The 139,691-nt window shown below is 49.5% G+C and overlaps 5 protein-coding genes across 20 annotated transcripts in view; 3 read left to right on the top strand and 2 right to left on the bottom strand.

Moving 5' to 3' along the window:
* FNBP1 (formin binding protein 1) overlaps positions 1 to 38,785 on the top strand; it is a 159,712-nt gene extending 120,927 nt beyond the window's left edge. Inside the window, exons 9-19 of one of the 12 annotated variants that reach the window (XR_012094892.1) lie at positions 1,219 to 1,416; positions 2,347 to 2,529; positions 7,549 to 7,638; positions 10,837 to 10,851; positions 18,025 to 18,134; positions 21,841 to 21,973; positions 24,165 to 24,286; positions 24,595 to 24,734; positions 29,687 to 29,845; positions 35,508 to 36,425; positions 37,215 to 38,785. Coding sequence is in view for 11 of the 12 variants with exons in the window: in XM_037994172.2 (XP_037850100.1) it covers positions 1,219 to 1,416; positions 2,347 to 2,529; positions 7,549 to 7,638; positions 10,837 to 10,851; positions 18,025 to 18,134; positions 21,841 to 21,973; positions 24,165 to 24,286; positions 24,595 to 24,734; positions 29,687 to 29,845; positions 35,508 to 35,515 (1,158 nt within the window). In the remaining variant the exon portion in view is untranslated. Of the gene's footprint in view, positions 1 to 1,218; positions 1,417 to 2,346; positions 2,530 to 7,548; positions 7,639 to 10,836; positions 10,852 to 18,024; positions 18,135 to 21,840; positions 21,974 to 24,164; positions 24,287 to 24,594; positions 24,735 to 29,686; positions 34,168 to 35,507 lie in introns of those variants that run through there. The other 11 variants (XM_037994172.2, XM_008005936.3, XM_008005935.3 and 8 more) reach the window with 11 other exon arrangements.
* A 5,290-nt stretch (positions 38,786 to 44,075) lies between these two features.
* Positions 44,076 to 90,271, bottom strand: USP20 (ubiquitin specific peptidase 20). Of its 3 annotated transcripts, XM_008005958.3 has the most exons (26): positions 90,177 to 90,271; positions 76,145 to 76,256; positions 73,410 to 73,506; positions 69,144 to 69,197; positions 67,381 to 67,443; positions 66,901 to 67,032; positions 64,797 to 64,893; positions 64,219 to 64,288; positions 62,509 to 62,622; positions 60,415 to 60,493; positions 57,349 to 57,793; positions 56,798 to 56,938; positions 56,373 to 56,488; positions 55,954 to 56,126; positions 55,262 to 55,356; positions 52,306 to 52,339; positions 52,084 to 52,129; positions 51,074 to 51,254; positions 50,878 to 51,004; positions 50,354 to 50,523; positions 50,191 to 50,272; positions 49,621 to 49,729; positions 47,576 to 47,678; positions 46,443 to 46,514; positions 45,608 to 45,784; positions 44,076 to 45,429 (listed from the first exon to the last, which is right to left on the bottom strand). In XM_008005958.3, exons 3-25 carry the CDS (start codon positions 73,488 to 73,490, stop codon positions 45,624 to 45,626), a joined length of 2,745 nt encoding a protein of 914 aa, XP_008004149.1. In that variant the 5' UTR covers positions 73,491 to 73,506; positions 76,145 to 76,256; positions 90,177 to 90,271; the 3' UTR covers positions 44,076 to 45,429; positions 45,608 to 45,623. The 3 variants fall into 3 exon arrangements, with proteins under 3 accessions (XP_008004149.1, XP_008004147.1, XP_008004148.1); XM_008005956.3 differs by having other exon boundaries at positions 44,076 to 45,784; XM_008005957.3 differs by lacking the exon at positions 90,177 to 90,271 and adding an exon at positions 90,055 to 90,170 and having other exon boundaries at positions 44,076 to 45,784.
* Positions 90,272 to 90,371: 100 nt separating this feature from the next.
* Positions 90,372 to 98,348, top strand: C12H9orf78 (chromosome 12 C9orf78 homolog). The gene is made up of 9 exons (XM_008005955.3): positions 90,372 to 90,537; positions 90,919 to 90,978; positions 92,273 to 92,324; positions 92,465 to 92,535; positions 93,990 to 94,067; positions 94,895 to 95,092; positions 96,414 to 96,550; positions 96,658 to 96,756; positions 97,699 to 98,348. Exons 1-9 carry the CDS (start codon positions 90,455 to 90,457, stop codon positions 97,788 to 97,790), a joined length of 870 nt encoding a protein of 289 aa, XP_008004146.2. The 5' UTR covers positions 90,372 to 90,454; the 3' UTR covers positions 97,791 to 98,348.
* A 3,364-nt stretch (positions 98,349 to 101,712) lies between these two features.
* Positions 101,713 to 112,931, top strand: TOR1A (torsin family 1 member A). Of its 2 annotated transcripts, none has more exons than XM_073022011.1 (5): positions 101,713 to 102,015; positions 102,961 to 103,226; positions 106,870 to 107,045; positions 107,143 to 107,270; positions 107,950 to 108,985. In XM_073022011.1, the coding sequence occupies exons 1-5, from the start codon at positions 101,742 to 101,744 to the stop codon at positions 108,264 to 108,266; spliced, it is 1,161 nt and encodes a 386-aa protein (XP_072878112.1). In that variant the 5' UTR covers positions 101,713 to 101,741; the 3' UTR covers positions 108,267 to 108,985. The 2 variants fall into 2 exon arrangements, with proteins under 2 accessions (XP_072878112.1, XP_008004150.2); XM_008005959.3 differs by lacking the exon at positions 107,950 to 108,985 and adding an exon at positions 111,656 to 112,931 and having other exon boundaries at positions 101,724 to 102,015.
* A 1,523-nt stretch (positions 112,932 to 114,454) lies between these two features.
* On the bottom strand, positions 114,455 to 123,018 carry TOR1B (torsin family 1 member B). 2 transcript variants are annotated; one of them, XM_008005960.3, is made up of 5 exons: positions 122,757 to 123,018; positions 121,804 to 122,069; positions 118,773 to 118,948; positions 117,149 to 117,276; positions 114,455 to 116,844 (listed from the first exon to the last, which is right to left on the bottom strand). In XM_008005960.3, the coding sequence occupies exons 1-5, from the start codon at positions 122,953 to 122,955 to the stop codon at positions 116,603 to 116,605; spliced, it is 1,011 nt and encodes a 336-aa protein (XP_008004151.1). In that variant the 5' UTR covers positions 122,956 to 123,018; the 3' UTR covers positions 114,455 to 116,602. The 2 variants fall into 2 exon arrangements, 1 of the variants encoding a protein (XP_008004151.1); XR_005238998.2 differs by lacking the exon at positions 114,455 to 116,844 and having other exon boundaries at positions 121,663 to 122,069; positions 122,757 to 123,014.
* Between the last annotated feature and the right edge of the window lie 16,673 nt (positions 123,019 to 139,691).

Raw genomic sequence — 139,691 nt, 5'->3', positions numbered from 1 at the left:
CAGGGTTTCTTCCGCCCGCCTCAGCCTCCCAAAGTGTTGCGATTACAGGTGTGAACCACTGCAGCCGGCCAAAACAGGGTTTCTTCAGGCACTTTTGACATTATCTTACGCCAGATCATTTTTCTTGCTGGAGGCATTTCAGGATGTTTAGCAGCATCTCTGGCCTCTACCCAGCAGAGGCCAGTAGCACTCCCCGAGTTGTGACAATCAAAATGTCTCCACACATTGCCACATGTCTCCTGGGAGGGCAAAGTCTTCTCTGGTTGAGAATACTGCTTCAGGGCAGTGTTATCCATTTGAATTCCTAGAGACCTATTTCTCTCAATAAAAATATCAACTAGAACACCAGCAGAGGCTTCTACTGTTAATTTGAAGACACAAATATTTAACATAAAAGTTATGCTGCTGGCCGGGCACGGTGGCTCACATTGTGACCCCCAGCACTTTGGGAGGCCAAGTTGGGTGGATCATTTGATGCCAGGAGTTCAAGACCATCCTGGCCAACATGGCGAAACCCCATCTGTACTAAAAATACAAAAAGTAGCTGGGCGTGGTGGCGCACACCTGTAATCCCAGCTACTTGGGAGGCTGAGGCACGAGAATTGCTGGAATTCCGGAGGCAGGGGTTGCAGTGAGCCGAGATCACGTCACTGCACTCCAGCCTGAGTGACAGAGTGAGACTCTGTCTCAAAAACAAACAAAAAAATCAGAAAACAATAGTTCTAAATTCTAAAAGCTCAAATGAAAAGCTCAAATGATGGCTTCTGAGAAGAATGAAAAAAGCTGACCAGCTGTGGTGACTCACGCCTGTAATCCCAGCACTTTGGGAAGCCGAGGCGGGCGGATCACCTGAGGTCAAGAATTTGAGACCAACCTGGCCAACATGGCGAAACCCCATCTCTACTAAAAATACAAAAATTAGCTGAGCGTGGTGGCGCACACCTGTAATCCCAGCTACTCAGGAGGCTGAGGCAGGAGAATCGCTTAAACCTGGGAGACGGAGGTTGCAGTAAGGCGAGATGACGCCACTGCACTCCAGCCTGGGTGACAGAGTGAGACTCTGTCTCAAAAAAAAAAAAAAAAGCTACTAGGAAGAAAGTTATTATCAATCAATACAATTTTGTTAGTTATCATCTGTATGAGGTCATCATAATTCATTGTTTTAAAAGTGTTCACATGCTTCTGAATGTATTTATATGCTTGTGGGTATAATTTCAGGATTCACAGCTGGTAATAGAAGCTTATAAATCAGGGTTTGAGCCTCCTGGAGACATTGAATTTGAGGATTACACTCAGCCAATGAAGCGCACTGTGTCAGATAACAGCCTTTCAAATTCCAGAGGAGAAGGCAAACCAGACCTCAAATTTGGTGGCAAATCCAAAGGAAAGTTATGGCCGTTCATCAAAAAAAATAAGGTACTGATGGTTGGCGTGAAACAAGTTTTCTAAGGTGTGGAGATTTTGACTTGATCTTTTAGTCTTAGAAAAGCTAAGACCTTAAACCTGTAGTTTCAGAATGCAAAAGAAAAAGCTAGTGTGCTACTTTATGTTGAGACAGTATTTCTTTTTGGTGGTGGTATCTTTGCCATGGCCCTGTGTCTTATTTCAGATGCATTGTCCTCGTACCGTGACACCCACACTAACAGAGTACTGACCTCTCCACCATTTCGCCTCATGCCTTTCCCTCCTTCCTCTCCTAGACTGCTGGTTACCTTGGCTGGGAGAGAGGATGTAGTGCGAAATTCCTGTAACACTTTATCCACACATCTACTGGGAATTGTTACCATGTCAATAACTTGGTTTTGAATTCATGTTAACATGTGTATTCATGAACATTCTCATTTTCTTCATAGTGTGATTCATAGGTGCATGACAGCATTAACCTGGGGACGTAGAATACGATCAAGGCAACATTACTGCTTTAACTTCAGAATGACTTACTGTTTATTAATTTGAACAGACTGCTGTTTCCACAACCTTAGCCTTGAAGGTCTTTCATTTTCTCCCATCAAGCTATGTTAGTTTAGGTGATGTAGAAATATTTACCCTCTGGCTTAAGCTGGTTTAGAAGAATTAACTAGAGTTGTAGTTTGCATGGGAAAGTCTGCACGAGCTTCTTGTCAGGTATTTCTTGCTCTTCTGTCGCATTACTTACTAAACCTCCCAACTCTCATCATATTCTTCATTTAACCACCTCCTACATGTTTTCTTTTGGACCATGGCCTAAAATTTAATTGTTTGTGTTTTACTTGCGTTGGATTTCAAATATTATTTGATGCTTATTTTTGTTTTGTGTCTTCTTGTTTCTGATTTTTACTCTGTCACGGCTCCATCTCTTACATGTAGCTTATGTCCCTTTTAACATCCCCCCATCAGCCTCCCCCTCCCCCTCCTGCCTCTGCCTCACCCTCTGCTGTTCCCAACGGCCCCCAGTCTCCCAAGCAGCAAAAGGAACCCCTCTCCCACCGCTTCAACGAGTTCATGACCTCCAAACCCAAAATCCACTGCTTCAGGAGCCTAAAGCGTGGGGTAAGTTCTGCTCCGGAATCCTGTCTCTCTGGCGTGCTTTTGTTGCATGTTTGGTTCTGCATAACTAATTTTGTTTGTGAATGAATCCATTGTGTTTTCCCATAACATATAAAAAAGTAAAAAAAAAAAAAAAAAAAAAAAAAACCTATTATAGCTAGAAAGAAAAGCCAGAAAGAGGAGGAAAGAAAGAAGGAAGCAGGATGGTTGGAAGAAAGGAGAAACAGGCAGCCCAGAGTTCTTTCTGTTTGTTTCTTTTTTTTTTTTTTAATTATTATTTATTTATTTATTTATTTATTTTTGAGACACAATCTCGCTCTGTCACCAGACTGGAGTGCAGTGGCATGATCTCGGCTCACTGCAACCTCCACCTCGCGGGTTTAAGCGATTCTCCTGCCTCGGCCTCCCGATTAGCTGGGATTACAGGCATACGCCACCACGCCCAGCTAATTTTTGTATTTTTAGTAGAGACAGCATTTCACCATGTTGGCCAGGATGGTCACGATCTCTTGACCTTGTGATCCACTCGCCTCGGCCTTCCAAAGTGCTGGGATTACAGGTGTGAACTACTGCGCTCAGCCTTTTTTCTGTTTGTTTCTGGTACATTTTGGAAGGACTTTATCCCGCTTCCTCTTTAAAGGCATCCAAGTCATGCATTTTTTACCTTAATTTTACCAAAAAAAGAAACTTAGATTTCATTTCTGAAACTAGCGACCTGAGGCTGGGCATGACGGCTCACACCTGTAATCCTAGCACTTTGGGAGGCCAAAGCAGGAGGATTGCTTGAGCTCAGGAGTTCAAAACCAGCTTGGACAACATGGTGAGACCCCCATCTCTTAAAAATATATATATATAAAAATAAATAGGACAAGCGCAGTGTCTCGTGCCTGTAATCCTGGCATTTTGGGAGGCCAAGGCAGGAAGATCGCTTGAGCTCAGGAGTTCAAGACCAGCCGGGATAACATAGTCAGACTCCATCTCTAAAAAGAAAAAAGTAAATAAATAATGAAAACATGAAACTAGCAACCTATGAGATGAGGAATTGGAAGTGACTATGTAAGTCAGAAAATATTGCCTTAATAATTAGTGAAACAATGTGACTATAATGAAGATACTTGCCTGAGCTACGCCTCAGGGTTGAAAGGTGGAGAGTCATAAGTCACAGTGGTTTCATTCGCTATTTTAGTGAGATTATAAGATGCTGATAAAATATCTGTTGATTCGAAGGGCCTGATGCAGGATTTCTTTTTATAGGATGAAACAATAAAAGCAGCTGACACTTAACTGAGCGCTTATTACGTGCAAAGCTCTGTTCTGTGTGCTCATTTACTTTTTTCCAGCCACCCTATGAAAGCCCAGGTAGTACTCATGTTTCCTTATTTCACTGCTAAGGAAATTGAGGTATAAAAAGTTGAAGGTGGGAAGATGCAGAGTCGGATTTAGATCCGGGGAGTCTGATTAGAGTCTGAGATTCTGTGACATCCACATTTAGGGAGAAACTACTATGTTGACTCATAAGTGGATGTTATTAAGAGTGAAGTTCACTGTCCTCATTAAGACTGATGTGCTTACATCCCAGAGATAATGGAATTGATGCAGCCATCCAGTGTAGATACAAGTTTCGTTTATAGAGAAAGATTGGCATAAAGCAATGTGTAGATTCCCAAATAATTCTCAATGGCCAGTCTAGTCTAAGCCTTCTCCAAATATCTTTTATAATGAATATAAGAGTAAACAGATCTTTAGACCGGGCCCAGTGGCCCACTCCTGTAATCCCAGCAACATTAACATATCCAGTAAGGTTTGCTCCTTTTTTTTTGAAATCCTGCCCTGTGGGAGTTGCAATATAGTTGTAGTGGAACGCTTTATTGTACAAACATAAGTTTTACTTTTCCATTCTGGACTCTCTAGTCAACTGACAGTTGGGTTACTTCTTTCCAAATAGTACCTGGTAGTGCCCCAAAGTCAGAGGTGGATACCAGCCTTTCTTGAGTGTCAGCTGACACATTGGCATGGGAAAAGATTCTAAACTACAGCTAATTAACTAGAGAACAGATGTCCTTCTTAGACTTGGAATTAACAGCTGGTTACCAGTAAAAGAATAACAGTAGTCATTGTTAACCTGATAATCATATTTCCACAAAAACTACACTGTATAAAAAAGAGGCCGGGTGCAGTAGCTCATGCTTGTAATCCCAGCACTTTGGGAGGCCAAGGCAGGCGGATCACCTGAGGTCAGGAGTTCAAGACCAGCCTGACCAACATGGTGAAACCCCGTCTCTACTAAAAATACAAAAATTAACTGGACATGTTAACATCTGGCTAATTACAGGCGGGTGCCTGTAATCCCAGCTACTCGGGAGACTGAGGCAGGAGACTCGGTTCAACCTGGGAAGCGGAGGTTGCAGTGAGCCGAGATGGCGCCATTGCACTCCAGCCTGGGCAACAGAGCAAGACTCCATCTCAAGAAAAAAACAAAAATAATAGCCAGGCCTGGTGGCATGTGCCTGTAGTCCTAGCTACTTGGGAAGCTGAGATGGGAGAATTGCTGGAGCCTAGGAGGCAAAGGTTGCAGTAAACCGACATATACCACTGCACTCTAGCCCGGGCAACAGAGTGAGACCCTTTCTCCAAAAAAAATAAATAAATAAAATAAAATAATGTAAATACATAATTGATAACAAGGTTATTATCAATACTTTTTAAAAATAGGGGATGAAACAATATTTCCTTATATGCAGAGTTCCTTTAATATGAGATTCTCGGATTTATAGTTGGTAGAATTATCTTGCTTTAGTGCTATCTATCATATCAGGTTAAGAATTAGAAATGTAATTTCCTAAAGATGTGAAAAAGGCCGTTGGTGGAAGGCAGAGTACAGCTTCAAAAGTGGATGACGGATTGAGCTGAGCTGTATAATTAGGACTTGAGGAATCTGCAGCTTCTTGGCTCAACGATGCTGGCGTTTAGAACTCCACTCATTGTTAATCCAAGAATTTCCAAGACAAAGGTGTTTTTGCTAGACTGAAAGTTTCATATGAACTGTCAGTTAACCCATCTCTGCCGCTTTACCAAGCACTCATGTGTTATATTTATATATTATCTCTGTATTTTTTTGGACTCTCATGATGAATATTCATGATTGTTTACCATTTGTTTATGTGTCTATTCCAGTTTTCTCTTAACATTACGCAGTCTGTTGGCCGAAAATGGTTTGTGAATCTGTGGTTCATGATATTCTCTAAATATTTAGAAAAAGACCAAATAATTCAGTAATCAATAAATGTAAGAAAAGGATGGTTAGAAGAAGATAGGCTGGGCGCTGTGGCTCACACCTGTAATGCCAGCACTTTGGGAGGCCGAAGTGGGTGGATCACGAGGTCAGGAATTTGAGACCAGCCTGACCAACATGGTGAAACCCCATCTCTACTAAAAATACAAAACTTAGCTGGGCATGGTGATGCACACCTGTAATCCCAGCTACCTGGGAGGCTGAGGCAGGAGAATTGCTTGAACCCAGGAGGCAGAGGTTGCAGTGAGCCAAGATCGGGCCACTGCACTCCAGCCTGGGTAACAGAGTGAGACTCCATCTAAAAATTTTAAAAAAATAAAAATTAAGAAGAAAAGATATAACACTTAAAACAGTGAAATGGGTATGGGAAACTGGTTCCTTTGATGATTTAAAGGAAAATCTCTGTTTTACCATAATCAGGGATATGAATTTTATTTCTTACTCCTCAAGCCTGTACTCAGCAAATCTTTGCTAAAAAAAATTTCCCAAATGATGAGTTTATTTTCCTGGGGTTAAACCATATACATATACCCACTAGAAGCAATCGTAAAGAAATACAGAAAAAGGGCCGGGCGCGGTGGCTCAAGCCTGTAATCCCAGCACTTTGGGAGGCCAAGACAGGCGGATCACGAGGTCAGGAGATCGAAACCATCCTGGCTAACACGTGAAACCCCGTCTCTACTAAAAAATACGAAAAACTAGCCGGGCGAGGTGGCGGGCGCCTGTAGTCCCAGCTACATGGGAGGCTGAGGCAGGAGAATGGCGTGAACTCGGGGGGGCGGAGCTTACAGTGAGCTGAGATCCGGCCACTGCACTCCAGCCTGGGTGACAGAGCGAGACTCCGTCTCGGAAAAAAAAAAAAAAAAAGAAATAGAGAAAAAGTTTTGCTTCCCTCACTTTTGGTCAATCTGTTCTTAGGGTCAGAATTAATGTACCTTCCTGTAGGACACAGCAATGCAAAAAAAAGAGGAAGCACAAGCTCAAAAAACAAATCTAAAGTTTGGAGAAATAGATTTCATTTTTAAACAGTTTCAACATGGAACTTGCATGGGACATCCATGGCAGGACTGACAGGTTCCATGACCAAAATGGTACAGCCCTTCCTACCTTCTCATTTATTCTGCTTTGTAACTTAACACTATTATGCCAATGATAATTTAACTAGAAAAAGTTCCTGAGAGAATAACAAATCTGTGATTTTATTATGTCTTTTAATTGATCATGTTTTGCAGCTTTCAGATTCAGATGTCAATAATTTGTTTCTATTATCAGAGTATATAAATCCCATGCAAACATATCTCAGCATAACTGATTTTGTTTCCAAATCATTAAACAGGATAAAATGTTATTTGTTGTAAGCTGTTGACATTTGTAAGGGAATTTTGTTTCACTGAATATTTTTAAAGATGCCGCCAGAGCCTTAACCATTATTTCATTTTTACGTAAGTTGAAGAAAAATGAAACTAGATAGTATGTTCTCAGTTTGTAGTCTACAAAGGGGAATTTTATTGCTTAAATTAAGATTTCATTTTCTGGCCTGTGCAAGAGACTTCTATATCTAAAATATGGACATACGTTTTTCATATTTTAGAGTTCATTGTATGGAAAAATACCATCAAAGTTGACCAAAAGATTTTGAAAATCCTTACCAGTTGTTTGTCATATGTGAAAGTCTTATGGTTACTTTAATTTTATTTATTTTATCTTGTTCTCTTGCTGGTTATTGGCAGACTCAGACTCAATCTTTCTGTTTTCACAAAGAACTCATGAAGAGGACGATAGGGAAACCCACGTATGCCTTTGAGGCTAGGGACTATGTTGTAAGTTCACCTGTGATGGTCAGGTCATACAGTCATGGCACAGCCACTAACCCCATTCACAGCACCAAGACTGGGGACCCAGAGGCACTCTGTTATGCTTCCACACTACAAAATGAAATTCTTAATTGAGAGAACTGGACACCAGGAAAAAAAAAAAAAGAAAAAAGCCTAATCGTGTAAATTCAACCACAGGCAACTTTATCCGAAAAAGCTTGCATGAATAAAGGAAGCAAACTTTCTAATAACAGTGGTGAGCTGAGCTTGTTTTTTTGTTTTTCTCTTTTCATTCTAGTTCTGGTAAAAATCTTTAAAGGGACTGTGACTGCCGTCTGAGATATCATTGAGTATGACTTTACTGCAGAATTTCACGCATAGAAACACAGCTGCAGTGCGTGGTCACGGGAGAGTGGCGCTCTTACAGACGGCAGTGTAGCTCAGTCACCCATATCCATGTTTGTAACAAATGGATCCATAAGGGAGTTATGCCCTAAAGCTCGGAGAACAAACAAACAAATCAAGGAAGCGTGAGCGATTTCCTAGCACAGTAAAATGATTTTGCTTCTCTCTATGTATCTATATATTGATTTTCACTGTCCCCTTTCTTTGTACTTGAGGTTAGTCCTGTGACTGTCCAATAACACATGGGCCCGCCCGGGCTGCGTTCCCCATGTGTTATTGACGCTTGTGGCTCCCACGGCTCTTTAACTGTCGCCTGAAACTGACAGCTTTTTAATTCTTCAGGTGTCTAGCAATGCACTTAATGAAATCTTCAAAATGATTATTTTAGCCAGTGATTTCGCTTTCTAATTTTAAGAGAAATTCTAATTGGCTGGCTTACAACTTAAGACTGAAAAGCAGTATAGAATGATTAAAAAGAAATTCCATGTACTGTGATGGCACTTCTCGTATTAATAGATCATCCGTCACAAATAAAATGGAATTTGTCTGAGAATTTGGTATTTCCTATTCAATGGGGAATCTATGTTCAATCCTAACGACTCATTTTTACTATGAAGTGTTATAATCTTCCTCTATACAATATTTTGAGGTGAGAACTCTGTGGAATGCTTAAGAAAGAATATGTAACTTTGCGTAATGAAAGTAGCCGAGTAGAGAGCAAATAGTGTATCTAGTTGAAATGTTAGTGCTTTGAATTAGCAATGTTTAGACAATAATGTGTGAGAAAATATCTGTATATGGTAGTATGCCTTGTAGGAAAGATATTTGGAGTTTTCTGCTGTGCACCATAAGTCTTGTCTGTGCGTACGATGAATTCCAGTTGTGATCAGTAGATTTATGCTCAAGTTCACAGGTGGGCTGGAATCTCTGTAGACTGCCTATGTCAGACAGTCAGGAATGTGACTGTATGTACCATTTTCCCCCTGCCAAAGTTTATCTTTCTGTTTCTTTCCTGTAAAATCTCATGTTTCTATATAGTGACAATTTATTTAAAAGGTCATTTTTTATTTACAAAGAAGCGTCAGCTTTGAATCAATCTCAAATTAAGAATTAGTTTTTTAGGCCGCATGTGGTGGTTTACACCTGTAATCCCAGCACTTTGGAAGGCTGGGGTGGGTGGATCATTTGAGCCCAGGAGTTTGATATCAACCTGGGCAACATGGTGAAACCCCCATCTCTACCAAAAAATACAAAACGTAGCCAGACGTGGTGGCACGTACCTGTAGTGCCACCTCCTGTATGTACCAGGAGACTGAGGTGCGAGGATCACTTTGAGCCCTAGAGGTTGAGGCTTCAGTGAGCTGAGATTGTGCCACTGTACAACCTGTCTTGTCTCCAAAAACAAAACCAAAAATCAGCAAATTGATAAGCAAATAAATACTTTAAAAAGAGCAGTCATGGCCGGGCACAGTGGCTCACCCCTGTAATCCCAGCACTTTGGGAGGTGGGTGGATCACGAGTTCAGGAGTTCGAGACCAGCCTGACCAACAAGACGAAACCCTGTCTCTACTAAAAATTCAAAAAATTAGCTGGGCTTGGTGGCAGTCACCTGTAATCCCAGCTACTCAGGAGACTGAAGCAGGAAAATTGCTTGAACCTGGAAGGCAGAGGTGGCAGTGAGCCAAGATCGCGCCATTGCACTCCAGCCTGGATGACAGTGCGAGACTCTGTCTCAAAAAAAATAAAAAAATAAAAGAGCAGTCACAGTGGATAATTCTCCAAATACCTAACCAGTATGGACAGGGCTCAGAGTTTCACAGAAAGCCTCAGCAGACACCCTCCACGGAGCGAGGGGTGACACATACTTCTCCGGGGGGAGAGAACGTTGTCCTCTAGCCTGGCTGCAAGAGTCTTTCCGGGTCCTGCTGGTAGTTTCTTAGAGCAGCTGCTCGTCAGCTCTTTGTTACCAATTTACCCATTTCAGACTTTGCCTTCATGTCAATGTTTATATTTATTAGAGTTCCTTAATATTAAAATATTACTTTCCTGTCATGGAAGTCATTGGTGTTCAGACTTGTTTTAGTCTTTGTGAAACTTTCCATGGGAAATTTGGAGAACAAAAAGGTTGTGCGATTATATTTTTTCTTTTTCTTTTTTTTTTTTTTTTGAGATGGAGTTTCGCTCTCGTTGCCCAGGCTGGAGTACAATGGTGCGATCTCGGCTAACCATAACCTCCACCTCCCGGGTTCAAGCGATTCTCCTGCCTCAGCCTCCCAAGTAGCTTGGATTACAGGTGTGCACCACCACGCCAGGCTAATTTTGTATTTTTAGTAGAGACAGGGTTTCTCCACGTTGGTCAGGCTGGTCTCAAACTCCCGACCTCAGGTGATCCATCACCCTCGACCTCCCAAAGTGCTGGGATTACAGGCGTGAGCACCCAGCCCTGTATTTTTTCTTTGATAGTCATTATGTGTCACCAACTACAAGCTTCCTTTAGTTTACATCTAGGCTGAGGTGGCCAATACAGGCCTGTAACAGAGACCGTCCTTTTCTCTCTGATCTTTACTCTGGCAATGTGGAGCCTAAGAAAAATTTCATTCGGGAGCAGCCCTTCTTGTGAACTTTTGCACAGATCTGCTACAAGTCATTTTTATAAATCAGCGGGTAGACGTGTGTTATTGTAATATGGCAGAACTGACCAAGTTCCTCTTCTTCTGATGTGTTGTTTTTGTTTTTTTTTTCTCTTTCTCTCTCTCTTTCTCTCTATTTTTCCCATACCTCTCCAATTTTTACATGAAGCTTTCTCTCAAGCTGGTAAGCACAATTGTTCCATGCATGTCCTGAGTCTAATCAGGTTTTCCGACGTGTCTTTTATGAATGCTATGCCATGCACAACATATCTTCAAAGTTAACTTGGTTTGTGTTTCTCTTCCGTGTGCTTTTGTTGGTGTTTCCTTATTAGACTTCTTGGATACAAAGGTCCAGAATCTAATAGAGGTGATCTTAATCTTTTCAAGTTGCTAAGAAAATTAACACTTAACTCACGACTTGATGTTATTACTGGGGCCTTAAGAGGAGGACAAATGTTAATAAAGTGTCTATACAAATATGAACGTAAAGGCCGGGCGCAGTAGCTTACGCCTGTAATCCTAGCACTGTGGGAGGCCAAGGCGGGTGGATTGCCTGAGCTCAGGAGGTCGAGACCAGCCCGGGCAACACAGTGAAACCCCGTCTATACATACAAAAAATTAGCCGGGCGTGGCAGCGTGCGCCTGTAGTCCCAGCTACTCGGGAGGCCGGGGCAGCGAACTGCTTGAACCCGGGAGGTGAAGGGTGCAATGAACCAAGATTGCAACACTGGACTCTAGCCTGGGTGACAGAGCAAGACTCCGTCTCCAAAAATATATATATATATATGAACGTAAATATTAAATCTTGGGGGGTGTCTGTTGGATCATTTTGATATAAAAGTAAATTTAATAGTTGAAAAATGTTCCTATTTGAGAACCATAGAAGTAGATGAAAAAATCTGGGAGCCTGAAGGAGCCGTGCAGGAATGATCCCAGCCGGCAGCGGCTACCCAGGTTTGAGGCCACCTGTGGAATGGAAGACTGTGGAATCTTTATGGCGCGACGTAGATATGTTGGTGCCTTGTGCATAGCTGATTCAAGAGGCCACAAGATGATTTCGTGGACGGTGAAAAGAGCCTCCTAAGCCTTTTTAGAATTATTCACTCAGTGTTTTGTGTCGTTTCTACTTAATTGTATATGCCTAGTCAACAGTCAAACTAATCATTAAATTTATTAAAAGTAACTAACATAACCTATAACTATACTTCAAATATGTGTAATAGTTTCATAGTCTTCTCAAATTCCACAGCTAAGAATATCCTAGGCCAGGCGCGGTGGCTCAAGCCTGTAATCCCAGCACTTTGGGAGGCCGAGACGGGCGGATCACGAGGTCAGGAGATCAAGACTATCCTGGCTAACACGGTGAAATCCCGTCTCTACTAAAAAATACAAAAAACTAGCCGGGTGAGGTGGCGGGCGCCTGTAGTCCCAGCTACTCGGGAGGCTGAGGCAGGAGAATGGCGTAAACCCGGGAGGCGGAGCTTGCAGTGAACTGAGATCCAGCCACTACAGTCCAGCCTGGGCGACAGAGTGAGACTCCGTCTCAAAAAAAAAAAAAAAAAAGGAATATCCTAAAATAATGGACAGTGATCAACTGTGACAATTCAACTAGGAATAAGATCAGCACTATAAGCACACTATTGATAACCTAGGATAGTATTTTATGATAGTATTTTATTTATATATGTATATTTTATATATATATAGACGTATGTATGTATATACATAATTTTTTTTAACACGACTCAGTATCTCGTAATGAATCCAACCCTAAAAAAAAAGAATATTTTATTAAATTAAACATTTCTTAGGCTGTGAAATAAAATCCTGAGAAGAGTATTTGATTAAGGTCTCTACATGAAGGAAAGAGATCTAGACACTTAAATGAACTACAAGTTTATCCTCAGTATGAACTTGAGAAAAACTGGATCTGTTGGCTAGGAGGCCTTCTCAGCTGCAAGGATTTCCTTATTTCCCATTGTTTTTCTGGGTGCTAGCAGCAAAAGGTAATATTTTTAGGCAGTCTTTCTGTTTGAAACACAAAGTATTTTACCAACTTGGTATTGAATTGTTGCTTTATACCATTACTTTGAAGGCAGCAAAGAAGTGAAGTGCTGGCTGGGCATGGTGATTCATGCCTGGAATCCCAGTGCTTTGGAAGGCTGAGGCAGGAGGATTGCCTGAGCCCAGGAGTTCAAGGTTACAGTGAGTTATCATTGCGCCACTGCACTCCAGCCTGGGTGACAGAGTGAGACCATGTCTCAAAAAAAAAAAAAAGACAAAAGAAAAAAGATGTGGTACCAGGTGTGGTGGCTCACGCCTGTAATATCTGCACTTTGGGAGGTGGGGGCAGGCAGATCACTTGAGCCCAGGAGTTCTAGACCAGCCTGGGCATCATGGTGAAACCTGACTCTACAAAAAAATACAAAAATTAGCTGGGCATAGTGGTCTGTGCCTGTAATCCCAGCTATACCGGAGGCTGAGGCAGGAGGATTGATTGAGCCCAGGAGGTCAAGGCTGCTCCAGCCTTGGGTAATAGAATGAAACCCTGTCTCAAAAAAAAACTATAAAACAAAACAAAACAAAAAACCCAAAATCTGAAGAGGTAGTATTACACAGAGCTTGTGCTATTTTGGGGTGGGGGGAAGCTGTCAACAAGCAAGGGTTTGATTTTTTTTTTTCTTTCAGGAGACAGATTCTCGCTCTGTACCCTAGGCTGGAGTGCAGTGGTGCGATCTTGGCTCACTGCAACCTCCATCTTCTGGGTTCAAGCGATTCTTATGCCTCAGCCTCCCAAGTAGCTGGGATTATAAGGGCGTGCCACCACACCCAGCTAATTTTTGTATTTTTAGTAGAGATGGGGTTTCGCCATGTTGGCCATTCTGGTCTTGAGCTCCTGACCTCAGGTGATCCGCCCACCTCAGCCCCCCAAAGTGCTGGGATTACATGAGTGAGCCACCGGGCCCAGCCAAGTTTGATTTTATTAGTACATAGAACAAGGTTATCTTACAGTACTCCAGCCACTTAAAACATAGATAGATATATATGATCCTCTCTTCCCATACCAACTCCACCTGTTATGGCCTGTCTTTGTTGTTTTCTTATCTATTTATAAGTCATCAGTACAGTGTGTTTTACTGATAGATTTCTTCGCACCTATTTATACACCTGCACAGAGGCCAAAGCTGTTGTCCAGTATGGTAGCCACTTACCACATGATGGCAAGTGCCTGTAATCCCAGCTACTCAGCCTCCCAAGTAGCTGGGATTACAGGCACTTGCCATCATGCCCGGCTAATTTTTGTATTTTTGTAGAGACAGGGTTTCATCATGTTGTCCAGGCTGGTCTTGAACTCCTAACCTCAGGTGATCCGCCCACCTCGGCCTCCCAAAGTGCTGGGATTACAGGTGTGAGCCACCACACCCAGCTGCTATTGAGTTTTAATTAATTAAAATTAAATAAATTTTTAAAAAGTCAGTTCCACAATTTCACCAGCCACATTTCAAATGCTTCACAGCCACACATGGCTTCTGTGTTGGACAGTGTGGCCATAGAACATTGCCATCACTGTAGAAAGTTCTGTTGGACTCATAGCACATAGCGAGGCTCAGCACATATTAACGAGGTGAACTTTGACCACTTCTCAGATTTCCTGACTTCTTTTTTGTTTTTTGGAGATGGAGTTTCGCTCTTGTTGCCCAGGCTGGAGTGCACAGTGGCGCAATCTCGGCTCACCACAGCCTCCACCTCCCGGGTTCAAGTGATTCTCCTGCCTCAGCCTCCCGAGTAGCGGGGATTACAGATGGGCGCCACCATGCCTGGCTAATTTTGTATTTTTAGTAGAGACAGGGTTTTTCCATGTTGGTCAGGCTGGTCTCGAACTCCTGACCTCAGGTGATCCACCCGCCTTGGCCTCCCAAAGTGCTGAGATTACAGACATGAGCCACCACGCCTGGCCTAGATTTCCTGATTTCTGAAGCAGTGTATCTTAACATTGTGTTTTGCTGTATTCCAGCTTTTAAAAAATTCTCAGTTCTGGAAAACATGCTTGCTTGATAAAACTCACACCGTTTTTCCTCTGCTGTTCCACCATGCCAATCAACACAGAAGATTTCTATGACCAAATATGTCATGTTTCCCTTATGTATCAAGCAGCAGACACTGGCTGGGTGTCCTCTAATTCAATTCCATTCTGATGCTATCTACCTGGAGATAGTGGCCGATCCTGGGGGTTGAGGGCTCAGTCCCGCAGGACTGCCCCCTCCTTCCCACCAGTCGCAAGTCCAGGCTTCCAGAACTCCTGACGGACTAGCTTCAAGTTGGGGTTCCCATGACCCCCTCTTTGGGTTCAATTAATTTGCAGGGGCAGCTCACAGAGCTCAGGAAAATGCTTACATTTACTGGTCTGTTTTTGGTTTTTTTGTTTGTTTGTTTTTTGAGACGGAGTCTCACCTGTCGCCCAGGCTGGAGTGCAATGGCGTGATCTTGGCTCACCACAACCTCCACCTCCCAAGTTCAAGCAATTCTCCTGCCTCAGCCTCCCAAGTAGCTGGGACTACAGGCATGCGCCACCACACCTGGCTAATTTGTTGTGTCTTTTAGTCAACACGGAGTTTCTCCATGTTGGTCAGGCTGGTCTCGAACTCCTGACCTCGTGATCTGCCTGCCTCAGCCTCCCAAAGTGTTGGGATTACAGGCATGAGCCACGGTGCCTGGCCTCCACATTTACTGGTTTATTTCAAAGGGTATTACAAAAGATGCAGATGAAGAGATGCTTAGGGCGAGGTATAGGGGAGGGGGTACAGAGCTTCCATGCCCTCCCTGGGCAGCCACTCTCTAGGAATCTCCCCAAAAACCCTGTCGTCTTGGTCCTTTTATGAGACTTCATCAGATAGACATGACTGAAGCATGGACAACCTCGTTGAAATGAGATTGGTCAGAAAGCGCCTGATCGCATCCTCATAGATCGGGTAGGGACACCCAGCAGGGCCTGTCTGTACAGATTCTTCTTGGCCTCCCTGTGCAGCCTTCCTTCCTCCAGGGTGTGGGGCAGGATCCTCTTGAATGAGGATCCTATGGCCACAATCAGAATCCTGCCTTGGGCAGGTGAAAGAAGGGCACGCGGAGGTCAGAGAGACTGATTCTGTTTTCTGAGGTGGAAGGTACTCTGATGTTTTAACAAAAGACCATAGCAAGAGGCTGGGTGTGGTGGCTCACGCCTGTAATCCCAGGACTTTGGGAGGCCGAGATAGGCGGATCGCCTGAGGTCAGGAGTTCGAGACCAGCCTGACCAACATGGTGAAATCTATCATCCATAATAATCCAGTTTTCAAATAAATATTGTAGCAGAAATATTGTAGCGCCATAGTATATGGAAAACAAGTCTTTATTTTTTTGTATTAAAGGTTAGTTTTGTTTCATCTTAGATTCAGAGTCAAATTAAACTTCTTTGGTTTGCTATTAGGAATAGTCACTTCTATTCTGGTTTCACTCTTATCTCTAACACAAACACACATACACACACACATTAGAGGGTCAGTCAGTGTGTCTGACGGGTGTGTCTTTGAGAATATTCGCTGAAAGTTCTTTGCGTGGCCTTTTGTGGTCAACTATTTGCTGAATCACACAGTTCCCAGCACATCACCCTGGCATTTTATCTTAATCAGCATAGGAACCCAGTCACATGCCCCCATGTAAGCTGCTTGGCAAATGCAACTTGCTTCTGGAATTACATTAACTGGGTCCCTTCTTTCTACCCTGCCCCAAGCCTGTCTTGTCCTTGTTTCAGAAGAATTGAGGGTTTAAAGTAAAATCTCTTTTCTAAATGCCCTGGCTTATCCCTGGTTATTTGAAGAAATTTCTCTCTCTTTTCTCTCTCTCTCTTTTTTTTTTTTTTTGAGATGGAGTCTCGCATTGTTGCCTGGGCTGGAGTGCAGTGGCGCGATCTCGGCTCACTGCAACCTCTGCCTCCCAGGTTCAAACGATTCTCCTGCCTCAGCCTCCCAAGTAGCTGAGATTATAGGCGCCCGCCACCACGCCCAGCTAATTTTTTGCATTTTTAGTAGAGACGGGGTTTCACTTTGTTGGTCAGGCTGGTCTCAAACTCCTGACCTCGTGATCCACCCCCCTCACCTCTCAAAGTGCTGGGATTACAGGCGTAAGCCACCGCGCCCAGCAGGAAATTTCTCTCTCTCTCTATGAACATAGCCTTGCTTAAGTAAAAGCACAGTGTAGCCACAGCTTTCTAACAAGTAAGCATATGTCAAAGCCTGAAACTGTTGATACTTTCTCCTTAAAGCACACGCACAGAGTAAAGAGAGCAGTTGCTTTTGAAAAGGGAATCAAGATATCAAAATACAGTTCTGACAGATTAAAAACCACGGAGATGAGTTTCGTACACTGTGGAAAATTGATTTTTGAGATCAGGGAGGGCATTCTCTCTGAACTCTGAGAGGCTTCCTAAAGGTGCCTAAAAGAAGTCACTATTCTGGGCGCGGCAGCTCACGTCTGTAATCCCAGCACTCTGGGAGGCCAAGGTGGGCGGATCACCTGAAGTCAAGAGTTAGAGATGTGGAAAATTAGCCAGGCATGGTGGCGCGTGCCTGTAGTCCCAGCTACTCAGGAGGCTGAGGCAGGAGAATCACTTGAACCCGGGTGGCAGAGGTTGCAGTGAGCTGAGATCGCGCCACTGCACTCCAGCCTGGGCAACAGAGTGAGACTCCGTCTCAAGGGGAAAAAAAGTTCAGAGGCAGCAGAGGGAAGTGTGCATGGGGTGCGGGGAAGAGAGATTTTTTTTTTTTTAAATGTTCTTTTTCACCCACACTCCTGAGGAATGTGATGTCCCATCTGTCACTTTACAGGGATGGAGACTTTTGGCCTCAGCCTGTGTGAAGAGACTGGCAGGAATACTCGTGCTAGGGACAAGGCGGCAGCTAGGCGTGCAGTGGTCGGTGGGGTTTATATTAAGGGAACATAAATTTCATTAACACTTCAGTGTTGCCACTGACATTGATGGTAATACTTGGTAGGAAAATGAAGAAGACTATCTCAGAATGTGTTTTTCATGGATTCTCCCTAGAGGCAGAGGTATCTCTTCTCCTTTCCTGTAGCGTTGCTCACTGCTTTTTCTGGGGCATTCTGGCCAGTATCCATGGAACTGGGAGTAGTTCATGGGACTTTCGCAGTTTGCATGCATTGATTTTTGCATCTCGGCTGGGTGTAGTGGGAAAGAGCTTAATCTGTTTCATGAAGCCACATGCAGACGTCTGCACCCCCCATGGCTGCAGACTTTGCTTACAGCCTTCTTTCAAGGAAAGTCTGGGGCTTTCTGGTTTCTCATTTATATTTGTGTCTGCAGGGTGCAACACCGGAGGATTTCAGCAACCTCCCACCTGAACAAAGGAGGAAAAAGCTGCAGCAGAAAGTCGATGAGTTAAGTAAAGAAATTCAAAAGGAGATGGATCAAAGGTATAGTGCATCAATATGACTTATTAAGAAATTCAAGGCTGGGCGCAGTGGCTCACAACCTGTAATCCCAGCACTTTGGGAGGCTGAGGTGGGTGGATCACCTGAGGTCAGGAGTTCAAGACCAGCCTAGCCAACATGGCGAAACCCCGTCTCTACTAAAAATATAAAAACTAGTCGGGTGTGGTGGCGTGCATCTGTAGTTCCAGTTACTCAGGAGGCTGAGGCAGAGGAATCGCTTGAACCCAGGAGGCAGAGGTTGCATTGAGCCAAGATCATGCCATTGCACTCCATCCTGGGCAACAGAGCAAGACTCTGTCTCAAAAAAATAAAAATAAAAAATAATTTAAAATAAAATAAAAATTAAAAGAAAAGAAATTCAAATTCAGGCTGGGCGTGGTGGCTCACGCCTGTAATCCCAGCACTTTGGGAGGCTGAGGCAGGAAGATTGCTTGAGCCCTGGAGTTCAAGACCAGCCCAGGCAACATAGCAAAACCCCTAAAAAAAAAAAAGGAAAAAAACTAGCCAGGCACGATGGTGTGCACCTGTAGTCCCAGCTATTTAGGAGGCTGAAGTGGGAGGAACACCTGAGCCCAGGAGGGCCTGGCTGCAGTAAGCCATGATCATGCCACTCCACTCCAGCCTGGGCAACAGAGTGAGACCCTATCTCAAAAAAAAAAAAAAAAGAGAGAGACCAGCCTGGGCAATATGGAGAAACCCCATCTCTACTAAAAATACAAAATTAGCTGGGCATGGTGGTGCATGTCTGTAATTCCAGCTACTTGGGAGGATGAGGCAGGAGAGTCGCTTGAACCCAAGAGGTGGAGGTTGCGGTGAGCCAAGATCGTGCCACTGTATTCCAGCCTGGGCAACAAGAGCAAAACTCCGTTTCCAAAAAAAAAAAAGAAATATGCCTTTAAATAAGCCACAAACTAAACAAAAAATCATAGTAGATATTAGAAAGTATATGAAATAGAATTGACCTTTAACATACATTCTATATATAGTTTGTGGGATGTCATTAAAGCCATGCTTATAAAGAGATTTATTGCTCTGAATGCATATGAAAAACAGAGAGGTAAAAATCAGTGAGCCTTAGCTCACTTAGATCCTCACTTAGGATCTATCTCAAGACGTTAGAAAAAGAACAGCAAATTAAGCCCAAAGGAAATAGAAGCAACTGGGCATGGTGGCTCACACCTGGAATCCCAGCACTTTGAGAGACTGAGGTGGGTGGATCATCTGAGGTCAGGAGTTCAAGACCAGCCTGGCCAACATGCCAAAACCCTGTCTCTACTAAATATACAAAAATTAGCTGGGCGTGATGGGTCACCTGTAGTCCCAGCTACTCAGGAGGCTGAGGCAGGAGAATCGCTTGAACCCAGGAGGCAGAGGGTGCAGTGAGCCGAGATCATGCCACTGCACTCCAGCCTGGGCGACAGAGTGACGCTCTATCTCAAAAATAATAAAAAATAAATAAAATATACAATTCAACAGATCCAAAAGTTGGTTCCTTAAAAAGATCCATAAAGTTGATAAACGTGTGGAGAGATTGATTAGGAAAGACTGGGAGGAGAGGACCTGAAGATAATGGATATAGACAATTCTGTTGAGGACTTTTGCTAAGAAATAGGGAGGCAGCGGGAGGGGTGGGCCATAAACTCAAGAGAGGGGTTTCGGAAAGGGCATCATAAGGATGGACCACATTACACTTGGCTTGTAATGTTTGTTATTTGTTAAATAAATAAATGTTTAAACATTTTTAAGAACAAACATGGAACATTATTTTTAAATGTTCACTTACTTAAATATATATTTATTTAACAAATATTCATCGAGCATCTACTCCGTGCCAGGGGTGGCCTTGACGCTCAGGATCCATCAAGTTAACAGCGTAACTTGAGCTCATAGAGCTTCCTCCAAGAGCTTCCATTGTAACAGGAGGAGAGAGTGAACAATAAGCATAATAATAATGAATGATGCATGCTGTGGGAAAGAAGGCAGGAAGGAAGTAAGGAAGATAGGAAGGAAGAGAGGAAAGAAACAAGATAAGGCGGCTGGAAGTGCAGGTGGGTCTCAGCCTCTTAGGTGGAGGGTGGTGAGGACTTGTGGAAGCTCTCTTCCTGTTATTTCTGTATTTTTAGTTAAACTATTTCTCATGACTCAGAATGTATCTTTTGGTTTGTTTGTCGGCCTTGTATCGTATTGTATGGTCCGCTTTGGATTTTCTTTTGCCGACACTCATCAAAGTTGGCTCCTTCACCCTGGCAGTCATTTGCTCTCCCCTGGTAGTCATTTGCCTACCAAAAGTGCCCAGAAACAAGGGTAAAATTAGTAGAGCTCTTTGATCTTCAACCCAAACCTACCCCCAACTTCTCTAGGGATGCCTACCCAGGCTACCATGGGCTGCTTCCAAACATGATTTCAGGAAGGATGTGGGATCCACAGTGTATAGCCGTAAGGCTGTGTTGCTTAACCTGTCGTGGATACCAACTATGGATTCAGTTTCTTAACAGTGGAAATGGGTGTGTTAACATTTCCAAAGCAATTAACTGTGCTTCTTCGTCAGGTGAGCACATTGCAGCCCGTGAGACCCAGGATGCCAACTGTAGCTTTGGTTTGCATGAAGAATGCACATGTAGAAATACTTGGGTTTTTGTTTGTTTGTTTGTTTTTTGAGATGGAGTCTTGCTCTGTTGCCCAGGCTGGAGTGCAGTGGCATGATCTTGGCTCACTGCAGCCTCCACCTCCTGGGTTCAAGTGATTCTCCTGCCTCAGCCTCCCAAGTAGCTGGGATTAAGGGGACATGCCACCACTCCTGGCTAATTTTTGTATTTTTAGTAGAGATGGGGTTTTACCATGTTGGAAATACTTGGGTTTTGAAGCCAGATTCGGTGGCTCACGCCTGTAATCCCAGCACTTTGGGAGGCCAAGGCAGGTGGATTGCTTGAGGCCAGGAGTTCAAGACCAGCCTGGGCAACATGGCAAAACGCAGTCTCTACCAAAAATACAAAAATTAGCCAGTCTCATAGCCTGGTCTCAAAAATAAATAAATCAATAAAAATTTTTAAAAATTATTGGGTTTTGTTTTTCTTTTTTGTGTGTATGTGGCAAAGGGAAGAACAGGATTAATTTGTGCTTCTCATTTACCGGGGACAGTAAGGAGATAACCATTCAGAGAAGGGAACTGAAATTTAAAAATCAGCTTCTGTATTTATAGCCCTTAGTAGCAGAATTCCTATAGAGAATTTCCAGAATGGAAGCTGGCCCAATAGTCCCTTATAATCCATACTCTAATCTTCCCACGTTTCCATTCATATAGTTTTCCAAGTGGTAGAATATTGGCTGATAAGAGTAACCTTTGCCAGGTGCGGTAGCTCACGCCTATAATCCCAGCACTTTAGGAGGCCGAGGCAGGCAGATCACCTGAGGTCAGGAGTTCAAGACTAGCCTGGCCAATGTGGCAAAACCCCAACTCTACTAAAACTACAAAAATTAGGTGGGCATGCTGGCATGCGCTTATAATCCCAGCTATTCTGGAGGCTGAGGCAGCAAGAATTGCTTCAACTCCAGAGGTGAAGGTTGTAGTGAGCCGAGATCACACCGTTGCACTCCAGCCTGGGTGACAAGAGTGAAACTCCGTCTCAAAAAAAAAAAAAAAAAAAAAAAGGAATAACCTTTACAGTTTTCTACTCATTCTTTCTTTCAGAGATGCCATAACAAAAATGAAAGATGTCTACCTAAAGAATCCTCAGATGGGAGACCCAGCCAGTTTGGATCACAAATTAGCAGAAGTCAGCCAAAATATAGAGAAACTGAGACTAGAGACCCAGAAATTTGAGGTATGAAACTTCTGTTGTGGAAAGCTTTGTTGGAAACGAAGAATAGGTGTTCCTCGGTGTAGAATGGCGTGGGGCCCTGACGGTCCTCTCACTGGGAGGGACACAGTGGGAACAGCAGGCTGTTTCATGAGTTACGGTCAAAGGAAAAATACAGCTTCGCCGTTGAACATTCTGCTTCTCATCATAGCCTGTCTTAGTCATGTCTGTAAAACCTGACAGTGTTTAACGTTGTATTTGTATATAGTGGGGGGTTGGCGGGGTTTTTTTTTTTTTTAATTTTAGAGATAGGATTTTGCTCTGTTGCCCAGGCTGGGGTACAGTGGCATGATTATAGCTCACTGCAGCCTTGACCTCCTTGGCTTAGCCTCTGAGGAGCTGAGATTACACATGCCACCATACCTGGCTAAGTTTTATTTTTTAATTTTTTATTTGTTTTAGAGTCGGGGTCTTGCTCTGTTGCACAGACTGGTCTTGAACTCCTGGCCTTAAGCCATCCTCCCACCTTAGCCTCCCAAAGTGCTGGGATTACAGCTGTGAGCCACTGTGCCCGGCCAGTATTTTTTGTACTTTAAGTTATTCTGCTTCATCTCATGGTAATAAAATTGGGAGTATAGAGCGATCCATTATCCCAGTGAATCAAAAAAGCAATGAAAAAAAATCCCCTGAAATATACAATTGTTCTTTCAGCGGGCCCGTTATGGAAAGGGTGTGTGTGTGAGAACCAGCAGGAAACACAAATGAGAAACAAGCAGGAAACATAAATAATAAAAGTTGGAGGGAGGGAGAGGAGCACTCAAAAGCTGTCAACAAAAGCCTCCTGAACCCACTCTCTACACCACATTTAAAGACTACAGAGCATGGAAAAATACATTAGCAACCGATTCTACCAATCAGAATAGATTGTTTCCAGCAATGAAAGGTTAACTATGGCTTTTTTCATTCTATTTTTTGAGATGAAGTCTCGCCCTGTTGCCTAGGCTGGAGTGTAGTAGCGTGATCTCAGCTCACTGTGACCTACATTTCCCAGGTTCAAGTAGTTCTCCTGCCTCAGCCTCCTGAGTAGCTGGGACTACAGGTGTGCACCACCACGCCCAGCTAATTTTTGTATTTTTAGTAGAGACGGGATTTTTGCCATGTTGGCCAGGCTGGTCTCAAACACCTGACCTCAGATGTTTGAGACCTTGGCTTCCCAAAGTGCTGGGATTACAGGCATGAGCCACCATGCCCGGCCAGCTTTTTTCATTATTTTCAGAATCCATCAGTAATGTTCATTTGAGCATTTAGAACTTAGAACAGTCCTTTTCTGATTTTTTTTTTTTTTTTTTTTTTTTTGAGACAGAGTCTCACTCTGTCACCCAAGCTGGAGTGTAGTGGTGCAATCTCAGCTCACTGCACCCTCTACCTCCTGAGTTCCAGTGATTCTCGTGCCTCAGCTTCCTTAGTAGCTGGGACTACAGGCATGTGCCACCACACCCAGCTAATTTTTGTATTTGTAGTAGAGACAGGGTTTCACCATGTTGGCCAGGCTGGTCTCAAACTCCTGACCTCAAGTGATTCACCTGCCTCAGCCTCCCAAAGTGCTGGGATTACAGGCGTGAGCCACCGTGCCCAGCCTTCTGATCATTTTTATTCCTTTGACTTCTTTATACTGTTTCAAATGTTGCTGAAGATCATTTTATCTACTTTAATTTTTAAGTACAAGTTTCATTTCTATCAAAAAAAAAAGTTACACTCCTAAAAAATGGGAAGTGTGACTTTCAAACTGAGTCACTGCTTAAGCATGGCTGTGCCCTCGGGTATCGCATGGTGACCTCATGGTCAAAAGGAAACTAGAAGTGACTTATCCAAGATTGCACTGCTGCTTAAAAGCCCAAGGGGATAGCGTAGTCCAGTGTGCTTTCTGCCTGGTCGTGGGCAACCACATAAATATGGCTTTGTTTCTGTCTCCAACTTTGGGTGAAATGGAAGCAGCTGCCCTTGAGTACATTTAAACAGTCGAATGCAGAACACATGGCCATTGCGCCCCGGTGCGGACTTTCTCACATTGGGTTAAATGGCCAAGAGCAGCCCCTGAGTTTGGGACCTTAGGACGCTCTGGGCTGGTCTTAAGATGGCCTTTGGGACCTTAGGACACTCTGGGCTGGCCCTCAGAGGACCTTAGGTTGGAGTCTCTCATTGCTTTTGTCTCCAGGCCTGGCTGGCTGAGGTTGAAGGCCGGCTCCCAGCACGCAGCGAGCAGGCGCGCCGGCAGAGCGGACTGTACGACAGCCAGAACCCGCCCACGGTCAACAACTGCGCCCAGGACCGCGAGAGGTACAGTATCTGCACAGCGCCTGCCTCTGGCAAGGGAGCCTGTTGGCTTTGTATTTATTTCTAAATTTCGGAATCTGGAATGAGCATAAGGCACTTGTTCAATGCCAAAATGTCTGTTACAATTGACCTGTCACTTTCCCCATTGCCACATGGGGTGTGGGATCTGAGCCTGCGGATGATTTACCGTAGTCTCAGGTGCAGCACTCGCTGAGGGGCGGGGGTTGCAAGCGCTCTCCAGTCACAGGGACTCAACCTGAGTCCTCCCTGGGGTCAGTCGCTTTAGTTGCTTTGTGTTTTCCTTTCTTGAGCAGCCCAGATGGCAGTTACACAGAGGAGCAGAGTCAGGAGAGTGAGGTGAAGGTGCTGGCCACGGATTTTGACGACGAGTTTGATGATGAGGAGCCCCTCCCTGCCATAGGGACATGCAAAGCTCTCTACACGTTTGAAGGTGACATTTCGTGTCCGCTGGATTCCCCTGCCTTTTAAAAACCGTAATAGCTGAGTCATTCTTCTTTCACCCTTCCCTCCCTCCTTCCTTCCCTCCTTCCTTCCCTCCTTCCTTCCCTCCTTCCGTCCCTCCCTCCCTCCTTCCTTCCTTCCCTCCTTCCTTTCTTCCTTCCCTCCCTCCCTCCCTCCTTCCCTTCCTTTCTTCCTTCCCTCCCTCCCTCCCTCCTTCCCTTCCTCCCTCCCTCCCTCCCTCCTTCCTTCCTTCCTTCCTCCCTCCTTCCTTCCTTCCTTCCTTCCCTTCCTCCCTCCCTCCTTCCCTTCCTCCCTCCCTCCTTCCTTCCCTTCCTCCCTCCCTCCTTCCTTCCCTCCCTCCCTCCTTCCTCCCTCCCTCCTTCCTTCCCTTCCTCCCTCCCTCCTTCCTTCCCTCCCTCCCTCCTTCCTTCCTTCCCTCCTTCCTTTCTTCCTTCCCTCCCTCCCTCCTTCCTTCCCTTCCTCTCTCCCTCCCTCCTTCCTTCCTTCCTTCCCTTCCTCCCTCCCTCCCTCCCTCCCTCCCTCCTTCCCTTCTTCCTTTCTTCCTTCCCTCCCTCCCTCCCTCCTTCCTTCCCTTCCTCCCTCCCTCCCTCCTTCCTTCCTTCCTTCCTTCCCTCCCTTCCTCCCTCCCTCCCTCCCTCCTTCCTTCCTTCCTTCCTTTGGGTTAAATGGCCAAGAGCAGCTCCTGAGTTCCTTCCTTCCTTCCCTCCATCCCTCCCTCCCTCCCTCCTTCCCTCCCTCCCTCCTTCCCTCCCTCCCTCTTTCTTTCTTTCCTTTCTTCCTTTCTTTCTTTCTTTCTCTTTCTTTCTTTTTTTTTGATACAGGGTCTCACTCTCTTATCCAAGCTAGAGTGCGGTGGTGCAATCATGGCTCACTGCAGCCTTGACCTCCTGGGCTCAAGTGATCCTCCAACCTCAGCCTCCTGAGTAGCTGGGACTACAGGCAAGCACCACCATGTCCAGCTCATTTTTGTACTTTTGTACTTTTTGTACTTTTCACTAGAGACAGGGTCTTACTATGTTGCCCAGGCTGGTGTTGAACTCCTGGATTCAAGCAGTACTCCCGCCTTAGCCTCCCAAAGTCCTGTGATCACAGGTGTGAGCCACTGTGCCTAGCCACACTCTTCTCTTTCTGTGACCAGAACCTTCTTTAGAAGCCTTCCAGATCTGGCTGGGTGCGGTGGCTCACACCTGTAATCCTAGAACTTTGGGAAGTTAAGGCAGGCAGATCACTTGAGGCCAGGAGTTCAAGACCAGCCTCACCAACATGGTGAAATCCCATCTCTACTAAAAATACAAAAACTAGCCAGGCGTGGTGCCATGTGCCTGTAATCCCAGCTGCTTGGGAGGCTGAGGCACAAGAATCACTTGAACTGAGGAGGCAAAGTTTGCAGTGAGCTGAGATAGCACCACTGTACTCCAGCCTGGGCGACAGAGCCAGACTCTGTCTCAAAAAAAAAAAAAAAAAAAAAGCTGCAGCAGCCTTCCAGATCTTTCTCTACTATGCTTTTATCCTACTCATGGTATGATTATTATTTGGTTGTATATTTTGACTTTTGGTTCTTGCTTCACTGCAGCGGATGATATGGAGGATGATCATTTCATCCATTCATTTAATATTTAATATCTATAGCACTCCTGTCTTGTAAAGGCCCGTGAAGAGGGGAGATGCTGGTCGTATGGTATGGCACTTGCCTGGAGGGAGATCAGGCAGACACACTTAAGGAGCGAGCAGTGACTGAGCACAGTGGCTCACGCCTGTAATCCCAGCACTTTGGGAGGCTGAGGCGGGTGGATCATGAGGTCAGGAGATCGAGACCATCCTGGCCAACATGGTGAAACCCCATCTCTACTAAAAATACAAAAATTAGCTGGGCATGGTAGTGCATGCCTGTAATTCCAGCTACTCGGGAGGCTGAGGCAGCAGAATCACTTGAACCCAGGAGTCAGAGGTTGCAGTGAGCCAAGATCACGCCACTTTATTCCAGCCTGGCAACAGAGGAGACTCCCTCTCAAAAAATAAAAATAGGCCGGGCGCGGTGGCTCATGCCTGTAATCCCGGCACTTTGGGAGGCCGAGGCAGGCAGATCACAAAGTCAGGAGATCGAGACCATCCTGGCTAACATGGTGAAACCCCGTCTCTACTAAAAATACAAAAAAAATTAACCAGGCATGGTGGGGCACCTGTAGTCCCAGCTACTCTGGAGGCTGAGGCAGGAGAATGGTATGAACCCGGGAGGCGGAGTTTGCAGTGAGCCGAGATCGCGCCACTGCACTCCAGCCTGGGTGACAGAGCGAGACTCCCTCTCAAAAAAAAAATTAAAAAATAAAAAGTAAATAAAAATAAAAATAAAAGCAGACAGCTTGCAGTGTTTGCCAGAGGAGGGATACAGAGGAATGGGGAGGACAAGGGAGAATTAGGTCACTTCCTTAAGGAAGTTTGGAGAACTTGCCATGGCATGGGGAGTGTGGCCAAAAATGGGCATTGTGTGGCTGGAGCTTAGATATCTTAAGTCCTAATAGTGAAATGTGGCACTACAAAGTGGGAAGTGCCAATGGGGGCGAGGTTAAAATCCACATCTGGATTTTATGTGGCAAACATTGAGGAGCTGTTGAAGGTCAGCCTCTGGCAGGGTGTTGATGCAGTCAGAGCTGTACCTTAGGAAAGTCATTGTCAGATGTGTAGGATCAACTAGAAAACAGGGAGGATGGTTAGAAAGACCAGCCTAGGCCGGGCGCGGTGGCTCATGCCTGTAATCCTAGAACTTTGGGAGGCTGAGGTGAGCAGATCACCTGAGGTCAGGAGTTCAAGACCAGCCTGGCCAACATGATGAAACCCCATCTATACTAAAAATACAAAAATTAGTCAGGTATGGTGGCAGGTACCTGTAATCCCAGCTACTCGGGAGGCTGAAGCATGAGAATTGCTCGAACCCAGGAGGCGGCGGTTGCAGTGAGCCGAGATTGCGCCACTGCACTCAGTGTGGGCAACAGAGGGCAACTCTGTCTCAAAAACAAAAAAAAAGAAAGAAAGAAAAGAAAAGATAAACTAGTTTAGTGTTTCTAAACTGATGAACCTTGAAATGATGTCCTGCGGAACGTTAATAAGGAGGCCATGAAAGAAGCTATCAGGCCACGCTCAGTGGCAGCACACCTGTAATCCCAGCACTTTGGGAGGGTGAGGCCAGGAGTTCAGGGCTACAGTGAGCTATGATCGTACCACGGCACTCCAGCCTAGGCAATAGAGTGAAACCCTGTCTCTCTAAAAAAATAAAAAATAACAAAATTATGAAAAAGTTGCATTTTAATATAATGAATACATTTTAAAAAATAGCAATCAGAGCTCAAGTAAGTTTGGGAAGCCCTGGGATAAATACGTTTTACAGATTTCTTTACTACAGGACTTTTCAGAGCCTTTAATAGACTGTATGTTCATTGTGACAAAATAAGAAAGAAGTACCAGTTTAAATGTTCCCAGTTTTACTTCATATTCCAACCATCCCCCTCCATTCCTGTTGCCCTATTAACAGCTCCCTAAACTCTTTGCCTTGCAGAAAACTGGGGTAGGGGGCAGCCTTTGAAATGATCCTAGCAGAAGGTCTTGGGGGCCTTGTTCAAGGAATGGATACAGAGATGCCGCCATTGACAAACTGCGTCGATTTGGGGCTGATCAGAAGCCAGGAAGAGAAAGGAGAGGAAAGCCAAGATGGCTCCCAGAGTTGCATTCCTGAGAGGATGGAGAGGTCCGGGAAAGTGGAAAAGTAGGAGGATACAGTTAGGAGGAAGAACAGTGAATCCAGGCTCATCTGTGTTGTTTCAGGTGTTGGGGCCATGTCTAGGTGCGGTGTGCTGCAGACAGTAGGAAAAGTGGAATCTTGGCTACAGAAAGTACCAGAATGGAAGCAGTATGTGAGGACAGTGTTTAAGGAGGAGCAGCTGGGCCGGGCGTGGTGGCTCACGCCTGTAATCCCAGCACTTTGGGAGGCCGAGGGGGCAGATTACCTGAGGTCAGGAGTTCGAGACCAGCCTGACCAACATGGTGAAACCCTGTCTCTACTAAAAATACAAAATTAGCCGGGCGTGGTGGCACATGCCTGTAATCTCACCTACTTGGGAGGCCGAGGCAGGAGGATCACTTGAACCCGGGAGGCAGAGGTTGCAGTGAACAGAGATCACACCATCATAGTCCAGCCTAGGCAACAGAGCAAGACTGTGTCTCAAAACAAAAAAATTGGGAGACTGAGGCAGGTGGATCACTTAAGGTCAGGAGTTTGAGACCAGCCTGACCAACATGGTGAAACCCCGTCTCTACTAAAAACACAAAGGTTAGCCGGGTGTGGTGTGCACCTATAGTCTCAGCTGCTTGGGAGGCTGAGGCAGGAGCATTGCTTGAACCGGGGAGGCGGAGGCTGCAGTGAGCTGAGATCGCACCACAGTACTCTGGCCTGGGCAACAAGAGTGAGACTCCATCCCCCTAACTCCCCCCAAGAAAACCAGCAGACCAAAGAGAAGCAGTTGGAGCCATGGGGGTACCTTTCCCCCGAGAGAGATCCAAGGGAAACAGAAGAAGACTAGAGAAGAGGACCAAAGATTTTCCCGGTGGGGAAACACTTGCCATTCTGGGAGGGAGGAGAAAGAGGCCCCTGGAGGCCTTAGAGAGGGTCCCTAGAGAGACAGAGGTAAGAACCCTGACATTTCTGTGCAGAAGGAGGCAGTTTTGAGGCAGTGGGTGACGACATTTCTGTGCAGAAGGAGGCGGTTTTGAGGCAGTGGGCGAGGGGTCAGTGCGTCAGAGAAGGCCCACGTGGGGTGGATTTTGTATGGACTTTATCTTCGATGACACTTGTTTCATGGCAAAGGCCACTGTTGGCTTTCTACCTGCGTTTGCCGAGACATCTAAAATACCCTGATGTTGCTTTTTCAGGTCAGAATGAAGGAACGATCTCCGTGGTTGAAGGAGAGACACTGTATGTCATCGAGGAAGACAAAGGCGATGGCTGGACCCGCATTCGGAGAAATGAAGATGAAGAGGGTTATGTCCCCACTTCGTATGTCGAAGTCTGTTTGGACAAAAATGCCAAAGGTGCTAAGACTTATATTTAATAGCATTTAAAAAAAAAAAAAAAAAACTTAAAAAAAAATGGAGTTGTTTCTCCCCACAACCGTGACTGTTGCAGGCAGTTCCTCAAGAGACTGGCTGGCGAGCACCACAGTGCGCGCGTTCCTGTAGTCTCACAGGGGACTTCAGGGTCCGGGCACCTGAATTGTCTTGTCTAGTTTGGGCTGTGATCAAGTTTCACTTACTGATGAAAATTTTATGTGGAAAGCTGCCAACCGCCAATTTACAGCTGTGTCATTCGAAATCTGATAAGCATTTCTTCTTTTGGTGGTATCTGTAGATTAAAAAAAAAAATGTTGCATTGTAGCTTCTAATCAATCTTTCTGAATTTAAAAGCCGGCACACATCTTGCAGGTGCCAAAGACTTCCCTATTCTTGTTTATATCTCGTGTCCACCATACACTGAGCTACATTAGGAGGTTACAGATTGTAACTTAAACTGAACTGTGCTAGTTTGTTAAATTGTATACTCATTCACTTGGGAGGAAGTCACAAGTAAAATAACATCTCCTCCTCCTTGAGTAAAGGAGTAAGTAAGATTCTTATATTGGCATCAAAACTGTATTTTTACTTAAACATGGTCAGCATCCTTGGTAGGGCATCACGAGTATCCTGTTATATCTGTATGATCCCAGACAACCAGCTGAAACCTAGAAAAGTTCAGTGGATTGACCAGTTGATTTTTACATGGCATTGCTGATTTTCCAAATGTCATCAAATTGACAGGTATTTTTGTTGTTGTTTTTGTGTTTTTGTTGTTTTTGTTGTTGTTTTGAGACAGGGTCTGGCTCTGTTTCCCAGGCTGGAGTACAGTGGCTCACTGCAACCTCCGCCTCCCCCATGTTCAAGCGATTCTCGTGCCTCAGCCTCCCGAGTAGCTGGAGTTACAGGTGCGCACCACCACGCCCGGCTAATTCTTGTATTTTTAGTAGAGACAGGTTCACTTATGTTGGCCAGGCTGGTCTCAAACTCTTGACCTCAAGTGATCTGCCTGCTTCTGCCTCCCAAAGTGCTGGGATTACGGGCGTGAGCCACTGCGCCCGGCCCAAATTGACAGTTGATCAGATGTGCTAGTGCTGTTTAGATGCAGTTACTTAAAAGCAGAGCGTGTCCACGCGTCAGCTCCTTGTGATTTTCTCTCACACTTGGTTCTGTTTCTGTTGGTTTTACAAGTAGAGCTGCATCCATGCTTGCCCAGGTGGGGCTATAAATAAAACGTGGTGCGGCAACAAATGCTTCTTCCCACAGACACAGATCTCAGATCTCAGCACGTCGCTGTTCAGAGAGTTTGGGGGTTTGCTTTTGTTTTTTGTTTTTGTTTTTGTTTTTGCTTTCAATCATTGGCAAAGTTTGGATTTACTGGAAATTATTTTAGAATTTCTGGCTCATTGTACACAATTAACTGTAGCCAGAATGAAATAAAATGTCTCATCACATCGAAAGGAATCTAGGCCACATGAGAATTTGCATTTTCAAATTGGCATTGATGTGGGAGGTTAGATAGTGAAATTGGTCACATGCGTAGATGGTTGCCAGGCAGTTCACTGTGCCCATCTCAAGAATCCACCCCGAGATCATAGAGAACCCACTACAAATGGGTCAGAATGAAGGTGCTGGCTCAGATTCTCTTTTCATTTGATTGTGAAAGTGATTTCCTTGTGTCCCTCCTACTTTCAAGTGGGAAATTAGCCCCTTCCTCTACCTTGTGGGTTCATTTTATCAGCTCAAGTCCATTTAAAACTGATTTTCCAAGCAGTAGCTGCACATTCGGGCTCCAGAACCCAGTGGGGGTTGTGGTTGCTTGTGGCTGTGTTTCAAGATTCTCACAGCCTGTTAACCTTTACTTGGTGACAGCCTGATTTTTTAAAAAACATACTTTTTTTTTTTTTAATTTGAGATGGAGTTTCGCTCTGTCACTAGGATGGAGTGCGGTGGCACAATCCCAGCTCACTGCAACCTCTGCCTCCTGGGTTCAAGCGATTCGCCTGCCTCAGCCTCCCAAGTAGCTGGGACTACAGATGTCCACCACTACGCCCAGCTAATTTTTTATATTTTTAGTAGAGACGGGTTTCACTGCGTTAACCAGGATGGTCTCAATCTCCTGACCTCTTGATCTGCCCACCTCAGCCTCCCAAAGTGTTGGGATTACAGGTGTGAGCCACCGCGCCCAGCCTCTTTTTTTTTTTTTTTGAGACAGAGTCTCACTCTCTGTCACCTAGGCTGGAGTGCAGTAATACGATCCTGGCTCACTACAACCTCTGCCTCCCGGGTTCAAGTAATTCTTGTGTCTCAGCCTCCCGAGTAGCTGGGATTACAGGTGCCCGCCACCACACCCAGCTAATTTTTGGTTTTTTTTGTTGTTTTTTTGTTTGTTTGTTTTTTTAAGTAGAGACCAGTTTTTACCATGTTGGCCAGGCTGGTCTCAAACTCTTGAACTCAAGTGATCCGCCCACCTCAGCCTCCCAAAGTGCTGGGATTCCAGGGTGAGCCACCGCGCCAGGCCCAAATTACTTTTGGAAACTTTTGCTGACATAATATCAATCAAGCTGCCCATCCTGACCCCAGGCCTCTTTGTAAGCGCTGCAGTGAGAAAATCAGCTGACCCTTCAACCACAGGGATCCGTTCCAATGAGCAACAGGAAGTTTCCAGCTTTACCCCAGTAAACAAGTGAATGGGAAACCTAAGGTGTTAAAATCCGATCTTTCTATCCGATGACAAACTCATTTCCAGTCTGTGAACTCCTGGACAAAGCAAAGCAACCACTGAAAAACTCGAAAATAGGGAGACGGCATTAACCTTGTAAAAGTCGGCTTTGCAAAAAGGCGTTTGGTCAAGCTATGCGGTTTTTTTCTTAGTTAATTATTCAAATTTAGTTATTTCGTTATTCAAATTTAATTCAGAAAACAGCTCAGTTGGTTTCAGGGGGAATGGGGTGGGAGGGGTTTGGGCACATCCATTTATGATAATTTTAAATGTGTGATCATTACGTTGTATGTCTCAGTACTATACCAGGTGAATCTCTGTAATATTGACTAAACAGTTAAAGATATTTTGTAAATTTCAGGTCCATCTCATCAATGCGTGAAATATTAGAAAACCAAATTCCAAAGAACCGGGAATTTCCATTTCCACCCAAAGTATACTTTATTATCTTCTAGCAGTTCTCTGTTAAAATAATTTTTTTTATTTTTATTTTATTTTATTTTTTGAGACGGAGTCTCACTGTGTCGCCCAGGCTGAAGTGCAGTGGCCGGATCTCAGCTCACTGCAAGCTCCGCCTCCCGGGTTCACACCATTCTCCTGCCTCAGCTTCCCGAGTAGCTGGGACTATAGGCGCCCGCCACCTCGCCCGGCTAGTTTTTTTTTTTTGTATTTTTAGTAGAGACGGGGTTTCACTAGGTTAGCCAGGATGGTCTCGATCTCCTGACCTCATGATCCGCCCGTCTCAGCCTCCCAAAGTGCTGGGATTACAGGCTTGAGCCACCGCGCCCGGCCTCTCTGTTAAAATAAAAGCAGCAAAATCTCAGCTACTTATATAATTTTCTCCGTTTATTTGGAAGTTACACTTAGAGATTAATAATACGTACAGAGAAGCCTTTCCGCCCTACTCTGTCTATAACTCTGTCCAACTTGCCCACAAACACTGCCCTCCTTAAACCCATCTGATGGGGCAAAGCCACTGTTTTCTTAGGCCCATAACTCAGTGCAGCTGTTTTATTGTTATAATGCCGGTGCACCTTGTGTGTGTGTGTGTGTGTGTGTGTGTGTGTGTGTGTGTGTGTGTGTGTGTGTGTTGTCTACGATGTGCTTATTTAATAATTGCCAAACTATTTAGACTAGAGTAACTTCTGGTGGGTCCATTGGATTGTGACTTTCTGTTATGGTTTTTCGATTTTTCGATTGCTCTCTGTTAAATATTTTCATAACTCCCCTCACAGAATACATGTGTATAGACTGCAACGTAAAAACTCCAAGCAGTACTTGAATGAGTTGTTTTAATGTTGTAATTTTATCTGTTTGTTTTATGGGTTCTCCTGCTGCCTAATGACCTTTCTGTTTTTATAACTGCCGGAAAGCCGCGAAGCGTCTCGCACGGGGAGCTAGGTCCCCGCTGCGGCTCCGCCCTGGAGTTTATTAGAAACTCTGGGGTTCTGAGTAAGTTTTGTTTGAATACAGCAATATGATTGTCTCTTTCTATTCTCATCCTAAGAGAAAAGACTCTGACTGGCATCTTTTAGTTGTACCCTCATATCCGCCTCTCTAATAAATGTTATATTTTTTCTCAGTATTGTGTATTTTAAGTGACTTTTCATGTTTCCAAGAAAATTATTCTGTGTAATGTGAATATTTAACTCTTTCATCTCCAGTAATAGGGAATTTTCTAGCCCAATGCTTTTTAAAAAATTCTGCCTCCCACCCCCACCTCCTCCTTTAAATGATGGCACCTCCCGTGTCTGATCCTGCGTGCACTCAGGGCCTGAGAAGTCTGTATTTCTTTTGTTTCTTTTCTCTCTCCTTGAGATGAAGAGCTTTTCACGGTTTATTGCTGAATGAATACAGAATGACAGGTTTTCCTTTTCACCAAAGATTTTACATTGTGCTGCCGAAGCGCCAAGAGTTTCCTTCTGAGAGAATCGGGCCTTCATGTTCCTTGTACCGTTCTAGGAAACGGATGCATTTCTTTTCTCTTCTTTTTGGATTCGAGGTCTCACTCTGTCGCCCAAGCTGAAGTGCAGTGGCGCGATCCTGGCTCACTGCAGCCCTGACCTCCCTGGGCTCAAGCCATCCTTCCAACTCAACTTCCCAAATAGCCGGGACTACAGGCACATGCCAACATGCCGGTTAATTAAAAAAATTTTTTTTGTAGAGATGAGGTCTGGTTATGTTGTGGCCCAGGCTGGTCTCGAACTCCTGAGCTTATGTGATCCTCCCTCTTCAGCCTCTCAAAGTGCTGGGATTGCAGGTGTGAGCCACTGCACCGGCCTCCGTTTTTTTGTTTGTTTGGTTTTTTTTTTTTGAGACGGAGTCTTGCTCTGTCATCCAGGCTGGAGTACAGTGGCCTGATCTTGGCTCACTGCAAGCTCCGCCTCCCGGATTCAAGCAATTCTCCTGCCTCAGCGTCCCGAGTAGCTGGGATTACAGGTGCCTGCCACCACACCCGGCTAATTTTTGTATTTTTAGTAGAGACAGGGTTTCACCATGTTAGCCAGGCTGGCCTTGAACCCCTGACCTCGTGATCTGCCTGCCTCAGCCTCCCAAAGTGCTGGGATTACAGGCGTGAGCCACCACGCCCGGCCCTGGCCTCCGTTTCATACTTTCTCTCTAAACTTGTGAGAAAGATGAGCTGGGGCGGATGGCCTCATCAGTCTCCTGTTTGGGCTTCTCTTAACCCTGAAGGAAAGACCAGCTAAAGACTAGAGAGAAAACCGTGAAAGTTCCTCATCTCAGACCTGCCCTGTGGTAACCAATTGCTCTAAGATGCCCCCTCCCACCCTTTCCCTCCCCTCCCACTACCCTCCCCTCCCAGGGCGGTGCAATTTGTAGCCAAGAGCAAAATGCCCGCCTGGAACCCGCGCCATCCTCTCTAACAGCGAGTTTCTCTTTCTGTTTCTCTTTGTGTTGTAGATTCCTAGAGGGGAGTGCCTGCGAGCCTCAGGTGAACCTTCCTGGAGGAGCCTCCGTCTGCTTGTCCCCACAGGCCTCCAGTGCCCTGCCCTGTGGACGGCCCATCCCTCCGCAGCCCCATCCCTGCGGGGCGGTCTCTCTCTCTCTCTACAGCATGTTCCCTGTGGCCCTGTCCTCCCGCCCAGCCCGGGCCACCTCGTGGGGGACAAGTCTCGCCAGCGCCCACCCCCACGGCTCGGGTCAGTCCTCATCACTCCCCCAACCCACCCCGCGCAGGCCACTGAGACGGTGGGACACACACCCCCGCCTGCTCCTTCCTGGGTCCTCGGTCCACCCGGGCCCGTCCTGGCGGCCCTTTCACGCTTCACACAGTGCCTTTAGTGAAAATGTCATCATGGGTCCCCTGAGGAGACAAGGCAGGTCCGGCACACACCAGGCGGACTGAGCACTCGATGTCATCCCTGTGTCCCCGCCTGTCTGCTGTAGAAAACACTTCCTCTTCTCCCGAGTCTGTGAAGTCCTCAGTGGTCCTTTTTGGATTCTAGGCTTGCTCCTCATACTAAACATTGACCCTTTCACTATCCCCTAGAACTGAGAGCATCTGGTGGGCAGGGGGGCAGGTGCACACACACCCACAGGCACACCCACCAGTACACACGCGTGCACACACATTTTGGTTTGGCGCCCTGTTTTCAGTGGCCTGGGAAGGTCCACGCTGGAGGTCGAATTCCAGCTCGCCTTGTTGGCTCACCTGTGTCCACCGGCCGTGAGGAGCCCACGCCTGTCCTCTGCATCACTTCCCTGTCCCTGAGGACTGTAGACCATGTGCTTGTGAGCGAGGCCCTCCCCTCTGCACCGGTTCATTGGAAAGCGAACATCCTCTCCTTTCCAGGAGCCCCAGGATTAGCATCTGAAGAGGTTAGCACTTCTCGTTTTTTTGTTTTGTTTTGTTGTTTTTGAGACGGAGTCTCGCTTTGTTGTGCAGTGGCATGATCTTGGCTCACTACAACCTCCACCTCCTGGGTTCCAGCAATTCTCCTGCCTCAGCCTCCCAAATAGCTGTGATTATAGGCGTGTACCACCACGCCTGGCTAATTTTTGCATTTTTAGTAGAGAGGGGGTTTCACCGTGTTGGTCAGGCTGGCCTTGAACTCCTGACCTCAGGTGATCCGCCCGCCTTAAAGTGCTGAGATTGCAGGTGTGAGCTACTGCACCCCACCAAGGTTAGCACTTTAATCACCAAAGACCCCGTGCCTCTCGTGGTCCGTTGAGGGATCCCACCACCACCACCCCATTTATCACGTGCTCTTCAGGTCATGTGGAATTAGTTGAGTTTGCTTTTAGAGCTAAGTTTCTTTTCCTGTGTGGGTCTTTGAGGAAAACCTGAGATCCCCTAATCTGTGGCCCCCCATACCTTAGAGCAGAGCAGCCCCTCCTCTCATTTGGTGCAGAAACAGTCAAGAGGAACCATTGGCTGAGAGCTCCTGTGACTGAGAGCGCCACCAAAGCCTAGGGATGGCGTCGGGCAGCTTTATTTGCTTGGCTTTGTAACTAGGTGGTCCCCTCAAGCATCCTCAGTTCCTCTTGCTGTTTACGAATGTGAGACAAGGAAGTCCTGTAGAAGCCAAAGGGACAGGGACAGAAAGGACAGGTCCCAAGGGATGGGGCCATCTTTACTTGTGGAAACCAGGAAATTGCTCCTCTCAGCCAACCAGGGTTGACCACACAGCACCCTTCCGGAGCAGCTCCACCAGCCCTCTGGGACGAGAAACCACAAGCACGGGGGCCCAGGCAGGTGAAGAGGAAGTGGCTTCAGGTTTTTAAAGTGGGTGAGCATGAGCCTCTCTGACTGTTTCTTCCCTGGGGGGCTGCAGACCGCCCACTGAAGACTCAGGGCTGCGGCAGAGCCATGGGCTTCCGGTCCCTGCAACCTGTGACCTAAGCGTGGTGCACCCATTACACGCAGGAGGACCAACTTGACAAAAGACAAGCTGGGATGACTCAGGGTGAGAAGAGTCAGGGCCGCGCCTCTATCCCTGCAAACCAACAGGTGCATGGTGAGTGCGGCAGCCTGCACAGCTCCACAAGGGCTCCCCCGCCAACAGGGCCGACAGGGATCTCCAGGAACTTCTGACCTCACCAACTCAAGTGGACCACTCTCCACTCCATGAGGATGTGAAACGGTTCTTTAAAATGGGATCTGCATGTGCATCGCATCTTTCATATGATGCGTCAGGATAGATTCATTTCTTGCAACATAGTGAAAAAGGTATAAGCTGCAGTAATTTGCTCTTTGAATGACCGTCACCCCCAGTATAGGATATGCTTATATCTCCGTCACTCCTCCGTGTTTTTAAATTTTTCCACCACCCGTGTCCGAAAAGAATGTTACAGCGAGTGCTCTTAAATGCTGAACCTGGGTGTTGCTTCCTGGCCCATCCGCGTGGCTCCATGTAAAGCTCACTGCTGCCCCAGCCGGGCTTCTTAGAGGAGGTCAGTTAGTCCTATGTATCATTGACTCTGGGAATCCTACTGTGAAATCATGTCTGTATTTTTCTGGAGCAGTTCACATAGAGTAGAATGTGGAATTTCCCGTGAGCGTCTCCTTCCTGCCCCATATCTGCCGCCTGTCACTTCACCGCCGTGCTAGAATACTGTTGTGTTGTAAGATGACTAATTTTAAAAGCGCCTGCCCTGAAAAGTACTTAGAAACAAAATGAAAGAGAGGAACTTGTCCTTTACCCAGTTTTTCATTTGCAGGATAGGAAAGTATAAAAAGGCACGGAAGGTTGTGATGGGTTGTTCCGTGGGGGGGTTTGTCCCGCTCGCCTTGGAGATAAGCCTGCAGCCTGTCTAACCAGCACAGCACAAAGGTCTCGATGCCTTTTGGTAACATCTGTCATTACAGAAGAAAGGTTTACACGACGTCAAAAAAGTGACGTTAATGCTAAGTGTTTTTCCAGAAACACTGGTTTCATGTTTCTTATTGGCTCTGCCTCCTGTGCTTATTATCATCCAAAAACTTTTTTTAAAGGTCCAGAATTCTATTTTAACCTGATGTTGAGCACCTTTAAGACGTTTGTGTGTGTGTTGCACTAATTCTAAACTTTGGAGGCATTTTGCTGTGTGAGGCCAGTCGCCACTGTAAAGGTCCTAGAGTTGCCTGTTTGTCTCTGGAGATGGAATTAAACCAAATAAAGAGCTTCCATTGGAAGGCTTATATTGACCTTGTAACTATATGTTAATCCTCTACGTGTTAAAATAAAGTATAACTTCTGGCACCGTGTCATGGGACTATTATCTTGCATGAAGACATGACCCTAGTTGCGGAAGCAGTCTGGTGTCATTGGAAACCCCCTGGGCTGGGGAGCTGGCCCCTGGGAGGAGCTGGAGACCTAGACAGCTCTAAATTCCACCCCCATCCACAGTGGAGGGGGAGGCTCTTAGACCGTGGTGACATGAAATTCGGGCTGATTTAGTGCAAGGATTCTGATGGCTCCTTATGACTAGGAGTATTTTTTGCATGCACATTCAACTGGTTGCTACTCTAGCTCTTTGGGGACCCCATTGCTTGGGGCTGGGGCAGGAGGAGGTGGTGAAATGAGGGCACGCCTGAGTTTCATTGCTCTCGTGTCACCAGTGCTCAAGCTGGTACTCCTGGTGGCGTGGCTGGAATCAGTAGTTTCTGTGAGGCTGCAGGCAGTGCGGAGCTGTTTCAGGTGGACAGCTCAAAAGGGCAGCCGCTTTGTGCCGGGCAGCCGCTGGACATGTGCAGCGGGAGGCCTCGTTTCCACAGCCTGCTTTGAAAATTTCACCCTGGCCTTTTGGGGAAAGATACAATCGGTTTGTGCCCACACTTCTCTGTGTCCCGAGGTTGTTTGTTTGTTTTTATTTTTTTAAGCACTGTTTTAGGAAAACAGTTGTCCAGGAAATGACGTATTCGCAGCTATACGAAGTACAGGCCTGGCAGCTCTGCTGATGCCAAGCGTCCTCACTTGCGGAGGGCAGGAGGTGAGGGCACCAATAAGGGGCCACTGGGAACCTCTCCCACAAGTGCGTGCAGCTGGCTTCAAGGCGCCACTGGGAATCTCTGGTTCCCAGGGTGACATAGCGTGGCACAAGGGAACAAGGGGGACCTACCGTTATCCTACCCGGAACCCTCTCCTCTAGGCTGTCAGCAAAAAAGTCCACTTGGGAAGAATATTTCGGGACTGCGCCCAGCAGTCTGCGGGGCGGAGATGGGCTGTCTCCACCTGTGAACCCCCCACGCCCCACCCGCCCCGCCCGAGCCTTCTCCATGAGCCGCACCAGCGCTGAGGCGCCTAGAGCAGAGCCTGCTGGTTTGGGGCCCGCATTCCCGCGGGTGTGGACATCACAGAGGTTGGGAGCAGTGGGGACTACTAGTTGGTTTTCTGCTGCACTGGGGAAGCCTCTTGAAGTAGGAAGTTCCTGACTCACCGGCTCCGGGGAGGCCACAAGCCTGTGGGGCCGGCTCCTCCAGCGGGTCAGGAAATACCGGCCCGACCCACGCCCCACGCCCTCCACCCGCCCTGGGCACGCCCGGGCCTGGGAGGCGGCTCCTCCGTCCGCAGAGACGGTGGGGACCCCTGGCGGGAGCAGACGGCAGAGCGCAGCAGTGGAGGGAGCAAGGAGGGAGCCCTGCGGTGAGGAAGGAGGAGGTGGGCAGAGGCGGGGCTCACGCATGACCCCATTTTTTTTTTTTTTAATTAAAGCGAAAGACTCAGAAATCGTGAAATGTATGGGACAGCCTGGAAGCCCCACTTTGAACTGCTGCTGCCAGAGAAGGATGGTGGGAAAGAGCCAGCATCCAGACGGGTTCCCTGGCTCTGCGCACCCGCCTGGAGGCGGCCGCCCTTCCCCTGGCCCTGTAACCGTTTCCTGAGAGGGGAGGCAGGGATCTGTGTTGCCAGCGCCCTCTGAGACCCGGGATGAGGGTGTGAAGGCTGCCAGCAGGCACGTGGCCGCACCTTGGTGTGTCAGCTGCTTCTCCAGGGTCGCACTGAGTGCCCATTTGGCCTTGACTTGAGCACTCGTGCCTGCCGTTAGACCTCCAGATGGTATAGTGACATCAGCCGGGGACATCTCTGACCACAAAAGGTACAGAAGCAGCACAGGAAGGACCCTACTTTTGTCCGCAGAGCTAAGGGGCCGAAAGCTGTGGGAGGAAACGCAGACCCACTCTCCCCGTGGGGGATGGAGAAGGCTCCCCTCTGCCCTGCGGCACCTGCTGGAGGGATGTCTCAGCCCAGGGCTGGCCGCATCCCTTCAGTCTGCACACTCTGGCTGCCACGCTGCGCCGAGCCCTATCCTTCAGAACCTGTTCCCAGGTCCAGCTCTCCATAGGCCCCCTCATCTAGGCTGGTCACGGGTCAAATGGAAGGAAGGAATGGAGGCTGCACCCTGAGAAACCCAGGGACACCTTTCCAGAACATACGTTGCCTAGGCTGTCTACTGCTCCTAGCTTTCCCCAAAGGCGTGCGTTTCTTCTGTGCCCAGCTCACCCTTGCTCCGTCCAGGTAGCAGGTGTCTCTCTGTGTAGGTGAAGTTGCAGAAGGGAAGAGCCAGAGGGGACTGTGATTCCGAACACCACCCCCCCAACCCCGCTCACTTCCCTCAAGGCTCTCGGGGGCTCAAAATTAGGTAGCATTAAGATCCTCAGGATAATTTATGTTTGCACTGAATTTAAAACAGAACAAAGGTGGGAAACTACACTTTTTGGGTGGCTGCACCTTGCAAATGTATTCGGATGCAGGTTTATGAGTAGCGCCACGGCTGACAGAACCACAGGCAGGCGGCAGGTGGCCCTCGGCGGTGCAGGCGCCTTCCCGGCTCCTCGAGGAAACGCGGCTGGAGCCACGCCCTGGCTCAGCACAGAGGAGGAGCCTGAGCCCGGCCCCCCCAGCCACGGAGCGCTTCCTGTCCCTGCTTAGTAATCAACCACAGACTTCAGATCCTGGCATCTACGTTTGAATTCCTTAAAAGCCAGGTATTTAAAAGGAAAATATAAGGAAACGTTTTAAGGCAAATTGGTACCTACTTCCAGCTCACCTTCCTGTAGTGCAAGATCTCCAAACCTCCGAAATCAATCTTCCAGACAAAACTCTTTCATTCTTTTTCCATGTTCAATGTCAATCACGTGGATCAACACGTATCTAACCTTCAAATGTAAACAAAGCCAAAAATAGTGCTTAGAGATTCCCACATAAAAACCGAGGTTGTTTTTTCCTCTTCCGGGAGCGCTGTCTACAGGCACTCAGCATGGCCCAGTTTCACAAACCGTCCGTCACAGGCTTTCCTGGAAGACAGCCTCTAACAACACTAGGCGGCCCGAACCCCCGGGAAGAGAATCGTTTACCTTTATACCGAGACTGGGAAAGTGCAAAGTCTGCACGTGGCGTGGGCCTGGGCTGACTTCCAGGGGTTTGTGCTGAGACCTAAAGCTCCTATGAGACCGCCCGAAACCAAAAACGTGTCAGCAAGTGGCCAGGCGCGGTGGCTCACGCCTGTAATCCCATCACTTTGGGAGGCTGAGGCAGAAGGAGCACTTGAGCCCAGTGAGACCCTGTCTACAAACAAAAAACCCGTCAGCAGAGCATCTGGTGCTTCTGTGTGAACGTGTTCCCGACAGGATCAAGTGTGCCTTCCTCATCAAGGAGCAGAAGGTTGCTGGGAAGGTGTTAAAGGCATGAGCACAGTCAGAAAGCTCAATTTTAAAATGAAGCTTTTGGCCGGATGCAGTGGCTCAAGCCTGTAATCCCAGCACTTTGGGAGGCCGAGGCAGGCGGATCATGAGGTCAGGAGATGAAGGTCATCCCAGCTAACACGGTGAAACCCCGTCTCTCCTAAAAATACAAAAAAAAAAAAAAAATTAGCCAGGCGTAGTGGCACGTGCTTATAGTCCCAGCTACTCCAGAGGCTGAGGCAGAATTGCTTGAATCCAGGAGGCAGAGGTTGCAGTGAGGTGAGATTGCGCCACTGCACTCCAGCCTGGGCAACAGAGTGAGACTCTGTCTCAAAAAAAAAAAAAAGATAGTAATACAATGAAGCATTTCTCAGCCAAAAAAAAAAGGCAGGATGAGGGAACTGCGTGCAAGGAGCCACCTCTGGGGTGGGGCAAGGTGGCTGACTCCGGAGGCGCCAGGGCTTTCCATGGAACTGGCACTGTGCCATCGTGGGTCCTTGTCATGGTGTTATCCTTGTATATGCTGAAATGTTTCTGTGTACCCGTATCTGACAGGGGTAGGGAAGCAGAAGTCTCGGGGAGCCAGGGTGACATCATTCTGAGTTCAGCTCCACCTGAAAACTAGCCAGGGCAGCTGGGCACGGTGGTTCACACCTGTAATCCCAGCACTTTGGGAGGCCGAGGTGGGCAGATCGCTTGAGGTCAGGAGTTTGAGACCAGCCTGGCTAACACGGTGAAACCTTGTCTCTCCTGAAAATACAAAACTTAGACGGGCATGGTGGCACGTGCTTGTAATCCCAGTTACTTGGGAGGATGAGGCAGGAGAATGGCTTGAACCTGGGAGGTGGAGGTTGCTGTGAGCCAAGATCATGCCACTGCACTCCAGCCTGAGCGACAGACAGAGACTCCATCTCAAAAAACAGAAAATTAGGCACAGTCCAGGCCAGTCACAACCTTGGTCTAAGATGTTTACGTCTGAGGAAGCAGCTGCCTAATGCCCACGAGGACAAACTCCTAGGACGGCAGAAGGTTCAGATGCCACACAACAGTGTATGCTTGAAGATGACCACAGTGAGGCTTCGATGTGCCAAGGATAGCTTTCTTTAAATCAACAGAGCAATCCACTGTGTCAGGCTGTCAGCCCACGTGACAGACACAGCGTAGCTTTTCTATAGCTAAGACCCCTATATAAGAGGAGTTGAAAACAGCGACGGGCACCCCTCCGCTTGCTTTCTAAGGACGCTCTACTCTGTACCTGAGCAGCTTTCAGTAAACTCTTCTCAGTGAACTCTGCAACTCACCTTGAGTTTCTTCCTGCGTGAGATCCAAGAACTGTCTCTTAGGGGTCTGGATCAGAACCCCTTTTTCCTGCAACAATGGGATTTCACAAATTCATGTTGATAAGTTATATATAAAAATCTCAAGTTCTTCTCTCCCCCAAAATGAGACCCAACAAAAAACTCAGACTACTGAACACCAGCATCACTGAATGCCCAGGGCCAGTGTGCAAAGGAGAGGCAACCCCCTGCTCACAGCTACTCTGTAACCGCCTGTCTGGGCGGCCGGAGGGGGACCGGCCGTGGGATGTGCTGGCCTCAATCACTGGCCACATCTGGCCCTACCTGTCTGAAGCTGGTGTTGATTCCAGGAAAGGAGACGACGACGGGCCTTTAAAGTGGCTGGGTCCCCTCTTCCGCTCGCGTCCACAGCCTCCAGGTGGTCTCTGGTTTCAGAAAGCCACATGGAAAGCTCCCTCCTGGGTGATCTGCAAGGCGAGCCCCAGGGCTTGGGGGGCTGTCCCCATGGCGGAGAGCCTCACCTGCCCTCCAGTAACAGAATTAACTGCAGTGAAGGAGAGACGACAGTGTGGCTGTGGGAATGTTTATTCTGTGTTTATTCTGACATTCTGAACACAAACTAGACACCACAGAGGTGGGGCCCGATCCCAGCCTGCACAGCTGCGTGGTGACAGTGCAGCGTGTGGCCTCTGGCTGCAGCAGCAGCTTTCAGAGGGCTGGGGCCAATGCCAGGGAACCCAGGTTCAGCCGGGAGGGAGCAGGATCTGGGAGAGAAGATCCGAAAAGTGAGGCCTCGGGGCCTCTGCCGGACCCACCTGCTGGAATTTCCACCACCATCTGCTTCTACAGAGACTGATGACCACAGAGGTGTGAGGGGCTGGTCCCAGAGCCCCTTCCCCACCCACGCCCCATCTGCTGTGACCCTGACGATGGCCGCATCTCGCTCTGGCGGTTTCTCCAGGGGCTTTGGTGCCTTGCTGTGCTCACTGGGTCCTTCCACTCAGCATCCAGAGGCCGCTTCCCAGGATCCGCCTGAGCGCTGCCCCCTGCACACCCCCTACACGCTTCCAGGTAGGCTCTGCACCGCTGGCGCTGGGAGGAAGGGAAAGTCTGTCTTCTCTAGCGTCGGCCCGGGAAGCTGCCTTTGCAGCAAATGGCAGCGCTGTGAGGTATCCCTGTTTCATCATCCGGTTCCCTGGTGGGGGCTCAGCAAATTTCCCATGAAGATGAACTGCTGAACTTCGAGGCAAAGTACAGCCAATCCAGGGGCAGGCTCAGCAGGATGCGGTGTGGGGGACCAGCTGCCTCCAGAAATGTCCCCCACTGGCAGAAATCCACCCTCCTCCTGGCATTCCAATCAGCAATGAGTCCAGAGTCTTCGGTCTGCAGGAAAAGTGCTGAGAGCAGCCGGGGACTTCAGAGTCTTCCTGGTGACGCCCAGGAGATGCAGGGGTGCGGCGGGACCACCAGGGAGGACCTGTGAGCTCCTCACTGGCCAGGGTTCTGGCTGCGCTCACCAGTCCTGAGCAGCTCCCTCCAGTCTTTGGGGATCCGGGCCAATCGCATGGTGGAAACCCTGTGAAGCAGCAGCTACTCCCTGACTCTGGCCCAGGACGCATCCTCTGCCTGAGGGGGGCGGCATCGGGCTCCAGGAACAAAGCTGGGCCGAGCTAGTAAGAGGACAGTTGTGGGGGACACAATGATGACAGAGACTGGCAGGAGCACTGCCAGGACAAAAACCCAAATTAACGTCACAGAGTCTTGGTCGTTTAAACAAGCCTGAAGTGCACGTTTTCTAGTTGCAGCGTTACTCACTGCGAACCAAACCAACTTTTCTGCCTCTTTACACAGCGGGGTTCTGCAGTGGCCCGGCCTCTCTTCTGGGCACAAACACGCCTTCCGCAGGGTGGGGCACACAGGGCTGTGGGGACATGGGCACTCAGCAGTGGGGCTGGGCCACGTCCAGGGGCCTCCGTACAGCCTCCAGGAAGGTGCCTTCAGGGACCTGCTCTTTGGATGCTCAAAGGGACACGTGAGGGTCTCTGGAGAGGGAGGAGAGGACCCAGAGTGCCGTGGAGGGACCAGCCAGGGCCACTTACAGACTAGCCCAGCAAATCACACTGCCCGGGTCTCGGCTTCGATCTTCTGCTCCCCGTGCAGGCTCTCTGGGCCCGGCGGCTGCACCACGCTCTGGCGGATGGCGATCTCAGGGCCGCCTCCGTACAGGCTGTTCAGGTAGTTCCAGGTCTCCTCTGAAATCTGCCCGTAGTCAGCTCCTGCAGGGCACGAGAGGCATCCCTGGGTTCACCTTTGCCACCTCAAGGAAGCCACTGGCCTGGGCAGTGGGGGCTCCGCAGGGCCAGGCCCCAAAGGAGGAAGACGGCAACCAGGGCATCTATGCAAAGCTGTCAGATGGAAACCAGGATTTCCCAGAGGAACATCTGTCCTGCTAAGGGCCCCAGAGATGTGTTATTTCTGGCTGTGTCCCTCGTTCCTGGGAGTGGCGCTGACATAAACAGCAGGGTGGGCCAGGCCAGCAGCAGGCGGAGGGGTGGGACCCAGGGGACACAAGCAGACAGCAGGGTGGGCCAGGCCAGGCCAGCAGCAGGCGGAGGGGTGGGACCCAGGGGACACAAGCAGACAGCAGGGTGGGCCAGGCCAGCAGCAGGCGGAGGGGTGGGACCCAGGGGACACAAGCAGACAGCAGGGTGGGCCAGGCCAGGCCAGCAGCAGGCGGAGGGTGGGACCCGGGGGACACAAGCAGAGACCAAGCCCCTTGGGCCATCTCTCAGCCGCCTGGGCCTGGACTCGGGTGAACATCTCAGCCTGACTCTAAGACAGGTGGGAAGGGGGCTCCTGGAAGGACGGGGCTGGGCAGCAGCCTGGCAGCCAGGAAGCGCAGAGAGGAGCCTGGCTGACGCCGGGGGAACTCACCCTGCTTCAGCTGGACGTGGCCGCTTCCTTTGACCTGTGCAATCCTGCTGTTGTCAATGGGTCCGGGGGGCTCTGGAACAGACACACCAGGCTCGGGTTCAGCCCCTGCCACGCCCTCCACCCTCCGCAGCAGCAGAGCCATCCCAGGTGAGGCCGCCCCAGGCCTGGGGGTCAGCGTGAAGTCGCTAACGGAGGCGCCTGGGCCACCCAGTGCTCCTCTGCGGCAGTCTGAGGACCCAGCAGAGGGAATTTCCAGGATGCACAAGATCGTCTCAGACTCTGTGCTGGCCGCGGGAGCTGCGGTGGGCAGCCCATGCCCTCATCTCTGCTGGCAGCTGCCGCTCACCACACCCCTTCCCCTCTGCCCAGCTGTCTCATTTAGCCTCAGCAGCCACAGGACAAGACAGAGGTTTACAGAGACAGAGCCGAGGCCTGGGCAGGTGAAGTAACCACTCAAGTCACAGCTGGTAGAAGGCAAGGCCACCATCCAGGCCAGGGTGGGGGTTCCGGAGCTACGTTCTCAACCACAGCCACGCTGAAGGCCTCAGCCACCACCAGAGGCGCCTCAGAGTGGCCCTGGCACCTTCCCTGAGCAGCGGGATGGCAGTGAGGCCTTCCTTCCCGAGCACAGGTGGGTGCTTGTACTCCACACAAAGGGTCCCGTGAGCAGGACCATGGGCTCTGCCCACCCTGCCGGGCCCCAAAGACACAGGCAACCCATGGCTGGCTCTGCTGTTCCTCACTGGGGCTCTGGGGGGCCCTGGGAGCTTCCTTGTGATGGGGCCTGTCTCCATCTCTGTAAATCCAACGAGTTGGATGACAAATCTGTCATTTCGGGCAACACACTCCCCTGAGGAAAGGGCCTCGCAGGAGGGCAGAGCAGCTTGCTGGGCACAGCAGGAAGTGGAGAAGGGGAGGGGGCGCAGAGCAGCAGCAGCTTCCTGCCTCTGGGTGGGGACAGCGATCCCCATTGGGGACTGGCAGAGCCCCATGCTCTCTGTCCACTCTTCCCCCTGCACCTGGGGGAAGGTACGGGGCCTGCAGGAGCCCCTGTGTGCCGGCCCTCCCCTGCCAGCATCCCATCTCCCAGGAGGCCCCCGGGGCAGGTGAGTGCCAGGCCCCCCTCAGCTCACCGTTGTCCTTCCCCTTGACGAACGCCTCCCACTCCCGGAACCACTGCATGCTGATGCAGTAGATGACGCCCGGCGACTCCTCGGCCTGGAAGGCCTTGTTCAGCTGGGCAGGCGGGCAAGGACGGGAGGGGACAGAAGGCAGGTCAGCCTCTATTTACCTTCAGCAAGGATTTCCCAAACGCCCCCGCCCCAGGCCCTCACCCAGATGCTCAAGGTGAAAAATCAGAACCGCCAGACAAGCTCAAACAAAATGAACACACCCACCGCTCAGAGAGGACAGTGGCAACATTTTGTGGGTCTCTTCAATAACTGTTTGACCCAACTGAGACCACAAGGGAGATGCTAGTTTTTGAGACAGTCTCACTCTGTCACCCAGGCTGGAGTGCAGTGGCACGATCTCGGCTCACTGTAACCTCTGCCTCCCAGGTTCAAGCGATTCTCCCACCTCAGCCTCTTTTGAGTAGCTAGGACTACAGGCGCGTGCCACCACCTGGCTACTTTTGTATTTTTAGTAGAGATGGGGTTTCACTATGTTGGCCAGGCTGGTCTTGAACTCCTGACCTCAGGTGATCCGCCCACGTCGGCCTCTCAAAAGTGCTGGGATTACAGGTGTGAACCACCGCACCTGGCCTGGTAGATGCTAATTTTCCCTGGTTGAATAGAATGTGCCTATCTGCTCAGAGAGGCAGCTCTCCTTCTGACAGGAGCATTTTCTTTTTCTTTTTTCTTTTCTTTTTTGAGATGGGGCTCTGTGCCCAGGCGGGAGTGCAGCGGCGCAATCGTGGTTCACTGCAGCCTTGACCTCCTGGGCTCAAGTGATCCTCCCACCTCAGCCTCCTGAGTAGGTTGGACCACAAGTGCACACCACTATGCCCAGCCCAGACAGTATCTTTTTTGTTTTTGTTTTGAGACAGGGTCACTATTGCCCAGGCTGGGGTGCAGTGGCACGATCATAGCTCACTGCAGCTTCAACATCCCAGGCTTAGGTGATTCTCCCACCTCACTCAGCCCTCCAGGTAGTGGGGACTACAGGTATACACCACCGTGCCCAGGTAATTTTTGTATTTTTGGTAGAGATGGGGTTTCACCATGTTGGCCAGGTTGGTCTTGAACTCCTGGGCTTAAGTGATCCACCTGCCTCGGCCTCCCAAAGTGCTGGGATCACAGGCATAAGCCACTGTGCCCAGGCAGCAGAATCGTTTCCTAATGGCCACAAAGCACGGGCGTCCCTCAGTGTCTCTCACCGGGCCTTCCCTGTGAGTGGAGCGCGTCCTAACCCTGTCAGTAGTAGTGTGGCAGGGAGGGAGTGTGCCAGGAGCCTCACCTGCACTCAGCTCTTTCACAGAAGTCTGAATGACTGGAGGTCATTTTGGTTGTCACTAGCACTAGTGAGTAGAGGCCAAGGATGCTGCTAAACATCCTACAATGCATAGGATGGCCCCACAGTAAAGAATGATTCAGCCCAAAATAACACAGCCAAGGCTGAGAACGGCATCCATCTACTGGTTCTTTAAGCTCAACCGCACCCGGGCGATGAGCCTTCACTTACTCAAGCCAACCCTCTCACCAGGAAAAGTCCCCCTAGACACCTCGCCATCTAGTCCCCCGCAGAAGACTCCTTTCCTTTTTTTTTTTTTTTTTTCTTGAGACAGAGTCTCACTCTGTTGCCCAGGCTGGAGTGCAATGGCACAATCTGAGCTCACTGAAACTTCCGTCTCCCAGGTTCAAGCGATTCTCCTGCCTCAGCCTCCTGAGTAGCTGGGATTACAGGCACCTGCCACCATGCCCGGCTAATTTTTGTATTTTTAGTAGAGATGGGGTTTCGCCATGTTAACCAGGCTGGTCTCAAACTCCTGACCTCGAGTGATCTGTCTGCCTCAGCCTCCCAAAGTGCTGGGATTACAGGTGTGAACCACCGTGCCCAGCCTCAAAAGACTCCTTTCAAACTTGCTCAGGGACTACACAGGGCTCTTCTGTCCCCAAGTCCCCAAGTGCCCCAGGCAGAGGCTGGCACAGCCGCCCCCGTGCTGCCTTGCCGCATGCACCTTGATGAAGGTGTCGATCTCGATCCTCCTGCGCTTGGCCAACGCCTCGATCTCCACCTGGCAGATGGAGCACACGTACAGGTGGTTGACGGCGGGGCCACCCCCGAATCTGTGCTCAGGGTGGGAGGGAGAGAGAAACATGGCCTGAGGGGGGCACCAGTGAGGGGAGAGTGATCACTGCCTTCCACTTCCCCCTCAAGCCATCAGTGCCCCCTCAGCGCTGTCACAGGCCTGCACGCGCCTCTGTGTGAGCACCATGGAGCCTGCAAGGGAGCAGCACGCCCACAGTCCCCAAGAGGCCTTGTTTCAAGGCTGAGGACCAGATGAGCCAACACACTCAGTTGTGCTTCAGCCAGTTTCCTGTCCCTTGCGACTGGAAGGATCCAAGTGGATTCCCACAAACGACACGTGTCATTCTCCATAAGACAAGTGCAGGCGGCTCTGTGCTGCCGAGTGGAGGCCAGCGTGTGGTGAGGGGTCCTGGCGGCATTCCTTCCCTGTCCTCCCTTCTTTTCCTGCCCAGCTGGGCCCTGGACGGGACAGAGACTAGCTGGCCTCCCGGGCTCTCACCTGTTGTACAGGTGCTCCCAGACGTTCTGGGGCAGGATAACCACCAGGTCGTCGATGTAGTGGTATTTGTGGGGCGGGATGCCTGGGAAGAAGGTACAGGGAGTGAAGCTGTGGCTCGGCACACCTGCCCACCCTGCTCTCCCACCACAAGGGGGCGCCTCACCTCCGTGGGAGCAGAGGAAGGTCTGGTTGGTGATGGGTCCTGGCTCTGCGAAGGTGTTGAACTTGTTGAGCCACTCGCGGGACACGTAGAACCGCAGCAGGCTGGGCTCCCGCATGGCGGCCAGGGACACCACCTGCTGCCGCTCCCGCACGGCCTCCTCGCTGCTCTTCCTGCGGGGTGAGGAGGGGGCGAGAAGCTGTGCCTGACGGCTGCCACCTCCAGACACATGCAGAGCCCTCATCCCAGTGCACCTGGGGCTACCGGCCCTGTCCACCTCCTGGGTTCCTCAGGGGTCCTGGACATGTGAGCAGCGCCCCTGTGCACCAGCCAGGGCCCTGGAGAAGGCTCCAAGCTGCCTTCCTGCATTCCCCACAGCAGCCAGAGAGCTCTTTCTTAATCCAAGTCCTCACTTCCCTGGTTCAAAACCCTTCCAGGCACTGTCCCCTACATACACCCAGAAGGCCCATGGGTCCCAGGGGACGGGGGTGGTGAGGTTCCTCCACCAGGCCGGGCCCGGCGCCCACCTGTAGAAGAGGACGTAGCCCTCGGCGTTCTGCACCACCGTCTCATGGACTTCTGTGACGTACTGGTCGTCAAATTCGTACCACTGCCCATTGATCACGTTCTGGCAGTAGGCGATGTAGTGCCCACCTGCGGCAGAGCAGACGGGTCACAGGGATCCTAGCGGATGGGGGCAGCAGGGGAGGGGACATGACTCACTGCCTGCCGTGCCGTGGTGGCAGATGACTGAGAGGAGGTCGTAGGTGGTGATCTGGGATGTGCACTCCTTGGCAAGAAAGGGGCGCAAGTCGAGCCCCTCGAGGGGGAAGGAGACGTGGCTGTTGATCTTGAATGAGTACATCACCTCGTGCCGAAAGCGCTTCAGGTGAATGCACAGGATCTGCGGGGACAGAGAGCGGGCCGGTCACCTAGGAAGAAATGACGCGGATGCTCGCAGCCCTGCCCCCGGGCCCAGGACAGCTGATGGGATCATGAAAGCTGACTCCATTGGAACAAATCCAAGAGTTCCACGTGGTCCAGACTGGGCTCACTCTAAGTCACACAGATCATTCCCACCTCCACGGCTGAGAACTGGACCCCGAGAGCTGCACTGAGCCATCAAGTTTACCAGTTCTGTCGGCACTGCCTTTGAGAAGCCACAAAGCCTCCCCGAACCAACACAGCCCCATCCTGGGCCCCCTCTGCTGGGGCCCTCTCCTCTTTGCTACAGCCACACGTGCCTTCGTTGGCGCGGACAAGCCTGCTCCTGCACTGGGGTTTTGTCTGTTCCTTCTGTGCCTTCCATCCACGACGCTGACACCAGCCTACAACCTCCAGGCCTCACTCAGACATCACTCCTCAGAAAGGCCCCTGGCAACAGCCCCGGCTGGGCCAGCTCTCCTCCCACCACTCTGTCGCCGGCAGGAGCCATAGCTGCCTCAGTGGGGCTGGTGCCCCAGCATCCCACACACCTGCCTCCCACTGGGCCCTCACACAACACGTTAGACAACAAATGTGCTGAGGCCACCGAGAGAGAGCACCGAGTCAGTCGGAAAAATGTGCCCCCTGCCAACCCTTCCCAGAGGTTTCTCAGCCAAAGCTATGGAGTCTCCGTGGTCCCTGCAGCACAGAAGTGCCCGAGCAGTGGAGCAGGGTCAGCCCCCGCCTGGTGTGTGCTGGTGTGCACCCCGAGACAGCTGAGAAGGAGGCTGCCAAGGCCGCTGGCTCACCTCGGGCAACCGCAGGACTCTGCAGTACTTCACTCCGTTCCGCAGCCTGGGGAGGAAGCACAAGCCAGCTTCAGTGTCCGGCACCAGGCCAGGGGAGCAGCCCTCCACCCGGCTCTCTTCTGGGAAGGCAGGATTGTGGGGGGCTCTCTGCAGAAACCCAAGGGGAATATGTAGGGCACAGAAACGGGCAGTTAAGGAAAAGACCGGGGAAGGCTCACTTACTTCTTACACCGCTCACAGCTGTACATGTTGTCACCTAGGGCAGTAAAACAAAGGGTCAGAGGTTAGCGAGGATGGGAAATAGGGGAGCAAAAAAAAGTGACTATAATGATTTCTGCTTAAGAAATAAAACCTGGCCGGGCACAGTGGCTCATGCCTGTAATCCCAGTACTTTGGGAAGCCGAGGCAGGTGGATCCCGAGGTCAGGAGTTCGAGGCCAGCCTGGAACTAGTGGCGAAACCCCATCTCCACTAAAAATACAAAAATTAGCTGGACGTGATGGTGCATGCCTGTAATCCCAGCTACTCAGGAGGCTGAGGCAGGAGAATCACTCGAATTGGGGCTCAGGGCAGAGGTTGCAGTGAGCCAAGATTGTGCCACTGCACTCTAGCCTAGGTGACAGAGTGAAATTCCGTCTAAAAAAAAAAATAAAAAGAAGAAAAAGAAATAAAACCTGAGAGATACTGGAGGGAGGGAAGGCCCTGGCTGGGCCCCACAGACAAAATCCATACAAGGGAGAAATGCATATATTTGACCCCAGAAATACTTCAACATCTGTAAGACACCACCAAAAGCAAAATTAAAAGGCAAAAGGCAAAATGGAGGTGGGGGGGGGAGAAGTGCAACATTAACAGAAAATGTATTTGAAACAATTTTTTTGAGATAGTGTCTTGCTATGTTGCCAGGGCTGGTCCTGAACTCCTAGGTTCAGGGGACCCTCAGCCTCCAGAGCAGCTGGGATCACAGGTACATGCCACCCTGACGGGCTTAAAATCTTAATGTATAGTTTCCCCCCCCATGCACACTGAAAATTAAGTCAAAATGGGATCAAAGACCTCAATATAAGACCTAAAACTGTAACACTTTTAGGAGAAAAGTAGGAAAAAAGCTTTATGACATTGGACCTGGCAATGATTTCTGAAACACACCACCAAAGGTGCAGGCAACCAAAGCAAAAGACACAAACCACAGAATGAAACGCGCCATACAGGATGAGAGGACAGGGTTACAAGTCACACATCTAGACATATAAAGAACTCCTATAACTAATAAGGCTGGCGCCGTGGCTCACACCTATAATCCCAGCACTCTGGGAAGCCAAGGCAGCAAATCATTTGAGGTCAGGAGTTCAAGATCAGCCTGGCCAACATGGCGAAACCTCATCTCTACTAAAAATACAAAAATTAGTCAGGTGTGGTGACACGTGCCTGTAATCCCAGCTACTCGGGAGGCTGAGATGGGAGAACTGCTTGCACCCAGGAGGCGGAGGCTGCAGTGAGCCAAGATCATGCCATTGTACTCCAGCCTGGGTGACAGAGTGAGACTGTTGCAAGAAAAAAAAGAATCCCATAACCAGCAACAAAAAACAAAATAGGCAAAGGACTCACATAGATGTTTTTCCAAAGACTTACAAACAGCCAACAAGCACATAAAAAGACACTTCACATCACTATCATTAGGAAATGCAAATCAAAACCGCAACGAGGCCGGGTGCAGTGGCTCACACCTGTAATCCCAGCACTTCGGGAGGCCAAGTCAGGTGGATCACCTGAGGTCAAGAGTTGGAGACCAGCCTGGCCAACATGGTGAAACCCCGTTCTACTAAAAACACAAAAATTGGTTGGGCATGGTGGCACGTGCCTGTAATCCCAGCTACTCGGAGGCTAAGGCAGAAAAATCGCTTAAACCTAGGAGGTGGAGGTTGCAGTGAGCCAAGATCATGCCATTGCACTCTAGCCTGGGCGTCAAGAGCGAGACTCCGTCTCAAAACAAAACAAAACAAAAAAACCCACAATGAGATACCACCTCATACCCACGAGGTTGACTCCCATCAAAAAAGTAAACAGAAAATGAGTGTGGGCGAGGATGTGGAGAAACTGGAACTCTTGTGCGTCACTGGTGGGAACGTGAAATGGGGTGGCCACTGTGGAACCCAGTACGGTGGCTCCTCAAGAAATTAAAAATAGGCATAGACCCAAAGGGATGAAAGAAGAGAGGTGTGCACACCCATGGTCAGAGCAGCATTCCACACAATAGCTAACAGGGAAGTGGCCCGAGTGTCCACTGATGGATGAACGAATAAGCAGAATGGCCCCAGCCATCCACACAATGGAACGATAAATAACCAGCCTACAAAAGGCAGGGCATTCTGACACACACTGCAACGTGGATGAGCCCTAAGGACGTTATGCTCAGTAAAAGCCATCAGTCACAAGATGGCAAATACTGTATAATTCCACTTATACGAGGCCCTTTAGAGCAGTCAAATTCACAGACTTGAATGTGGAGGTTGCCAGGGGCTGGGAGGTGGGAGTAGGGAGCTGTTTCACGGATACTGAGTTTCAGGTTTGCAAGATGGAAAAGTTCTGGAGGTAAATGAGGAGGATGCCTGTGCGACCATGTGCATGTATTTCATACTACTCAGCCTGGCACTTTCTGTTAAAAATAGCGTTTGAGATGGTTATGGTGGCAAAGTTTACATTTTGTGTATTTTACCACAATTGAAAATTGGAAAAAAAAAAAAAAAAGAGAGAGAGAGTTTTCCCAAAGGTTTAGATGCCAAATAGCCAACAGAGAAAAAGGGCAAGGATAGAATGGGCAACGTTTAAATAAATACAAAGAGCCAGTATATTTAACAAGAAATGTAGAAACTCATCAGTAATCAAGGAAATGAAAAATTAACACACAATATCATTTTTGCCCACCAAATTGGTAAAAATAAAAATAAGTAAACACCCAAGAGCTGCAAGATGGTAGGGCTGGGAGATCACGTGGCCCCGGCCCATCCTGGCTGGCAGTGGGGGTGGGAATCTTGGAAGCGGAGTTCAACCTTGGAAGCCAAGTCTAGCCTGGCCGTGCATCCCACAAGCCCTGGGCTGCATGCTGGCCTGCTGGGGTCTGCACACCCCTGTCCCCACAACCCTCCACCTCCCCAACCCTTGCCAGCCAGGTCACTCACCCTTCAGCTCATCAGCGGCAAAGAAGGCAGCAAGGCAGTCTTCCAGGGTGACGACAGGCCCCCAAAACCAGCTGGGGGTACAGGATACCACAAACCTACAGACAGAAAAGGAGTGCTGGGTGCTGCCAGGGCCTGGGCAAGAACAGGGGCTGAAGGGACTCTGGCTGAGGTCTGTCAGGCCTGAGCCACAGAAGGACCCTGAAGGCCCAGAGTGGCAGCCAGGCATGGTGGGTCAGGGCAGAGGCCTGGAGCCAGACCCCTCTGTGTCCTGGGTCAAGTGGCATCACTCTCCCCAAGCCTGGCCTCCTTCATCTGTGTTGCGGTCATGATCATGCTGCCCCCTCCCTGGGGCCGTGCGGGTCTCTGGCCTCAGGCGGGTGAGGCCGCCCTGAGAAAGCTGCTGCCCCCTGCCCACAAGGCCTGTGTCCTGCTGCTGCCCTCCCTTCAACCTGCCATGTGGTCACCTCCCTGCTGTCACTGCCCTCCAGCTCCAAGGGACCATCCAATCCTGTCCACTCCAAAGTAGCCAAGAAATCCCCTGCTTATTAAGCCAACTCCTCTGCAGCCCCCAGATCCTCCCAGGACCTCCCTGGTCCCCCAAATGCGTGGACTTCACTGTGTAGTGTCTCCCGCCCAGGAAAACCAGGACAAGGCCCAGCCCGTGTTGTCCAGTAGTGGCAAGGTGGGCGCACCGTCGGATGTACTCCACAATGAAGGCCAGCCAGCCCTGGGCAGCATAGCTGTCCCCACAGGCGCCTGGCTTGGCCGGCACATTCTGGTAGATGGCTGAGTGGAGCTTGGCCAGGTCCTCCTTGCCAGGAATGGGCAGCGATAGGTCCTGGAACGTCTCCACTGTGGTGGACACCTGTGGGGTTAAACGTCAGTCTGCTGCCCATCCTCTGGCAATATCTGCACCCCAAATCCCAACCAGCAGGTGAGGGGCAGAGGGCCTGCTCCCTGGGCCATAGACACGGGATCCACGCAGGCAGGGCCCTCCCCTGGAGAAAAGCAGGGAGCACCCGTGGACAGCCCACCCTGCACCCAGTTAGGGCAAGAGCTGCTGAAGCCGCTGGCAGCCTGGCCCAGCTCCCCCGATCCCTGGGGCACCCACCCGGTCACAGGTGAGACACTGCACGAGGCTGAGGATAGAGCCGTCAAAGATGTCTGAGATGACGCTGCGGTAGCGCTGCTCCTTCCGCCTCCGGCTGCCGGCACTCAATACCTGGGCTGGGGACACAGCGCAGGACTAGCCCAGCCTCCACCTGCCTGGCCAGGGCAAGGTGCAGGCCCTGGGGCTTCCTTTGACAGGATGTGGAGTGACATATGCGAGTCATGTGACTGGGCAAGCAATTCACCATCTCGCACCTCTGTGTCATCCTCTGCAAAACGTGGCTCCCACACTGGTGTCTCAGGGGTGTACCTGAGAGGAGCCCATAGCCCGGCCCCCTGCCACATGGGACCATGAGAAAGGCAGCCACGGGTGCAGTCTGCACTCCCAGCCCCAAGTTGACCCACCCTCCCCTGTGCCCACCGAACCTTTCTTGAGCACATACGATGGTGCCATCCTCACAGGGCTTGCACGAGGGGGACTGCTAGACAGCTTGGCATGGCCCTCATGGTGGTGGACGGGGCTGCAGGGGCGAGAGGAGCTGCGTAGGTGGGCATCATTGTCCGGCTCTGGGGGCAGAGAGGGCACCATGCTGGGCCAGGGCAGCCAGGCCGGCTCTGCGAGTGGGCAGGAAGATGACCTGCCAGCCCCTCCTAAAGGGACGAAGGCCTGACCCCAATGTGTCTCATCTGTCACGTGCCCAATCCTGGCCCCAGCACACAGGCCGGAGCAGAGCTGTCCATTCCACTTCCGGCGGAAGGCTCAAGGCTCTGGGAGAGGGCTCTGAATTGGGCTCCAGCGTTATGAGCTAGGGGACCCTGGGCACATCACTGACCCCCCTAGAGGCTGACTTCCCCACTGTCATTCGGGTCTAGTGAAGAACCCATCCCCTGGGTCCCACTGCAGGTCGGCGCTCAGCACCCAGTAGGTACTGGGTCACAGGCTGAGGTTCCTCCCGCAGCCCCCAGCCAGCTGATACCTGGCGTCCGGCAGGGGCTGGCGGACCGTGGTGATGGGGGCTGGGCCTCCACAGGCTGGTCATCAAGGGCAGCCATGGTGGTGTCCACATCAGCATCCTCGTCCACTTGCTCCGAGTTTGTGCGCTGCTGGCCCCAGGAGAACTTGCGGTCCTTCATCCGCTCCTTCTCAGAGATGGCTCTGCCTGCCTCATCTGGGATCAGCAGCTCCGTCTCGGCCTGCGAGCTGCCCCCGCCACGCCCCTGCCCGTCACCCTCACCCCTGTCACTGCTCGAGTCGCAGGACAAGAACTCATCTTCTGATGGGCTCCGGTCACCCTCCCGTTTCTCATCTGTGTCACTCGAGTCTGAGTCCCGAGCCTCTGTCAGCGCCACCGTGGCCACCACTGGCTCCTTGAGCTCCTCATGTAGCTGGTCCATCAAGCAGCGAAGGAACTCTTGGGTGTCCTAGAACCAGGGGCTGCATCAACAGGGTTCTCCTGGAGGCAGGAGGAACCAGCCTCCAGCGCCCTGTGGCTGATGAGAGCACCAGCCTCCATCTGGGAGGGCCTCATGGGCGACCCCTGCAGAGGAGCTGCTCACCCCTACAGCGGCCTCCCAGGGCAGTCTGTCCTAACCCCATTCTTCTGAGGATGACAGTGAGGACTGGAGAGGCTAAAGGACTCCTACCAGGACACACAGCTATAAAGTGGCAGAGCCAGGTATGCACCTGGGTCCATGCAACTCCCCGGCTCTGGCTCTGAATCGCCTGCCTCTGCTGCAAGCTCAGTACGGGAGGGACAGGGAGGCAGGACCACATTGAGCCCGAGCCACCTTTCTCTCTACAGAAGAGGCCAGTGGAGGTGGGCAGGGAGGTGGAGGAAGGATGAGGAAGTGTGATGCCAAAAGGGAGGGCTCACCTGAGTCCTGCCCCAAGCCACGCCACCCACAGGCCAGGCCGTCTGCGTGCTCCACCCTTCCTTCGGCTCCCCCTGCTCCCTCAGTCCCTATGCCAGCCCCCATGTCCCTCACTGCCTGCTCTCACCTTCCCACAGACCTGGGCATGACTCAGACTAAGCTGCCCCTGCAGGCTGCCTGGGTTTCAAATCCCAGCAATGACCACTTTGTCCTGACCACTCTGTGACTGGGCCACCAGCACAGCAGGAAGTCAAGGCAGCAGGGGCTTGGGCAGAGGCGCCCCGTGAGCCCCACTGAGATCTGCGTGCTCATACAGGAGGTGCACTGGGAGGTCAGAACATGGTGGCAGAAGCAGACCCCAGCAGCTGTGGGGGTGCTGGGCATTGGAGGACGTGGGTTCCAAGCCCAAATCAGCCCCAGCAGTCCCTGACCTGGATGTTAGAAGTAGCCCGCAGCCCAGGCTCTGATCCCCAGGAAGCAGGGGTCACGAAGCAGTCAGAGTCAGCCCTCATGTCACACATCTAGAAAGAGGAACCTGGCTCTCTCCACTCACACTCAGGGAAGGGAGGGATCGGGAGTGACTCCCCAGGTGTCAGACTCAGATCAGATGAATGAACCACCGGGTTCTGTTGCATCAAGGAGGGGACACGTGTCCTGTGGCAGGCACGATCAAAGGCCCTTTCAAGAAGAGGCTTTCAATCCTCCATCTAGTTCTCTTTCTGGTTCTTCCTTTCAACAAAAGTACTATGTGTTCCTTGCCAAAATCTCAATCCATGCAGAAGCACGAAAGCGTCTTTTGGCCCTTTAGAGGCGCCTGCAGCTGCGTCTACAGTTCGGCCTCAGAAGCATCCCCGCATTATGTCCTAGAACCAGAGAAAGGGATGCTTCTGCTGGAGTTCAGATGGAGTCCTGCAGCAGCGCATGGCCCTCCGTAACGGCATCCTGACCCAGAGCTGAGAGCCAGTGGGGCGCCCTGCACAGAGTCGGGGTGGCACTGTGCTGAGGGATGGGCTCAGGTAGGCCTGAATGCCATCTCTGCCAGGATGTGCTGTGTGACCTGGGTGAGTGGTAGAACCTCTCTGAGCCTCAGCTCTTTACCTGTAACATGGGGGTGACAACAGTGCCCACTTCGTGAGAGTTCTATGAGGACTAAGTTATGACCACTTAAATGGTGCACAGTGAATTTTAGTCATTGTGGATGTTATCACTCCCCAAAGAGAGAGGTGTCCAGGCAGTGCTGAGCTTCTCAAGCAGGAACCAAAGGCCCGGCAGCCTTCATCCTGGGACAGGACAGCAGGCAGCGGGTAAGGGAGGGTGGATGGCGTCCTTACATGACTGCCACTCCATCCATGGCGCTCATTCAGGCAGTACAAGAGGCGACCCAGCCTGGTCCAGCTCTGCCTGCAGGCCTGGTGTGAAAGCCCAGGCCAGGGGCCATCTGGGGCAGGAGGCTGGAAGGCAGGAGCCATCAGCCCAGGGCTGAGGCGTACGCATGGCTGCACTCTGTCTTGGTCTCATGATTTTATCAAACAGAAAAATGTGGTTGGTTTCAAAGGGGTTCTCTAGATTAAAAAAAAAAAAAATCTTAAATCAAAATTTTTACTTTAGTAAAAGTGAAATTTCGCCTGTGGTTTGGGGAAGTGAAACCCTGTGCCATTTTGAGTGCAATGCAGAGGGGCACAGCACAGGCCCTGAAGCAAGGTTGCCCAGGTTCAAATCTCCCCTCTGCTGGGTGCAGTGGCTCATGCCTATAATCACAGCACTTTGGGAGCCTGAGGTGGGATGACTGCTTGAGCCCGGGAGGTCAGGGCTGCGGTAAGCCATGACTGTCCCACTGCACTCCAGCCTGGATGACAAAGTGAGACCCTGTACCCACCTCGCTAAAAGAAAGAATTCCCCTCCACCATTTACTAGCTGTGTGGCCTGTGCAAGTGGCTCAGCCCCCTGAACCTCAGTCTGCCCATCTGTGAAGTGGGGTTAAATGTCAGCAGGTTGCTGGGAGGCGCCACTGTCCTCACATGTGTGAAGGGCTTAGGAATGAGAGCCTGGTCCCTGAGACCTGCCAACCAGTGCTCAGCTGCCATTGCAATTTTCCACTCTGGTTTTGGCGTCAAAGTCAGGCCTGGTGGGTCATGGCCTTCAGTGTCCCCTGGGCAGCTCAGATGGCTTACCTGCTGGGCATAGCCTCGGAACATTGGGTTGACCAACTTGATCCCATGAGACAGACTGGTGGGGACCACGTAGCTTGGCCTGTAGGAAGCCCAAACCCATTAGTCCAGGTAGTCTGCCTTGAGCTGCTCATTCCCGAGAGAAGCAGGCAGCCAGCCAGTCAGGCTGGATCAGAGTGAGGCGTTTCCTGACATACGGGGAGGGGCCTACTCAGCCAGGAGCCCCAAGAGGCTCACACATCTCTACAGACAAGAAGAAAATGTCAAGTCATAGCTGCCTCAATTAAGCAAAGAGCTCAAATAAAATGGCATCATTTCCTGCTGGCGCACAACAAACTCGCCTAAACATGATTTGTTTTTGTTCTGAAACACTTACTGTGGTTTTCTCATTTCAAAAGACATGTTCATTATTGACAAATCTAAAATTTCAGAAAAGTACAGGAGAAAAACGCCACCACTAATGGCACCAGATACTTACCATTAGATTTCTGGATTTTTCTGTGAAACTACAGATGCATATACAAAAATACGTACAGATATACACTTAAACTTGGCTTCTTACACAGCGGAACTATACTGTACCACGCTGGTTTTCTTGTGTTTTTGTTTTTTGTTTTGTTTTGAGACAGTCTTGCTCTGTTTCCCAGGCTAAAGTGCAGTGGCGCGATCTTGGCTCCCTGCAACCTCCGCCTCCTGGGTTCAAGTGATTCTCCTGTCTCAGCCTCCCAAAGTGCAGGGACTACAGGTGTGCGCCACCATGCCCAGCTAATTTTTGTATTTTTAGTAGAGACAGGGTTTCACCATATTGGCCAGGCTGGTCTCGAACTCCTAACTTTGTGATCCACCCACCTCAGCCTCCCAAAGTGCTGGGATTACAGGAGTGAGCCACTGCGTGCTGACTTTTTTTTTCTTTTTTTTTTTTGAGACAGGGTCTCACTCTGTCACCCAGGCTGAAGTGCAATGGCATGATCAAGGCTCACTGCAGCCTGCCTCAACCTCCTGGGCTCAAGCAATCCTCCCACCTCAGCCTCCTGAGTAGCTGGGACCACAAGTGCACACACCACGCTTGGCTAATTTTGTAGTTTTTGTAAAGGTGGGGTCTTGCTATGTTGTCCAGGCTGGTCTCAAACTCCCAGGTTCAAATGATTCTCTTGCCTTGGCCTCTCAAAGTGCTGGATTTACAGGTGTCAGTGACTGCATCTGGCCCCACGCTGGTTTTTAATCTGGTTCTACACGTAATACATATTTCTCCCATGCTGGGTTTTTTTGTTGTTGTTGTTTTTGTTTTTTTTTGAAACGGAGTCTGGCTCTGTCGCCAGGTTGGAGTACAGTGGCACAATCTTGGCTCACTGCCACCTCCACCTCCCGAGTTCAAGTGATTCTCCTGCCTCAGCCTCCCGAGTAGCTGGGACTACAGGTGCACACCACCATGCCCAGCTAATTTTTGCATTTTTATTAGACACAGGGTTTCACCATGTTGGCCAGGATGGTCTCAATCTCTTGACCTCGTGATCCGCCTGCCTCAGCCTCTCAAAGTACTGGGATTACAGGCGTGAGCCACTGCGCCTGGCCCTATGCTGGTTTTTCATCTGCTTCTACACGTAATACATATTTCTATGTGCTCATTTTAAATTATTCCCAACTTTGACTTTTCCTAGAGAAATAGATCTAATCACAGACTCTGGTCTTTAAATTCATTTCATACTGTGCCAGAAGCTCCATCCAGTCTGTGACTCCCTGCCCCACACCACCTCCTCCACACACAGCTGTGGCTGAGGCCGGGTCACCATGTCTCTTGGCAAAGACATCTACCCAGTGGCTGCTGGCTAGGGTCAACAGCAGGTCAAATTCTAGCTCACCTTTTGCAGGTTCTATGACCTTAAGCAAGATACTTAAAGTTCTCGCACCTCAGTTTCCCTATTTGTAAAACAGGACTGGATGCAATTTCACCCCGCAGGCTTGCTACAAGCATTACCCAGGACAAAGTGAGGCAAGCCCTCGCTGGGGGCTGAATCCATAGGAAGAGCTCAATCATGGGTGCTGACAGGAAACCCCAGTCCCCACACACCGCCCAAGGCTAGGGATGCAGCTGCTCACCGTTTCTTGTGCCAGACCTCAGAGACCAGCTTCTGGTAGCTCTTGCACAGGGCTGGCTTTTTGTCTGTGCGCACCAGGCCTCCACACTCCAGGAAGAACTGAGTCAGCGGTGGGCTGGGTGCAAGGGAGAGAGAGAGGCAGGTCAGGAAAGCAAACGAGGCAGGTGGCACGGTTTAGAAAGGGCTGCGTAGCGGGGAGCCCTGAGTGCTCGCGCAGGGAGCACAGTAACCCTGGACCCAGAAATGCCTAAAGGTGACTAGAAGGCTCCTACCAGTTATGAGAAAATTGTATCCTCCAAAATTCATCTGTGAAGCCCTAATCCCCAGTACCTGAGAGTGTGACCATATCTAGAGACAGCGTATTTTTATTTTATTTTATCTCAACTTATCTTATTTTATTAATATTTTTATTATTTTGAAACAGAGTCTCACTCTGTTGCCCAGGCTGGAGTGCAGTGGTGCAGTCTTGGTTCACTGCAGCCTCTGCCTCCTGGGTTCAAGTGCTTCTCCTGCCTTAGCCTCCCAAGTAGCTGGGATTACAGGCGCATGCCACCACACCTCGCTAATTGTTTTGTATTTTTAGTAGAGACGGGGTTTCACCATGTTGGCCAGGCTGATCTTGAAATCCTGACCTCAGGTGATCCACTTGCCTTGGCCTCCCAAAGTGCTGGGATTACAGGCGTAAGCCACTGTGCCCAGCCAAGACAGGGCCTTTAGAGAAGTTATTAAAGTTAAAACGGACTAGGTGCAGTCAATTTTTTTTTTTTTTGAGATGGAGGCTTGCTCTGTCACCCAGGCTGGAGTGCAATGGCACGATCTCAGCTCACTGCAACCTCCGCCTCCTGGGTTCAAGCGATTCTTCTGCCTCAGCCTCCCCAGTACCTGGGATTACAGGTGCGTGCCACCAAGTCCAGCTAGTTTTTTGTATTTTTAGTAGAGACAGGGTTTCACCGTGTTAGCCAGGATGGTCTTGATCTCCTGACCTCGTGATCCGCCTGCCTCGGCCTCCCAAAGTGCTGGGATTACAGGCGTGAGCCACCGCGCCCGGCCTGGGTGCGGTCAATTATTAACAATAACTGACCTGCATCCTGCTACCTGAGGATAGTTACTAGGAACATTTTGGGACATAGTCTCCCAGACTTTTCTACACATTTGTACCCATTCCCTCTCTCCTTCCTGCATACATATACTGCATCTCTAATCTCCACTGGGTAGAAGAAGCATGTCAGACACAGGAGACGTCCTTGGCCTCATGGAGCTGATAGCCTTTCCTTAATGGAAAATCGCGTTTCTCTCGTAAAATGGGATTTTACCTCACAATGCTTTATAACCTCCTTTTTCCCCCACTCACCAGATTCTGAAACCTGTTTTGTTTCAATGCACGCTGTCTTGTGCCATTTTTCCTGCACTTGCTGCAAGGGCTATGAGAATTTATACTCCCTTGCAGATGGGCCTTTAAATCGTTTCCAATAAACAACAGAGCAGTGAGCCTCCTTGCATGTACAACTTCCCCAGCATCTCTGGTTATCTCCTCAGGATACATTTCGACTGGGGAGATTGCTGGGTCAAAGGGCACGCATGTTTTTAGGAATTTTGCTGCTGTGCATCCTATACATGTGTTTGTGGGCAACAGGCTGGGAGCTGCTACTGCTGCTGTTTCTGGGGCTTTGCCAGGGACAGCTCTCGGCCCTTGGACAAAGTGTCGACCTACCAATTGGACAGGGCCTGCAGGGCAGCGTTCATATAGCAGGAGTTCCCGAGGTTCTTCATGCCCGTGAGGCCTGGGAAATAAACACAAGGGGGAGGAGCAGGTGAGCGCCCTGCCCTGCTGAGGAGACCTTGCAAGTCACATTTGGCACAAAGCTGTGGCTCTCAACTGCCCAAGACCCAAGAAAAGGACATGGCGGAAGTGTTCCACCCCAGGGATCTTCCCAGTAAATTAACAAGGTTCCTGCTCACAACAGCTGTGGTTACCTGAGTGTTTTAAATAGACGAACTCCTTTGCCCCTCCGCCCAGCCAGGCCCACTGTCCAGACCATACAGCAGAGGGGCTGGCCTGCCCAGGGTCACCCAGCTGGGAGAGGGGACAAGATAGCCAGCTCTCCAGAACCTCAGCTAGGCCAGCCAGCTTCCGGAGGGAAGCCACCATGCTATGCAGCTTATCCGTCACCCTATCCTTCCTTGTCCATATAGCAGGTGCAAATAAAGACCAAGACTCTGGCAGTTTCTAGCCTCCAGGTGAGGCCCCCAGCCCAGTCCATCAGCTTCCCCTGCTGTGGGGGCCATTACCTCGAGGTTTCAGGTCATCGTCCTCTGACTCAGACTCTCCTTCATCAGCCACAGCAATAGGAACAGCTTTCAGAGGGTGGGAGGGTGGCGGGGAGTCCTGTGTTAAAGACCCCAAGTGAGGAAAACAGGGAACAGAGGGGCTGGAGTCAGAGGCCCAGGTGTCTCCCAAGGGCTGGAAGTCCAGCCCCACTGCCTGGAAGCCCCCACTGGGCTGAGCCAGTCCATTTGAGCAGAAGGCACTGTAAAAAGAGAGAGATTTGGTGGCCTTGCCCTGGGAACTCCTTGATTTGTTTGTGCCTGTGTTTTTTTAGAGATGGGGGCTTGCTTTGTCACCCGGGCTGGAGTGCAGTGGCACAATCAGAGCTCACTGCTGACTCCAACTTCTGGGCTCGAGGGGTCCTCCCACCTCACCCTTCTCAGTAGTTGAGACTATAGGCGCATGCCACAGCACCCAGCTAACCTTTTTATATATAGCCCAGGCTGGTCTCAAATTCCTGGGCTCCAGCGATCCTCCCAAAGTGTTAGGATAACATGAGCCACCATGCCCAGCTGTTGACTTGTATTTTTTTATTGACAATAATAAAAAATATTTTATTTATAATAAATTTGGGAAAAATAGAAACATAAATAAACATGCAACCCCATTTTCCTGAGAGAACTACTGTTAATAGTCTGTATGTATATTATGTAGACTTTTTTTAAGAGATAGTCTTGCTCTGCCACCCAGGCTGGAGTGCAGTAGCTCATTGCAACCTTGAAGTCCTGGGCTCAAGTGATCCTCCCACCTCAGCCTCCCAAGTAGCTGGGACTACAAGCATGTGCTACCATGCCTGACTAATTTTATTTTTTGTTGAGACGGGGTCTCACTCTGTTGCCCAGGCTGGTCCCAAACTCCTGGGCTCAAGCGATCCTCCTGCCTTGGCCCAGCAAAGGGCTGAGATTACAGGCGTGAGCCACGGCGCCCAGCCTATATTATATAGACTTCTAACTGTTAATACACATGCACAACAAAAACAAGATATTGCATATACTGTTTTATAGCCTTTTCTACAAAAATTCATAAACATCTACCAAGTTCACAAATGCATTCAATAAGCACTTATCAAGCCCTATCATGTGACTGTCTGAACAGAAGGAGAGGCCGGGTGCGGTGGCTCCTGCCTGTAATCCCAGCACTTTGGGAGGCCAAGGCAGGTGGATTACTTGAGGTCAGGAGTTCAAGACCAGCCTGGTCAACATGGCGAAACCCTGACTCTACTAAAAATATGAAAATTAGTCAGGCGTGGTGGCAGGCGCCTGTAATCCTAGCTACTCAGGAGGTTGAGGCAGGAAATCAGTTGAACCCAGGAGGTAGAGGTTGCAGTGAGCTGAGATTGCACCACTGCACTCCAGCCTGGGCAACGGAGCAAGACTCGGTCTCAAAAAATTAAATTAAAATAAAATAAAATAAATGGAGGAGACAGCCACGCAATGCCACACACATGTCCTGGCTTCTCCTCTAGCAGGCAGCTCTGCCATCCAGGATTACTGACCATTCCCTGAGGACAGGCCTGGGGCTGGGCCCTCCAGGTCATGGGCTTGCTGACCCGCCATCTCTAAGGTTGCAGAGCACACACTGTTGATCAAAGGACCATTCTCTGGTTGACATTACCTAGGTGGTTTCTGGGCATTTCCCACGGAGAAGCGTGCTGTAGCAACTACCTGGAATTCCCTTAGGAATGGTTTCAAATCTGGGATGGCCAGAGGCCATCTGTGACCTCGTCAACCCTCTCCATAAGGTCTGGGTCTACACTTACCTCATGGCCCTGAGCCCACCCCAACACCTACACTCTGCACGGCCACCCCATGGTCTCCGAGCTCCTCAAGGGAGGCCCTACTCTCAGTCACCTCTGCACCCTCATGACCTCACACATGCCTCGGCACAGAGTTGGGCTCAGTGAGCATGTGCTGATGTGAGCTCCTCAAAGTCACCTGAAAACATACTGACCCAGGAACACACACCTCTGGGACCTACTGACCCATGCTCCACGGATGCTCAGGTCACACTGCCTCATCCTCAACACAGTGTTGCCAACAACCAAACAGAGCCCACCACACAGGTTACCTGCTCAGAGAACTTGGAGGAGGAGCCCGGCAGAGGGGCTGCCAGCCGCTGCTCCAGGAACACCTCCTTCTCACAGGCGTAACACCACAGCCGGAATGTGGTCAGGTTCACGGTCAAGTTGTGCTTTTTTGCCTAGAGGGTGATATCCAAAACGAGGTCCAAGGTATTCTGGCCTAACAAGTGCCCTAACCTGTGATGGCTACTCTGCTCCCCAGCCTCTCAGTAAGAGGTCCTGTCAGAACAGAGACCGGAAGCTCAAATTTTGCTTACCCCCCGGGTCAGGACCCTGAGGGCTGCTGCTTATCAAATGGTGCAGATGCAAAATGTTTTTACCTGCATCCTCTCTTCTTTGCAGGAGCCATGCTAGGATGACACCATTTATTGCCCCAGCCATTTAGGCCCAGAGCAGGAAGGTGGAGCTGGGGTTTGAACCCCCGGCCATCTAACTGTAGGGCCCATACTCTCAGCCACCACACTCACCTGTGCATGAATGGTGCTGTGGTCAGCAAAGGATTCTCCACAGCCAACATAGGGGCAGGAGACCTGGGAAGAGAGGGGAGGAGAGTGGACTGGAGCTTGCCAAAAGGATGGTGTCAACACAGTGTCTCTGGTTCCATCCCAAAGTCAGTGCCCCCACCTCTCCTGAACAGGGACTACAAGGGACTGAGGCTCTGCCATCTCTAAGGAACACAGGTCTGCAGGTCCGTACACCTGAAATTCTGTTGGGCAGTGATGGGCAGTAAACACTGTCCCTGCCCTCTGAGTGAGACAAGCAGTATGCCCTGGGCCGCTCTCTCCAGCAAGAAGCCCAGGTGGGGTCCCGGCTGGGGCCTGGCTGCTCGGGACCCAGACCCTCCCCCTCCAAGAAAACCCCATGTGAAGTGGGGTCAGTTATTGGGACCTATGTTTTTGGTGGGGATCCTAGGCCTCACAGCCATTTTCTAACGGGGGATGCTGAATGGGGACCAGGTGTTTGAAACAAGGGGCACAGATAGTGGGAGCCCAGTATGGACCCAGTACCCCACAGCAGGGCCCGCATGCCCCTGATGATGCTGCCTTGAAAGGGCCCTCACACTCTCCTATCCCAAATCTACCCATCCTCCAAGGCCCACTCAGTGCCTCCACTGTGAGCCTCCATGCCAGCCAGTAGCCAGTGGCCAATGCCACACTCCTACAGGAGTGCCTGCTGTCACTGCCACCTGTGATCAGCAGGGCCTTCTGGGAAAACGATGGAATCATTTTGATTTTTATCACGTGGCTGACTCAGAAAGCACGTGCCATTTTCAGTATCAGGCTCCCACATCTGTCCAAGGGGACTGTGGCTCCTATGAGGTAGGACCGCGTCCTGCACTTGTAACGGCTCAGGAGATAACATCTGGGCCTTCTTGCTTCCCCCGGATACACAGTGTCTTGCTCTCTACTTTGTGCTGAGTGACAGGGCTGAGCAGAAGAGGCCAGAATTCCACTGGGGACCCCTACGCTTCTGCAAAGACTGACTGGCTGTCTTCACTCGCTGCTGCTGTCTTTGGGTTTTGTTTTTTTTTTTAAAGAAATTTAAAGTAACAGTCATTTTTAGTATGACTATAAAAATACACGCTTGGAAACATTTTTTAAACACTACAGAGAAAAAAAAGAAAATTATCCATAATTCTACCACTCGGGGAAAACTGTCATGTTTTCATACCTCTACTTTTACTCTTTTTAGTAACCAGTAATCATTCAAACCCTTCCAGCTTCTCCCGGACGCCGTCTCCTGGCTAGTCACAGGCATCCGTCTTGTCCAGTTCTACCCTAACCCCGTGAGGCGGGGACAGTTGTCAGTTGTCAGTGTTGCAGCCTCTTTCTTATAGACGGGTAATGAGGGTTCAGAGAAAAAACGAGACTGGCCCGGGGAGAGACGCTGCTGAGCAGCAGTGCCAGGCCTCAAAGCCAAGACACCCACGTCGACTCACACATACGCACGCCAAGCTAGAATTCTGTCCTATGAAGAAGGGAGCCTTCGGTTCAGAGCCTTCTCCAACCGATTTTTTTCCCCTGTCATTTTTAATTGCTGCCAGAATGGCCAGCCCAGGATTTGCTGACTCTGGAGTCCTGTGCCCCTGTGCCCCTGCCCAAGGTTTCTGGCAGTGCCCACCAGGGATGGAAGTTCCCAGCCCAGAGTCTAGCCCACTGCACCAGCCTGTGCAGTGCTGACAACAGGTGAAAGCAGTTCCATGCTCCCGATGGCCACAAGGGTCTTTTACCTGGAGACAGGCCCAAAGGTTTGGTCCGGTGACCCCACATGACTGACAGGTTCCCTGTGGGGGTTGAGAGAAGAGAGAAAGAGTAGGTGTGAGGAGCCCCTTGGGGGGCTGAGCACTGGGGCTGGTCCTGCCTGGAGGGCCCCACCTGGCTAACATGCACTCAGAAGGTCTCAGCTTCAAGCCCTGGCCCCAGAAAGGCCTTCGCCAGACTACCTGTCCAAATTAGGCTCCCAGGGGAGCACTTTATACTTTACTGTTTGAATTCTATCCTGTGCCTGTAAAAACATTTTCAAACCAACATTTTATGATTTTAGTGTCTATAACCTAATCTTGGAAAATAAAATCATGTAAGAGACTCATTAACATGCTCTCTTACCACCCCTTCTACACTTCCTTTCTTGCACTGAATTATTTCAGCCTTTCTACCCGTTAGACAAGAGCTCCATGAAAGAGGGATGGTCTGTTTTGCCTACCCCTGGGAGTTCACAGGGCCTGGTATAAATGAAGAGTTCACTAGACCTGGCAAACCCCAGGAAATGCCCAGGTTTCTGGTGGTCTGGGCGTCAGAGGCTGCTCTGTGTCTATCGGTATCCTTTCTCTCCTCCTTGCTTTAATAATGGGATGCATGGATTTTAGCTGAGCACATAGCTAGCCTGCTGCAGACGATGTTTCCCAACTTCCACCATGATCACGTGGGCTCAGTTCTAGTCAATGAGAAGAGAGCAAAAACCATGTGTGCCACTTCTGTGCTGCGTGCTACCCTTGCTCTTTCTCCTCTTACCATTGGCTGGAATGTGGATGTAACGGCAGGAGCTGAAGCAACCACCTTGGACTCAGGAAGAGAGCCACATGTTGAGAATGGCAGAGCCACCCTACCAGTCCTCCCTACCTGTGGTCTGCTCTGTGAGAGAAAGGAAACTTCTATCTCATTTACGTCACTCTATTTTAGGGACTCTTTATTACAGCAACTTAATTTGTGCCCCAAATAACTGCATCTGTGCATTTCTAGAACAGCAATTCCCAGCCGAGGCCCTACAACATCTATCATGCTTCCATCAGTTGTGAGAGGAGCTCTGAGTGTCGGTCTTCGACAGCAGCTACAGTATCAGGCTCCACCACAGTGGGAGCAGACCCTTGGAGAGGATAATCCAAGTCTCCAGCTGAGTTCTTTTTTTTTTTTTTTTTTGAGATGGAGTCTTGCTCTGTCTCCCAAGCTGAAGCACAGTGGCGAGATACAACCTCTTCTTCCCAGGTTCAAGTGATTCTCCTGCCTCAGCCTCCCAAGTAGCTGGGATTACAGGTGCCCGTCACCACACCTGGCTAATTTTTGTATTTGTAGTAGAGACAGGGTTTCATCATTTTGGCCAGGCTGGTCTCAAACTCCTGACCTTAGGTAATCCACCCACCTTGGCCTCCCAAAGGGCTGGGATTACAGGCATGAGCCACCGCACCTGGCCTCCAGCTGAGTTCCCAGGCTGGAGTGCAGTGGTGCGATCTCAGCTCACTGCAAGCTCCGCCTCCTGGGTTCACACCATTCTCCTGCCTCAGCCTCCCGAGTAGCTGGGACTACAGGCGCCCGCCACCTTACCTGGCTAATTTTTTGTATTTTTAGTAGAAACGGGGTTTCACCGTGTTAGCCAGGATGGTTTCGATCTCCTGACCTCGTGATCTGCCTGCCTCGGCCTCCCAAAGTGCTGGGATTACAGGTGTGAGCCACCATGCCCAGCCTGCTGAGTTTTTTACACACTACTTACAGAATCCCTTCCAGTCTCTGTAGCAGGGCCCAGCAACATCCCCCTTTCACTGAAGTCACAACCTTGTCACAGAGCAAGGTCAGCAGGTGAAGCCAATGAGCCTGGACAGCAGGTAAAGCCAATGCGCCTGGAGCCCAGTGCAGCAAGGTCACAAAGCTCCCACCAAGAAAGCCTGGCTTCCCCCAGGGTGGCCATGTCAGCTCCCAGGCCTCCATGGCCTCCTTCTCATTCTCACTACACCCAGATTCCAGCCATGTTTGTAGAAAGCCTGAACATGGGGTTGAAGTGAAGTGAAGCGGCTCGTCCCATACCATGAAGCTGAGATCTGCACTCTGTGGTTTAGGGTCTCTCACGGAGGATGCTGTGGGTGCCAGGAGATCAGTCTGCTTAGCAGACTCAAAGCCGCAGCCCCAAACCTTCCTGAATTTGTCATCTCTCTTGTGATTTTTTGACTTCACAATTCACCCTCCTCTTCCCAGGTTTTTTTTTCTCCATTTCAGTTATTTGATTTATAAAAGTATCGTACGCTTGCTCTAACAATTCAGATGACATCTATATGTTGTGTATGATATGAAATATTTCCCTCTGTACATTCTTCTTACACAAAACATGTATGCCTAGATCTTGAGGGGGTGATTTTTAGTAAAAATAAGATCACGCAATACACATTTATCTATAACGTGCCTGTGTCTCCTTTGAGGGTCACTCAAGTCTGTACATGAAGACTGCATCTCCTCTGTGATAACTGCACACTCTGGACACATCATAACTGATTTACCCATTCCCTTTCTGAGGATTATTCAGGTGCCACCAGTTTTTCCCTTTTACAAATAATGCTCAATAAATACTGCTGTATCATATGTTTGTAACTGGTGATTACATTTCTATGGGATAAATTCCCAGAAGCAGAATTGCTTCTCTAAAAGTTACAGTAATTCCCAGCCCTACCACAACGTGAATGGCCCATTTTCTCCGTTAACTGTCAGCTACGAATGGATCAATCTCTTTCCGCCCATCTGCAAAATGGTATCATCCTATTTCGTTAGCAATATCCATAAGCACGAGAGTGAAGTAAGCCATCTTTTTCCGAAAGTTTCTTGTCATTTCTACCTCCTTTACTGGTAAGGACCTGCTCATATCCTTGCTCTTTCTGGGTATTTTAGAACGGCGCTGGTTTTATTTTGTAACTTTCTGGATACCCAGAGAGGACCTGAAGTCATGATCTCTGACACACAGGCCCAGAGCATCCCAGACACGCCCAGTCTCTACTCTAGAGGCACTAACAGGCTTCTGAACGGCTGCCAGTCCCAGGACAAACATTCCTGTGCTCCACCTCTCTTCTCCCACCTGCTTCATCCCCTCCCTGCTCTCAGATTCCCTAAGAAGCAGAGAGAAACGCAGCATCAGGCAGTGCAAACACATCTGGGCCTCACTCTGCCCCACTTCACACTGCAAGAGGCGAAGTCACTTCAAAAGCAGCTATAAACACTATGAAGAACCACTCCCACGCCAGGCCTCGTGACAAAACCAGCTCAGGCCAAAGGCCACCAAGGACCTGCTGGTGCGATGAGCCCAGGCGACCAGCATTAGGTGCCAATATGCCCAGGAATCCCACTCCTGGGAACATGCCTGTATGCAGCTCTGCCCATGGATGCAATGACTTTTCTACAAGGCCGTTCATCGCAGCATCATCTGTTATCGGCAAGAGGCTGCAAAGGGTCCAGGTGTCCACAGAGCTTCGGTCACTGTGGCCACACGATGAAATATGATGCGGCTTCAAGGTAACAAATGAGAAAGCTGTCTCTATGCACTGACGTCCAAAGAGCTCTAAGATACATTGTCATGTGAATAAAGCAAGTTACAAGACAGAGAGGATTGTATACCATCTTTTATGTAAGAAAGGGCAAAACTTAAAATGAGTTTATCTGCTTGTATTCACATAAAGAAACTGAAAAGATACAAAAGAGAGTAAGTGCTTACCCGAGGGTGGGCCGGGGAGGGTGGGCACAGGGGTGAGAGAAGGACTTCTTGATATTTATCGTTTTATACTGTTTCATTTGTAACCATGTCAAGTATTACCTTTTCAAAAATTTTCATTTACCACCACCAAAAGGATGGCAATGCGTCCTCCCACTTTGAGAAGAGGCCCAGCTGGCTTTCTGCTCAGGCCTCCCTGAGCCCTCCTCGGGCGTCATCTGTAATAACACTCCTGGACTTGGAAAGCAGCATTCATTCCCTGTCTTGGAGAGGCTCTGTGCACCCGCCCCAACAGCTAATGGACAGAGAGCATTAGTGGTTCCCAAATGGCCTGGTCTAAACTATAATTGATGGCTATCAGGACACAGCCTCCAGAAGGTGGTCTCCCAAGCAGATGCCAGCATTTCCATTTACACAGAAGGCTGAGCAGAGACGGTCAAGGAACCAGTTTTTCCACTGCTTCAGAAATGTCCACACCCCAGGAAAGAGGCAGCTCTGGATGTGGGCCCTGGCCCCGTAAGGTCTGACCCTTTACCTTAGATTTGAGCAGCAAGTCCTCTTTGGTCACCTCCCCTATGGAGTCGAGGTGAGGGCAAAGGTCCCTGGCGTCCCCCATCCTGGCCTGGGCTCACCTATGAGAAGACACAAGCAATCCTGGGTTAATGGCAGCCAGTGCTGGCAGGAGGTAGGGAGGTAAGTGGTTAAGTACATGACTTTGGCCTTGAGTCCTGGTCTGCCACACACCAGCTGGTAACCTGGGGAAGTTGCTTAACCTCTCCAGGCATTACTTTCCTTGTCTAAGAAGATAACAGTTACACCGATGGGTCGTTCCTAGGTCACGGAGACAACGTCTGTCAAATGCCTGGCATAACCCCTGATGTAGAGAAAGCCCATAGCAGGTGGCAGGTATCGTGCTCAGAATTAATGGTAGGGAAGACACAGGAGTCCTGTCTGCATGCAGGGAACTGCACACCAGACAATCTAAAACCACAGATGTTTTGTTAGAAGGAGGCCAAATCCGTGTTCATCCAAGGATTCAGGCAGAGGAGGGGGCAGTGTAGAAAGGCTGGGTTTCAAAAAGGCAAGCAGCCGATGTTGACATTGGTCTTCTCAAGAGCCTCTGGGAGGCCAAGTGCTGGCAGACCACTTATCCCACTTCTTGTGGGAGTGCCCCAGGGAGTGGGGTTTGAACACCAGACCACCATGGGAGCAGGCCATGCAGCACTGCCTCCAGGGAATGTCTTCTGAGAGTAGGGAGAAAGTCAGAAAGGCAGGAGAACAACCTAGAAAGCAGTCTGGAACTGTGTTTGCCAAAACATCAATAGTGGTGCATCTGGGTGATGGGTTTCAAGAAATGGGGAAAAAAAAAAAAAAAAAAAAGCTCTGTTGCTTTTGTTTAACTGACACATGTTGATTATAAAAACAAAACTCAAACAAGAAAGCACAAAGTAAAATAAATCACTGAGAACAAGTAGCAAACATCTTTCCCAACATTCTTCTGCATTTCTTTCTCTTTTAAATCAGGGGATAAAAGTATATCTGTCCTAGAAAATAAATGCTGCCCTCAAGGGAGCACCTGGGTGATGACGAACAGCTCTGCATCTTGATTACGGGGTGCTTACATGGATCTACACGTGTGTTAAAAGTGCAAAGAACTGAACACACACGAATGCCTACAGAACTAGTGAAATCTGAATAAGCTCCATGAATTATGCCAATGTCACTTTACTGATTGTACTACAGACATACAAAGATGTATTATTAGCTGGGATGCTGGTGCATGCCTGTAGTCCCAGCTACCCAAGAGGCTCAGGTAGGAGATCATGTGAGCCCAGGAGTTCAAGGCTGCAGTGAGCTGTGACCACGCCACTGCACTCCAACCTGGGTGACAGAGCAAGACCTCGTCTCAAAAAAAAAAAAAAAAAAGTATGTGTTACTCTTACCATTAAGGGAAACTGGGTGAAGGTACAAAGTACCTTAGGGTACACTTTTTGCAACTGCCTGTGAATCTATAATCATTTCAAAAGAAAACATTAAAAAATGAATAACTAAAGAAATGCTTCACATACGGTATTTTAGCAGAAGCAAATCCAGGAATCTGACTGCTGATTATAGCTTCAAACTGTTGCCAAATAAGGTCCAAACCAACCAAAGATGTAACTGGAGCCAAGATTGCTTTAAACAAAGGTAGAAGCCTCTGTGTCTGCAGGGGTCTTAAAAACAAAACAAAAGACCGGGTGTGGTGGCTCATGCCTGTAATCTGTAATCCCAGCACTTTGGAAGGCCGAGGCGGGCAGATCACCTGAGGTCAGGAGATCGAGACCAGCCTGACCAACATGGAGAAACCCTGTCTCTACTAAAAATACAAAATTAGCCAGGCGTGGTGCACATGCCTATAATCCCAGCTACTCAGGAGGCTGAGGCAGGAGAATCACTTGAACCCAGGAGGCGGAGGTTGCGGTGGGCCAAGATGGTGCCACTGAACTGCAGCCTGGGCAACAAGAGCAAAACTCCACCTCAAAAAAAAACAAACAAATAAACAAAAAAAACAAAAGCAGAAGCCGCTTGTGTGCCCCCTGATCTGAGAGGTGGACCCCCAGACTCCTCCTTACGTGCCCCTCCCTGTCCCAAATGGTCAGCCAGGGTCAACTGGCCAGATTCCCATTCAGAACATGAGTAACTAGCACTCAGGAGGTGTCAGATACTAAGCTAAGGGCTTTCGTGCATTCGTTTATGAAAAACTATCCCAGCAATCATTGAGGCAGCTGTGATTAGCCCCATTTCACAGACTAAGGAACAGAGGCTCCTTCTTGTCTAAGGTCTCACAGGAATGTTGGTGCTAGGGCTGAGCCTCAAGTTGGTCAGATCCTAAAGGCCGGCTCAGTTGCTTTCTAACTTGTATAAAACGTAAACGTGCAAAAGCAGGCAGAACTTACTGTCACATTGAAGATGAGCACAAAGAAAAAAAGGAAAAAACAAAGTAGACTGAACTGTATAACACACTTCCATATTTCCATGTACCTAGACTCATCAATCAACAACTCATGGCCAATCTTGCTTCATCTCAACCTCCTGCTTCCTCTTGCTTTTGTAGCAAATCCCAGACACACAGGTGATCACATTCCATCTGTATTTTTCTAAGAGATAAGGACTTGAAAAAAAACCAACTCCCATAATCACAATTCCATTCTTTCATCTACAGAGAAAAATCGATGTATCCTCCTCAGTATGTGTTGAAGGCACCCACCTAAGAGGAGGCCATGGGCTTACCTCTGGGTGACACGAAGTCCGCAGGAAGCGGCCAGCATTCACATCCTTCGTTGACAGCTGACAGCAGTGGACTGCAGTGGTCTGGAGTGAGTGGAGGCCTCTGGCAAGGAGCCTGGGGGATGAACCAGGGCATTTCACACAGTTCTGTTATTATTTTTGAGACAGGGTCTTGCTCGCTTGCCCAGGCTGGAGTTCAGTGGCATGATCACAGCTTGATCTTCCAGGCTCAAGCAATCCTCCTACCTCAACTTCCCAAATAGTTGGGACTACAGGTATGCACCACCACACCCAGCTAATTTCTTTAAAATTTCTTATAGAGACAGGGTGTTGCTTTGTTGTCCAGGCTGGTCTTGAACTCCTGGGCTCAAGTAATCCTTCCACCTCGGGTCTCCCAAAGTGCTGAGACTACAGGCCTGAGCCACTGTGCCCAGACAGTTCTGTTACTTTAAAATCATTCTTAGCACCAACTAGAAGCTAAAAAGGGCCCAGCATTCCTCCTGGGAGGAACGAATTTCGGGATATTGGGGATGTCCACAGGCTAGACTGCTCCCTGTGCATCCAGAGAACAGTACCACCACATCACTCCTGGGCCAGCTGCCCAAGGCCCAGGCAGAGCTGGCACACAGGGGCAGCCCCTCCTAGGGAGTGCTGGCCTTCACTAGTCACTGCTGGGGCATTAACTTGGTGCTCCCCAGGAGGAATCCTGCGAAGGTCTGCTGGAGGGATCTGCAGGGCCTCTCCTATTGTCCCATCGGGCTGCCACAGCCAATCAACCCTCTGGACAGGAAGGCCTGGCCCCTTCCACACATGCCACCAGGCCCCTCAGGTCATCCTTTGAGCTCTCAGGGATTCCCTGAGAACCCCCGACCCTTAAGTGTTCAGCAGGCCCAGGTTGCAGGCACAACCGAGCTCATCCACACATTGCCACCACCCACATTTCACTGGCAGGTCACAGTCTCCCAGATGTGGACAGCTCAAAGAGGGAGAGGCAATTAGAAGCTACCATTTAAAATAGTCACATGACAATGACAGCTTCAAGATTCCAAATTCCAAACCTCCTCACTTGAAGTCAGGTTTTTAAGTTTTCTTCATTGTTTCTGCTGAGGCCATATGCCCCGAGTTGGCACTAGTCCTACACTATTTTAAGCTGCAGTGGTGTGGGTTTCGCTAGCATCTTTGGTATATGATAATCTCTCTAGTTGGGTGGCTAGGGAGAGAGGGGGCAGGTTATAACTTGGCCCATTATTTATTTTTTTTTTTTGAGACAGTCTCACTCTGCTGCTCAGGCTGGAGTGCAGTGGCATGATCTTGGCTCACTGCAACCTCTGCCTCCTGGGTTCATGTGATCCTCCTGCCTTAGCCTCCCGAGTAGCTGGGATTACAGGCGTGTGCCACCATGCCCAGCTGATTTAACAGGTCCACTCTTGATTTGCAAGTGCAATTGGACTCACATTCCTGCAACTTTAGAGAGAAAAATCAGCCCTGTGGCTAACAGCCCTCAATATATTCTTACTACTCCCATTTTACAGATGAAGAAACAGAATTGGAACTTAAGTAACTCAGGAAATTGGGGGAGGTCAATTATTTGGCTAGTTTTTGTTTCGTTTTGTTTGAGATGGAGTTTTGCTCTTGTTGCCCAGGCTGGAGTGCAATGGTGTGATCTCAGCTCACAGCAATCTCCGCCTCCCAGGTTCAAGCAATTCTCTTGCCTCAGCCTCCTGAGTAGCTGGGATTAACAGGCATGTGCCACCATGCCCAGCTAATTTTATATTTCTACTAGAGCCACCATGCTCGACTTACCTGGTTAGTTTGTAACAGGTGTGACCCTGATCAGATCTGTGTGGTACAGAGTCTTGCTCTAAATCATGAGTCGGATTTAGAGAAATATGAAACTGAGCAAGAAAAAAAAAATCAGATACAAAAACATATATACCAAATGATTCCATTTATATAAAATTTCAAAACAGACAAAACTAACCTATGATGATAGAAACTGGATCAGTGATTGCCTGGGGCAAAGGGCAGAGCTATATTGCAGACAAGAAGGAACTTTCTGTGGTGTTGGAATGTTCTAGATCTTATCTGGGGTGGGGTTTAATCAGATGTATACACCTGTCAAATCGTGTGCACTGTATCTTTAAAGTATGTGCATTTTATTATATGTAAATTATATCTCAATAAAATTATACCTCAATAAAGTTGATTTTAAATCAGAATGAGGCCAGGCACAGTGGCTCACACCCATAATCCCAGCACTTTGGGAGGCTGAGGCGGGTGGATCACGAGATCAGGAGTTCAAGACCAGCCTGGCCAACATGGTGCAACCCCATCTCTACTAAAAATACAAAAATTAGCTGGGTGTGGTGGCAGGTGCCTGTAATTGCAGCTACTCTGGAGGCTGAGGCAGGAGAGCCACTTGAACCTGGGAGGTGGAGACTGCAGTGAGCTGAGATCATACCACTGCACTCCAGCCTGGGCGACAGAGCAAGACTCCATCAAAAAAAAAAAAGAAAAAAAAAGATGTTGGCTGTTGGCGAGGGTGTGGATAAACTGGAGTCCTGTGCACTGTTGGTGGGAATGTGAAATGGTGCAGCAGAGGCACAATGCAGTTTGGCGGTTCCTCAAGAACTGTAAAATAGCACCACACTATTGAGCAATCCACATCTGGGTATACACCCAAACACACTAAAAGCGGCAACTCAAAGAAATATTTGATGGCTGGGCGCGGTGGCTCAAGCCTCTAATCCCAGCACTTTGGGAGGCCAAGACGGGCGGATCACGAGGTCAGCAGATCAAGACCATCCTGGCTAACCTGGTGAAACCCCGTCTCTACTAAAAAATACAAAAAACTAGCCGGGCGAGGTGGCGGGCGCCTGTAGTCCCAGCTACTCGGGAGGCTGAGGCAGGAGAATGGCGTAAACCCGGGAGGCGGAGCTTGCAGTGAGCTGAGATCCGGCCACTGCACTCCAGCCCGGGCGACAGAGCAAGACTCCGTCTCAAAAAAAAAAAAAAAAAAGAAAGAAATATTTGTGCATCCATGTTCATAATTGCATTATGTACAACAGCCAAAAGACGATGCAAACCAAGTGCCCATCAATAAATAGACAAAATATATCCATACAATGAAATATGATTCAGCCTAAAAAAGGGAATTCTGACACTTGCTCCATCATGAACCTTAAAGACATCTGCTCAGTCAAACAAGTCAGGCTGGGTGAGGTCGCTCACGCCTGTGATCCCAACACTTTGGGAGGCTGACACAGGCGGATCACTTGAGGTCAGGAGTTCGATACCAGCCTGACCAACAAGGTGAAACCTCGTTTCCACTAAAAATACAAAAATTAGCCAGGCATGGTGGCAGGAGCCTGTATTCCCAGCTAGTAGAGAGGCTGAGGCAGGAGAATCGCTTGAACCCGGGAGGCAGAGGTTGTGGTGAGCCAAGGTCGCGCCATTGCACTTCAGCCTGGGCAACAAGAGCAAAACTCAAAAAAAAAAAAAAAAAAAAAAAGAAGGCAGTAACTTCTCTGAAAACATTTGCTGAATGGCCCAAAAATACAAAGTTATAAAACACTGTCAGACCATGTTAGGTGACTTATGCCTGTAATTCCAGCACTTCTGGAGGCCGAGGCAGGAGGACTGCTTTAGCCCAGGAGTTTGAGATCAGCCTGGGCAACATGGTGAAACCCCATCTCTACAAAAAATTTAAAAATTAACTGGGCATGGTGGTGCGCACCTGTAGTCCCAGCTACTCAGGAAGCTGAGATGAGAGGATGGCTTGAGCCCAGCAGTATGAGGCTGCAGTGAGCTATGATGGCACCACTGCATTCTAGCCTGGACAACAGAACAAGACCCTGTCTCAGGAAAAAAAAAAAAAAAAAAAGGCCAGGCACGGTGGCTCACGCCTGTCATCCCAGCACTTTGGGAAGCCAAGGCCGGTGGATCACGAGGTCAGGAGATGACGATCATCCTGGCTAACACAGTGAAACCCCATCTCTACTAAAAAAAAAAAAAATACAAAAAAATTAGCTGGGTGTGGTGGCAGGTGCCTGCCTGTAGTCCCAGCTACTCAGGAGGCTGAGGTAGGAGAACGGCGTGAACCCGGGAGGCGGAGCTTGCAGTGAGCAGAGATCGTGCCGCTGCCCTCCAGCCTGGGCGACAGATCCATCTCAAAAAAAAAAAAAAAAAAAAAAAAAAAAAAAAAAAAAAAAAACTATTATTAAACTCCTATTTTGGTGAAACAATGTGTTTTGGGCCTAGAGAAAGAATGCTATTATCATTTCTGGAGGATAAAGTCAAGTGATTTATATTTCCTTTTTGTTTTTCTGCATTTTCTACAATGAACTTGTGTTGCCTTTTTTTTTTTTCCTATACTTGCTTCCTGAATGACTGTGTTACAATCATTTTAATCTAATAATCTAATACGGTCAGTCACAGTGGCTCACACCTGTAATCCTAGTGCTTCTGGGAAGTTGAGGAGGGAGGATCCCTTAAGCTCAAGGCTGCAGTGAACTAGGATTGTGCCACTCACTACAGCCTGGGCAACAGAGCAAGACCCCGTCTCTAAAACAAAATCAAAATCAAAAAACAACAAAAAATGCTTTTCCTCTCAAAAGTCTCCTCTCTCTCACTAGAGAGAGAGCTGTTTTCCTTTCTTTCTCTTTCTTTTGCCTGTTAAACCTCTGATCCTAAAAACAAAAACAAACAAAAAAGAATACCTAAATTGGTTACTTTTAATGGATTTTCAAGTTTCCAAAATAAGAAAATAAGAAGAGTATCTGGCTTCCTAGGTATGTTGCTCTTCCCCAAACCCCTGAGGGCACCACAGGGGACAGAGCCTCCGTCCCCTGGAACTCTCCAGGCCCCTGTGCCAGGCACTGCCCTGAGCCTACACAGGGTGGTTTTCAGAGAAGGGGTGGGAGCATCTGAGTGATCCCAGAAGTCCCTAAAGCTGCTACCTGGATGGCTCCCAAGCACACCTCTCCAGGTCCGAGCACACACTCGGACCAAGATGTGCCCTCAACACATGTTTTTTGTATTTTTATCTATTTATTTATTTAGAGACCAGGTTATGAGACTGGCTAATTGTTTTATTTTTGGTAGAGACAGGGTTTTGCCGTGTTGCCCAGGCTGGTCTTGAACTCCTGGGCTCAAGCGATCTGCCTACCTCTGCCTCCCAAAGTGCTGGATTACACACATGAGCCACCACAACCGGCCCTCTCAATATTCATTTTTGCCTCATTTACCTCTATGTTGTATTCAAATTTTTCATCTTCTCCTACTTGTCCTGAAAATTTTAAAGGCATTTTTGTCCGGCTTTAATAAATTTGATACATGCCTCTATAGACGCTAGAAACAGACACAGACATAAAATGAAATGAAAATCACCTGTAATCCTGCTGTACAGGAAAAAAATATGGTTACCTTTTCGGTTTTGGTAAGTCTTACATGTACAAACATATAATTTTTTTTTTTTTTTTTTTTTTGACACAGAGGCTCGCTCTGTCACCCAGGCTGGAGTGCAGAGGTGCAATCTCGACTGAGCTCAATCTCCAAATTCAAGCCACCCTCTCATCTCAGCCTCCCGAGTAGCTGGGACTACAGGCATGCACTGCCACGCCTGACTCATTTTTAATTTTTCTTTTGTAGAGACAGGGTTTCGCCATGATGCCCAGATTGGTCTGGAACTCCTGGGTTCAAGCAATCTGACTGCCTTGGCCTCTCAAAGTACTGGGATTATAGGCGTGAGCCACCAGGAATGTGAATCTTTGACTATGGAGTTTTCACTCTTGTTGCCCAGGCTGGAGTGCAGTGGTGCAATCTCGGCTTATTGCAACCTCCACCTCCCGGGTTGAAGCAATTCTCCTGCCTCAGCCTCCTGAGTAGTTGAGAATACGAGCATGCACCACCACACCCTGCTAATCTTTTTGTACTTTTAGTAGAGATGAGGTTTCACCATGTTGGCCAGGCTGGTCTCAAACTCCTGACCTCAGGTGATCCGCCTGCCTCAGCTTCTCAAGTGCTGGGATTACAGGTATGAGTCACTGCGCCCAGCCTGTTTTTTTGTTGTTATCGCTGTTGAGACAGAGTCTTAGTCTGTCGCCTAGGCTGGAGTGCAGTGGCGTGATCTCCGCTCACTGCAACCTCCACCTCCTGGGTTCAAGTGTTTCTCTTGCCTCAGCCTCTTGAGTAGCTGGGATTACAAGCACCCGCCATCATACCCAGGTAATTTTTGTATTTTTAGTAAAGATGAGGTTTCACCACGTTGGCCAGGGTAGTCTCAAACTCCTGACCTCAAGTGATCAGTCCACCGTGACCTCCCAAAGTGCTGGGAGTACAGGTGTACACCACCATGCCCGGCCTACATCTTTGACCAGAAAAAAAAAAAAAAAATCTATTGGTCAAAATGTGTGCTTTGAAGGCTCTACATCAATACTGATAAGCTTCCCTTTAGAAAAAGTATATACATTTATCTGCCTATCAGCAGTATATGAGTATGTGTAACATAGAAAGTTTAAGGTTTACTAATGTTTTATAAATTAATGGTGAAAAATTATTTCTATTAAGGAAAAACGGCGGTAGTACAGAAAACACTGGGTGCTTAATATTCCACACACAGGGTCAGGTGCGGTGGCTTACACCTGTAATCCCAGCACTTTGGGAGGCCGAGGAGGGTGGATCACAAGGTCAGGAGTTCGAGACCAGACTGACCAACATGGTGAAACCCCATCTCTACAAAAAATACAAAAAAATTAGCGAGGCGTGGTGGCACATGCCTGTAATCCCAGCTACTTAGGAGGCTGAGGCAGGAAAATCGCTTGAACCCAGCAGGCGGAGGTTGCAGTGAGCTGAGATCACGCCATTGCACTCCAGCCTGGGTGACAGAGCAAGACTCCGTCTCAAAAAAAAAAAAGAAAAAGAAAAAGAAAAAAATTCTACACACAGGACCTAAATTATCTGAAGCATGGGGGTCGACAAGAGGGTACACATCTCAGCTGTCTGAAAGTTGTCCTTTTGCTTTTCTTTGGTACCCAACCAATACTGACCATGTACCTCCTTAGGAACAGTGACTTGGGGTGCTGGGAAACAGCCAGGCATAGGCCCTATTCTTGTAGGGCACAGAGTCCCATACTTCAACCTCAGCGTACTTGCAAGCAGACACTAGGGGGGTGATAATCACCACCAGCACCTCCTTTTCCTACACTCACTGAGGGTCAGCTGCTGCACACACATTATCCCGGGAGGTGACAGTCACTACGGAAGGAAATTACAGGGACAAGTAGCCCTGGGTTCATACTTCACTCCGCCCCTTGCAAGTCTGTGACTTTAGATAAATCGCTCAGTCTCCACATTCATAAAATGGGGACAATGGCAGCACCTAGGGTTACTCAGAAGATGAAGTGAGCCAATACACAGTAAACACTAAGTTGAATGACTGAGGGCAGGGCCTCATGGACTTTCTGGGTGGCTCAGATTTTCTACTGATTTGCATGACAAGAATGCTCAAAAAATGTTTACTACTATAATTTGTGTCACTGGCTGTTTTATAATCAGGACACTGAAATTGGTAGGAATAGAAGTCACACGCTCAAGGTCACTCAGAAGGGCAACCTCCATGAGACCACTCAGGGCTCTGCAGGCCAACCAGCCCAGCAACAAACAGGCACCACGGTGATGGAGTCAGACACACGGCAGGGGACTCATGCACGGATTCTTGGTGCGCTTCTTGAGATCTAAGTTCACCTCCTGGTGCTTTTAACATCAAAGAAAAAGCCAGGAAAGGCAACTTCATGGACTAGAGCAAACCCTTCAACAGCTTCCCTGTCCTGGGGCAGCCTGTGCTTCTGAACCCTCATTCCTGCTGAGCACCTTTGCTTCCCTGCAAGTTGAAGATTCCTTTGCTCCACCAAGGCTGAGAAACTGTTCCAGGCAAGACACTGAGGAGACATGACAAAGCTGGATCGTGGTTCAAGGTTGGAGGATGCCACAAAGAACATGTCCAAGACAACCAGCATACCTGAGTGTGGACTGCCTATCAGATCATAGTATTTGTTATGGCCTGAATTGTTCTCTCTCCCCCATTCATATGCTGAAGTTCTAACCACCAGGACCTCAGAATGTAATCATATTTGAAGATAATGTCTCTAAAGAGATAATTAAGTTAAAATAAGATCTTTAGGGCAGGCCCCAATCTAATCTTACTGGTATCTTTATGAGATGAGAAAATCTGGACTCACACAGAGGAAACACCAAGCCAGGACACAGCAAGAAGATGGCCATCTGCAGGCCAAGGAAAGGGCCTTCAGAAGAACCAAACCTTTAGTCACCTTGATCTGTGACTTCCAGCCTCTAGAACTGTGAGAAAATAAATCTCTGTTGTTTAAGCTACCCAGTCTGTGGTACTTTGTTATGGCAAGTCTGGGAAACAAATACATGATTCCATCAATGTGAAGGTTTCTAGGCCAGGAGTGGTGGCTCACGCCTGTAATCCCAGCACTTTGGGAGGCTGAGGCTGGCGGATCACCTGAGATCAGCAGTTCGAGACAAACCTGGCCAACATGGTGAAACCCCGTCTCTACAAAAAATACAAAAATTAGCTGGGCATGGTCGTGGGCGCCTGTAGTCCCAGCTACTCAGGAGGCTGAAGCAGAAGAATCACTTGAACCCGGGAGACAGAGGTTGCAGTGAGCCGAGATCACGCCACTGCACTCCAGCCTGGGTGACAAGAGCAAGACTCTGTCTCAAAAAAAAAAAAAAAAAAAAAAAAAAAAAGTAAGTTTCTAAAGGTGGAACTCACTCTCTGGTTACGTATGATAATGTTCTTATTCTTAGTTAATTCCTGCTGGGATATTTAGGGGAAAAGGACTGTGATGGCTGCAGCTTACCCCTACCTGAATCAGCAATAATTATGATAATAAGTATAGAGATTAGAGCTAGAGTAAATAAGGCAAATGTTACAATTGGTGAATCTAGGTGAGGGGTAAGTGGGAGTTCACCGTATTCTTCTTGTAACTTTGAAAGTTTGACTCTTTAAAAAAATAGATTCCCTTTCTTGCCTTTGAGGTGGGAGCAGGGAGGGGGCTTTCTGGAACAGGCAGCCCCATCGCAGGATCCAGGACCCAGCACCCACTGAGCCTCCAGACCTAGTACCCAGGGCTTCGCTGACCCACCTTCTCGGGCAAGGGCGGCTGTTTTTCAACTCACAGAGGAAGAATGGAAAGTCCCAGACAGGAAGCAACACAGCAGGAAGCCAGCAGGTTGTGTCTGCTTTCCCCACTCTTCCCGTCCCACCTGTGCCTCTGTGCAAATATATGGAGTGTGCACAGCAGGCGTTTCATAAAGGCTGAAAGGGAAAGACACCTGTGCAGCTGAAAGAACGTGCTCCGAGGTGCAGCCGCGCAGAGTAGGACCTACTGTGCGACAAGTCAGCAAGGTACAGGGTGTGCCCGGCCCTCCCGGCCCACCAGAGCCTCTTCTCTAGGGGCAGGAGAGCACAGGATGGGAGGAGGAAGGCCTGAGACTTTTGGCAAAGAGCCCACCATTGCTGGCCCCAGGAGACCTACAAGATGCTTCAGGCTCATAAAGGCAGCTTTCCTTCCCTGAGCCTCCAGGGAGGGGGAAAGTGCCACTCCACCCACAGGCGCAAAGTGGAGGGGCAAGGCCTGAAGAGGGGCAGGGGAGGGACCAGCCAGCACAGCCTGTGGGCCCAGGCAGGCAGCACATCTAGACCTGGCTGCCTCTGGTGCCTGTTACTCATGGTTTCCCAGAGGTCCTGGCTACATCCTCCTCCTCCCAGCAAGGAACCAGTCCCTCAGGATGGGGAGGGTGACACTTCTGGTCCTTCCACCCACACAACGATGCCCACAGTCCTGCCCACGTTGACCCCAACCACATTAGTCATCTCACACCCCCAGCCCTGCACAGGGTGTGTGCCCACCCCCTCCACATTCCCCTCTGGCCCTCACAGCACACAGCCTTTCTCTCCTTCCTGCTGTCTTCACTCCACCTCCACACAACAGCATTCTCCCTAAGTCCCAGACACACCCACCCCTTCCCTTAACCCAGTCCTCACTCGGAGGCCACCATCCTGACTCTGGAAGCAGAGCCCTCAGGCCTCCTCATGCCTCCGCACCTCCACGATCTCTGCTGCCCACACACCTCTGTGTTTCCTCATTGCCCTGCCCACTGCCCCACGGCCCTGAATACTGGAACTGACACTAACATCTTAGTCTGGTGTTCTCACATATGACCTCACTGGGCCCTCACAACCACCCTGGGAGGTGGCAAGGTTCCAAACTAAATCCATCTCCATCACTAACGATGGAGACACCGAGGCTCAGAGAGGTGGAATAACTGGCTGAGGTCACACAGCTACTGAGCTGCAGAGCCATAATTCAAACCCACGACTACCTGCCCTGAGGCCCGTGCTCTGAACGCTCAGCTCCATGACGTCACAAACAGCCCCGGCCAGCTTGGCATGGGGACAACCTTCACCTCCCCAAATCCAAACACGCACACTCCAAGGAAGCTTCCTCACAAGAGCCTCTTCTGAGTCATTCTTCAGAGCATTTTTCTGCTCAGCTTAACTTCCTTCGGTCTAGGATATGACAGTATCTCCCTGCAGCCCAAAGCCTGCTACCACCCTTTGCTCTGAGCTCTGTCCGGAAGAGTCCCTTAATTGGAGAAGGCATGGGCTTGGGGCTACCCTAGGCTGGAGCCAGTCACTGGCCCAGGTCATCAAAAGCCTCACACTTGGTGATGAGTAAGCATGAACTGAAACTCAGTCTTGAAGCTCAGACTGGAAACCTTAGAAAAAACTCATATTAAAGATGCAGAAACTAAGAACTAGGAAAATCATGACTTCTGGGGCCTGAAATCAGATCCTCTCTTTTCAGGCAGCTGGCTTCCCCCATGGAATCTCAGAGTTTAGGGGGGTTTAGAAACCATGCATCTTCCCCTTAAGGCAGAACTCTGCTCTGTAAAAGCCCTATTGGGTTGTTCTCCAAACCCAGTTTGAGCAGTCATTGATGATAAAATCATCCTTTTGCCACGGGGCAGCTCTAGTTGCTTCAAACCTAAGTCTTTATAACAACGGAAACTGGCTCTCCTGAAATTTCTATTTATTGAGCCCTGACTGCTCACTGAAGCCAAAGAGCACTGCCACTTTCCTGTCTTTAAATATTTGTTGTTGGCCCGGCACAGTGGCTCATACCTGTAATTCCAGCACTTTGGGAGGCAGAGGTGGGCGGATCACTCAAGGTCAGGAATTCGAGACCAGCCTGGCCAATATGGCGAAACCCCGTCTCTACTAAAAATACAAAAATTAGCCAGGTGTGGTGGTGGGGACCTGTAATCCCAGCTACTCAGGAGGCTGAGGCAGGAGAAACACTTGAACCTGGGAGGCGGAGGTTGGAGTGACCCAAGATTGCACCACAGCACACCAGCCTGGGCGACCAAGTGAGACTCCGTCTTAAAAAAAAAAAAAAAAATTATTGTCAACTTACATGGTTTCTCCAAGTTTCCTCCTTCACGCTAATGAGAACCAGTTGGATATCTGTTTGTCTTGATAAGGTAAAAAGCTAAGAAAAGCCTGGCTCTTTCATCACTATTAAATACCCCACAATCAGGACTTGAGTTCAGGGTGTACCCTCTAAATAAAAGCCTTTGTAAAATAAAGTTCAAGCTTACCCTTAAACCACCGGGCAGCAACTGGAAACCAAGGCCTATCATTCAATCCACGGCTTTATCTGTCATGTTCCCAACCAAATTCAAACCAGAATGTGCTAATTTTAATTTGCAACTCAACCCTGCCACCCTCCCGGAGGTGATTTCCCTTACCTTGCTCTATTTTTTTCTTTTCCACAGCACTTACCATCTTCTAACACACTTTATATACTTTACTATCATAACATACACTCAACTAATCAGGGATCTTTTGTCTCTTTTGCTCACTGATTTATTTCAAGCACTTAGAACAGTGCCTGTTTCATATAGTAAATGCTAAGTATCTGTTGAATACATTGCTCCAATAAATACATTTATTGGATACTGACTATAGCGAGGCTGTGAACTGGATCACGTTGCTGGATCCCAAATCCACCTGGATATGAAAGCTCCCTGAACCCTGAAACAAGCCAACATTTCATCTGGCTCCAGAAAGGAGCTAGGAAACCATCCTAAACCTAGGATGAATCTGTACATTTTCTTCAACAACTAAACTCCCAAACAAGATTAAGACCTTGGACTCATCTTTGAACTGCAGAGAACCGGTACCTCCGGGAGGGTCCTTTTGAGAGGCAGTCTCATCCTACCCTTAAAAGGGCCCAGCGAGACTTGGGCTGCAGTCTCTTTGCAAAGCCACTTACTGCCAGATTCACAGCTGCCACTTTTTCAGCATTCCTTTTGCTAAACAGCACTCAATTAGATCTGCCACAGCACAGGTGGTGGGTATCACTGGGTCCTCTGGCCTCACGGAGCAAGGGTGGGGGCAGCTCATCTGTACCCTGGGACTTCAGTTGAGGAGGAGGGTCCAGAAATGCCCCTGGCCTTCTTGCCCTTTCCTTAGTAGTGTCCAGCACCCCCCCTGGCGGATGGGCTGCTTGCTGGGCAGATTCAGAGCCACCTCTGAGAGCATGACAGCTGCAGACGTTGACCCCTGGACTCCTGCAGCAATTCCCAAGGAGCCTCTCCATCATCTGACAGGGACTCCGCATCCAGTGAGTGCAGGTGCCTCTGGGTTTGGCTGAACCAGACTGCAGAGGGCAAGACTTTGAGACTTTAATATATGGATTTTGACCAAAGATAAAAGGCTGGTGCAAGAAGTCCTGAGTCTACTTTTTTTTTCCAGCCCAAAGAAGAGAAGAACAATCTCAGCGGAGACTGTTCCAGAAAAAACGTAAGGCATTCCAGAAACGCTGCCCTGCTTTGGAACGGTCTTCCCGAAGAGGGAACCCCCAACAGTCCCCACCAGCCCTTCCCCCCAGCCAATGAGATGTAACAGCAGCTGCAGCAGCAGCAAACATCCACTGCACTCGTACTGTGCCAGGCCCTGTGCAAACCGTGCTGCAGAGACTGACCTGCAACCAATTCCTGTTCCACCTCCTAGCTGTGTAACTTGAGGTGCGCACTGCCCCTCGGAGACTCCACATTCTCATTTGTAAAACGAAAACCAATCTACCTCAAAGGATTGCTGGGAGAATTCAATAAGATTATGCTTTGCCCAGGGCCTGCCACATGGTAACTGCTTAGTAAGAGGTAGTTCTCAAAGTAAGGGATGACGCTGAGAAAAGGAAAACTATTGTTACTTAAGGGGTTCTTAAAAGTCCTAGACGCCATTACTTATGCATTTAGGTATTTCCTAAGCGTTTGCTGATAACCGTTTTTCAAATAAACTTTATCCTCACAGTATCTTCGGGGGGGAAGGGGCAGACGGTAGAGCGACAGACCTCCTGACCAAAGGAGGAAAACCAGGCCCGTGAAAGTCCAAGGGGTTGGCCAGCCAGCACCGAGGAGGAGCCCCCTGGCTCAAACCCTCCTGCGTGGCTTCAAAACATCAGACGCGCCTCTCCTCGCGGAGAAGCTGGGGGCCATTATTCGTGAGGCGGTCGGCGCTGGGACTCTAATTCAGCACCGCAGGGAAGTGGTCATCTTTTGTTCCTAAAGAAAAAAACGCACGTCAGGGCTCAGAGCCCGAGGAAAGAAAAGTCAGCGCCCGAGACGCGAGACGCCACGCGGATGCTTTCAACGCTAGGTCAGGCCCCGGCAGAAATAAGAGGGGGGCGGCCCTGGTTCTGGAAAAGCCACGAGCCTCCAGTGGGCTCAGAGTGGGGTGCTGGGGCCCAGAGGACCCCCTGGGCGCCGACCGGAGGAGGGGAGAGGGGCGGCGGCGGGCGGGGTTCCCGGGCTCCGCTCACCTGGCCGCAGCGTCTGGCGTACCTGGCGAGGCCAGGCCCTGTCAGCCCGGACCCGGGTTGGGGTCGCCAATGCTCTGAGAGGCCCGGCCCACAGATGCGGCCGGTGGTGGCCCGGAACTCACCTGCGCTCGCAACCGCGCCACCGCCGCCTGTCAGTCAAGCGCGCCCCCTCCGCTGCGCCGCGCAGGGTTGTGGGGTGGTCTGGGGACGCCCCACCTCCTTCCCTTCGCCGTCCAATCGGAAGAGGCTGACGCCAGGGGAGGGGCCGTGGCCACGCGGGCTGTGCGTGCCGGGGGCGGGACCAGACGGGTCAGGCGCTCTGACCGCTCTGCTGCGCGCCGGAAGCAGCCTAGGCCGCTGCGCAGAGGCGCGGCGGCTGGACAGTTGGGAGGTTGTCAGCATGCCGGTCGTCCGGAAGATTTTCCGTCGCCGCCGGGGCGACTCGGAGTCAGAGGAAGATGAGCAGGACTCAGAGGAGGTTCGGTGCGTTTGGGGCGGGGCTCCCATGGGCCTGGTAGAGATAGACTTGCTTGGGGGACTCACCACCGGCTGGGCGCTTCGCTGACATTGTTAACTGAGCCCGGATGGTGGTTCCTTCTGCGGACGCAGAAATTGAGGCTCAAGTGGTGAGGCCGGGGTCCCAAGCCCGCACAATTGGGAGAGATGCCTCCGGGATGCGCAGTGGCTCTGACTCCCGGTGGGTCTAGACACAAGGTCGTCCTCTGGACCACTGTGCTGGTGGCTCAGCAGCGGGGCTGGGACGCGCACGAAGGTGCCTTGTTGGCTCTGTTAGCTTTGGATTCCGCGGGGAGTCACTCAGCCTATGCATTGCTCTTTCTTCTTCTTCTTCTTTTTTTTTTAAAGATTAAAACTGGAAGAGACCAGAGAGGTACAGAACTTGAGGAAGAGGCCCAACGGGGTGAGGTGGGTACCACGGCGGGAGGAGGAGGCGGGGACGACAGACACATCCGCGTCCGGGTCGCTGTCGCACATATCTCCTCAGACGTAGATTTTTCTCTTGAGACACTATACACTTTCCACTGCCCAAATTGGAGAATAGCGTTCTTTGCAAATGTTTAACCAGGACCTGCCCTCAGCTGTGCCGTCTTGGGGTGTGCTCCAGAGATACAAAAACAGGTCACTAACTCGCGTTTTTTCTTAAAACCAGTTAATTGTGAAATGCATATCGATCGTTAAGAGTTTGTATAATTTAGAAAAGTATAGTCAAGGCAATAAAAAACACCCATAATTCTCCATTCCGGAAGTGACCAGTGTTAACATTTTTTTTTCCTTGCAAAGCCACCCGAGAATGCCCTGGCATTAATATTTAATACTCTTTCCAATCTGTTATTTTTCTCTCTCTCTCTCTCTCAGATTGTGAACAACTTTCTATATACTTTTATTCCCTGTTCTTTTCAACTCATTATGACATTGTGGGCATTCACCCATATTGTGGAGTATTTTTCAGAAAACCTTTTTAATGGCTGCGTAATATTCCACCAGATGTGTGTATCGTAATTTGTTAACAAATCCCCTGTTTTGGGACATGTAGGTGATTTTGTAAATTTTTACTATCAAATAAGGTTGCAGTGGATATTCTTTTAAATTTATCTTGGCGCCGTGGCTCACGCCTGTAATCCCAGCACTTTGGGAGGCCGAGGTGTGCAGATCACAAGGTCAGGAGATTGAGACCATCCTGGCTAACACGGTGAAACCCCGCCTCTACTAAAAATACAAAAAATTAGCTGGGTGTGGTGGCGGGCGCCTGTAGTCCCAGCTGCTCGGGAGGCTGAGGCAGGAGAATGGCGTGAACCCGGGAGGCGGAGCTTGCAAAGTGAGCAGAGATCGCGCCACTGCACTCCAGCCTGGGCAACAGAGCGAGACTCCGTCTCAATTAAAAAAAAAAAAAAAATTTAGCTGCACTTTCCATGATGAGAGTATCTTAGAAATGAGATTTCCGGGCCAAGATAATGCCAAATGGCTTTACAGGAAAGTGGGAAAGTGTACCACTTCACCACCAGCCCACCCTTCTTCCAGCATGTACGGTGCTTGTTGAGCCCTGTTTTATGCTTATAGGCTTTTCCAGCCGGCTTGCCTGCCCACCCCTCAAATCCCACCCTTGCACTAATGTTGCAATCCACATACCCGAGAGGGTTCCTCCTCATCTCTGAATTATGCCATTTCTCTCTCTCCCTCTCCTGGTTTTGGTTTTGCTCAGTGCTGTGGCCCTGCTGGTGGGAGAGAAGGTACAAGAGGAGACAACTCTAGTGGTAAGTTATGGGTCTTCCCTGGGTAGTGATGGCAACCCTCCCTGCAGTGCTCTTCCGTGAGTGAGTGAGTGCTTTACAGAAAACAAATTCCACTACCATTTATTTAGATGCCTCCTCTTAACTGTGTTTGCTTTCCGCAGGATGATCCCTTTCAGATGAAGACAGGTGGTATGGTGGATATGAAGAAACTGAAGGAAAGGGGCAAAGATAAGTAAGTGCAGGACAGGCTTATATGCAAATTCACCTTTAGCCGCTGCCTGGGTCTAGGTTCCCTCAGAGAGCTGAGGCCTGTAGCAGCAGCATTAGTGGGACATCTTGAAGCAGGTTTTATGCTTTGCAAAGGGTATGTTATTTAAAAACAAAGAAAGCAGAAAGTCTTTAAAAGTTAACTTAGAGCCAAGCTGGTAGACTCCTTTTGTAAAAGTGTGTTGTAGGCATGATGACTGATGCCTATAATCCCAACACTTTGGGAGGCTGAGGCTAGCTTGAGTCCAGGAGTTTAAGACCAGCCTGGGCAACATAGTGAGACCCCTGTCTCTACAAAAAAAAAAAAGAAATACATGTACATATATATGTACACACATGTACATGTGTACATGTATGTATATGTGTGTGTGTGTATATATCTTTGGGTGTGGTGGCATGTGCCTGTAGTCCCAGTTAGGAAATTAAAGTGGGAGAATTGCTTGAGTCAGGGAGGTTGAGGCTAGAGTGAACTGTGATCACACCACTGCACTCCAGCCTGAGTGACAGAGAAAGACCCTATCTCAAACAAATAAAATAAGTGAACCCATGGGGGAAGTTTCATATAAAAACAATTAACAAAAATAATACATTCAGGCCAGCTGTGGTGGCTCATGCCTGTAATGCCAGCACTTCAGGAGGCTGAGGCAGGCAGATTACCTGAGGTCAGGAGTTTGAGACCAGCCTGACCAATATGGTGAAACACTGTCTCTTTTAAAAATACAGAAGTTAGCCTGGCGTTGTGGTAGGCGCCCGTAATCCCAGCTACTCAGGAGGCTGAGGCAGGAGAATTGCTTGAACTCGGGAGGCAGAGGTTGCAGTGAGCTGATATCACACCACTGTACTCCAGCCTGGGCGACAGAGTGAGACTCTGTCTCAATAAATAAATAAAACATTCAAATAATTCAAAAGTTTAAAAAATAAAAGTACACTGTGTACTTTTGTGACAACTATATAGCATTTATATTGAATTAGGTATTAAAAGTAATCTAGAGATGATTTAAAGCAGATGGTAGTATGTGCCTAGATTAGATGCAGATATTACACTATTTTATATAAGGGACTTGGTAGTATGTGTGTAGATTAGATGCAGATATTACACTATTTTATATAAGGGACTTCACTATCTGCAGATTTTGGTATCCTTGAGGGGCACTAGAACCAATCGCCCATGGATACCTAAGGATAAGGGTATCCACTCAATCCTTGGAGGTATCACTAGCAGCCAACAGTTTGCTTGCGTATATTTCTAGAGTTTCTTTCATTTACATATTATACTATAGCATTTTTTTTTTTTTTTTTTTTGCCAAATGTAAATAGTATATTATAAATGCTTGTGTCTTTGTTTTCTTCTTAGAACATAAAACTCAGCCTCACTGAGTTGTGGCTTGAAAGCTCTGCCTCATTGTTCTCTCCCTTCAGGATCAGTGAAGAGGAGGACCTGCACCTGGGGACATCGTTTTCTGCAGAAACCAACAGACGGGATGAGGATGCAGACATGTAAGTGTCAGTCTGTTTGGCTGTGAGCAACTGGGGCTGGACCCCAGTCAGAGTCCAAGATATTTAGTCAACAGATGACGTTTCTAGAATTTTCTAGATGTCAAAGTTGGCCCCTCTCTTTCTACCTCCCAGCTTAAGAACTTTGAAAACCTCTTAAAAGGTCTTTTCAGGCCGGGTACGGTGGCTCTTGCCTATAATCCCAGCACTCTGGGAGGCCGAGGCAGGCGGATCACCTGAGGTGGGGAGTTCGAGACCAGACTGACCAACATGGAGAAACCCTGTCCCTAATGAAAATACAAAATTAGCCGGGTGTGGTGGTGGGCACCTGTAATCCCAGCTACTCAGGAGGCTGAGGCAAGAGAATTGCTTGAACCCGGGAGGTGGAGGTTGCAGTAAGCCGAGATCTTGCCATTGCACTCCAGCCTGGGCAGCAAGAGTGAAACTCCGTCTCCAAAAACAAAAAATAAAACTTCTTTTCAAAGGTGGTTTCATGACTAGTAATATTTCCCCAAAACATTGCAGGGATAAAACATGGCCTTGCCCACTTTTTATTTTGCCAACAAAGCTATTGGCAAACCATCATCTTTCTGTCTTCAAAAAACCTGTACATTCTAACACCAATAGATTAGTGGGACATAACCTCATAGGTTGGTGCTGCTTTAAGTGGAAAATTTCTAACTTGATGAAAAAACTCAAGTTATTTTGTATTTTTCTTGTTTCTCCATGGACCGTCACTGGTCTGTGGGCCAGTATTGGGGACCACTAATTTAGAGGATACCTGGTGTGTTTCCTGCCCCTCCCTGAGGCCTGTGTGTTTCTCACTTCAGGATGAAGTACATTGAGACAGAGCTGAAGAAGAGGAAAGGGATCGTGGAACATGAGGAACAGAAGGTTAAGCCAAAGAATGCAGAGGATTGTCTTTATGAACTTCCCGAAAACATCCGTGTTTCCTCAGCAAAGAAGACGGAGGAAATGCTTTCCAACCAGATGCTGAGTGGCATTCCTGAGGTGGACCTGGGCATCGAGTATGTTTGAGACCCATAGGCAGAAGACACAGTGCTTTCCAGTTAAAAGTTATGGGGGACAGGCCAGGCGCGGTGACTCATGTCTGTAATCCCAGCACTTTGGGAGGCTGAGGTGGGTGGATCACAAGGTCAGGAGTTCAAGACCAGCCTGGCCAAGATGGTGGAACCCCGTCTCTACTAAAAATACAAAAATTAGCCTGGCATAGTGGCAGGCACCTGTAATCCCAGCTACTTGGGAGGCTGAGGAAGGAAATTGCTTAAACCCGGGAGGTGGAGATTGCGGTGAGCCAAGATCATGCCACTGCACTCCAGTCTGGCGACAGAATGAGACTCTATCTCAAAAGAAAAAAAAAATTTATGAGAGACAGGTGTGGTGGCTTACGCCTATAATCCCAGTACTTGGGAGGCCAAGGCAGGAGGATCACGTGAGGCCAGGAGACCAGCCTGAGAAACATAGTGAGACTCCTGTCTCTACAAAAAATTTAAAAAATTAGCTGGGCTCTCACTTGAGCTCAGAGTTGAGGCTACAGTGAGCCATGATTGCACCACTGCACACCAGCCTGGGTGACAGAGTAAGACCCTTTTTTAAAAAAAAAAAAAAAAAAAGGCTAGACATGGTGATTTGTGCCTGTTATCCTAGCTCTTTGGGAGGCAAAGGTGGAAGGATCGCTTGAGCCCAGGAGTTCGAGACCAGCCTGGGCAGTGTAGTGAGACCCCATGTTCTTATCTGTGTCCTTAGAATCCTACAAATACAAACGAGATTGTCTCTGGCAGGTTGTTGCTAGAAGTTTTGCTGAAGGCTTGGCCAGAGTAGTAAGGGCCCCTGGCTGCTGAAAGCAAAAGTGGTTCTTTAGCCTCTGTTGACAGCTGTATCAGGCCCTTTATTCTTCTGTTTTCTTCTAGCAGGAGCCATGTTAAAGGCTCACCCACCTCTTCTCCCCATGATCCTTCTTAAAACAAAATATCCACTTTAAAAGGGGATTGTCATGGAAGAAGTGCAATTGTCAGAATAATCTTTTGGTACAGTAGAAAGTTGGGAAGCTTCTAGGCTCTTTTCCGGCCTTACAAACTTTGAGTCTTAAGCATTTTACTTCTCTGAAGCTCAATTTGCTCTTGATCAGAAGAGCAGAGTAACTGTGGTTCTCTGACGGCCGTGAGAGTTCCGTGAGAATGTGACTACAAGTGTGCTTGGTAAACTGGAGAGCTGTGTCCCAGGACACATGATTTTCTTATGTCCTGCTGGGCTGCCAGCCTCACCACTCACATCTGAGTAGTAAGGTGCTATCATCTTCTAAGTGGTGTGGTTTATTTCTCTCCATAGTGCTAAAATTAAAAATATAATTTCCACGGAGGATGCCAAGGCCCGTCTGCTGGCAGAGCAGCAGAACAAGAAGAAAGACAGCGAGACCTCCTTCGTGCCTACCAACATGGCCGTGAATTACGTGCAGCACAACAGATGTAAGCCCCTCAGGGAGAGCGGTCTTGCCCCCTTTCCCTTATTTGGGCTGAGGTCCCTAGGAACCTCATGTTCCATCTAACGTGTCCCCTGGTGTCTTTGGGTCCAGTTTATCATGAAGAGCTCAACGCACCCATCCGGAGAAACAAAGAAGAGCCCAAGGCCCGGCCCTTGAGAGTAGGCGACACGGAGAAGCCAGAGCCTGAGCGTGAGTGCAACAAAGGCCTCGGGGCTGCCTGGAGTGCTCAGCTCTGTGGGGGCCCAGGGAGGCAGGGTGCAGCGGGGGACAGTGTGGAGGTTGGCACTGAAGCTGGGCCATCTGGGTTCCAGTCCACGCTCTGGACCATGACTATGTGCCTTCCCCTTTCTAAGCCTCAGTTTCCTCATGGGAATCCTAATAGAACCTACCTGTTAGGATTGCTCTGAGAATTCAGTATCAAGCATACTATCTCATATTCTCAAGCACAGTAGAGACTCAAGAAGTCAGAAAATTTCAGTAAGGACAAATAAAAGCTACTCATAAGGTTAGCTGAGTGCAGTGCCTCACACTTGTAGTCTCAGCTGCTGGGGAAGCTGGGACAGGAGGATCGCTTGAGACAGAGAGTTCAAGGCTGCAGTGAGCTATGATTGGACGACTACACTCTAGCCTGTGTGACAGAGTGAGACCACAACTTTTTTTTTAAAGAAAAGAAAAAGGTATTGGCCAGGCTCGGTGGCCCACGCCTATAATCCCAGCACTTTGGGAGCTAAGGCAGGCAGATCACCTAAGGTCAGGAGTTCAAGACCAGCCTGGCCAACATGGTGAAACCCCGTCTCTGCTAAAAATACAAAAATTTGCCAGGCATCATGGCAGGTGCCTGTAATCCCAGCTACTCAGGAGGCTGAGGCAAGAGAATTGCTTGAACCCGGGAGTTGGAGGTTGCAGTGAGCTTAGATCATGCCATTACACTCTAGCCTGGGCAAGAGGGTGAGACTCCATCTCAAAATAAGAAAAAAAAGACAAATAAGTGTCTACAGAGGCCCTACTATGTTCACTGGGTTAGGCGCTGGGGCTCCCGTGGGGAAGGAAACAGTCTTTGCCTACATAGAGTAAAGTCTAGCAGTGGGTTCCAGCATGGCAAACCACCTTTCCTGTTATTTTCCTTCTCAGGGTCCCCTCCTAACCGCAAGCGTCCTGCTAACGAGAAGGCAACTGATGACTATCATTATGAGAAGTTCAAGAAAATGAATAGGCGGTACTGAGCTGTGCAGAGTGGGATGTAAATAGCGCCTTCCTCTCCCTATATCCCTCCCATGAAACATGGCTTCCTGGCCAGGCATGGTGGCTCAGGCCTGTAATCCCAGCACTTTGGGAGGCCGAGGTGGGCGGGTCACCTGAGGTCGGGAGTTTGAGACCAGCCTGACAAACATGGAGAAACCCTGTCTCTACTAAAAACACAAAAAAGTTAGCCGGGCGTGGTGGCACATGCCTGTAATCCCAGCTACTCGGGAAGCTGAGGCAGGAGAATCAATTGAACCCGAGAGGCAGAGGTTGCGGTGAGCTGAGATTGCACCATTGCACTCTAGCCTGGGCAACAAGAGCAAAACTGTCTCAAAAAAAAGAAAAGAAAAATGGCTTCCTGGACAGAGCATGCTCATGTGCTAGCGAACAGTTCCAGAAACGGACCCTATTAGTCCTTCTGCTTACCTGCTGGATTTTTCAGGCACTAAATTTATAACTTTTTGAAACAAAACAATGTGTAATTTTCCATTTGGGGGCAAACTGTATTCTTGAGCATTATTAAATCTTGTTTGTAAATATATTGTCTTTCTCTTAATATTTGTTCTGGGTCAGGAAGAAACTTCACGGTGTGATAATACCCTTTAGATTGTGCTTTCATTATAGATGCATCGTGTCTTCTGCTTTCACATATCTGGGATGGGGTCAGACATGCATCCTCCATTGATTAGAGTGGGTCCAACTGACAGAAAAATCTAGAATGAGATCAGAAGGATACTAGTGTTTTCTGACTTTTACAAAATTACTTGTTTGTTTTCATTAAAAAAGAAAAAGCATAAACTATGTTTCTTATTACTATTAGAATTGAATTATTAAATTTCAAAATGAATCCAACCATATTGTTTGTATTATGTTTCCTTATACTAACATCAGGTAATGTTTTCAAAGCCCATGGTTTGGGTAGCTTAAATGTAAAATTGAATTACTGAGATGGATTTTCTCATTTATTTCAAATGTCATAGACATGCTGCAACCTGCTAACTGTCAAGTACCTTCTTACCTGTGCCCTCATTTTTCCTGAGGCATCCACATGGGTCCAGAAGAGGAAAGAGTAGATTGGCTGACTTACGGGCGGAGTTACAGCAGGTATTGTGGTTATGGTGGTTTGGCCCAGGAGTCACATCAGAGCCCAGCTCATAGCTTACTAATTGTGTCCTTGGACAGATCCTTTTCACTCTTAGCCTCAGTTTTCTCATCTGTAAAGTGGAGATTTTTTTTTTCCTCCACCACTTGAATGTGGTCAGTGAAGGCAGGAACCATGTATGCCTAATTTTTAAATTTGAAACCCCAGGGCGTAGCCCACAATCTGACACATAGGCAGTCCTCAAAACTATGAATGATCCCTATAGTGTCTGGCTTGTAACAAATGCACAAAAGTATTATTTTAAATCCAATATGAAAAAGTTGAACCTTAAAAAATATTTTCAGGATATTTCAACTACCATTTAACAGGTCCCAACGATGTACAAGGGTAACCCAAGATGAATACTAAAGGCCTAGCACATCTGGCACACAACAACGTAACACATGTTTATGGGATGAACAGGCAAATAAGTGGATGATCAACAGTTCTCACTTGCCAGAGTTCCCTTTGCTGGAAAATGAGTAATCTCTTACCCAGCTTAAAAGTGGCCGCCAGATGGAGGGAGCCAGGTCTCTCACTGTTGGGGTGGGAATTCACAGATAAGCAAGGGGAGGAGGCTCCAATGATCCGTGTAATGGATTAGAGTTGGAGATGTCAGCATGAGCTCATGTTTAGCTTAACGTAAGTACAGATGTTTACCTAGAAATATTTATAGATATGTGTGTGTTTAATAGTATATACATACATTTTTTTGTTCTGTCAGCTGAGACTGCCTGAAAGAAATGACATCTCAGCAAGAAGCACACCTAGCACCTAGACCTTGGTTTCTTTCTTTTTCTTTTTTTTTTTTTTGAGATGGAGTCTCACTGTCACCCAGGCTGGAGTGCAGTGGCATGATCTCGGCTCACTGCAACCTCCACCTCCTGAGTCCAAAGAATTCTCCTGTTTCAGCCTGCTGCGTAACCGGGACTACAGGCACACGCCACCATGCCCAGCTAATTATTTTGTATTTTCAGTAGAGATGGGGTTTCACCATATTGGTCAGACTGGTCCCAAACTCCTGACCTCAGGTGATCCACCTGCCTCAGCCTCCCACAGTGCTGGATTACAGGCACGAGCCACCATGCCCATCCAGGTTCTAATGCCATTCTACAATGAAAGGAATCAGGGTTCCTCGTAGAAATAGGATTCTAGGACTGGGGCAGGAAATATACAAGATGAGCCTGGAGCATCCTGTAGTGGCAGAAAGGAAAGAAGCACTCAAACCCAAATAAACTGGTATACACTGGGTGTAGGTCAGAGGAGCACAAAGAACCACTTAAATTCCCCGTGGCCAAAATGAGAACAATTTGAGAGAAAAAAAAATTAGTACTGTATTATAACACAAAGGATAAAATAACAATGGTCCATACTGATATAAATGATTGAATACATGGGGGAGAAGAAACAAATCTCCCATCCAGAATTCCAGATAATCTCTGCAGATACTCTGCTCCCAAGGAGGTGGAGCAAAATCCCCAACTCCTTAATGTGTGGGCTGTGCATGGGGACCTCCTTCCAAAGAGTACAGTAGAGAAAAGAGGGGTGGGGAGAAGAATAAGTGTACAGTGCGGAGACTTGACACTACCTCAGTCAAGTGATCAAGTCAGCACCAACAGTGATAGGTAATGTTGACAGTAAGAACCCTTCCTTGGTAGGATGTGATGAGCATAGCACTTCACCTCTGTGATCTTCCTTCCAAAACCCCATAGCGCTAGTCTAATCCTGAGAAAAACATCAAATTCCAGTAGAGGGCCAGCCTACCAAAGATTGTGCCAGTACTCCTCAAAACTATCAAGGTCATCAAAAATAAAAGGCTGAGGCCAGGCATGGTGGCCCACACCTGTAATCCCAGCACTTTGGGAGGCTGAGGTGGGTGAATCACAAGGTCAGGAGATCGAGACCATCCTGGCCAACATGGTGAAACCATGGTCTTTACCAAAAATACAAAAATTAGCCAGGCATGGTGGTGTATGCCTGTAATCCCAGCTGCTCGGGAGGCTGAGACAGGAGAATCACTTGAACCTGGGAGGCGGAGGTTGCAGTGAGCTGAGATCACGCCATTGCACTCCAGCTAAAATAAAAACAAAAGGCTGAGACACTGTCACTAACAGGAGTCTAAGACATGACAACTAAATGTAATGTATTCTGAATGGAAACCTGGAGCAGAAAAAAGGCATGAAAGGAAGGAAATCCGAATAAACTGTACACTTTAGTTAATATAACAACAGTGCTTCGTTAGTTTTAACAAATGTAGCACACTAATGTAAGATTTTAGTAATAGGAGAAATTGCAGGGAGGTGTGGCACATGGGAACTCTGTACTATCTTATCAATTTTTTCTGTGAATCTGTTCTAAAAATTAACATCCATTTTTTTGGGGGGGAATACAGTCGCCCAGGCTGGAGTGTAGTGCTGGGATCTCGGCTCACTGCAACCTGCGCCTCCTGGGTTCAAGCGATTCTCATGCCTCCCCAGTAGCTACGTGCCTACCATCACACCTGGCTAATTTTATATTTTTAGTAGAAGACATGGTTTCACCATGTTGGGGAGGCTGGTCTCGAACTCCTGACCTCAGCAGATCCACCCGCCTCAGCCCCCCAAAAGGCTGGGATTACAGGTGTGAGCCACCACGCCCGGCAAAAATAACGTCCATTACTTTAAAATAAACAAACAAAAACACGTGGCCGACGGGGGCGGTGCAGATCCGACCTTCCGGAAGCAAAACAGAGCTTTGTACCGAACAAAGATGGCGGCCGCCGGCGTCGGGAGGAGGGCTGCCCTGAAGAAAGATGGCCACCGCGCGAGGAGGAACCGGAAGCGAGGGTCTGGCGGTGGTACTGGTTCGCGGTCGGCGCGAGAACGCGCAGGGTGGCGCGGGTCCGGGCATGAAGCTGGGCCGGGCCGCGTTGGGCCTGCTGCTGCTGGCGCCGTCCGTGGTGCAGGCGGTGGAGCCCATCAGCCTGGGACTGGCCCTGGCCGGCGTCCTCACCGGCTACATCTACCCGCGTCTCTACTGCCTCTTCGCCGAGTGCTGCGGGCAGAAGCGGAGCCTTAGCCGGGAGGGTAGGCAGGGGCGGGGGCTGGGGCGGGGGCTGGGGCGGGGGCTGGAGGCTGGAGGCTGGAGGCTGGGGCTGGGAGATGGCACTAGGGCTGGGCTAGGACCAGGGGATGGAGGATGGAGGCCGGGGGATGGCACCAGGGCCGGGCTAGGACTAGGGCTGGAGCGGGGTTTGGGGGCTGGGCGATGGCACTAGGGCCGGGCCGGGCTGGGGCTGAGGCTGGTGAATCGCACTAGGGCCGGGCTAGGACTAGGGCTGGAGCGGGGCTTGGGGGCTGGGGATCGGGGCGGGGGCTGGGGCTGGGGGATGGTACTAGGGCCGGGCCGGGATAGGGGTCAAATCCCAGGAGGGCCGGGCCTGGGCAGAGCTGAGTCCCCGGGGGCCGAACCCCGGAAGCCGAGCGGCCCGCCTGCAGGATGAGGCCTGGCCCCTCGGCCACCACGGACGGGCCAGACTTCAGTTGGAGACCTGAGGAGCCGGGCTGCAGGTTGGCCGACTTTGTGCTAAGCTGGGGGTGGATTGGTGGTAACCTCCCTCCGAAGTGGGCTCTGCTTCCTTTATAGCCTAGTGGGAGACAGGAAGGATGGTGAGGACTCCTTCGGAGCCCACCAGGAGGGAACAAACTGCTTCCTTTCCCCGCCCTGCCTTGGGGTGGGAGGAGCAGCACAGGGGTTAGAGGTGCAAACTGGTGGCAGCGGCAGTGGCACCCGCACCAAGGGCCTTTTCGGGAAGGAACCGGGCCAGGGCTTTAGAATAGGCAGGACCAGCAAAGGGAGGGCTCCCTGGACCACTGTCCCCTCTGGGCCAGGAGCTTACAGACCGCAGTACTTGAGGTTTCACAAGGTGCTTGAAGAGCTAGTCGGCTTTGCTGACTTTCTCATGGGCTGTAAATGTCGCTGCATTTTGTCACTATTTCTTCCCTCCTCCTGATTGGCTTTGTCTCCCCCAGCATTGCAGAAGGATCTGGACAACAAGCTCTTTGGACAGCATCTTGCAAAGAAAATCATCTTAAATGCTGTGTTTGGTTTCATAAACAATCCGAAGCCCAAGAAACCTCTCACCCTCTCCCTGCACGGGTGGACAGGCACCGGCAAAAATTTCGTCAGCAAGATCATCGCAGAGAATATTTACGAGGGTGGTCTGAACAGTGACTATGTCCACCTGTTTGTGGCCACATTGCACTTTCCACATGCTTCAAACATCACCTTGTACAAGGCAAGGATGGAAGCTTGGAACCCCTTCCTGGATGTCATCGGGTTTGGGGTCTCTTTGTTGTGGGATGAGATTTGGGAATTCTGTGTGGAAATGAGTGAGCCCTGAAAACGGTTCGTGTCTCAGTTCCCCTTGGAAAGGTGTAGAAGTTAGAGTTTGAGAGGCGTGGAGCAGTTAACACCATCAAAGCTTTGTGGTGGGTTCTGAAAATCGGTCCAGTGAGTTTGTAGGGTCATGGGATTTTAGAGGTGGACATGATCTAATCCATCTTAGAGATCAACACATCTCACTCGTTGTTTTTTTTTTTTTTTCCTTTATTTTGAAATGAAGTTTCACTCTTGCTACCCAGGCTGGAGGCTGGAGTGCAATGGCTCACTGCAACCTCTGCCTCCCAGTTCAAGCAATTCTCCTGCCTTAGCCTCCCAGGTAGCTGGGATAACAGGCTCCTGCTACCACGCCCAGCTAACTTTTGTATTTTTAGTAGAGATGGGGTTTTGCCAACTTGGCCAGGCTGGTCTCGAACTCCTGACCTCAGGTGATCCGCCCACCTCAGCCTCCCAAAGTGCTAGGATTACAGGCGTGAGCCACCATGCCCGGTCACATCTCACTCATTTTGTGAAAGAGGAAACATACGCAGAGAGTCCTAAGTTTGTTGAACCTACTGTTGCAAACTGCCCTTTTTTTTTCTTTGAGTCAGGGTCTCACTCTGTTGTCCAGGCTGGAGTGCAGTGACGCCGTCTTGGCTCACTGCAACCTCCGCCTTCTGGTTCAAGCGATTCTCTGCCTCAGCCTCCCGAGTAGTTGTGACTACAGGCATGCACCAACACACTCGGCTAATCTTTGTATTTCTAGTAGAGATGGGGTTTCCCCACATGGGCCAGACTGGTCTCGAACTCCTGACCTCAAGTGATCTGCCCACCTCAGCCTCCCAAAGTGCTAAGATTACAAGTGTGGGCCACCTCGCCCAGTGGCAAACAGCTTTTATGGTTGAACTCACTGATTAGCAGCTTGGGCTTTGGCAGCAGACACATCTGGATTTGAGTCCTAACACTCTCCCAGCTCCATAGTCTTAGGACAGTTGCCTGACCTGAGACTCAGGTTCTGACTTACAAAGTGTTGCTTGTAACAATCCAGGGAACTCTGTCTGTCAAGTGTGTAAAGTGCCTGGTGCATGTTACAAATAAATGTTAACTGTTGCCTTTTAGATCCTTGTAACAGACCTGCAAGGTGGGCAAAAGTTATTATTTGTTTATTTTTTGAGACTGAGTTTCACTGTTGTAGCCCAGGCTGGAGTTCAATGGCACGATCTTGATCTGGGCTCACTGCAAACTCTGCCTCCTGGATTCAAGTGATTCTCCTGCCTCAGCCTCCCAAGTAGCTGGGATTACAGGCGCCTGCCACCACACCCAGCTAATTTTTGTATTTTTAGTAGAGACAGGGTTTCACCTTGTTGGCCAGGCTGGTCTCAAACTCCTGACCTCAAGGTGATCCACCTGCCTCTGCCTCCCAAAGTGCAGAGATTACAGGCGTGAGCCACCATGCCTGGCCTCAATCAGTTATTTATCCCTGACTGTATCCATGGAAAAATGTGAACACGTTTTTCCCTTCTGTTTGGGTGAGCACGTGGGTCACCCACTGTCCAGCGGTTCTGTACTGAAATGCTAATGTTCCACGGGTGTGGTGGCTCACACCTGTAATTCTAGCATTATGGGAAGCCAAAACCGGCTGATCCCTTGAGCTCAAGAGTTCCAGACCAGCCTGGGGAACATGGTGAAACCCCATCTCTACTTAAAAAATACAAAAAAATTAGGCGTGGTGGCACGCACCTGTTGTCCCAGCTAGGGGGCTGAGGCAGAAGGATGGCTTGAACCTGGGAGGTCGAGGCTGCAGTGAGCAGAGAGCCACTGCACTGCAGCCTCGGTGACAGAGTGAGACCCTGTCCCAAACAAGCAAGAACCATTCTAGACAAATCAGGATGAGTTGGTCATCTTGGAATTGAGGCTTCACTAATACAATAACTGTGACTTTGGGCAAGTTACTTCACTTGTCTGTGCCTCAGTTTTCTCATCTGTAAAAGAAGGAGCACAGTGGTAACTACCATGATGGGTTTTGGGAGGTCAGAGTACAATGTTTTATGAACAGACCAGGCGCAGTGGCTCACACCTGTAATCCCAGCACTTTGGGAGGCCAAAGAGAGTGGATCACTTGAGGTCAAGAGTTCAAGACCAGCCTGGCCAATATGGTGAAACCCCATCTGTACTAAAAATACAAAAATTAGCTGGGCATGGTGGCGGGTGCCTGTAGTCTCAGCTAGTCAGGAGGCTGAGGCAAGGGAATCGCTTGAACCTGAGAGGCAGAGGTTGCAGTGAGCTGAGATCACATCATTGCATTCCAGCCTGGGTGACAGAGTGAGACTCTGTCTCAAAAAAAAAAAAAAAAAAAGTTGTATGAACAGTGCTTAGAATATTGTTGTGTCCATTGTGCACGCTCAGTACATGTTCCCTGTTACTGCATATAAGTTGGTAGGTCACCAGAGTAGGAAATCCTGGCTGCTGGAGCCTAACAAGTCTGAATGAATCCTTGTTTATTTCATTTTATTTTATTGTTTATTATTATTATTTGAGACGGAATCTCACTCTGTCACCCAGGCTGGAGTGCTGGAGTGTAGTGGCGCAATCTTAGCTCACTGCAACCTCCGCCTCCCAGGTTCCAGCGATTCTCAAGCCTCAGCCTCCCAAGTACCTGGGATTACAGTCACCCGCCACTACGCCTGGCTAATTTTTTTTTTTTTTTTTTTTAATGGAGTCTTGCTCTGTTGCCAGGCCGGAGTGTAGTGGCGTGATCCCAGCTCACTGCAACCTCCGCCTCCCGGGTTCACACAATTCTCCTACCTCAGCCTCCTGAGTAGCGGGGAGTATAGGCACCTGCCACCATGCCCAGCTAAATTTTGTATCTTTTTTTAGTAGAGACAGGGTTTCACCATGTTGGCCAGGCTGGTCTTGAACTCCTGACCTCAGGTGATCCACCCACCTCAGCCTCCCAAAGTGCTGGGACTACAGGCATGAGCCACCACGCCTGGCCCTAATTTTTGTATTTTAATAGAGATGGGGTTTCACCATGTTGGCCAGGGTGGTCTCAAACCCCTGACCTCAACTGATCCCATCTGCCTCAGCCTCCCAAAGTGCTTGGATTACAGGTGTGAGCCACCGTGCCCAACCTCACCCCCTTTTCAAATAAAAATCAGTATCCTCATGACATCCCACATTGCCTTTGATGACAAAAGAGCAGCAGCTCTGACAGCATCTGTGTGGCATCTCGCAGCGTGGGAACTGTAATCAGAGTATCGGGCTTTGGAGTGAGACAGGACTGGGTTCAGGTCCCAGCTCTGCCCCGTATAGCTTACTCCACTCTCTTGGGCAAGTGGAGTAAGCTTGCTCTGTGCCTCAGTTGCCCTCATCTGTAAAATGGGTATGATAGTGCTCACTCCATGGGGTTGTTAGGAACAAAGAAGATTTTGTGTGTGTAAAGTTCTTAGTGCTGAGTGCACAGTGGTCTGTAAGTGAAGCTGCGGTTCTTAGTGGTAGAAGGAGCTGATTGATGGCCCTGGCTGAGAACTTTGTGTTGGCTTTTTCACCTTGTAATTCAGGATCAGTTACAGTTGTGGATTCGAGGCAACGTGAGTGCCTGTGCAAGGTCCATCTTCATATTTGATGAAATGGATAAGATGCATGCAGGCCTCATAGATGCCATCAAGCCTTTCCTCGACTATTATGACCTGGTGGATGGGGTCTCCTACCAGAAAGCCATCTTCATATTTCTCAGGTAAGATCAGGGCTAGGACGTGATGGATGGGCCCCGAGCCCAAGTCTCCAAGCTCTAGGAGAAAACCCCATCCTTACCCGCTGGAATTGTTTTGCAGCAATGCTGGAGCAGAAAGGATCACAGATGTGGCTTTGGATTTCTGGAGGAGTGGAAAGCAGAGGGAAGACATCAAGCTCAAAGACATTGAACATGCCTTGTCTGTGTCGGTGTTCAATAACAAGAACAGTGAGTAGGGCCATCCCACCGCCAGTCCCATCTGGTTCCTAATCCTGCACCCAAAGTGTTAAAGCATCAGGGTCACTGTCAGCATCACCTGGGAGCCGGGTAGAAAGAAATGCAGATTCTCAGTCCCTTTCCGAGTCATGAGGGGAATCTTTACTGATACACTCCAGGTAACTTTTATGAACACTAATGTTTGACAAGTGCTGTTTTATTTTTATTTTTGAGATAGTTTTACTCTGTCACCCAGGCTGGAGTACAGTGGCATAATCTCGCCTCACTGCCACCTCCGCCTCCCAGGTTCAAGCGATTCTTGTGCCTCAGCCTCTTGAATAGCTGAGGGATTACAGGTGCATACCACCACCCCAGCTAATATTTGCATTTTTAGTAGAGACGGGGTCTCACCATGTTGGCCAGGCTGGTCTTTAACTCTTGACCTCGGGTGATCCGCCCACCTCGGCCCCCCATAGTGCTGGGATTACAGTCGTGACCACCGCGCCCAGCTTATTTTTTGAGACAGGGTCTCACTCTGTCATCCAGGCTAGAGTCCAGTGGTGTGATCTCAGCTTACTGGAGTCTTGACTTCCTAGGCTCAAGTGATCCTGCAGCCTCAGCTTCTCACGTAGGTAGAACCACAGGCTTGTGCCACCATGCCTGGCTAATTTTTTTTTTTTTTTTTTTGTAGAGACGGAGTCTTCCTATGTTGCCCAGGCTGGTCTTGACTTCCTGGACTTAAGTGATCCTCCCGCCTCAGCCTCCCAAAATGCTGGAATTATAGGCATGAGCTACATACCTGGCCTGCTGGGGGTTTTTTTGGTTTTTTTTTTTGTTTTTTTGAGATGGAGTCTCGCACTGTCGCCCAGGCTGGAGTGCAGTAGTGGGATCTCGGCTCACTGCAAGCTCCGCCTCCCGGGTTCACGCCATTCTCCTGCCTCAGCCTCCGGAGTAGCTGGGACTACAGGCGCCCACCACCTGGCTCGGCTAGTTTTTTGTATTTTTTAGTAGAGATGGGGTTTCACCGGGTTAGCCAGGATGGTCTCGATCTCCTGACCTCGTGATCCGCCCGTCTCGGCCTCCCAAAGTCCTGGGATTACAGGCGTGAGCCACCGCGCCCGGCCGATTTTCTTTGTAGAAGAAAGGGCCAGTAGTTGAGCAACGAAGGCTGCCAAGGGCAGCTCAAGGGGAGAGATGACCTGTTAGTTTTTACCTTTCTCTTCATTGCCCAAGGGCAACAGCCAAATAGTGGTTGGACCCTTATTTTGTACTGGGCACCGTGTGAAACACTCTGCCTGCGGATTTCACTCAGTCTTCACCATACCTCGTAGTGTAGAGACTGAGAGACTCAAAGAGATGTGGCAGCTTGCCCGGGGCCGTGCAGCCTGTTCAGTGTCTCTGATTCTAAAACCTGAGCTTTTAAGTTTTAGCTCGCTACTTCTCCAGGGAATGTCATGAGACCTTTGACCTTGAATCTGGGGAGGCGGAAAGCCAGCATAATGGAGGCTAACTCACTGGCTAAGACCTATGACTTGTGCAGGGCTGCCTGTTCAAGCCTTTGCGCTTCAGGTTCTGGAGATGACAAAGACAGAAGGGCTCACTTGAGACAGACTTGCTAGGAAATTCATCCTACAGTTAGTGAACAACATGGGGTACCGTATGTCAGTGTGTGCAAGTGGAATACTACTGAGGCAAGACAAGCATTTTGTAACATGTTGGATAGTTTGTTGCCTTGCCAAAAAACATGAGCACATGCAGCGGAAACCTTAGCCTGATGCTGAGGCAGATGAGCCCAATGGCCTCGAATCCACGCTGCGGAGGTTACACGGCACTCAGGAGCACCAGCCTGGGAGTCGGGCAGCCCTGGCCCACAGACTGACTGTGGCCTCAGGCAGATGGCTGAACATTCATTCAACACATGGATATGGAGCATCTGGTAGGTGCCAGGCATCATACCTAGGACTGGGGACACAGCAGTGAACAAACACAGAAATTCTTGCCCTTATAGATCCTACATCCTAGTGATAATAAAGAAAGAAAATGTATCAGATGATGGGAGATACATACGTTGATGTGTGTGATGTGTTTGTGTGTATACATGCAGTACATATGCACACATCACACATGTGCACACATGGATATATATATATATATATCTTTCTTCCCAGCACCAGTAGAGGAAAAAAAGAAAGGCTTTGGGGTGCAGAGTAAGGATGGGTTCTGCTTTAATAGAGTGGACAGGGAAGGCTCCCTGTGAGGGTGGCATTTGGGCTGACCCGAGGGAGTGAGCCATGTGGATGTCTAAGGGAAAAGCATTCCCCAGTGCGGACAGTACATCCAGGGGCCTGAGCGGGGCCTGTGCTTGGAGTCACTGTGACTGGTTGAGGATAAACAGAGGAGGGGAACAGGAGGTGATAGAAGAGGCGAGATTGGGGGTGAAGGTGCAGACCGTGGAAAGCCTGGTGGGCCATGGTGAACCTTGAGTCTTATTCCAAGTGGAAGAGAGAGGCCTGGAGGGTCCTGGGCAGGCGGTGCTGTGATTTGACAAGGCCTTCACAGGACCTTGCTGGCAACTGGGTGGAGGACAGACCCACAGCCACAGGGCCAGGGAACCAGTGTGGAAGTGATGGGGGTGGAGGGACATGGTCGGGTTCTGGGTGTGTTTCGAAGGTAGAACCTCTAAGACTTCCTGCAGAATTGTATGTGGAAATGAGAAGAACCAAGGACCTGACTTGAGCAATGGGAAGGGTGGCGCTGCCATTGAAGGGAAGGGACAGCAGGAAGGACAGGCGAGCACAGTGGACTATGGCATCAGGGCATCAGAGCAGAGCCGCAAAGCTCCAGGGAGGCCATCAGGCTGGGAGGGCAAACTTGGGAGTCCTCAGGAGATAACTGTAAAGTCTCAGGGTTGCCTGAGGTCACCTGTCATTCCTGGGTCTGAGGTCTGCTGTCATTCCTGGGTCTGCGTGGTTGGGTCCTTGTCGCTCGGGCTCTGCCCTGAGGTCCCGCCCAACCTGCTCCACCTCCCGCTCTCCGTGTCCATTCTGCTGTGCGGCGTTCGTCATTCCAAGCACCATCGGAGACTGTTTCCTGGTTTGTGGGGTGTCTCCTGCCCTAGAGTGGTAAAGCCGTGAGGGCTGTCCGCCCTCAGCTGTGTCCCCAGGCCCAGGGCGTGCCTGGCAGAGAGCAGGCCTCTGAGAACCAGCTCGTGATAGTGAGACTGCCCCTTGTTCCCATTCAGTGGTTGGTTCTGTTCTTTCCCTGGCCACAGGCTCCACTCTATCAGTCAGCCACACATTTATTGAGCACCAATCGTGTGCAAAGCACTGTTGGGCATGAAACGCATTAACCCAGTGAATGAGGAGGAGCTGGGGTTAGGGACGGAGCCCCAGAATTACATGGCAGAGCAGAAGGGAATCAGCTCACTAGAAGACACGCGTGGGCTGGTGGGCGACATAGTGTGTGCTGTGTCATCTGGGGCTGGGAGGAGGTGTCCTGGGTCAGGAGTTCCAGGAGCCCAGGAGGAGTGGATGGGGCAGGTGCGGAGCCAGCCCACATTCAGGGGAGAAAACACGGCCAAGGCCAGGCCTTCACAGGGAGCCCGGCGTGGGCTGCACATCCGCACTCCCGAGGCTAGTTTTGGTGCCCACATGCTCTGTAGGGGCTGGGCACTGTGGCAGCCGCAGCAGCCTTCCCTGTTAGTCCAGCTGCTGAAACTCCAGGGAGAGTAAATTACCAGCATGGCTGGTAGTCCTTCCTGGGAACTCTTCTTGCCTCCTGCTTTCTGTGGAACTCTGCCTTCCCCTCTGCCTCTGCTTGTTCCTGGGCCCCAGGACCTCTTTCCCATCTTCAATCTCTTAAGTCATACCTTGGGAGGCCTCCCCCAGCCCGAAGTGTAAAGAGGATGTCCCTTTGGTGCCTGTTAACATGTGCCTTCCCCACTGATCTGGAGCTCTGCAAAGGAGAGGGCACACCCAATAGGTGTGTGTGGGATGGGTGGGAGGTTGGGTGACTCCAGTATATGTATGTGGGATAGTTGGGTGGGGACCCCCAGTAGGTGTGTGTGGGATGGATGGGAGGGTGGGGACCCCCAGTAGGTGTGTGTGGGATGGATGGGAGGGTGGGTGACCCCAGTAGGTGTGTGTGGGATGGATGGGAGGGTGGGGACCCCCAGTAGGTGTGTGTGGGATGGATGGGAGGGTGGCTGACCCCAGTATGTGTATGTGGGATGGATAGGAGGGTGACTGACCCCAGTAGGTGTGTGTGGGATGGATGGGAGGGTGACCCCCAGTGTGTGTATGTGGGACAGATGGGAGGGTGGGTGAGTGACCCCCAGGAGGTGTGTAGAGGGTGGGTGGGTGGATGTGGATGAACAGCACCTTGTTTCTTCTTCCCAGGTGGCTTCTGGCATAGTAGCTTAATTGACCGGAACCTCATTGATTATTTTGTTCCCTTCCTCCCCCTGGAATACAAACACCTAAAAATGTGTATCCGAGTGGAAATGCAGTCCCGAGGCTATGAAACTAATGAAGACATTGTAAGCAGAGTGGCTGAGGAGATGACATTTTTCCCCAAAGAGGAGAGAGTTTTCTCAGATAAAGGCTGCAAAACAGTGTTCACCAAGTTAGATTATTACTACGATGACTGACAGCCATGATTGGCAGCCGAGTCTCTGCTTGGAGTTGGAAAAGAAACAACACTCAGTCGTTTCACGCCTCCTCCCCCAGCTCCTTTCCCTGGAAGAGGAATCAGAGTGAATGTTTCCTGTTTGATGTGACAGGAATTCTCTCCCCGGCATTGTTTCCACCCCCTGGTGCCTGTAGGCCACCGAGGGACCATGGGCAAGGACACGAAGCTTCCCCAGCCCGCACAGAAGGAAGGAGCCAGCTGCCAGCCCACGCATCGCAGGGCTCATGATTTCTTACAAATTATGTTTTAATTCCAAGTGTTTCTGTTTCAAGGAAGGATGAATCAGTTTTATTGAAAATGTGGTAACTTTATTTAAAATGATTTTTAACATTATGAGAGACTGCTTAGATTCTAAGTTGTTGGCCTTGTGTGTGTGTTTTTTAAGTTCCCGTCACTATAACATATACTGTGATGTATCTTTACTGGAAATGAGCCCAAGCACACGTACGTGGCATTTGTGCCACAGGAGGGCATTGCCGGGGATGTGGCTGGAGCACGAGCCAGCTCTGTCCCAGGATGGTCCCAGCGGACGCTGTCGGGGCAATGAAGTGTTTAGATGAAGGACAAGTAGGTAAGAGGATGCCTTCAGGCACCACAGATAAACCTGAAACAGCCTCTCCAAGGGTTTTAACCTTAGCAACAAAGGGAGCTGTGGGAATGATTTTGGCAACACTATCAACATTTGTTAGAACAAATCTTTTGAAAGAAAAGCATTTCCAGCTTGTCACTTGCCAGTCACTCTATTTTGCAAAAGGTGGCCCTTCACTGTCCATTCCGAATGAGCCACACGTGCTCTGTGGATTCTAAATTATGTGAATTTTGCCACATTAAGTCTTCCTCATTTATACTATTTTTTGTTACATTCAGTCAAATCCCCGAAACCTCCTATAAAGCTTAGCCGCCCCTTCTGAGGATGCTGAGAACGGTGTCTGTCTTTATAAATGCAAATGGCTACCGTTTTACAATAAAATTTTGCATGTGTCATTGGTGAGTACGTTTTTGAAGAGGGGGAAGTGCCCCTCCACTGTAGGCCTTGTGAGGTGACACTGCGAGTGAAGACCTAGCAGAACAATCCAGGTTGGAAAGAAAGTCTCACACAGGGATCTGAGGATCTTACGATGGCTCTGTCCCCTCGCCCAGTGGTCTGGGAAGTCGCCCTCCATTGTGCGGTTCTTGGAGCTCCTGACACCCAGCCACGGAGTTCAAGTACAGCTGAGATGCCAGCAGGAACAGCACTGTAGACTAAGGTAAGCACTGTGTTCCCGCACGTGGGCAGTGCTCCCATGGGTGCGGCTGCTGCTGCGGAGAGCACTGCAGGAACCACTTCAGGTAGGCACAGAAGACGAGTTGGTGGCCTAAGCTGCAGGTCTAATGCAAGTCTCCTCTGCCTTATGGCTCCCCAGCTTGCATGGGGTCCCACTAGGGCACCCAAGCCCTAAAGATGGCTCCAAGCATTAGAAAGTTCGTGGTATTTAGCTACAGCCGGCCTGTTACGTCCCTGGGAGTGACAGATGAGGTCTAATCATTCATTTGAAGAGTGTGGCCCAGGCACCAGAAGTCCCAAGTTAAGGAACACGGGTCCCCTGACAGTTTTTGGAAGGTTCAGTCTTTGTAGATGAGGCCATGTGGGTAGAACAGGAACTGCGTTAGACTGAGAACCAGACCTAGAAAGTTGGTCTCCTGGGAATGGAGTACCTTCAGTTGAGAAATTAAGGGAGTGGGTGGGGTGATGGTGATGAGGGTTTGTGCTTTCTAGTCAATCTGCTAATCCTCAATCCTGTGAAGAGGGTAGGTGCTAGCCATTCACTGACAAGAGACAGTACCGGGTTACGTGTAATTAAGCCAAGATCAGATTAGCATTTAGGATTTCTTTTTTTTTTTTTTTTTTTGAGACAGTTTTGCTCGTTGCCCAGGCTGGAGTGCAATGGTGCGATCTCGGCTTACAGCAACCTCCACCTCCCAGGTTCAAGCGATTCTCCTGCCTCAGCCTCCCGAGTAGCTGGGATTACAGGCATGCTCCACCACGCCCGGCTAATTTTGTATTTTTAGTAGAGATGGGGTTTCTCCGTGTTGGTCAGGCTGGTCTCAAACTCCCAACCTCAGGTGATCCGCCCGCCTCAGCCTCCCGAAGTGCTAGGATTATGGGTGTGAGCCACCACGCCCGGCCTCGGATTTCTTATTTACCAGTTTTTACCAGTTTCAGGGGTTAGGTTTCCACACCTGAGCTCAGGTTCAGGATGTCAGAGGTCTTTACCAGTACCTCAGTTTCCTCCCACATTAATTTTGGGAGAAAGTATTTTACTGGAAGTCTGTCTTTGATGAAATATCCATCAGCTAATTTAACTTCTTTGCATCTAGGGGAAGAGCTTTTAAGGTAAATACTGCTTCTGTATCACAGATTGCCCACCCGCCTGTCCAGGGAACAGTGAGTCTCACAGCTGTGCTGCTGAAATTCATTCTGAACTTTGGTACCAAATGAACCAGAAAAAAAAAGTTAGCAAGTGGCATTTCACATGATAAAATCTAGGCTTTATTATTTTATATTCAGTAGGTCAGTAAAGCTCTTGTCCACATCTTACAAAGGAGGTGGAGGAGGCAAGGTCATGATCAACCATGGCCTTTTCAAGTTACAAATCAGTAATAGCAGTCCAAAGGTGGCAAATATGTATTTATTGCATCACTGTAAACAGAGAAAATCTTGTCTCCTCTCAACCGGATGCCCAACATTTTATAAAAGAAGTATAACTTAGCTCCAATTTGAGGATACGTACTAAAAATTTTAAACCTCACCTTGGTGTTTTTTTCAAGACTAAGTGTGATACGCTGTAAGGCATTTCCATGTCATAAATTCTGCCGTATTTTTATGTAAAAAATGGTGCACATTGTTGTAATTGTGTCTGCAGCTGTGCTGCGATTATGAGACAGGTAACAATGATTCACACTGGCTGGAAGCTAAGTCTCACAGCCCAGGGATCAGGGCAGTCCAGCCTGGCGCTGCCACAAAGGGTGGTGGTATCAGGTCACACCCAGGACCTGCCACGACTTTAGACTGACCTTGTTTGATCCACAGTTGCGACCACGTATTACCACAAATTTAACAATAAAAAATTGTTTAAAGAGTATCTGAGAAAGGACTAAGCAATCATTCCATTTTGTGTCCTTCCCTTGTTTTAAAACGAGCAATGTCCTTTAAGATCTGCAAGCTGACTGTTCCGTCTGGGACCATGTCATCCTTCCAGAACGAGCACATCCTAGGATTTCAAATGGTTCTACAAAATAAAAGTGAGAGATTGACCCAAGTATAAAGTCTTAACAAGCATCTCACCATGGAAACCAAGGACTCACATTGAAAGCCAGTGGTCTCATTGTGACTCAACTCTATGACGATAGATGGTTGGAGGGACTCTAGCAGTGAGCCAAGCTGAGATGCGGCACAAGGCAGGCTGGGGACGATACCAGCTGAGATGGTGAAGGATTCCACAGCCAGGGCTGTATTAGCAGCCAGAACAATGGACAGCCGGGAGAGACCTGTCTGTCCAGGTCTGCTGCAGAGGTGTTAGGTGAAGGCCCCACCCCACACACAGGCAGGTCAGCCCAGATCAAGAGTGCTCAGCGGGCACGGCCACATCCTCCTGTCAGACACCGTCTGCACCTCCACCCCCGATTGTAACTGAATATGCTTCAAGTCAGTGAACTCTCTCTGTGTAAAGAACGAAACAGAGGCCGGGCGCAGTGGCTCAAGCCTGTAATCCCAGCACTTTGGGAGGCTGAGGCGGGCGGATCATGAGGTCAGGAGATTGAAACCACCCTGGCTAATGCGGTGAAACCCCATCTCTACTAAAAATACAAAAAATTAGCCAGGCGTGGTAGCGGATACCTGCAGTCCCAGCTACTCAGGAGGCTGAGGCAGGAGAATGGCGGGAACCCGGGAGGCGGAGCTTGCAGTGAGTGGAGATCGCAGCACTGCACTCCAGCCTGGGCGACAGAGCGAGACTCCGTCTCAAAAACAAAAAAAGAACGAAACAGAGCAAAAGGATGTTTTCGGCCAATAAGAGCCCAGCGTTCCCCAGCCTGCCGGTGGGAAGCCAGTGCCCCTCAGCCTGCAGCAGCTTCCTGGACTCCTTTAGTGCTGACAGTAGCTTCTGAGGTGCGGGTGCTGTGAGTCAGAAACCATTGCCAGGCCTGCCACGTACAGCTGTTTTCAGGCACTTCTGTCACGGTCAGTACATTAAGTGTGAAGGGGATTTTAAAAGTTCATCTTCAGCTGCAAAGAAGAGCTGGACGGCTGTTGATGCTGTCATCCTGCAAAATGACAAATGCACGCAATAGATTCACGTGTTTTCCAAAATCAACTCTTAGATTCTAGATCCCAGCCGGGCACCGTGGCTCATGCCTGTAATCCCAGCTACTCGGGAGGCCGAGGCATGAGAATCCCTCAAACTGGGAGTGGAGGTTGCAGTGAGTTGAGGATTGCACCACTGCACTCCAGCTTGGATGACAGAGCGAGACCCTGTCTCAACAAAGAGATTCTATATCCCCAAACTCTAAGGTGCAAACAGGCAAAACCCCAAAGCGGTCTTCAGGGTTCTTCTGCAAGGCAAGGCCTCTGCTGTGCGGAGCGTCCCAGCTGCCTCCTACCCCAGCCAGATAGGAGCTCAGTGGAAATCAAGCCGCGACTGCACGGTCTTGCAGCCCTTGTCCGAGTAGATTTTCTCGTCTTTGGGGAAAAACGTCATTTCCTCTGCCACTCTTGTGACAATGTCTTCATCTATAGCAGAGCCACGGGCCCTCATCTCGGCCCTTACACACATTTTCACATGTCTGTACTCCAAAGGCAGGAAGGGGATAAAGTAATCAATGAGGTTTTTGTCGATCAGTCCACTGTGCCACAGGCCACCTGCAGAACAAGACAAAGCTGGGTTTCCCGCCACCACTGCCACCTGGCCAAGCTCCAATCCCAACCCTCAGCACATGCCTCAAGTCCGTACCTCTTAAGAGAGTCTCTTGTCAGTGTGCAACACGCCCATGTAGGACTCAGCTGGACACTCACTAACTAGTTTCTAGGACAGTATGACCTAAGAAAATTCCCGACTTTAGCAAAACCAGAAGTCCAGTGGGATCCTGTGGCTTTGTGAAACAATGCAAGAGCAGATGGCTCACTGCCGGACAGTAAAGGGGCTCCTTTACCCTGGTGCACTCACTGTGTTTATTATTGAAGACTCCAACAGACAGTACAGGTTCCAGGTCCTTCAGCTGAATGTCTTCCCTCTTTCTTCCGGCCCGCCAAAAGTCAAGAGCTGTCTTAGTTATAAGGTCCCCGCCTGCATTGCTGAGTTTGCCAGAGAAATAAAGATTAAAATCACATATTAAGACTTCTGTGTCAGCCGTGTGTGGTGGCTCACACCTGTAATCCCAGCACTCTGGGAGGCCGAGGCAAGCGGATCACCTGAGGCCAGGAGTTCGAGGCCAGCCTGACCAACATGGAGAAACCCCGTCTCTACTAAAAACACAAAAATTAGCCAGGCTAATGGTGGTGCACACCTGTAATCCCAGCTACTCGGGAGGCTGAGGCGGGAGAATCGTTTGAACTAGGGAGGCAGAGGTTGCAGTGAGCCGAGATCATGCCATTGCACTCCAGCCTGGGCAACAAGAATGAAACTCTGTCTCAAAAAAAAAAAAAAAAACCACAAACTTCTGTGTCTTACCAAGAAATGAACCTGCTCTATTTTCCCTTTTTTGAGACACTCTGTCACCCAGGCTGGAGTGCAGTGGTGCAATATCGGCTCACTGCAACCGCCACCTCCCAAGTAGCTGGAATTACAGGTGCCTGCCACCACGCCCCTTCTAATTTTTGTATTTTTAGTAGAGATGGGGTTTCACCATGTTGGCCAGGCTGGTCTTAAACTCCTGACCTCAAGTGATCTGCCCACCTCGGCCTCCCAAAGTGCTGGGATTACAGGCGTGAACCATCACGCCCAGCCAAAGATCTATTTTCATAAAGGAGTATTTACTGAGTGCTACTACAAAAAAGTGTCTGCTCTCATGGAACTTAAAATGTTTATTCACAACTAAATGAGATAATGCTATGGCTCTTTAGAACCCTAAAAATGAACACACGCAATTAATAAAATTACCTGTTTTCATTTGTTTCATTTTTAGGGTCAGGGTCTTGATTTGTCACCCAGGCTGGAGTGCAGTGGCATGATCATAGCTCAATAAAACCTTGAACTCCTGGGCTCAACCAATCCTCCTGCCTCAACTTCCCCAGGAGCTGGGACTCCAGGCCCATGCTACCATGCCCGGCTAAAATTGCCTGCTATCATTGATTCTTTTTTTTTGAGACAGAGTCTCGCTCTGTCGCCCAGGCTGGAGTGCAGTGGCGCGATCTCTGCTCACTGCAAGCTCCACCTCCCGGGTTCACGCCATTCTCCTGCCTCAGCCTCCTGAGTAGATGGGACTACAGGCACGTGCCACCACACCCAGCTAATTTTTGTATTTTTAGTAGAGACAGGGTTTCACCGTGTTAGCCAGGATGGTCTCGATCTCTTGGTGATCCGCCCACCTCGGCCCCCCAAAGTGCTGGGATTACAGGCGTGAGCCACCGCTCCCGGCCCAGTGATTATTTCTTTAGTTCATTTCCACAACCCACACTGTGTGCCATGCTGAGACTGACAAAGGAAAAGAAAAGTAAAGCAGTAGGTAAGTGCCTTGTGCCAAGCAGGCACTTTTGTCCTGGTAAACCAAGTGCTGATGGTCCTCGGGACCTCATTTTATCATTGAGAGAATGAAGGGCTTGTGTGCCCCAGAAGACCGCCTCCCGCTGACCTGAGAAAGATGAAGATGGCTTTGCGGTAAGACACTCCGTCAACCTGCTCGTAGTAGTCTAGAAACGGCTTGATTGCGTCAATGATCCCGGGATGCAATTTATCCATCTCGTCAAATATGAAAACAGAGTTCGCACATGCACTCACATTACCGCGGATCCACTTCTGTAACTGGTCCTGGACCAACCGTGAAAGAAGAAATAGGATGCGAAGCTCAAAGGGTGCACCAAGAGGACCGCAGGAACCATCTGCTCCTCATGCACTGAAGGACAAGGTCAGAGCTCTTAGAACTGCACCCTCACCCACACTCGCTGGGTAATAGCTTTTCTAAAACCTTATTTCTAAAAAGTGGAAATTGGCAGAGACAGATGCTAAAATGCAAAGAAGCTTTTTCCTAACTCAAATGACATGTTAAATGTGACTTTTTAAAGGTGTAAGAGGTACCAGACCTGTGATTTTTTTTCTTTTTTTTTTTGAAACAGGGTCTTGCTCTATCCCCTAGGCTGGTGTGTAGTGGCACGATCTCGGCTCCGCCTCTTGGGTTCAAGAGATTCCCCTGCCTCAACCCCCCGTGTAGCTGGGACTACAGGCGCCCCCATCCCCCACACCACACCTGACTAATATTTTTTTTTTTGAGATGGAGTCTCGCTCTGTTGCCCAGTCTGGAGTGCGGTGGCCAGATCTCTGCTCACTGCAAGCTCCGCCTCCCGGGTTTACGCCATTCTCCTGCCTCAGCCTCCCAAGTAGCTGGGACTACAGGTACCCACTACCTCGCCCGGCTAGTTTTTTGTATTTTTTAGTAGAGACGGGGTTTCACCGTGTTACCCAGATTGGTCTCGATCTCCTGACCTCATGATCCACCCGTCTCGGCCTCCCAAAGTGCTAGGATTACAGGCTTGAGCCACTGCGCCCGGCCACCTGGCTAATTTTTGTATTTTTAGTAGAGACAGGGTTTCGCCATGTGCTGGGCAGGCTGATCTCGAACTCCTGACCTCAGGTGATCCACCCACCTCACCCTCCCAAAGTGCTGAGATTACAGGAATGAGCCACCTGGCAAGATCTGTGAATATCATTCACTGCTAACCTAGCCATAGTTTTCATCTCTCTTGGACTACGATCTCAAGTTAGTACCACTAGACATACTGAGGAATAAGAAACTAGATTAGACCTGCATAGTACACAGTACCCCACACCAACAGAGCTGACTCACTGACATTTCATGAAAAGTATCTGTTCCAGATGCTTTCATGAAACAAACATAAAGACACTGAAGCAACAAGCGCTCTACCCCAAAGTGTGAAAGGCTGTACCATGAAGCTCCCCGGGACATGCCCTCATCCATTTATATTACTCTGTTTCTAGAGATTTAAAAAGGATGTAGAAAACAAGAAAATCCTTCCTTCCTTTTTGGCAGTCTTCCCTGTCTCATGTCAGTTTGTAGGGCAAATACTTCTACTTCCTTGTTCAGTTAAGTTTCTGTTTCTTTCTTCAGTCCCCACCTAACAGGAGGAATTTTTTTTTTTTTTTTCTTCGAGATAGTCTTACTCTGTCGCCCAGACTGGAATGCAGTGACACAACCATGGTTCATTGTAGCCTCAGTCTCCTGGGCTCAAGCTATCCTCCATGTCCGCCTCCCAAGTAGCTGGGACTACAGGTGCATGCCACTACACCTGGCTAATTTTTTATTTTTTGTAGAGATGGGGTCTTGCTATATTGCCAGTGGGAATGTTAACCTTGACAAGGGCAACATTCATTTAAATGAGAACTAACCCTCTTAGACAACTTAAAATACATGTGAAAACAATATCCCAAAAGGAGAAACGGTCTCAAGGTTCAGTTCTTTGAGGCTTCCTTTGAAGAAAGCAATGCCAAGGACATGAAGGATGGGAGGAACAAAGGGAATAAAACCTGTTTAAGAGAAAAAAGACCTCTAGGCTACATTGCAAAGAGCAGAGGCAAAGCTGAGGCTGCACCAGAGGTGGGCAGCATCGAAGGAAGCCACCCCCAAGCTAATCCTTGAAGACTGACTGCCCCTCTCACCAACTGCACTGCTGCAGATGCCGGATCCCTTCACTCACCGGAGAAGGTGGCTACCATGTCAACTGGGAGTTGGGAGGTTTTGGTTCAAGTTCCTGCTCTGCCACAAAGATTATAAGGAGTAAGTCACCTTGCCTCTCTTGGCTCCAGGCTCCATCTTTTTTTTTTCTCTCTCTCTCTTTTTTGAGACAGAGTCTCACTCTGTTGCCCAGGCTGGAATGCAGTGGCACAATCTCAGCTCACTGCAACCTCCGCCTCCTGGGTTCAAGCGATTCTCCTGCCTCAGCCTCCCGAGTAGCTGGGATTACAGATGTGCACCACCACACCCAGCTAATTTTGTGTTTTCAGTAAAGATGGGGTTTTTCCATGTTGGTCAGGCTGGTCTTGAACTCTCGACCTCAGGTGATCCACCTGCCTCGGCCTCCCAAAGTGCTGGGATTACAGGCCTGAGCCACTGCACCTGGCATTGACTACATCCTCTTTATTTTTTTTTTTTTTTTGAGACCGAGTACAGTGGTAGGACCTGGGCTCACTGCAACCTCCACCTCCCAGGTTCAAGTGATTCTCCTGCCTCAGCCGCCCGAGTAGCTGGGATTACAGGCACGCGCCACTGTGCCCGGCTAATTTTTGTAGCTTTTGGTAGAGATGGGGTTTCACCATGTTGGCCGGGCTGGTCTCAAACTCCTGGCCTCAAGTGATCCGCCCGCCTCGACCTCCCAAAGTGCTGGGATTACAGGCGTGAGCCACCGCGCCCAGCCCTTAGCACCATCTTTTAATGGGAATAATATGCCCTACCCCACTGGACCGTTTTGGAACCAAGTAAGAGAAATGCTGTAGGAGAGCTTTGTAACTACCTGGACTAAGTGTGCCTTAACTCAGTGGAGCCGGGGGCTACTGCAACACAAAGGAAAGAGAAGCAGAGGCCAGAGTTAGTGAGCAGGTCACCCAGACCAGTCCGACTGGCCTGCGGATGAGATAATAGCGGGTTCTCTTGCCTGGTACAGTTTTATCTTCTGTTCATGAGGGAAGTGCAGAGTCGATACAAACAGGTGGACAAAGTTACTCTTCAGGCCTTTTGGGTGAAGATTTTCAGCCACAATTTGACTGACAAAATTCTTGCCTGTGCCAGCCCAGCCGTGTAAGGAAAGGGTCAAAGGTTTCTTGGGATTTTTGTTGTTCCTGAAGCCAGTCAGGGCCTTGAGAATCACTTCCGTGGCCAGATGCTGTCCAAACAGCTTCTCCTCCAAATCCAGCTTGAGAGCTGCAAGAACAGCCCCAGAACAGAAAGAGAAACAGACGTTAAAAATGCATCAGCAACGCAGTACTTTCCCAGCTGCCCAAAGCAAGAACGACCCAGCAGGGTGTCTGCCAAACCCTAGAGCCGAGGTAGTCAAATGATGCCACTTTCAGGTAAACGGATTATGTGGAGGTTCTTAACGCTTTGGGGTCTGATAGGGAAGCTAAATGTTCATCCATTCGGAGATGAACCATCGCTTGACTGAGCGCTTGCTATTCCCAGTCACCCCTGCTGGCCCGCAGGAAAACCGGGGCCAAATGTGGGCTTTCTGAGCGACGCAGCACGTCTGAAAGCTACTTAATAGGGTTGGCAGGGTACAGAAGGGCCGCCCACCGTACTTTCCGTTTCTTCTGCCTGTGATCCTCAGGAAGGGGAGCTTTAGAAAGGCGCTGGGGCAGAGCCCCACGACCTGGAGACTGCGAAGGCACCGCTTCCAGGGCTGGAGTTCGCACCGCGTTCCCGCGAACGGTTCCGGGGCCGCCCCATCCGCTCCCCACCCACCCCAGCTGGGACCACCGCCGTCTAGATGCCGCGCGCCCGGTCCGTGCCAGGCGCCCACGAGGCCGTCCCTCCGCGCCCAGTGCACGGCCTGGGGTCGCAGAGGCCCCCGCGCCCCACGCAGCGCCGACCCACCGCTCGCGCGCGCCGTACCCGAAGCGTTGAGCGGCCGCTCCTCGCGGCAACACTCGGCGAAGCGGCAGTAGATGTCATTGTAGGACAGGTAGCCGGTGATGGCCGACGCGGCCCCGATGGCGAGGCCCACGGTGATGGGCTCGAACGCCGCCACCACTCGGGCCGCCAGCAGCAGCGCCAGCGCCGCGGCGCCCCGGAGCCACCCAGCCCGCAACATCCCGCTCCTGGTAGCCCGCAGAAGCCGCTGAGCCGGGCGCCCCGCGGCCAAGCGGCAGTACGGACTTCCGCTCGTGCGTCACTTCCGCCCCGCAGACCCGCCCACTCCCTTGGGGGCGGCCATGTTGGTGAGGGGCGGAAAGGAGGAGGGTGCCATCATCCTTGTGAGTGGCCTGAAGGTGTAGGTGACTGTTGTGTTTCCCTTTTCTTTCTTAAAAAAAAATTTTTTTTTGAGGTGGCGGGCGCCTGTAGTCCCAGCTACTCGGGAGGCTGAGGCAGGAGAATGGCGTAAACCCGGGAGGCGGAGCTTGCAGTGAGCTGAGATCCGGCCACTGCACTCCAGCCTGGGCAACAGAGCGAGACTCCGTCTCAAAAAAAAAAAAAAAAAAAAAAAAATTTTTTTTTCGGGCCGGGCGCGGTGGCTCACGCCTGTAATCCTAGCACTTTGGGAGGCCGAGGTGGACGGATCACGAGGTCAGGAGCTCGACATCTGGCCAACATGGTGAAACAAGCTGCCTGCTTGCACATCTGTCTCCCTGACTAGTTACTTGGACCATAGTAACAGCCTCTACTAAAAATTAAAAATAAAAAAATTATCTGGGTGTGGTGGCGCATGCCTGTAATCCCAGCTAATCAGGAGGCTAAGGCAGGAGAACTGCTTGTCCCGGGACCCGGAAGGCGGAGGTTGCGGTGAGCCGAGATCACGCCATTGCACTCCAGCCTGGGCAACAAGAGTGAAACTCTGTCTCAAAAAAAAATTTTTTTTTTTTGGCGGGGCGCGGTGGCTCACGCCTGTAATCTCAGCACTTTGAGAGGCTAAGGCAGGCGGATCACCTGAGGTCAGGAGTTCGAGACCAACCTGACCCACCTGTAGAAACCCTGTCTCTACTAAAATTACCAAATAAGCCAGGCATGGTGGCGCATGCCTGTAATCCCAGCTACTTGGGAGGCTGAGGCAGGAGAATCGCTTGAACCCGGGAGGTGGAGGTTGCGGTGAGTCGAGATCATGCCACTGCATTCCAACCTGGGCGACAAGAGCGAAACTCTGTCTCAAAAAAATTTAAAAAGCCAAAAAAATGTTTTAAGAACTTTCTTATTTATTTATTTATTTTTGGTCGTCTGATATGTATATTGGGGACAAGGGTCTGGCTCTGTCACCCAGGCTGGAACACGGTGTCAGGATCTCAGCTCGCTGCCACCTCTTCCTCCCAGGTTCAAGCGATTCTCCCATCTCAGCTTCAGTGTAGCTGGAATTACAGGTGCCCGCCAACACGCCCAGCCAACTTTTATGTTTTTAGTAGAGGCGGGGTTTCACCATGTGACCCAAGCTGGTCTCGAACTCCTGACCTCAAGCAATCCACTCGCCTCGGTCTTCCAAAGCCTTGGGTTACAGGAGTGGGCTCATGACTGCATTTGTTTTCTTGAGAGCTTCTCGGAGCCCTCAAGCTTTGCTTTGTCATCCCTCCCTTCACTTCCTCGGAGGTACAATGTGCATTTCTGGGGCCGGCCCACCCGCCTGCCTTCTTCCTGAAACAGTTGCGAACTCGAGATGCTGCGCCCTAGACTGAGTACAGGGATGCAGCGGCCCCAAGACAGACCTGCCCAGGCTTCCACTCTCAAACCCCGAGGTCCATTCTTTCATTCAGCATTCTAGGTAGCAGGCCTCTTGCTGGATGCCAGGAATGACAGCAGAGGAGGGGACGCAGTTGGTCCCTGCCCTCTCAGAGCTGACAGTCTATGGGGGAGGCGGACAAAGGGGTAAGGACCAATGCTGAGTGGGCAGAGAAGTGTAGGGCAGTGGTGCAGGGAAGGTTTTTGTCTAAGCTGGGCACTGAGGGAGTTAGGCCAGGCCAAAAATGAGGAGTAGAGTGTTCTATGCGGAAAACAACAGCCAGTTTAGAGAACTGAAAGGATTCCACATGGTGGAGGGTGGTGAGAGATAGGGATGAAGAATCAGGCAGAGACTGGAAGGTGGAGTCCTTACGAATGTTGTAAGGAGTTTGGCCTCTGTTCTCGGGGGTAATAGGGAGCCACAGACGGTTTTACACAGGAAGCAACATGGTCAGATCAGAGATCATTCTGGCTGCTGGGTTCACAAGAAATGGAAGGCAGAGAGCCAGTGAAGAGGCTGTTACCATGGTCCAGGTAACTAGTCAGGGAGACAGATGAGCAAGCAGGCAGCTTATGTCCAGGGTGGCCAGGGCTGTAATACAGTACGCACAGAGGCCTGTGGGTGGGGAGGGATCTTCTCCTCCCTATCTCAGTTGTGATCTAAAGAATGAATGGAAGGGCCAGGCACGGTGGCTCATGCCTGTAATCCCGGGACTTTGGGAGGCCGAGGCGGGCAGATCACCTGAGGTCAGGAGTTCAAGACCACCCTGACCAATGTGGTGAAACCCTGTCTCTACAAAAAATACAAAAATTAGCCAGGCATGGTGGTGCACACCTCTAATCCCAGCTACTCGGGAGGCTGAGACAGGAGAATGACTTGAACCTAGGAGGCAGAGGTTGCGGTGAGCCAAGATTGTGCCACTGCATTCCAGCCTGGGCGACAGAGAAAGACTCTGTCTGAAAAAAAAAAAAAGAATAGAAGCTGGCTGCGGGAAGTGGCTCAAACATTTGTTTGTTTGTTTTTGTTTTTGTTTTTTTGAGACAGAAGCTTGCTCTGTTGCTCAGACTGGAGTGCAGAGTGCTGTGCCATGATCTCAGCTCATTGCAGCTTCTGCCTCCTAGGTTCAAGCAATTCTCCTGCCTCAGCCTCCGTAGTAGCTGGGATTACATGTGTGCACCACGATGCCCAGCTATTTCTTTTTTCTTTTTCTTTTTTCTTTTTTTTTTTTTTTGAGATGAAGTCTCGCTCTGTCACCCAGACTGGAGTGCAGTGACATGATCTCTGCTCACTGCAACCTCTGCATCCTGGATTCAAGCTATTCTCCTGCCTCAGCCTCCCCAGTAGCTGAGATTACAAGTGCACACCACCACGCCCAGCTAATTTGTGTATTTTTAGTAGAGACAGGGTTTCACCATGTTGGCCAGGCTAGTCTCGAACTCCTGACCTTGTGATCTGCCTGCCTCGGATCTGTCCCACAGGGGTGTCTGTCACGGTAAGTGCAACCATCTTCACCAGTTGCTTAGCCCCAAACCTAGGAGTTGTCCTGGGTTCTTTTCTCCCACTCCCAACACTTCTAATCCATAAGCAGGTCGTCACCCAATCTGCAAAACATCTCCAAAAACTATTCAGTGGTCTTCATCTCCTTGGCCACTCCCCCGCAATCCAAGCCACCATCACTGGTTGCACGGATGAGCACAGGAGCCCCTAGGCAGTGCCTGTAATTCTCCACACCGCATCCTCTCTGAGTCATTCTCCCTACAACAGGGACAGGTGGTCTTTTTACGAGGAACTGGGTCCTGCTACTCTTGCCTGGTACCTGTTGATGGCTTCCTAAAACCCTTGGGAAGAAACGTGCCCTTCTTCCTCTGGCCTCCCAGCCCCGGTGATGTGCCCACTTTCCTCTTAGAGAACCTTTCCCATCCCACAGCCTCCCTCGTTCTCAGGCCCCTGGCCCCTTCTCTCTCCTGCCTCGGAGTTTTCACATATAACGTGTTCTCAGCCCGTACTCTTGCCTCCAAGTCCTACCCAGCTAACAGCTTCTAACCCTCAGCTCCAACCCCACCTCCCCCCGTCTACAGTAGCCTTACTCGCATCCCCCAGGCACCTGCTCGCTCTCCTATCACCCCGTCTGAGTCCTTGTTTATTGCCCTTCCCTCCCACTGCCATGAGAGCTTCAGGAGGGCAGGGACCTTGTCTTTTGTCCTCTGCATCTCTAATTCCCAGAACTCTGTCCGGGACACAGTAGGTGCTCCATAAATATGTGCTTGGTGTTCAAGGATAGAACACTGTCCAAGAGGGCTGACTGATCTAGGGGCCTAAGGCCCTGCAGAGTAACGGCCTGTCCCTACCATGAAGGACTGACCATGAAAGGGCCAGGACATCCCCTTTGGGGACCCTCTGGGCATCTCTAATCCACCACAGGTCTCAGGAAACCTCTTCCCTGCTCCTCTCCTTCCCCTTGGAAAGTTTACCTTGATTGCGCATCTAAGATTGAGCCAAGTGTCTTGTGAAACAAATGCTTCATTTGCAGGTGAGGGAACTACTGGGAGAGGCTAAGACATGCCCCAGGCCAGGCGACTGCTCCAGGCCCAGCCTCTTCCCCTGACCTGCCACCTTCCCCGGGTGTCCCCATGTTCCTCCCCATCCCACCCCTTCCTGTCTTCTTTCTCATACTCTAATGGGACTGGTTTCTCTGTTTGCTTGAATGTATGGAAACCTTGAAGGCAGGGTTTGTTCTGTTCACCTATGGTGCTTAATGCGGTACTATGTCCATAGCATATGTCAAATATTTGTGAAACACACACTCCCTTTCTGTTGGACAAAGACTCTTCCAAAATGCTGCCTCCAGAAACAGACACGCCTGAGTTTACATTCTGGCTGTCGTGCTTCCTGTGTGACCCGGGGCAAGTCACCTACCTTCTCTGAGCCTCAGGCTTCTCATCCCGTCCGGTGCCGCGCGTTTAGCGCAGCTCCTCTGTCATCATAAGCAAATGCTGGGGGCCTTATGGCAGTGAACTCAATTTCTTTTGTGACCTCTGCTAAGTCCTTCTAGGTACTTGGCTTCAGAAACTCAAAAGCTGCACCCCCAGGAGAGCTATTCCGCAGAGGTGAGGGAGGCTGACTCCATGCAGGCTCATTCTGATGGGCTTGGGGGGCCTTTTCTCACGGGGCAGCTCTAGCCCCGTTAAATGTCAGGAGTGGTGCCTTGGACATCTCTTCCAGGGACCCCTCAGCTGTCCCACCGCCCCAGGTACAGGAAAGCACGGTGGGGTTTTTCCATCCGTGTTTCCTGCCCACCTCACATGTTTGGTGTCTTTTTTCTTTTTTTTGAGATGGAGTTTTGTTCTTGTTGCCCAGGCTGGAGGGCAATGGCATGATCTCAGCTCATTGCAACCTCCATCTCCTGGGTTCAAGCGATTCTCCCGCCTCAGCCTCCGGAATAGCTGGGATTATAGGCACCCGCCGCCACACCTGGCTAATTTTTGTATGTTTAGTAGAGATGGGGTTTCACCATGTTGGTCGGGCTGGTTTCGAACTCCTGAGCTCAGGTGATCCACCCTCCTCGGCCTCCCAGCGTGCTGGGATTACAGGCATGAGCCACTGCGCCTGGCTATATAGTGAAATTTTAAAGTGTATCAAAAGTTTTTATGATCATTATACTAGGTGGAATAAACCAGTCACAAAAATACAAACACTGTAAGACTCCACTTCTATGAGGTCCCTAGAGAAGTCAAAATCATAGAGACAGAAAGTAGAAAGGTGATTTCCAGAGGCTGGGGAAGGGGGCCTGTGGAGTTAGTGTTTAATGGAGACAAGAGCTTTGGTTTGGGAAGATGAAAAGTTCTGGAGATGATTGGATGCCCAACAGGGTGAATGTGCTTAATGCCACTGAGTTGTACCCTTAAGAATGGTGAAGATGGTAAACTTTATACAGTGTGTTTTTTAGCACAACTAAAATTCAAAAAAAAATTTTTTTTAAGTTCCTATGACCATGAGCCTCTGAATGTTAAAATTCTGAATTGAGTCAGCATTCCATTGATTACAACTTGCCAAAATAGCACTGATATGTTTGTTTGTTTAGAGATAGGGGCTCACCCTGTCACCCAGGCTGGAGTGCAGTGGTGTGATCATGGCTCACTGCAGCTTCAACCTCTGGGGCAGAAGTGATCCTCCCACCTCAGCCTCCTGAGTAGCTGGGCCTACAGGCATGTGCCACCATGCCCAGCTGATTTTTTTATTTTTTGTAGAGATGGGGTCTCATTGTGTTGCCTAGGCTGGTCTCAAACTGCTGGGCTCAAGCAATCCTCCCGCCTCAGCCTCTAAGTGTTGGGATTACAGCCGTGAGCCACCGCGCCCGGTGAAGGTAACTTTCAATAGATTTTCAACGTCCCACTTTCATCAAGAGCCACTGCTCTGCCCTGGTGCTGCTGGTGGTGAGATCTTGGCCTCTGTGACCCCTCCATTGATTGGCCTGAGGCAGTGACTTCCCAGGGCGCTGGGGCTGACCTCTTGGAGGTAGATGGTCCCCAGGGAGGTCCAGGTGACATTGGCTTAGCTGCTTTGTCACTGTGGGCACTGGTACTCCCCTCTCCTGGAACTTGGATGGTGGGAAGGGAGGTGCCTGCCTGCATTTTTCCCCATGTGGGCTCCCAGTGCCCACAATTCCCTAAGCACCTGCTGCACATCTCCCACTCTCTCAGTGGCCAATTGCTGTATCAATTGAATTCTTTGTTTCCAAGCAACAGAAGCTGACAGTGATTTGGGCTTTTTAAGGGTTTGTTAGAGGAAGTCAGGGTGACTCACAAAACTGTGAAAAATGAGAACTGACCACATCTCAGGATGAGCAGGGTCGCCGGGGGTGTTGTGTAGGACTCAGTGGCAGGAGTTGGGGGCCTTGTTGCTGGGACATTGCCCACAGGCAGATCAGGCTTGGCCACTTCCCATACCTACATGCTTGGGTCCAACTTTGAGTTTGCAGAGACAGGATCTGATTGGCCCAACCTGGGCCAGTTGACCTTGGATCAATGAGCCATGGGCTGGGGGGTCATTGTGCCTGGGTCTCCCCACCCCCAGTTTATGCTACTCTAAATACTTGGATAACATTTTGTTCCCTTAAAAATGTGGGTATCGGCCAAGCGCGGTGGCTCATACCTATAATGAGGCAGGTGGATCACCTGAGGTGAGGAGTTTGGGACCAGCCTGGCCAACATGATGAAACCCCATCTCCACTGAAAATACAAAAGTTAGCCGGGTGTGGTGGCAGGCGCCTGTAGTCCCAGCTACTCAGGAGGCTGAGGCAGGAGAATGGCGTACACCCCAGGAGGCGGAGGTTGCAGTGACCCAAGATCGCACCACTGCACTCCAGCCTGGGGGAAAGAGCGAGACTCTGTCTCAAAAATTAAGAAGTGTGGGTGTTTTCTGATTTGTCATTTGATCATTTATCTCAAAGTTTGCCACTGAAATCCGTAGAGCATGGGAAGACAGCAACAAGGTAAAGGGCCTTAAGACCCCTCACAGCGCTCGTTCTGGGTGGCCCCAGCAGTTGCTCCCTGCCCCCCGCTTCATAATGATTCTGACATTGTTTTGTGCCCCTTCCTTCCTCTTTAATTTAATTTAATGTATTTATTTATTTTTGAGATGGAGTCTCTCTGTCGCCCAGACTGGAGTGTAGTGGCATGACCTTGGCTCACTGCAACCTCTGCCTCCCAGGTTCAAGCTATTCTCCTGCCTCAGCCTCCTGAGTAGCTAGGATTACAAGCGTGTGCCACTATGCCTGGCTAATTTTTTGTATTTTTAGTAGAGACGGGGTTTCACCGTGTTAGCCAGGATGGTCTGGATGTCCTGACCTCATGATCCGCCCGCCTCGGCCTCCCGAAGTGCTGGGATTACAGGTTCAACACCTGGGCCACTGCACCTGGCCCATTCCTCCTCTTTTAAAAGAATTAACAATTTTTTCCTTTTCCTGTTTTTATTTTTGAGACAGGGTCTGGCTCTGTGGTCAGTCTGGAGTGCAGTGGCTTGATCTCAGCTCACCACAATCTTTGCTTTCTCGGCTCAAGCAATTCTCTTACATCAGACTCTCAAGTAGCTGAGACTATAAGTGAACATCACCACGACTTGCTAACGTTTTTGCTTTTTTTTGTAGAGATGAGATTTCACCATGTTGCCCAGGCTAGTCTCCGACTCCTAAGTGATCTGCCTGCCTCAGCCTCCCAAAGTGAAATTTCTTTTTCTTTCTTTCTTTTTTTTTTTTGTTTGTGAGACAGTCTTGCTCTGGCTCATCCTCCAGAGTACCTGGGACTACAGGCATACGCCACCATGCAAAAAAATTTAAAACAACATATATTTCAAATCAACAAAAACTAGTATCATTTATAGTATCTTTTAAAAGATTTGCACACATTTACAGGTGACATTTATATTATCTTATGATAATTTGCCCTTGGGCTGGGCATGGTGATTCACGCCGGTAATCCCAGCATTTTGGGAGGCCGAGGCGGATGGATCGCCTGAGGTCAGGAGTTCAAGACCAGCCTGGCCAACATGGTGAAACCTCATCTCTACTAAAAATATACAAATTAGCTAGGTGTGGTGGTGCGTGCCTGTAATCCCAGCTACTCAGATAACTGGCCAAGAGGGTTCTTTGAACCTGGAGGCAGAGGTTGCAGTGAGCCTGGATTGTACCACTGCACTCAAGCCTGGGCAACAGAGCAAGACTCCATCTCAAAAAGAAAAAAACAAAAGATGGACCAGGTGCAGTGGCTCACGCCTGTAATCCCAGCACTTTGGGAGACCAAGGCAGGTGGATCACGAGGTCAGGAGATTGAGACCATCCTGGCTAACATAGTGAAATCCCGTCTCTACTAAAAATACAAAAAATTAGCTGGGCATGGTGGCGTGTGCCTGTAGTCCAGCTACCCAGGAGGCTGAGGCAGGAGAATCGCTTGAACCCGGGGGGTGGAGACTGCAGTGAGCCGAGATTGCACCACTGCACTCCAGCCTGGGTGATAGAGCGAGACTTCATCTCAAAAAAAAAAAAAAAAAAAAAAAAAAAAATTTGCCCTTGAATGATAACTAACTTTCCAGTTCTTTGATTTCTGCAAGACATATTTACTGCTGTGGGCCAGGTGCGGTGGCTCGTGCCTGTAGTCCCAGCACTTTGGGAGGCCAAGGTGGGCAGATCACTTGAGGTCAAGAATTTGAGGCCAGCCTGGCCAACATGGTGAAACCCTGTCTCTATTAAAAATGCAAAAATTAGCCGGGAGTGGTGGTGGGCACCTGTAATCCCAGCTACTCGGGAGGCTGAGGCAGGAGAAAGAATTGCTTGAACCCGGGAGGCAGAGTGAGCTGAGATCACACCACTGCACTCCAGTCTGGGCAACAGAGGGAGGCTCCATCTTAATTTAAAAAACCCAAAACAACAACAACAACAAAAAAGAAAATTTACTGCTGGAAAAAATGAAGACTCCTTAAATGAAAAAGGCAAGAAGGACCTGTAGCTTTTGTTTTGGATTAGTTGCCATAACACTGCCCTTTAGACAGCTGAGGGACTTTCACATTTTCTTTAGATGTCATTAGGTACCAGAGCTCTTGCAGGACCAGGTTGAAGCTTTTTATAATAAATGCTGCCATTTTGTCAGCACCAATATGGCTCTTGGGTCCACTACTCCACTCAAATTATTAATTCCATTCATATTAATTCTTTTTTTGAGACAGAGTGTCACTCTGTCATCCAGACTGGAGTGCAGTGGTGCAATCTTGGCTCACTGCAACCTCTGCCTCCTGAGTTCAAGTGATTCTCGTGCTTTAGCCTTCCAAGTAGCTGCAATTACAGGTGCCCGCCACCATGTCCAGCTAATTTTTGTATTTTTAGTAGAGACGGGGTTTCACCATGTTGCCCAGGCTGGTCTTGAACTCCTGGCTTCAAGTGATCCACCCACCTCAGCCTCCCAAAGTGCTGGGATTGCAGGTGCGAGCCATTGTGCCTGGCCTCATATTAATCTTTTTGTTACAAATCTTACCAAGGGGGTGATTCCAAGTATTCAGTTCCACATTCTGTTTTAAGACTGTATATTTGGTTTTCATCAATTGTCCGAGTCTGTGGTGGCTTTCGTCCTGAGTTGCTAGAAGGCCAACATATTACTCATCTCACACTTCCCATTCTCCTTACTCTTTCCTTTTTCTTTGTTTCTTCTTTTTTTTTTTTTTTTTTTTTTTTTCTTTCAGATGGAGTCTCTCACTCTGTTGCCAGGCTGGAGTTCAGTGGTGCAATCTCGGCTCACTGCAACCTCCACCTCCCAGATACAAGCAATACACCTGCCTCAGTCTCCCAAGTAGCTGGGCTTACAGGCGTGCGCCACCACGCCCGGCTCATTTATTTTTGTATTTTTAGTAGAGACAGACGGGGTTTCACCATGTTGGCCAGGATGGTCTCAATCATTTGACCTTGTGATCCTCCCATCTCGGCCTCCCAAAGTGCTGGATTACAGGTGTGAACCACCACGCCCAGCCACTCTCCTTACTCTATCATTGCTCTCCAGAAGCATTGCCTACGACGTTTAAATTGTCAATCCAAAACATTCAAAACTACCAGCTGTACTCCTCGAGGCCATCACAAATGGAAAGAAGGCCTGAGAAACGTGTGGAAGGGTGATTCAGCTGCAGAGAGGGCTGTGGACTTAGGTTTCGCGACTGACTGTGACTTTCAGGACCAGAGACAGCGCCCCAGGTCCACACCCATTTCCCACCCAGTGTCAGACTTGAGGATTGTAAAGTGAGGTGTCCTTGTGCTGATAGACAGGAAACTGCCCACAGCTAGGAGATTTCGTGTGCTCACACCAAGGAGGCACTAGAGGGTGCTGGTGAGCTGCAGGTCTGAGGACCTCTAGATGGGCTAAAAACAACAGCAACGGCCGGGCGCGGTGGCTCAAGCCTGTAATCCCAGCACTTTGGGAGGCCGAGACGGGCAGATCACGAGGTCAGGAAATCGAGACCATCCTGGTTCACACGGTGAAACCCCGTCTCTACTAAAAAACAAATACAAAAAACTAACCCGGCGTGGTGGCCAGCGCCTGTAGTCCCAGCTACTCGGGAGGCTGAGGCAGGAGAATGGCGTGAACCCGGGAGGCGGAGCTTGCAGTGAACTGAGATCCGGCCACTGCACTCCAGCCTGGGCGACAGAGCGAGACTCCGTCTCAAAAGAAAAAAAAAAAAAAAAAAAAACAGCAACAACAACTTAATAGAAAAAGTTCAAAAGCCTAGATTATTTAAAACGTCAACAGTTCCACTGGATGCTGTGGTTCACGCCTGTAATCCCAATGCTTTGGGGGGCCAAGGTGGGTGGATTGCTGGGAGTTTGAGACCAGCCTCGGCAACATGGCGAAACCCCGTCTCTACCATAAACTACAAAAATTAGCTGGATGTGGTGGCGAGTTCCTGTAGTCCCAACTACCCGCTACCCGGGAGGCTGAGGTAGGGGGATTGCTTCGGCCTGGAGGTCAAGGCTGCAGTGAGCCTTGATCGCGCCACCGCACTCCAGCCTGAAAACAGAGTGAGACCCTGTCTCCTAAAAAAAAAAAAAAAAAAGTTGAAAGTTTACATTAAATTCTGTTCTCATCCAAATCCTAGTGCCTCTGTCTTTCAGGGGGCCTTCCAAGGGGTACATGGTGTTTGGTATTTTCCTTTTCTTGTTTGGTATTTTGTGTATCAATAATACACAGTTTATTTCTATGAAACCTTTTTGTTTTGTTGTTTTGTTTTTTGAGACAGGGTCTCACCACGTTGACCAGATTGGAGTGCAGTGGTTATTCACAGGTGTGATCATAGCTCACTGCAGCCTTGAACTCCTGGCCTCACACAATCCTCCTGCCTCAGCCTCCAGAGTAGCTGGGATTACAGGTGCATGCCACCATGTGTGGCCTATTTCTATGAAACCTTTTTTTTTTTTTTTTTTTTTTTTTTAAATACAGGATTTTACTCTATGACCCAGGCTGGAGTGCAGCGATGCAGTCTTGGCTCAAGATCCCAGGCTCAAGCAATCCTCCCACCTCAGCCGCCGGAGTAGCAGGGATTACAGGCATGTGCCATCATGCTCAGCTAATTTTTGTATTTGTAGTAGAGACAGGGTTTTGCCATGTTGCCCAGGATGGTCTCGAACTCCTGAACTCAGGTGATCCACCTGCCTCGGCCTCTCAAAGTGCTGGGATTACAGGTGTGAACCACTGAGCCCACCCCTATTTCTATGAAATCTTAAGATCATAGAATATCACATGTGCTTTCACACTGCTTTAGTGAGGTATCATTGACATAGAACAAACTGCACATATTTAAAGTGTGCAATTTGCAGCTGGGCACTGTGGCTCACATACAAAAATTAGCTGGGCATAGTGGCAAGCACCTGTAATCCCAGCTACTTGGGAGGCTGAGGCAGGCAGCAGAATCACTTGAATGTGGGAGGCAGAGGTTGCAATGAGCTGAGATCATGCCACTGCACTCCAGCCTGGGTGACAAGAGTGAAATTCCATCTCAAAAAAAAAAAAAAAAAAAATGCAATTTGCTAAGTTTTGACACTTGTATACACTCATGCAACCACTGCCACAAACAAGGTCGTGAACATACCCACCACGCTCAGAAGATTCCTCGTGCCACCTTGTCATCCCTTTCTCTTGTGTCTCCCCTCACATTCCCTCCCTGTCAACCACCGATCTCGTTCTGTCACTATAGATTAGTATACTTTTTATAGACGATTATAATTACTGTTATTAGGTAGATAGTATTTTATTTATGAAATGCTTGCTCAGTGCCAGGCTCTGGGAGGGTTATAGTTATTATATCATTTAAATCCAAAGCACCTCTGTGAGGGAGCAGTGGAAATCCGCATTTTGCAGGCAAAGAAGGTGACTTGCAGAGAAATGAAATCACTTGCCCAAGGGAGTTCCTATACATATAGAAAGTGCTGTTGGGAGAGCGAGGCAGGTGGATCACGAGGTCAGGAGTTCGAGACCAGCCTGGCCAACACGGTGAAACCCCATCTCTACTAAAAATACAGAAAATTAGCCGGGTGTGGTGGTGTGCACCTGTAGTCCCCACTACTTAGGAGGCTGAGGAAGGAGAATTGCTTGAACCTGGGAGGCAGATATTGCAGTGAGCCGAGATTGCGCCACTGCACTCCAGCCTGGGCAACAGAGCAAGATTCTGTCTCAAAAAAAAAAAAAAAAAAAAAAAAAAGAAAGAAAAAGAAAAAAAAGAAAGTGCTGGAGCCAGGACAGACGCTCGGCTCATGTGGGGACTCCACCCCACTTTCCTGCCTCTTTCTGCCAACAGTCCAACAGGGAGGAGCACAATGCCTGGGTTCCGATTCTGCCTCTGCCATGACCATGAACATGACCCTGGGCAGGTTGCCCAACCCCTCTAGGTCTCCGTTTCCTCGGAGGCGTGGTTGTCCCTGCCTTATAGGGTTTCCTGAGGGTCACTTGAGATGATGGGTGTGGAGGCCTCTCGGCAGAGACCTTTCAGGACAGACCAGTGAACAAGTGGCCACAGCGTGGGATACGAGTACGGTGAGACAGACATGCAGGAACCTGGAGATAATAAGGGGATGGCTAGCAGCCAGGCGTGGTGGCTCACGCCTGTAATCCCAGCACTTTGGGAGGCTGAGGCGGGCAAATCACGAGGTCAGGAGTTTGAGACCAGCCTGACCAACATGGTAAAACCCTGTCTCTACTAAAAACACAAAAAAATTAGCTGGGCGTAGTGGCGGGCACCTGTAATCCCAGCTACTTGGGAGGCTGAGGGAGGAGAATCTCTTGAACCCGGGAGGTGGAGGTTGCAGTGAGCCAAGATTGTACCATTGCAGTCCAGCCCGGGCGATAGAGTGGGACTCCGTCTCAAAAAATAAATACATACATACATACATACATACATAAATACATAAATAAATAAGGGGGTGGCTGATGTGGGAGCCAGGTCTTCTAGGAGGTTCTCTCCTTGAACTCTGGGCCACTATCATCCGTTCTACTCATGTTGGAAATGCATCACCCATCTACTTGTGGCCGGGGGCTTCCTCTTTGTCAGGTGTTGGGACTCAACAATGAATAAGAAAGACTTGGCGCCACCCACTAGGGCGCCCACCTGGTCAGAAGGTGGGGGCAGAGGGGCAAGTCTCTAGCCATTACAGAACAGTGGGATCAGTGCTGTGCTGGGGGAATCACATATTGTCCATTTTGCTTTCATAATCCCTCCAGGCTTCATTCCTCCAAGCTCTCCCAACCTTACGTTGGGGTCACAGGGAATATGAAGGCTTAGCTTGGACTCAGAGGCCTGACAACCACCAAGGTACCAATCCAAGGTTGGAGAAGGAGGTTAATGGGTTGTATCCATAGGGACTTTTTTTTTTTTTACGAGATGGGTCTCACTGTCTTGCCCAGGCTGGAGTGCAGTGGTATGACCATGGCTCACTGCAGCCTCAGTCTTCTGGGCTCAAGTCGTCCTCCCTCGTCAGCCTCAAGAGTAGCTAGAACTAGGCACATGTCACCACACCCAGCTAATTAATTATTATTATTATTTTTCTTTTGGTAGAGACAGGGGTTTGGCTCTTTTGCACCCTCCAGGGCTTGGGCCAGTGCCTTACACATGGCAGGAAAAGGAGAGCATCTTGTGAAGAACTGGGAAGGGTCTGAGATTTTTGCCCTGCTTGCAAGCCCACAAGTTAGCCTACCAGTTACATGGTGGCTGGCAAAGACACGAGTCTCCTGGGTCAGAGACAAACAACTTTATTACTCATGGTACAGCAGATGTCAACAAATATTTGTGAAATGAATAGATGGTTGGATGCTCTTCAGTCCTAAGCTATATACCCAGGAAATGGCAGTCCCTAGATTTCTTGGGGACAGCAAGAGTCCATGAAGTCAGTTAAAGAGCAAGGAAGAAGACAAGGCCAGTTTGGCAATGTCCAGTGAAGCTGAAGATGTGTGTACCCTGCAACCCAGAAATTCCACTCTTTGAGTCTTTATCACATTATGGCACATGTGGACAATGTAGGTATTTGTACAGTCAGCGAGGCTGGGGAGGAGCTGGTAAAGGAGGGGGCCACAACTCTGGCTACTGCAGACCTTCCTGCTGTTCACCTGTGACCTTCATGGCAAGGAGGGTGCAGAGCCCTGCCCTGTAGGAACCCACACATTTGCATGAGGAGACACATTCAAGAATGCTCATGGCAACACGATTTATGACATTAGACATTGGAACGAAACCTAATTTTCTATCACTAAGAGAATGGATAAACCATTGTTTAGTTCTACAATGAAATATTGTATAGCAGTTAAAAATGGATACACTTAGGCCGGGCGCGGTGGCTCAAGCCTGTAATCCTAGCACTTTGGGAGGCCGAGACGGGCGGATCACGAGGTCAGGAGATCGAGACCATCCTGGCTAACATGGTGAAACCCCGTCTCTACTAAAAAAATACAAAAAACTAGCCGGGCGCGGTGGCGGGCGCCTGTAGTCCCAGCTACTCGGGAGGCTGAGGCAGGAGAATGGCGTGAAACCGGGAGGCGGAGCTTGCAGTGAGCTGAGATCGGCCACTGCACTCCAGCCTGGGCGACAGAGCGAGACTCCGTCTCAAAAAAAAAAAAAAAAAAAAAAAAAATGGATACACTTGAACTATTGTGTGTCAATATCAGTAAATCTCAGGAGTCAGAGTTGAGGAAAAAACAAAAGTAGCAAGATGATACACACTCTTTCTTTCCCTCCCTTCCTTCCTTCCTCCCTCCCTCCCTCCCTTCCTTCCTCTATTGCCCAGGCTAAAGTGCAGTGGTGTGATCTCGGCTCACTGCTACCTCCGCCTCCCGGGATCAAATGATTGTCATGTCTCAGCCTCTCGGGTAGCTGGGATTACAGGCATGAGCCACCACGCCCGGCTAATTTTTGTATTTTTCGTGAAGACAGGGTTTCATCATGTTGGCCAGGCTGGTCTTAAACTCCTAGCCTCAAGTGATGTGCCTGCCTTGGCCTCCCAAATTGCTGGAATTACAGGCGTAAGGCACAATGTCTGGCCTATTTACGTATTAAAAATGCAACATGCCAGGCAAGGTGGATCACATCTGTTATCCCAGCACTTTGGGAGTCTAAGGTGGGTGGATCATGAGGTCAGGAATTCAAAAGCAGCCTGGTCAAGATGGTGAAACCCCATCTCTACTAAAAATACAAAAAAGTAGTTGGGCGTGGCGGTGGACACCTGTAATCCCAGCTACTCAGGAGACTGAGGCAGAGAACTTCTTGAACCTGGGAGGCGGAGGTTGCAGTGAGCCGAGATAGTGCCACTGCACTCCAGCCTGGGCAGCAGAGCGAGACTATCTCTCTTTTTTTTTTTTTTTTTTTTTGAGACGGAGTCTCACTCTGTCGCCCAGGCTGGAGTGCAGTGGCCGGATCTCAGCTCACTGCAAGCTCCGCCTCCCGGGCTCACGCCATTCTCCTGCCTCAGCCTCCCGAGTAGCTGGGACTACAGGCGCCCGCCACCTCGCCCGGCTAGTTTTTTGTATTTTTTTTTAGTAGAGACGCGGTTTCACCGTGTTAGCCAGGATGGTCTCGATCTCCTGACCTTGTGATCCGCCCGTCTCGGCCTCCCAAAGTGCTGGGATTACAGGCTTGAGCCACCGCGCCCGGCCAAGACTATCTCAAAAAATAAAATAAAAATAAAAATACGGCTGGGCAAGGTGGCTCACGCCTGTAATCCCAGCACTTTGGGACACTGAGGCGGGTAGATCACCTAAAGTCAGGAGTTTGAGATCAGCCTGGCCAACATAGTGAAATCCTGTCTCTACTAAAAATGCAAAATTATCTGGGCCTGTTGGCGGGCGCCTGTAATCCCACCTACTCGGGAGGCCGAGGCAGGAGAGTTGCTTGAACTCAGGAGGCAGAGGTTGCAGTGAGCCAAGACTGCACCATTGCACTCCAGCCTGAGTGACAGAGTGAGACTCCATCTCCAAAAAAAAAGAAAAAAAACCCACAGCACCCTATCCATTTTTATGGACACATAATACATGTGTAGCTGAAGCAAAAACTAAACACGAAAAGGAATATATATATATATATATATATATTTTTTTTTTTTTTTTTTTTTTTGAGAT

Source organism: Chlorocebus sabaeus, chromosome 12 (assembly GCF_047675955.1).
Source record: "Chlorocebus sabaeus isolate Y175 chromosome 12, mChlSab1.0.hap1, whole genome shotgun sequence".
Lineage (NCBI taxonomy): Eukaryota > Metazoa > Chordata > Mammalia > Primates > Cercopithecidae > Chlorocebus > Chlorocebus sabaeus.
The sequence above is the reverse complement of the archived record's forward strand: the minus strand, read 5'-3'. Positions and strand labels throughout refer to the sequence as shown.

Bases quoted from the DNA above. Each gene is read 5' to 3' on its own strand.
- USP20 (XM_008005956.3), bottom strand. From the start codon at position 73,490: ATGGGGGACGCCAGGGACCTTTGCCCTCACCTCGACTCCATAGGGGAG. The intron at 56,127-56,372 runs GTGGGTGCCCCA...TTAACCCCACAG, and splicing joins AGTGTCTCACCTGTGACCGG to GTGTCCACCACAGTGGAGAC. The intron at 51,005-51,073 runs GTGAGTCATGTC...GCTCTGCCGCAG, and splicing joins CCACCACGGCACGGCAGGCA to GTGGGCACTACATCGCCTAC.
- C12H9orf78 (XM_008005955.3), top strand. From the start codon at position 90,455: ATGCCGGTCGTCCGGAAGATTTTCCGTCGCCGCCGGGGCGACTCGGAG. The intron at 90,979-92,272 runs GTGGGTACCACG...GGTTTTGCTCAG, and splicing joins AAGAGGCCCAACGGGGTGAG to TGCTGTGGCCCTGCTGGTGG. The intron at 96,757-97,698 runs GTGAGTGCAACA...TTTCCTTCTCAG, and splicing joins GGAGAAGCCAGAGCCTGAGC to GGTCCCCTCCTAACCGCAAG.
- TOR1A (XM_073022011.1), top strand. From the start codon at position 101,742: ATGGCCACCGCGCGAGGAGGAACCGGAAGCGAGGGTCTGGCGGTGGTA. The intron at 102,016-102,960 runs GTAGGCAGGGGC...TGTCTCCCCCAG, and splicing joins GCGGAGCCTTAGCCGGGAGG to CATTGCAGAAGGATCTGGAC. The intron at 107,046-107,142 runs GTAAGATCAGGG...ATTGTTTTGCAG, and splicing joins GCCATCTTCATATTTCTCAG to CAATGCTGGAGCAGAAAGGA.
- TOR1B (XM_008005960.3), bottom strand. From the start codon at position 122,955: ATGTTGCGGGCTGGGTGGCTCCGGGGCGCCGCGGCGCTGGCGCTGCTG. The intron at 122,070-122,756 runs GTACGGCGCGCG...CTGTTCTTGCAG, and splicing joins GCGGCCGCTCAACGCTTCGG to CTCTCAAGCTGGATTTGGAG. The intron at 116,845-117,148 runs GTGAGTGCACCA...CTTGTTCTGCAG, and splicing joins AGTCTTCAATAATAAACACA to GTGGCCTGTGGCACAGTGGA.